Source organism: Narcine bancroftii, chromosome 11 (genome assembly GCF_036971445.1).
Source record: "Narcine bancroftii isolate sNarBan1 chromosome 11, sNarBan1.hap1, whole genome shotgun sequence".
Taxonomy (NCBI): domain Eukaryota; kingdom Metazoa; phylum Chordata; class Chondrichthyes; order Torpediniformes; family Narcinidae; genus Narcine; species Narcine bancroftii.
This window is the reverse complement of record NC_091479.1, coordinates 11228143-11372321: the sequence shown is the minus strand read 5'-3', so window position 1 is coordinate 11372321 and position 144179 is coordinate 11228143. Positions and strand designations below refer to the sequence as shown.

Here is a 144179-nt window from a genome sequence, read left to right as displayed (position 1 = left end):
TTTGTCCTGCATTAACAGCAGAACTTAATTCAGGAGAAATTGAAACTTATACATTTAAAATCAGGGATGGCATTGGAGATTCAACCTCACAGCATCATTCATCCCAGGTTCATTCCTGACCTCTGTGGGGAGTTTGCAAGCCCTGCCTGTAACTGCGTGGGTTTCTTCCCATAAAGATATGAGGCTTGGGTCAGTTAATTTGTTGCTGTAAGTTGTCCCTTCTCTGGGTGAATGGTGGAATCTGGGCACAAGCGATGTGGGGAAACTGTTGAGTCAAAGTGTCCAAATAAAGGGTTCAAAGCCGATACGCTGAAAGACGCTTTTTCAATGCTCATCTTTCCTCTCAGCTGTCCTAGAATCCATGTCCAACCTGTGCACCTCTCCTGCTCTCTCTTTCCTTCTTCCCAGCCTTTTAATCTAGACACCTGCCTGCTTTTTACTTATACCTTGAAGAAGGGCTCAGGTCTGAAATGTTGGTTATGTGTCTTTACCTCCTGTGGATCCTGCACGACCATCAAAGTTCCTCCAGCATCTCTGACATCACAGCATCAGCAGACTTTTGGATTCCATTTCTTCTGATCATTTGTACTCCGACCAGATGAGTTCCACCAGCAGTCCTTTCCCTCTGCCCATATTACTGCTGTATGGCTCCATGAGGATGAGTTTGCTAATTTCCAACCATCCAAAGCTTTCTTGAACCCACAATCAATGTCAATTTGTCCATCCAGGTGTGAAGAGATATGCAGGTTTCGTAAGACGCCACTGCATAAGTGGAGCCGGTAGAATCAATGCCTCACAGCTCCACGAAAATGGGTGAACCAGGTGAATCCTTGGAATTCACTGCCCCTTGAAGCAGTGGAGGCGGCCTCAGTCAACATGTTTAAGACAAGGTTGGATAGATTTCAACATAGTGGGGAATTAAGGGATATGGGGAAAAGGCAGGAAGGTGGAGAAAGGCCTATCATCTGGACCATCTGGCCGACTCCTCCTATTTCTGATGTTCTTATGAACTGGGTGGACCAAAGCCCTGTTTCCATATTGTATCTCCCTATGACCCCGTGAGAATTTCATTGTATCTGTGGGATGAAGGAGATGGAGTGGAGATTTTCTTGTCACTTTGACAGACAGTACAAAAGCCATTTCCATGAGGCAGGCGCGATTAGGAGTGAAAAGCAAGCAAAGGAAATGACAAGACGTTGTAGATTCTGATCTCCGTCTGAAAGGGCTTTTATCATGTAACCACCAGCGAGCCCTCCACCAGGCTATTAACACCTGGGACCTCATCCCTTGAGTTGAGACATTCCAAGTGAAGGCAGCTGTGAGATAAAATTGTTGGTGAGTTTCCCTAACCGCGGGTCTGTCGTCCTGCCTGTAGGACCACCCTCGTACCTCTCCTGGAAACAAACAACTGGGCACACCTTTGGCCAGTCTGCGGGGGTTTGAATTCAACAACAACTTGTGTCTTTACTCTTGTAAAATGTCCAAAATTACGCTGGAGAGTGAACAACCGGAACTCGACACTGAGCATTAGAGCGAAATTTGCCGCTGCGCGGGCAGTCTACAAGAGAAAGTGCAGAAATTTTTAGTCGATTCCTGCACCGCGGTTTACCCTGCAGGACCCCAACTGCTTTTCAGGGGAAGCCTGCAGTCCAAATCGCACTGCAAAACTCACCTCATGAATTCGACGTCCAGCGGATAACTCAGGCCATGTTGCTCCACATAAAATCACCACGACTAACTCACACACGAACTTAAGGCGTGGAGTGTAAACGACAACAAGGTGAGTAATTATTTTTCTGACATCGCTGTCTAAAAAACACTTCTGATTGTGTTTGTTGTTTGATGGTGGGTGGGGTAGAAGTTGTTTCTGAACTTGATGGTGCAACTAGACCTCTTTCCTGATGGTAGCAGCGACTGGGTGATCGAGGCTGCTCTCCGACGGTAGCGTTCTCTGTAGGTGGTGGGGAGGGTTTTGCCTGTGATGTCCTGGGCTGCGTCCACTACCTTTTGCAGGGCTTTACGCTCAGGGGTATTGGTGCCCCCGTACCAGGCTGTAAAGCAGCTGTTCAGCACAATTTCCACAACACATATGTAGAAATTTGCCACGGTTTCCAATGTTATACCAAACCTCTGCAAACTCCTGAGGAAATAGAGGCGCTGGGTGCTCCGTTTTCCTCCCCTCAAAACATATGCAGAGTGGTATGTCAATTGGGCGGAAGGGCCTGTTACTGTGTTATATGACTAAATTGAAAATAAAAGTTGGTAAAATTAAATTGAACTTAAATTTGCTCACCCTCTCCTTCAGTTTTACAATAGTTCTGGACAAGGATAGGTCTGGACCTCATTGGAAATTACTAAACCATGGGAAAGCAAATTATAACATTATTAGGGTGGCACGGTTGACATAACGGTTAGTGCAACGCCTTTGCAGCGAAGCAGGGTGTGAATCCTGCTGTGTCTCTAAGAAGTTTGTATGTTCTCCCCATGGCTACATGGGATTTCTCCAGAGGCTCCGGTTTCCTCCCACCGTTCAAAATGTTCCGGGGGTTGTGGGTCAGTGGCGTGTAAATTTGGCGGCACAGATCCTTGGGCCGAAATGGCTGTATGTTTGTATGTATGTGTGGGTGGGTAGATTGGAAGAAACTTAATGTCGACCAGTGGTAAAAGAGTCAAATGGAGTTGAAGGAGGCATGAGAAAGTGGAAGTTGCAGGGGAGTAGAAAAATTGGGAGTCAGGGGATTGGACCTGATGTACTGGAGCCAGCAGGGAGCCACCTGCTCTATCAGGGAAGAGAAATGATTACAGAAGGAAGCCATGTGCCCACAGAATCTTATGGCTCCTTGAGGGAAAATTATCATTCTTTCTCCAGTGCACTGAAAATGTTTTACCTTTTCATTTCCCTTCTGAAAGCCACAAATCAATGTGTATCCACCATACTTTCAGGCAATGCATTTCAGACATTAACATTCAAGGATGAATTTACAGCGGCAGCGATCGGGACCGGGGTTCGAATCCCGCACTCTCTGTAAGGAGTTTGTACGTTCTCCCCATGTCTACATGAGATTTCCCCGGGGGGCTCCCACCATTCAAAACGTACCAGGGGTGTAGGTTAATTGGGTGTAAATTGGGTAGCATGGACTTGTGGGCCAAAGTAGCCTGTTACCATGCTGTATGTCTAAAAAAATTTTTTTTAAAAACCACAAGAGTCTGCATGTACTGTGATTGAAGTAAAAACACAAACCCAGGGGAAACAGCAGGTCAAACAGTGTACTTTATATAGCAAAGATACATGACCAACGTTTCAAGCTTGAGCCCTTCATCAAGATATAAGCAAATGTAGACAGGTGCCCAAACAAAATGGTGGTGGGGGGGGGAGAAGCACAGTCCCACAGCCAGGAAGTAATCGGTGGATGAGGGACGGAGAGAGGGCATGTCTGCCAATGTGGGGGGGGGGGGGGGGGGGATGGCTCTGTGAATGGAAAGGGAATGGGTGGAGAGCTGGAGGAATGAAGACAGAGGGATGTGGGAGGTGGCCTACCGGAGATCAATGTTAATGGCTTCCGGTTGGAGTGTATCCAGGCAGAATATTAGATGTTGCTTCTCTGATTTATGTGGCCATAGTTTGACAGTGCATTATATCATAGGAGTGGGGAGTGGAGTTGAAATGGATGGACATTGATGTGGACAGAGCGAAGGTGCTCAACGAAGCCATTTCCCAGTCCGTATCCAGCCTCTCCGATTTAGAAAAGGCCATAACGGATGCAGTAGATGGCTCCCACAGATTCAGATTTGAATGTATTTGGGAGAACATGCTCCTTAGATTGGATGGATGAATTACATGAGTTTTTCATCGGCTGTTTTGAATACATGGCCCATTACAATTTGTGGCAATTAACGGCAGTGCATGAACCAACCTCTCAGATACTGACACGCATGAATAAAGGGTGCTCAATTTTCATTGATTGCTTAGTTACCAAACATGGCAAGACTCGACAGATCAATAGATCAGTGAGGTAACCTCTTCAAGAAGCAGGAATTTAATTTGCTGAAACATTTTAAATTATGCAAAGAACCTGTTTTATGATTCATTTTAACTATGGCTGGTCCCAAATGTACAAACCAAGTGTTAACTGGGGATTTCTTTGTCAGAATTTAATGGGACTCTAGTCTGAATTTATTTGCTATGATTGATTAAACTTGAGGTGACCCATTTGTTAAATATAATAAATTACTCAGTAAAAAAGTAATGAATGCTCACAGCAGAAGTATGCTCCTGGTTTTCAGTCCTGACTTTAATTGGATCCATCTAGATCCGTGGACTGCCCTCTCAGACAAATTTGTTCCAAGCATTTCATTGAGAGGAAGCATTGTTGGAGACACAGAATTTATTACTCATTGCTAACTTCCTCTGAACTCAGTACAATGAGGTGAGCAGTTCAAGGAGTTTGACCTATGAAAGTGGGATTGGGATTTGTGTCAGTGCCTGCTGGACCGTCCTTCCTATGGCCATTGTCCTTGTATTCTCCTCTGTTCTCTCTCCTCTCTCTCTTTCTCTTCTCTCATTCTTTTCTCTTTCTCCTCTCTACCTTCTCTCCCTCTCTTTTTCTCCTCTCCCTCTCTCTGTCTGTCTCTCCCTTTGTCTGGCAGCTGCCAATCCACGGCCTTGACTTCCACTCCTTTCCTTCCCCATGTGTCTGTCATATGTCAACCCTCCAATCTTCTTCTTGGTTCACCAATCTTCTTCTGGTCCCTGTCCCTATTATACCATCGCCCCTCTGTCCTCCTCATCTTGATGAAGGGATTTGACTCCAAACGTCAACAATTCCTTTTCTCATAGGAACATAGGAAGTAGGAACAGGACTAGGCCAAAAAAGGCCCATCGAGCCTGCTCCGCCATTCAATAAGATCATGGCTGATCTAATTTATGTCCTAACTCCACCTACCTGCCTTCTCCCCATATCCCCTAATTCCTCTATCATGTAAAAATTTATCTAACCGAATTTTAAATATGTTTAATGAAGCAGCCTCAACCACTTCCCACCTTAAGCAGTTGCCCCTCAGTCCACTGACTTTTCCTCCAGCAGGTTGTTTTATATTTTCTCCAGACTTCACCATCTGCAGTCTTGTGCCTCTAAGAAATACGAATTTCCTTCCCGGGGAAGTGAGTTGTGTTGTCCTTGAGAACCCCAAGATTTTCCTGACACTGGCTTATGATCTTGGATTTATATAAGGAGCCAAAATTAAATACCTCCCCCCGCCCCCCCCCCCCCCCCCCCCCCCGCAGTTGCTGAAGGGAGATATGAACTCAGATTTTTTTAGCCTCTGCCTTCAAGTTGGAAGGCCTCCAGTTCGGTCAATGTGTTGCTCTCCCATCATTACTGACAAAAAACAGCAGAATGGAGTGATTTGGTAACCTCTCTCTGAGGTAATCTGAAGTGAACCTGTGTGATAGGAGTGGCCAGATAACCACAGTGTGCTGGTGTAAGATTAGGGGCAACATCTGGACTTGAGAGCCCAACATTCTGGATCTGAGTGAAAACATAGAGAAATGTTGGAGAAACTCAGCCAGTCTCATAGCGTCCGTAGGAGGTAAAGATATATTACCGACGTTTCAGGCCTGAGGCTTTCCTCAAGGCATAAGCAAAAATCAGGCAGGCATCTTAATTAAAGACTGGGAGAGAAAGGGAGAAGAATATGGGAGGGAGAGGAGTCTAGACCAACAAAAGGTGTTTATTTTGGATATGATAAGAGGAAAGTGAGAATTGATTTTGGCTCTGTGAAAGGAGACAGAGGGAAAAGGGAAGAGACAGCCAGAGGAAAGAAGAAGGGATGAAAGAGGTAGGGGGGGGGTTAACAGAAACTGGAGAAATCAATATTAATGCCATCTGATTGGAAGGAGTCCAGTTGGAAGATGAAGTGTTGTTCCTCCAATTTGCGGGTGGTCTCAGTCTGGCAGTGCATGAGACCATGGACAGACATGTCAACAAGGGAATGCGAAGGGGAAATAAGATGGGTGGCCACTGAGAGATCCATGTGATTGCGGCGGACAGAGCCAAGGCTCAGTTTTTATTACCAGCAAAGGCGTGACTTTTTGCCCTCATTAACATGGGAAGAGGTTTCAAGATTTTTTTTTCAGAAATAATTTGACACTGAGCTCCATTTAAAAAAAAAAGACGCATTAAAGCAGTGGCTCTCAACCTTTCCCTTTCCACTCACACACCACTTTAAGTATTCCCTATGCCATTGGCGCTCTGTGATTAGTAAGGGGTTGCTTAAGGTGGGATGCAAGAGGGAAGGGAAGGTTGAGAATCACTGGTCTAGACCCAATTGTTACTGAAATATTTTGCTTGACAAAAATTGCCATTGGCCCATTTCCTTTGGAGTTCTGAAACTGTGCACATAACAAGTCAATGAGGTACGATTAAAACAGTGGTTTTCACACTTTTTCTTGCCGCCCACATCCCACCTTAAGCCATCCCTTTCTAATCACAGAGCACCATGGCAGAGGCATGACTTAAAGTGGGATGTGAGTGGCAAGAAAAAGGTTGAGAACCACTGCACTAAAGGTGAAGTTCTTGAATAAAGGAGGGGAGTGACAGATTTGGGAAGGGAGTTACCAAAGTAAGAATCTTCACATCGATCCATGGTGGGCACAGGTAGTTAGGAGGATCTAAACTGTTCTGAACTGGAGGAGACATATGTTTCCCAAGGGTTGGAAGAAAATGCAGACAGAGCAGTGAGGTCATCAAGGGTTCCTCCCCCCTCCCCCCCAGAGATGAGACCCTGAGGCATTTTTCTCGGTGCAACCCTGCAGATATGATGGTGGCTTGTCCTCTGAGCTTTGCACATCAATGAAATACTGTGAGAAGCTTCAGGAAAGAATGCAAAGAATCAATGCTGGAGTTGGCCACACAGTCTCTCAGGCAGTCTCCACCATTCATTGTAACCTGGCTGATCTGATCTTGGCCCCATCTCTACTTTCCTGCCTGATTCCCACACCCCCACTCGTTCACAATCAGTCAAGCTCCGCATGTAGAAGATATTCAAGTGCTCAGCACAGGGACTTCCAAAGATCTGTGATTTCCCCCAAGGGTGGAAATTTCTCATCTCAGCCTTGTGGTGAACCTCTTATCATTCTAGACTTCCCTCTAGGGGAACCATATACTGCTAGTTCAGTTCTAGGGGGTGTTTAAGAAGCTTTGATTACAATAATATTCTCCTTATTTGTTGCCCTTAATTTCTCCTTTACAAAATACAAACTCTTCATACCTTCTCATGTGTAGACACTTGCTGAGTGTACAGTGCCAATGTACAATGCTGTTACAGCACCCACGACCGAGGTTCTAATCTGGCGCTCTCTGTAAAGAGTTTGTACGTTCTCCCTACGTTGCCGTGGATTTCCTCCAGGGGCTCTGGTTTCTTCCCACCATTCAAAATGTGCGGGGCTTGTGGGTCAATTGGGTGTGATTGAGCGGCACAGGCTCGTCGGCTGAAAGGGCCCGTTACCGCGCTGTATGTTGAAATGGGCTTTTGGAGCTGTAGAGGCAATCGGAATAATTTACTTGTGAAGTGCTCAATGATCCTTAAGGGCTTACAAAAGGAAGACTGTTCTAATATAGTTAGTCAAATGAGTCCCCAAGGCATTGAGCTCTCAGCTGTGCAAAGCTGAGAGAGTTTTACGGATTATGAATTTCAAAATACATTTTAAATTCTACCTCCTTGATTTTTCCCCTCAGGGATATGATGGAACAGCCAGAAAGAGACCTGGTTGTACAAACGGAGAGATTTTTAGGTTTGATTGGGATGTGATGGAGGGAGGCATTACACTCTCGAAACCAAGTTCTCCTTCCTCCTTCTTCCACCGCTGCCTTTCCCCCCCGTCTCTCTCTCTCTCAAGGCCCTTTCAAGCTGCTGTGTAAAATGGAGTTAACCGAGCAATTTGCCCAGTTAGTGCCCCACTCGTGGGGCAGCTTGAAAGGGTCCGACCCGGTCAGCGTGGTTCAAATCCTACCTCAGGGGTACTCAGGGAACCCAGTTAAGCTTACCTAGGTCACGTCAAAATGAAAATGGCTGACCCCGTTGCTTCGGTGACGTCAGCGCTTGCGTGCGTGCGCCACCGGACTGCACCTGCGCAGTCCTTGCATCCTGTTGCTCCTCCAGTGACTGCAGCATTCGCCGGACAGCGGTGGTCACAACAGTGGCCGACTCTACTGCAGCACAGCAGCGATGATCAGCCAGCATCTGAGGATCGTTCCCGTTCGCCATTTGGACTTCGATTCGTCACTTCCGGTGAGTGCGCGCCGCACCATTGTGGGGGAAGCATCCCCTTTAAATCACCATGTTGGCGATGATCCCCCCCCTGCAGCTTAAAAGGTTCTGGAAGCACCTTTGCCCCACTAATCGCACCTGGGTCCCAGGATGGCTACCCAGGTTCTACAGCTTAAAAGTGCCTTCTTTCTCTCCCTCTCACCCTCTCCCCTCTCTCTCTCTCTCCCTTCCCTTTTCCCTCTGTCTCCATTCACGGAGCCAAATCAATTCTCACCTCTCCTCCTATCATATCCAATTAACACCTTTTGTTGGGCTGGTCTCCTGCCTCAGACTCAAGTCTTTATTTGGATGCCTTCCTGCTCTTTGCTTATTCCTTGAGGAAGGGCCCAGGCCTGAAATGTCAGTAATATATCTTTATCTCCTTTGGACACTGTGGGACTGGCTGAGCTCCTCCAGCATTGTGTGTTTTCACTCCAATTGCAGCATCCGCAGACATTCGTGTTTCACTCAGTAGCACTCTCTGCCTGAGTTACAAGATTCTGCGATTAAACCCCAGTCCTGAGACACCTGTCTCGCCGGTGGCAGACATTTGGAGAAGTGGCAAAATCTTAAGTGAGATCCTCTTTGGAGCGTAGAGGGATGAGAGGAGACTTGATAGAGATCTACAAGATTATGAGAGGCATCGATAGGGTGGACGGCCAGCACCTATTTCCCAGGACAGGAATAGCAAATACCAGAGTAAATGAGTACAAAGTGAAGGGAGGGAAGTTTAGGGGAGACGTCAGAGGTAAGTTCAGAGAGTTGTGGGTGCCTGGAATGCCTTGCCAGAGATGGCGGTGGAGGCTGGAACATTAGGGGCATTGAAGAGTCTCTTGGACAGGCACAAGGATGAAAGGAAAAATAGAGGTTATGGGGTAGGGTGGGTTTAGTACTTATTTCAAAGAATATATGGGTTGGCACAACATTGAGGGCCGAAGGGCCTCTACTGTGTTGTAGTGTTATATGTTCTATCTCTTGAGTGAATGTACATTAAAAAGTACAAAGGCAATATTTCACTGAAGGACCATATTCTTAACTCAACATCGCTAAAACAGATTGGTTATTTGCTATTGATGTGTACCTCACTATTCCTCCACTGTCGTCAGGTAAAAATCCTTGAATCCCTCCCTTTCAGTGTTGTGGGCACACCCACACCTCGGGAGTGCAGTGGTTCAAGAAGGCACCTCACCCCCGTCTTTTCAAGGGCAGTTAGGGAGGGGCAATTGAAAACTGGGTCAGCCTGTGAAGCCCACATCCCTGGATTCGTAGATAAATTGACATTACAACTTTGGCTGCACTTCAGACGAATTGAATTGGCTGTTAACTTCTTCAGATGGCTGCGAAAAGCATGAAGGACTGATTGGTTTGCTCTGCTGGGAGTAAGGTGGATGACTCGAAGTTTGCCACTGGCCAAGAGGAGATGTCCAAGACATCATGTTGCACACAAACTCTTCCCATTCATTATCCACGGGCATTGGTTATTATCCTTTCAGCACCTTTCTGGGTCTCCCAGCTAAGATTCCAATTGGAAGAAAGAGTTATGGCTTCCACTATCAGCCACTTGAATAGTGATAATAGCCAGTCCAATCTTGTTGACTAATCACTGTTGATTAGGTCACTTCACGCTGACTGAAGTTCAGTATAAAGCTTCATTTTGCATGCGTCTACGCATACGGCCGGTCGTGATTTGGATCAGATTTCAGATTTATTGTCAGAGTACATACAAGTCCGAGATTCTTTTTCCTGTGGGTGAGGCAGAATTACCACTTAATTGTGGTGCAAAAAAAAAACCTGTGCTCAACGCACACATGCAAACAAATAAAGGAAACAAACTGTGCAATACAGGGAGGAAAAGTATGAGTCCTTAAATGAGTCCCTGATTGAGTTTGTCGTTGAGGAGTCTGATGGTGGAGGGAGAGCAGCTGTTCCTGAACCTGGTGGGTGCGAGTCTTGTGGTGCATACACCTCTTCCCTGATGGCAGCAGCGAGAACAGAGCATGCGCTGGGTGGTGTGGATCCTTGGTGATTGCTGCTGCCCTATGACGGCAGCGTTCCCTGTAGATGTTCTTGATGGTGGGGAGGGTTTTGCCTGTGATGTCCTGGGCTATATCCACTACCTTTTGCAGGGCTTACACCTCAGGAGTATTGGTGTCCTCATGCCAGGCTGTGATGCAGCCGGTCAGCAAACCTTCCACCATACCTCGGTAGAAATTTGCCAGGGTTTTCGACATCGTATCAAACCTCTGCAAATTCCTGAGGAAGTAGAGATGCTGACGTGGTTTCTTCACGATGCTATTAGTGTGTTGGGTCTAGGAAATATAGTGATTCCCAAGAACTTAAATTTGCTCGCCCACTCCACCTCTGATCCCCCAATTATCACTGGATCATACCATGTAACCACTTACAGCACAGAACAGGCCAGTTCGGCCCTACTAGTCCATGCCATAGCAAATCCCCACCCTCCTAGTCCCACTGACCAGCACCCGGTCCATACCCCTCTAGTCCCCTCCTGGCTTTCCCTTCCTGAAGTCAACAATCAGTTTTTAAATTTTTTTATTTAATTTTTTTATTTTATTTTAAATTTAGACATAAAGCACAGTAGCAGGCTCTTCCGGCCCACAAGCCCTGCTACCTAATTACACTTACAACTCTGGTACATTTTAAATGGTGAGAGGAAACTGGAGCCCCTGGGGAAAACCCATGCAGACACAGGGGGAACATGCAAACTCCTTAAAGACAGCGCAGGATTCGAACCTTGGTCCCGATACTGGCACTCTAACCGTGGTGACATTGAGTGTGAGGTTGTTGTTGGTGCACAATTCAGCCAAGTTTTCAATCTCCCTCCTGTACGTTGACTCATCACCCCCTTTTATACAGCCACTACCATGGTATCCTCAGTAGATGGTGTTGTTGTCATACCAAGTCATGCAGTCATAGGTGTGTGTGTAGTGAATAGAACAGCGGGCTAAGAACGCAGCCCTGTGGTGCTCCAGTCCTGAATGAGATGGTGGAGAGGAATAGTGGTTTTATAGTAATTCAAATTCTGCAGGTTATCGAGAAAAGTACATAAATATAGAGAAAAATGTTATTTTAACAAGGGCATCTTTTACCAGTGAAAGGTCCATGTAAGAGTTTGATAACAAAGAACTTCAAATTCTTCGGTGTCAACATCTCCGAGAATCTGACCTGGAGCCTCCAATGTTTGATGCATTCATGAAGGAGGCTCGCCAGCGCCTATATGTTGTGAGGTGTTCGAGGGGATTCGGTGTGTCGTGGAAGACTCTTGAAAACGTCTACAGGAGTACCGTGGAGAGCATTCTGGCTGGTTGCATCACTGTCGGGTACCGAGGCGGCAAATCTCAGGACATGAAAAAACTCCGGACTTGTTTACTCGGCCTGCGACAGCACAGGCACCAGACTTCAGTCCTTCGAGTATATCTACACTTTAAAATAAGCAGCCTCTATCCTCAAGGACCCCCACCACCCAGGCCACGCCCTCTTCACTCTGCTACCGCCGGGGAAAAGGTGCAGGAGCCCAAAGACGAGCACTTGGCGGCGCAAGGACAGCTTCTTCCCCGCTGCCGTCAGACTCCTGAGTGATCAGTCAACCAAAGACACCGCCTCACTCTTTGCGCACTCTTCATCTTTATTGTTGCAAGATGATTATAATATGAACGTTTGCTCTGTGACGCTGCCGTAAAAAAACAGACTTGCTCGTGACAATAAAATTCTGACCCTGTGATGGGAATTGTTCTTGAATCTGAAGATTTGTGCTAAGCAAGAGTTATTAACAGTATCTGACGACATTGTTCCAAGATGAGTAACACGAAGAATAAACAAACCATTGGATGCAAAGGCTTTTAATATTATAGATTGGAATACGAGGAAGATTGGGAAATATGTAAAAAAAAAACTTTTTTAAGACTAAGTTTCTTCTGGTCAGAGTAGAGCCATTGACCTGATGTGGACTCCAATCTCCATATGTCGGCTTGCAAGAGTTGAACAACTGAGGGGATCACTTGCACCATTCAGTAAACAACTGTAATCTTCCAGTGACGTGGGGCAGTAGCTCAATTTCTAGGGTGTCCTGACATTTGCAAAGCCCTTGTAGCCCGTGTATCTTTCAATTAAATCTTGTTTTTGTAACTGTGTTGGCAATGCAGCATTTCACCAATCAACAAGTTCATGATTTTGGCTTGAAACTCGAAAGTCTGCAAACGCTGTGGTTCTAGTGAAAGCACAAAAATGCTGGAGGAACTCAGCTGGTCATGCAGTGACCACGGGAGGTCAAATAATTTCGGGCCTGAGCCCTTCTCGGACTTGAAATGTCAGTTATGTGTTTTTACTTTCTATGGATGCTGTTGTGTGACCTGCTGAATTCCTCCAGCGATTTTGTGTTTTCATAATTTTGGTTGCCTTGCTGGAATATCTTTCTGTTTTCAATTTTAGTCTTTGCTTGACTTTTATAAATTCACGATGACATTGTGGAGAAAGCACATCAGCGCTTCTACTTCCTCAGGAGTTTACGGACAGTTGGTATGATATTGGAAGACCTGGAAAATTTCTACCGAGGTGTGGTGGAATGTGTGCTGATCGGCTGCCTCATGGTCTGGTATGGGGGACATCACTACTCCTAGGCATGAAGCCCAGCAAAAGGTAGTGGACACAGCCCAGGACATCACAGGCTAAACCCTCCCCACCTTCGAGAACCTCTACAGGAAACGCTGCCGTTGGAGGGCAGCGGCGATCATCAAGGATCCGCACCGCCCAGCACATGCTCTGTTTTCGCTGATGCCATCAGGAAAGAGGTCTCGGTGCCACAAGACTCGCACCCCCAGGTTCAGGAACAGCTGCTACCCCTCCACCATCAGACTCCTCAACAATCAGGAACTTAATAAGGACTCTTACTTTCGATCTTTACCTATTTTTAAATTATCTCTGTATTGCACAGTCAGTTTGTTCACATTTCTTTACTTGTTGACATATACACGCTGAGTCTGGGATTTTTTTTTGTAATTCTGCCTCACCTGCAGGAAAAGAATCTCAGGGTTGTATGTGATGTTATGTTTGTACTCCAACAGTAAATCGGAAATCTAAAATCTTCTCTTTTCTCCTCACCCTCTGCAATGATTCCCTCTCCCCATTCAACGCCCTAGTCACATCTCCTACTGCTACCTTCACGTACAAGATACAGCAACCTGATGCCCAGAACCTCTTACATTTACATCTAACAGTTATCAGTCTCTTGAACCACCCCATACTTCCCCTGGGCCCCCAAAAGATCTGTCTGCCTGACTAATTCATTGTTGTTTTTTTTTCCACCCACAACCTACAACCCCAGTACATTTTAGAAGGATGGAAGGAAACCGGGGCACCTGGAGGAAACCCACGCAGGCACGGGGAGAACGTGCAAACTCCTTACAGACGGTGCCAGATTCGAACCCCGCTCAGTGGTGCTTTAACAGCATTGTGCTAGCCGCTACGTCAAGCATGCCGCCCTTTACATCAGTGAGAATCTCCCCACTCCCAAAAGAAGCAGATAGTTTGTTCTTCGTGCATGGAACAGGACTGCTTCATCTGTACCTCTGACCTCCCAATGATCTTCTGCCAAAACAAATAAAACTGGAAAAGAAAAGAAAAGCTGATGAGTCCGATCCACGTCTAATGCCATTCCATTATTTTTACTTGTGACGTTCACAAGTTGAATTTTTATTTATGAAAAGGTTCCTCTCTAAAATTAGCTATTATTTTCAAATCCCTTAATGACATCTCTATTTCTGCAATCCATCGCCCACAATCCTCTCATTTTATTTACAGATGTGGACAGCGTTCTCTTTCTCCCAAGTCATGCTTTGAAGACAGGGTCAGAGTCAGATCAAGTCTAATTGGGGGGGCATAAGGGTAACCATGGGGGGGGCACAATCTGACATTTGAAAACACACTCAGCAGGTTTTGGGGGGGGGGTTGGTGCACACCTGCCATGAACCTCCTTCGTGCACAGCCGCCGTCACATTTCCCTCCGATGTAACAGACAACTATGCTGCTTATGGAGACCAGTGACGCTAGTGCTGTGGTTGGGGTGTAGGGGGGAAAAGCCTGTGAATGCCCCCCCGCTCCCCCCTCCCCATTTGGAGATCGCAACTCTTCAGGTCTCCATCAAAGCAACAAGCGTAACAAGGACGTCTGCCTCTACATCTCTTGCAGGCAGTGCGTTCCAAACTCTGGATATTAGCACGGCTTACCTCTTTCTGCCACTCACCTACAAACATCTGCCCTGGTTTAAATTTAAATTTAGACATGCTCCCTTTAGGCCCGCGAGCCTGTGCCACCCCATTCCACCCTATTGGCCTTCTGGTACGTTTTGGTTGGAGGAAACTGGAGCACCTGGAGGAAATTCACACAGGTCACAGACAAACTCCTGACAGGCAGCGCCAGATTCAAACCCAAGTCGCTGGTGCAGTAATAGTGTTGCGCTAACCGCTCTGCTATGTGTGTTGTTTCACCTTCTTTGCCAAAGGAAATTATTCCTTTCTATCCTACCATGAGTCTTTCAAGATCTTCCATAAATTTATCAGCTTCCGTTAAATCTCTCTCCCCTTCTGCATCCCCTTCTAGCTTCTTAATTTGCCTCGACCCAAAAAAAAACATGATTGTCTTTATGTGTAAAGCTTCCAATTTGGACCATTTTCAGTGCAGATACATCCTTCCTAAAATTCTTCACTCAATAATTTAAGGGTATTTTACTTCATTAAAGGGCCCATTTAGAATACAAGTTGGATCAGAAAGTTTGCAGATGACACTAAGATTGGAGGCGTTGTGGACAGCAAATAAGGTTTTCAAAGCTTGCAGAGGGATCTGGACCTGCTGGAAACATGGGCGAAAAATGACAGGTGATGCACTTTGGAAGGACAAACAAAGGACATACACAGTAAATGGTCGAGCACTGAGGAGTGTGTCAAAACAGAGGGATCTGGGAATACAGGTGCAGAATTCCCTGAAAGAGGCGTCACAGGTAGATAGGGTTGTAAAGAAAGCTTTTGGCATATTGGCCTTCATAGATCAAAGTATTGAATATAGGAAATGGGATGTTAAGGTAAAGTTGTACAAGACATTGGTGAGGCCAAATTTGGAGTATTGTGTGGCGTTTTGGTCACCTAACTATGGGAAAGATGTCAATCCGATTGCAGGGAAGATTTAGGATGTTGCCGAGACTTCAGGAACTGAGTTACAGGGAAAAGTTGAACAGGTTAGGACTTTATTCCCTGGAGTGCAGAAGAATGAGGGGAGATTTAATAGCGATATTTAAAATTATGAGGGGATAGACAGAGTAAATATAGATCGGCTTTTTTTCCACTGAGAGTAGGTGAGATACAAACCAGAGGACATGGGTTCAGGATGAAAGGGGAAAAGTTTAGGGGGAACTTCTTCACACAGAGAGTGGTGGGAGTGTGGAACGAGCTTCCAGCTGAAGTGTGAATGCGGGTTCAGTTTTAACAATTAAGAAGAATTTGGACGGGTGCATGGATGGGAGAGACATGTCAGAGGGACCAGGCCGAAAAATGGTTCGGCACAGATTAGAAGGGAAGAAGGGGCCTGTTTCTGAGCTGTAATGTTCCATGGTTCTAAATTACTATCGTTGAACCGATTGAAACTCGCCACAAGTCTAAGGCAAGGCATAATATTTACAGCAAGTATCAGCGTTGATCCCCTGACTAATGGCGCCCTCCTCTGTTCCGTAACAGCACCACTGACACTCCCTTAATCTAAAATTATTATAAAAATTGCAGGAGTAAGGGAAATTTACGGAACTGTAGCTGTTCATCATTTTGGATTGGTTTCTTAACGTCTCACTCATCCAAGAACACATTGCCATTCAGAAGAAATGTGTGGAATTGGACTGGTTGGGAGATGGCCATCTAGAGTGTAAGTCAACCTTCTGGACATCACATTAGTCGAGGGAGAAAGATAAATCTCTGCCACAATTTTGTTTTATTTCTTTCTTTGTTTTTTTTTTCAATCTGCAATGTTCTGAGGATACCGGAGGGGGAGGTGGGGGGGGGGGGGGGGGAAACTAGTGGGATCATAAAAATCGTTGCCAGAGAGGCAGTGTATCACTTTACCATGAACCCTCAGTTTCAAAAGTTCAGCCAGTAGAAATAAAATGAAGCAAGCAGGGTTTTTAACAGTATGGGAGAGATAATGAAATCTGCCAAGGTCTCCAGACACATTCCAGCTGACACAGACATTCGGACGGCAAAAGGCTCCCAAAGTGAAAGCTCCCGCTGAGAGGGGTGAGCTCGGCCAGCGACATCATGGGCTTTCGTCTTCCCTCTATTAAGGGCATTGACAAGACGTGCGGTCTCAAGGAAGCAGCCTCTATCCTCAAGGACCCTTAGCATCCAGGTCATGTCCCCCCTTCACTCATCAGGAAGGAGTTGCCAGTTCAGCGAATGGTCCAAAAACAGCTTCTTCCCCTCCGCAATCAGATTTCTGAACGGACAATCAACCACAGGCGCCCTCACTTTTTCTCTTCTCTTCCACTGATATTTTTAAAAAATGTAATTTATGGCCATTTTTGCAGCTGTGACACGGGTTCATGACAATAAATTCTGATTGTGAAGGGACCGAGTCAGGTAAAAGTTTCTTGGTCCAAGTTGGACCTGGTTTGGACCCACTGCTATTGAGTTTGTAAAGACGGTTTATTGGAACAAGCAGCGTTAGTCGGGAAACTTGTTCTTCAATTGGACTTATTTGCTCAATTCGCTGGAAATTGATTCAGGGGGATTGGGGAGCGTGGCATCTCACACAGCAGTGTGCAATCAAGAAAACCAACTTGTCCGGCAGAGTCGCTCTCACAGTTTGTGATGGGCATTGCGTTCAGTCAGTTTCTGAAGCACTCACTAGGCAAGATTTTAACCAGGACCCTACCTTGCGCCATGCCACTTCTTTCTCGGGCGACCTCACCCTGTTGGCCCTCGAGTGCGGAATGAGATGAGGATGAGCCATGTCATATAAAAAAAACAATGGCAGAGAGAGGAGAAAGGAAATCCACAGGGTTCGGATCTGGTCTCTTAATCCAGTGCTGTTACTGCATCAGCAACTGGGATTCAATCAGGGTTCCAATCCGTTGCTGTCTGTAAGCAGTTTGCACGTTCTGCGTGGGTTACCTCCAGGTGCTCCAGATTCCTCTCTCTGTTCAAAATCCTACCCAGGATCGGAATCAGAATCTACTGTCACAAAATTCAGTGAACAGCATCATGGTTCAAGCGTTCATATTGTAACCATCTTGCAATGATAATATATAAAAATAATAGAGCACAAAAAGTAAGGCCATGTTTTGGTTCATTGATCATTCAGGAATCTGATGGCAACAAGCTCTCCCTGTGCCACTGAGTGCTCGTCTTTAGGCTCCTTCCGGATTTTAGCAGAGTGAAGAGGACATGGCCGAGGGGGGTGGGGTCTTTGAAGAGAGAGACTGCTTTGTTAAGACACCGTCTAACTCGACGGAGTGGAGTCCGGTTCTTGTGATGTCGCAGGCCGAGTTAACAACCGTCCAGAGCTTTATCTTGTCCTGAGAGTTGGCACCTCCGTATCAGACAGGGATGCAACCAGCCACAATGCTCTCCGCAGTACACCCTGTAGAAGTTTTCAAGAATCTTTGGTGACATTCCGAATCTCCTCAGACACCTCACAAGTAGAGCCGCTGTCAGGCCTTCTTCCTGATTGCATCAACATGGAGGCTCCAGGACAGATCCTCAGAGATGTTGACACCCAGGAATTTGTAGTCCTTGACCCTCTCCACTACTGAGCCCTTGATGAGGACTGGGTTGTGTTCTCCTGACTCTCTCCTGGAGGTAGATTAATTGGGTGCAATTGTAGGTTAATTGAGTGTAATTGGGTGGCACGGGCTCAGGAGCCAAAAGGGTCTGTCTAAATTTGGACATTTTTTAAAAACCTAGAATATGTTGATGGGAAAATAACAGCAGTCTCAGTTTCCACCAGGTCAGAAAGTTGTGAGTTCATGTCCCATGTCAGATGGTAGAACACAAAGATCTAAACTACCACTACAGTTCAGCACGGAGGTCAAATGTGTAGCAAGAGGTGGTACCATCACTAGGGTTGGTAACTCCCTCCCCCATGGACCTCCTCCCGTACCAGACCACACAGAAACCTTAGTAATGTTTTTGTACTAATGTTACTTGTAAATCGCAATTTACAGCAATTGTAGTGAGATAAACAACCAGCAAAATTAAAATTACACCTTTAAATTACAATATCATACACACAGTGACTATAAAAACACCGACAGCTGCGCGTGCTTGTAGCACAGGCAGACCAAACCGCGTGATTCAAAGTGTCATTGGGTAATAATGACAGCTCTGACCGGAGCGAACTAGAAGGTTCAAAAAGCAACGATTTTTAGCGTTGTAGGAATATTGATTCATGTAAGCTGCACTTACGAAAAATGTTTTTGTTGTTAGAACTAAATAGTGGGGTATTTTTTATAAAAAGTAATAAATTTCCGCTGAAACACTGCACAAAAAATGTTAAAGACAGTCCGCACCCCTCTAGAGACGCCAGTGGAAAGAGGACTGGTTAGTAAACTCCCAACTCCAAATGGGAGGGAGCAGATGAGGCAGGATTTCTGAGCAGCTTTAGCTTCTGAACATCAGAGGCTGGGCCCACCTTCACTCTACAAATCATCTCATTGCCGATTCATGACATCAAACTTCTGGGCCAAGTAAAGAAGCACAAAGCCAAGAGGGAGATATGGGAAAGCCTGATGATCTGTTCAGCAATGTTGGCGAGGGAGTAAGTATTGAGTAAGAATAATGCTTGTTTGGAATCTTGTCAGCAGCCATTCTCAATGGGGGCCACAGTACATTTAAGAGGGGGGGGCTGTCTACGAAGTGTAATCCTTAATGCCCAAGGAGTACAGGGGGAATGGAAACTGAATGGCTTAAACATGTTTGGGAGAAGGGAAGGTCTTTGCTGCATAGTTGGCAAGCAACATGGGAGTTTTCAAGGTTGGAGGGATTTAGAGACAGCTTAGATAAATACCGGCACCACCTACGGCTCCTAGAACGCTTCCACCAGCGTTGTCTCCGCTCCATCCTCAACATCCATTGGAGCGCTCACACCCCTAACGTCGAGGTACTCGAGATGGCAGAGGTCGACAGCATCGAGTCCACGCTGCTGAAGATCCAGCTGCGCTGGATGGGTCACGTCTCCAGAATGGAGGACCATCGCCTTCCCAAGATCGTATTATATGGCGAGCTCTCCACTGGCCACCGTGACAGAGGTGCACCAAAGAAAAGGTACAAGGACTGCCTAAAGAAATCTCTTGGTGCCTGCCACATTGACCACCGCCAGTGGGCTGATAACGCCTCAAACCGTGCATCTTGGCGCCTCACAGTTTGGCGGGCAGCAGCCTCCTTTGAAGAAGACCGCAGAGCCCACCTCACTGACAAAAGGCAAAGGAGGAAAAACCCAACACCCAACCCCAACCCACCAATTTTCCCTTGCAACCGCTGCAATCGTGTCTGCCTGTCCCGCATCGGACTGGTCAGCCACAAACGAGCCTGCAGCTGACGTGGACTTTTTACCCCCTCCATAAATCTTCGTCCGCGAAGCCAAGCCAAAGAAAGAGAAGAGATAAATACGGAAAATTAACAATGTTTTCAGAGTGTTCAACTGACACGGAACTGGCTTTGGCCAGAAATTGCCTTCCACGTAGTTTTCCTCTTTGACTGTATCATCTTGAACCCCCAAGAAATAAATGTGCAGTTTTGCTCCATGTTTCTCAAGTCTGCAAACGCCCTCATTTCTCTTTGAGTATGTGAGAGTTGGAGAGAATATACTGTAAATGCCGAAGAAACTACTCGGGCAATTCCTTTGAGTAATTCTACTGTTTCTAGAAGAATTGATGAGATGGCAAGGGACATTGCAAAACAAGGATTCATTTCATTACGACCCAAGAAATTCTCTTTCCAATTGACAAATCCATTCTGCAAGAGAACGACAATCTTCTCATGGTTTATGCCAGATTCTGGAAAAGCGAGCTGATGGATGAGATGTTTGTTTGCCAGAAGGATTAAACCAGATACCAAGGGTCTGACTGCAGTATTTTCAAAGAAGTTAAAAATTACGTGAAGGAGAACAGTATTCCATTCGAGAACATAGTTTGCTGTGCAACTGATGGTGTCCACTTCAATGGTTGGACGCTGAAGGGCATTCAACACAAGAATGAAAAATGTTACGCCTTCAGTTTTTCCTGTTCATTGCATCATTCTTAGGGAGAATTTAGTGGCTAAAAACAGGAGGAAGTTTAAATGGTTTGCTTTCCATTGTCATAAAGATGGTAAAGTAAACTTTATAAAATCAAATCCCCATCAAGACCGACAACAGCAGTGTGAAGAAAATCAAACCTTTCCAAACACTGTTGCTGCGAGGTGTCTCTCCAAAGGAAATTGCCTCAGTTGGACTCTGGGACGTAATGGTTTTCTTTCGTTCTCATAGTGAGTGAAGTTCATTGATGCAAAGATGGACGCGTTTTATCTGGCAAATTTCTTTGACAAACTCAATTTATTGAACTAGACCTTACAGCAGTGGTCTCCACCTTTTTCTTTCCACTCATATCGCACTTTAAGTATTCCCTGTGCCGTAGGTGCTCTGTGATTAGTAAGGGATTGCTTAAGGTGGGATGTGGGGGAAACAAAAAGTTTGAAAGTCACTGTTTTAATTGTCCCTCATTGACTTGTTATGTGCACGGTTTCAGAACTCCAAAGGAAATGGGCCAAAGACAATTTTTCTCAAGCAAAACATTTGGGTCTAGAGCAGTGATTCTCAACCTTCCCTTCCCACTTGCATCCCATCTTAAGCAATCCCTTACTGATCACAGAGCATAGGGATTACTTAAAGTGGTATGTGAGTGGAAATAAAAAGGTTGAGAACCACTGGGTTATAGGGTAAACCGAATAACCTCACTGATAGTAAAGAAGCCATTGCTCCCTTCCTTAAAAAAGCTCGGTCTAGTGGAACAATATCAGACGTCACAAATTTTTACAGTTTCCAAATCTGAACACATCTGAATTGAAGGACGGTAGTATCACTGTTTATGTGAAACACCTAAAGGAAATACATCCAGATCTACAGGAAAGATTTAATGACCTGTTAAACCTCATTAAACCCATATTGGATATCACAGCAACTCACCAATGTTGACACAGAATTTCAAGAGTGGGGACTGATGGATCTTCAGAGTGAGTTCAATCAATTTTTAAAAGACTTTTAGGAAAGAGTGATCTGCTGAATAGATTTCCAAAGCTATGGGAAAAGCCCTAAATTTTTTTTGTACAAGAATTTACAAAACCACATTCATATTGTCCTGACAATAACCACACCAGCAGTGTGAGTATAAGGCAGCTTTAATAAACTAATATGGACACTAAGAGGTCTTGTCTCTCTGCAGGACAAACCTGGAAGGCCAGACTGTAGCTCTGGACAGCTTTATAGACAAGGTCACCGGGATGACCCCTGGTGACCTAGTGGTGGAATTACATATCTCCACACATATATACATAATCAATAAAACTAAGTATAAATGGGGTCAATATAAAAACCTCATCGCTTCCTCCCTGCCCATCCTCCCCCCCCCCACCCACCAACCCAGAAAGAAAGGAAAAAAAAGAAAGAAAAAGTTGGGAGAATGCCAAAAAAAAATGTCTCAATACAAATGGAACTGGGGGTTACCAACAGGACAGGCTTTCAGAGAGTCCTTCAAATTTTCAAACCAACATACTGTCAATATGGGCTCCATATTTTCAAGAAAAAAAAAGATATTTATTACGTAAATTATGTTATTTTCAAGTGGAATACAAGAACGCATTTGAAGTTGTAATTTTAATTTTGCTCGTTTTTTATCTCACCACTAATGCCGTTACACTCGGTGATCCACAGGAATTATGATTTCTAAGTAACATTAGAACAAGTATTCTGTATGGAAGGAGGTCCATAACGGGGGGGGGGGGGGGGGTGAGTTATCGCACTGGGTGACACTAACCCTAGTGACCCCACAGCCTCTGTTTAACAGCCCACCCAGAAGTCCAACTCTCTCTGAGTGCAGAAGTCGAAGAGCAGACGGAGGAATCAAGGCTAATTACATTGCATGCAAAATAGGAGTGGAGGGACAGAGGGTCAGGGATTGGGGGCCTTGCCAGCATTAGGAGTTTTGGAAAAGTTTTGGATGGCAAGTAGCAAGCCAACATGACCATGACAGAGCCATCCTCTGCGGCTAGATGGCGCTGTGCCAAGAACAATGGATCAATCTGCACAGGGTTCCAGTGTCACATATAAATGCTAGAGGAATTCAGCCTCAAGGTATAAACAAAAAGCAGGCAAGTTATTAAAGATGAGAGATTAAGAGGGAAGTCCAGGCCTAACGGCCAAAAAGTGTTCATTGGTATGCTTTTTCTTGCTGGCTGAGAATGACACAAATCAGATTGTTCAGGAATATCAGCAATTCCTCTCAGATGATGTTGGGTGCAGCCAAGGGCAAGGAAACACATCATTACAGGACAGTCGGGGACAAGGAAGCCTCTATCCTCAAAGACCCCCCCCCCACCCCCACAGGCCACGCCTGCTACCATCGGGGAAAAGGTCCAGGGGCCTGAAGACGAGCGCCCAGCGGCACAAGGACAGCTCCTTCCCCTCCGCCATCAGATTCCTGAATGGACCAAAGACACTGCCTCACTTTTCGTGCACTAGTATTTTAATTTTTTTCATTGTAATGTCGTAAGTTGGTTTGCACTTTGACGACTTGTTCACGACGATAAATTCTGATGCAGATTTTAATTCTATTTGTTAAAATGACTTTTGGCTTTCTTTCTTGCATATCACATTTTGTGGGTTTTAAAGTAACTGCTTACACGCATTTAAAGCTTCATGAATGCCTCAATTTAACCTTTGTATATCTTCTATGGACAAGCTATGCAATGTTACTTTGGCTTAAATGGTTTGATTGAGCTCGATTTGTTTTGAGTGCAATGGGTATCCTCAAGGGAGGAGAACTCCAAATATTGCCCTTGACTGCGCCCAAATGCCCAGCCACGCAGCAGGTTCTAGAGATTGGCAAATCTAGCAAGGTCCATCGTGAATACGGTTCGGCACAACACAGAAGGCCAAAGGGCCTGTACTGTGCTGTAATGTTTAATATTTTAATACTGACCCCCCCCCCCCACCCACTACAGGCACCACCTCAGGAGGTAGCCAGTGTGCTCATGGATCTCAATTGCTCTGGTCACTATCTCTTAAGTCTGAAGTCCGGCACCTGTGAGTTCAAGAACTGTTCCTTTCTAACTACCTCTAATACTACCCTAGCCATAAACTACTCTGGGACCAACAATCTCCACTATTGAAATGCCATTTTTTTTTTTGCACTAAATGTAATTGCGAATACTTATCCATCATTTATGTGTTTGCACGTGTACAGGTTTTTTTTTGCACTCCCAATAAGTGGTAATTCTGCCGTGCCCGCAGGAGAAAGAATCTCGGGGTTCAATGTGATGTGATGTATGATGTATGTTCTCTGAAAATAAAACTGAAGTCAGAATCAGAATTTATTGCCCTGATCATTTCATGAAATCCATTATTTTTCACCAGCGTCACAGCATAAACAATTATTTCAAGCACCTAACAAAATAAATATAAATAGTGCAAGAAAAAGTCCAAGTGAGGCAGTGTCTTTGGCTCATTGCTCATTCAGGAATCTAATGGCAGAGGGGAAGAAGCTGTCCTTGTGCCGCTGAGTGTTCATCTTTAAGCTCCCATACCTTTTTCCCTGATGGTAGCAGAGTGAAGAGGGCATTCCCTGGGTGCTGGGGATCTTTCAGGATAGAGGCTGCTTTCTTAAGATGTCCTCAGTGGAGTGAAGGTTAGTGCCCCGTGATGTCACAGGCCGAGTTAACAACCCTCTGAAGTTTATTTCCTGTCCTGAGAGTTGGCGCCTCCGTACCAGGCAGTGATGCCACCGGCCAGAATGCTCTCCACGGGACAAGTCTTTGAGAGTCATACCGAATCTCCCTGCAAAGTGTAGCCACTGGCGGGCCTTCTTCGTGAGTGCGCTGACATGGAGACTCCAGGACAGATCCTCAGAGATGTTGACAGCCAGGACTTTGAAGTTCTTGGACCTCTCCCAGTGCGGACAGGGCCGTGTTCTCCCGACTTCCCCGTAAAGTCCACAATCATCACCTCGGCTTTGCTGGAGATTATTCAACGCCAGGGTGGCTGTAGCAGGTTTAAAAACTCTGTGCACTCCACTCACACGGATAACAAACACATATTGTGATATAGTCAAGATATTTTATCCGCCTAAGAATATATAACCCATTCAACAATGAAGTCGCTGTTTACATCCGGTACCACACGGATGGCAGTCTCTTCAATCTGAGGCGCACACAAGCTCACACCAAGACACAAGAGAAACTTGTCCGTGAACTACTCTTTGCAGACGATGCCGCTTTAGTTGCCCATTCAGAGCCAGCTCTTCAGCGCTTGACGTCCTGCTTTGCGGAAACTGCCAAAATGTTTGGCCTGGAAGTCAGCCTGAAGAAAACTGAGGTCCTCCGTCAGCCAGCTCCCCACCACGACTACCAGCCCCCCCACATCTCCATCGGGCACACAAAACTCAAAACGGTCAACCAGTTTACCTATCTCGGCTGCACCAGATGCAAGGATCGACAACAGACTCGCCAAGGCAAATAGCGCCTTTAGAAAAATACACTAAAGAGTCTGGAAAAACAACCAACTGAAAAACCTCACAAAGATAAGCGTATACAGAGCCGTTGTCATACCCACACTCCGTATCATGGGTCCTCTACCGGCATCACCTACGGCTCCTAGAACGCTTCCATAACCCATATATTAACGCAGAGAAACCATCTTTCCTGCACCTACACTATCAAATCCTGTCATTAGTTTTTGGTTGAGACGAATGATCCAAGGAAAAGTAGAAAATATTGGAACTCAATAAAAGTTTCCAACTTTTGATTTCCGCCACAGGACTTCGATATAGTCCAGGCAACTGTTCGCCTGAGTGAGATGCTGAGATTTGTATCAATGCATGGAACTTGGTTGATAATTGTTTCAATTCAGGATTTCTCACGATTGGCAAGGTGATTCCGGATAGATGGGGCTCATTCACCAGCCAGAGCCCTGAGCCCCTCTTTTAATACGATAGTCTCTCTCCTCCTATTGGTAGATAAAACAACAGCTGAAGAGTGATTGGTTTGATTTCGCGACAATGGGAGAGGAGGGGGAACTGCCACTGGGGGCGCATTCCATTGGCGCTTGGGCTGTCGATCAAAGCGCGGCCGCACTGGATTGGTGGAGTCGCTGAGCCGTGGTTTGGAGCCGGACTGGATTCAACAAGACACGGACTGGGGTCGCACAGGATTGGGCAAGGCGCGGTGTGGAGCCGGACTGGATTAGTCGAGGCGCGGACTGGACTGGAGCCGGGATGGGGCAAGGGGCGGACTGGATTTGTGGAGGAGTGGGTTGGAGCCGGACTGGATCTGACGCTCGCCGGCATTTCCTCCTAGTTCTCAGTTATAAAAGTCCCTGTTGCGGTGTCCACAGAATTCGGTGTTTACTCCTGGATTGGTTGGAGGAGCGGAGCCCGCCCCGGATTGGTCGGAGGCGCCGAGCCCGCCCCGGATTGGTCGGAGGCGCCGAGCCCGCCCCGGATTGGTCGGAGGCGCGGAGCCCGCCCCGGATTGGTCGGAGGCGCGGAGCCCGCCCCGGATTGGTCGGAGGCGCGGAGCCCGCCCCGGATTGGTCGGAGGCGCGGAGCCCGCCCCGGATTGGTCGGAGGCGCGGAGCCCGCCCCGGATTGGTCGGAGGCGCGGAGCCCGCCCCGGATTGGTCGGAGCCCGCCCCGGATTGGTCGGAGGCGCGGAGCCCGCCCCGGATTGGTCGGAGGCGCGGAGCCCGCCCCGGATTGGTCGGAGGCGCGGAGCCCGCCCCGGATTGGTCGGAGGCGCGGAGCCCGCCCTGGATTGGTCGGAGGCGCGGAGCCCGCCCCGGATTGGTCGGAGCCCGCCCCGGATTGGTCGGAGGCGCGGAGCCCGCCCCGGATTGGTCGGAGGCGCGGAGCCCGCCCCGGATTGGTCGGAGGCGCGGAGCCCGCCCCGGATTGGTCGGAGGCGCGGAGCCCGCCCCGGATTGGTCAGAGGCGCGGAGCCCGCCCCGGATTGGTCGGAGGCGGATTGGGCGGGCGGGCGATAGAAGCCTTTGCCTTGCGCGCTGAGAGGACGCGGTCGGCGGCCGCCCGGGGGGAGGTGAGTGCGAACCGGAGCCGGGATCGGGATCGGGATCGGGATCGGGATCGGGGGGGAGGATAGAGGACAGGGCCGGGAGGCCGGGCGGGGGCGGGGAAGGGGGCCGTCAGAGGGGGGGGGGGACAGGGCCCTGCCTCCCGCTCCCAGCCCTTCAGCCTCGGGCTCCGGCCTCCTTCAGTTGTTTTTGGCCATTTGTGCACTGGGTTGAAGCCATTGGGGGGGGTGGGTGGGGGGCGTGATGGGAGGGGGTGGGTGGGGGGGGTGGATGGGAGGGGGTGGGTGGGGGGCGTGATGGGAGGGGGTGGGTGGGGGGCGTGGAGGGAGGGGGTGGGTGGGGGGCGTGGAGGGAGGGGGTGGGTGGGGGGCGTGATGGGAGGGGGTGGGTGGGGGGCGTGATGGGAGGGGGTGGGTGGGGGGCGTGATGGGAGGGGGTGGGTGGGGGGCGTGATGGGAGGGGGTGGGTGGGGGTGAGAGGGAGGGGGTGGGTTGTGGGTGTGATGGGAGGGGGGTGGGTGGGGGGCGTGGAGGGAGGGGGTGGGTGGGGGGCGTGATGGGAGGGGCTGGGTGGGGGGCGTGATGGGAGGGGGTGGGTGGGGGGCGTGATGGGAGGGGGTGGGTGGGGGGCGTGATGGGAGGGGGTGGGTGGGGGGCGTGATGGGAGGGGGTGGGTGGGGGGCGTGATGGGAGGGGGTGGGTGGGGGGCGTGATGGGAGGGGGTGGGTGGGGGGCGTGATGGGAGGGGGTGGGTGGGGGGCGTGATGGGAGGGGGTGGGTGGGGGGCGTGATGGGAGGGGGTGGGTGGGGGGCGTGGAGGGAGGGGGTGGGTGGGGGGCGTGGAGGGAGGGGGTGGGTGGGGGGCGTGATGGGAGGGGGTGGGTGGGGGGCGTGGAGGGAGGGGGTGGGTGGGGGGCGTGGAGGGAGGGGGTGGGTGGGGTGTGGTGGGGGTCAGTCAGGCAGCATCTCCAGGAACTTGATGCCTTAGGGGCCCAATGGCAAGGGCCCCATTAGCTCCAGGTGGTGAAACTCTGGGGCAGGGCACATCCATAAACACATGGAGGCTGCTCACAATAAAGTTATCTGGTTGAAAGGAACTATTCCGTCTCCTGGCACCCTTAGTGTTATGTCCAGGCATTTCCATCCTTGGACACCTTCTAGATTCTTTTTCTGTTTGGATCAGCCTTTCCCAAATCTTTTTTTTTGGGTTGCCCTTCTGACGACATGAAGCTCCTTGACCCCCTCCTTCCCCTGTGAAACAGTCGAATTTAGTTGCTTTCTCCTGTGTCCTGCTGACAGCATCAAATATTTTGTGATTTTTTAAAAAAAACCTCACATCTATTGTCATCTGACTGCGCAAGTGCCACCTGGTGAAATGCTTCTGGTTCTCTGGTCGTCGGTGCAAAACACCAGGCGTAGCGCACATACAGACCTGCAGTTATGGAGGCCAGGCAGGTGTTCATTCGTATAAATATTTGTTTTGTAAATACGTGAGGCTGGTGTGAGCGGTTCCTTCGGTCGTTCGGCACTCGCGATGCCTGTGGGATGGAGCTGTTCCTCAGCGTGGTGGCTCTGATCCTCCTGGATCTCATTCACAACAGGAGCAGCTGAGAGACGCTGTTTGCAGGGTGGAAAGGGTCCTCAGAGATTCTGTCCGCCCTCTTTGGACAATGCTCCCAGTAGATCGCATTGATGGGGAGGGAGACTCCAGTGGTCCGACTTCATTTTGTTGCCTCCTCTCTCCCCCCCCCCCCTGCAGAATGTGCTGTGGCTCCCACGAGGGTCGATGATTTACACCATTGCCACTACGGTGGCACCTTGTCATTACTCTCTTTTCTGAGGGCCTTCTATTGGTCTCAGTCCTTCAGTGCCTGGCGATGAGACTCTACGCTGGTCTTTCCCCATAGCATGCTTGCATTGGTTGCGCCAAGCCTGGATAGAAAAGGTCTTAACTTTTTGGAGGCAAAAGTAAAAAGGGGGTGATATTAATTAAATAAAGGGCAAAAGGAGCTGAGAAAGGGCCAAGAAGTGATAGGGTGTTGGATCGAAGGTGGGAGAGGTGGACAGCCAAGTAGAGGGTGGGTTCCCTAGGAGAGGGTGGGTTCCCTAGGAGAGGGTGGGTTCCCTAGGAGAGGGAGGGATCCCTAGGAGAGGGAGGGATCCCTAGGAGAGGGAAGGATCCCTAGGAGAGGGAAGGATCCCTAGGAGAGGGAGGGATCCCTAGGAGAGGGCGGGGTCCCTAGGAGAGGGAGGGAGGTCTGGTGTTGAAGGTTAGAGAAAAGTGAGAACAGGACAGTGGGCCAGATAGCAGGTGGCAGTACCCTCAAATCAGAATTTAAAAATGTTCATGCTATTAGGTTTGAGGTTGTCACATTTATGCTTAATCTCTTTCTCTCAATGGATGAGGTTTGGGACGTGTGAAAGGGGTTGGAATGATTGGCTGCTTAATGTTTGATGAAGCAGTATTCCAGTCTGGAATTCAGTCTTACTGAATTGCAACATTACTTTAGCGAAATGATGACACAGTTTTGGGAGTTGTAGCTATTGAGAATCTTAAACTACAGATTAAAAACTTGGAATTCCTGGTGATAATTGTCAAGTCTTGCAGCTTTAAAGTTGGCCTTTCCCTTGAATTAATGCTATTCGATTGCTGGCATAATTTGTCCTGCAACAAGAAAAATGTTTTTTTTTTCACAGCATGAAATATTAAAAAGGGTAATTCAATTTTACTTTTGTGATTTAGTGATCAGGCCATTGCTCTTAACCTGCAGTGAGAAGATAAGGTTGAGTTTTCTTCTTGTTTTCGTTCCTAATTTTTGGCGTTTTGGCCACCAGGTTACGTTGGATGTAGATGCCATTACTTCTGCCAACAGAAATTCAAGCAAATAAATGGGGGAATGTTTTTGATAGTTGTTTCAATAAGCCAGTCCAGATGTAATGTCTAAAAGGCCTTTTGTGTTGTACATGTCTACAGTTCCAAAGCATGTAATAGGCAGGAAGTTTGTGTATTTTGTGAAATGAATGTTATGTGAGATGTAATTAATAGCTGTTTATTGCGGAGCAGAGATGACGAGAGTTAACCCTCCGACTAAGATTTGCTTTAATTCTTTTTTCTGAACTGCTTAACAAGCAGCTGCTCTTTGATGAGGAACTTTTATTTGCATAATCAAATTATTTTCTAGTTAACATTCTTTTATAATCTGTGTAAGATGTAACATTTTAAAGTTAGCAATCCTCCATTCCAGTTGGAAATGAATCTAGATTGGTACAGTTCGCAAAGGCACACTGCTTGATTTGTCATAAAGACATATGCCCTCAGTAGGTCAGACAGCATCTTTAAGAGCAATGGTTAACCTGTCGATTTGGCCTGAAGCTGCAACCAGGGAAATTTAGCCCATGGACAGGTTTAGTGTTGCACAGAAAGGGAAGGTGTGTGCGTGGCAAGGAGGTGAACGAGAGCAAATGAAGCCTGATGGATGACACCATTTGGAAGAAGAGCAAGGTTGGTCCTGACCAATATTTACTCTAAAGATCAATACGAGATCATGTAATGTGGGTGTTTGCAGGAGCTTTATGTGTAAATCATTGCATTTTCATCTTTGAACAGTGATTATTTTGTAATTCCAGAGCCATAAAGAACTCGGAGACATCTGAAAGCAACATGAAAGACACTGTATGAAGGCAAGGTTTGTTTTCTTTCATTCCCTTACTCTCTCCCTAGAACTGCATAAATTAAATACAAATTCTTCGGTTACTGCTGAATTGTTTTCTCCCTGCCCCTCTGCTTTCTCTCCTCCACCCCCAGACCCCATTTAATCAGGGAATTGGAACTTCTGCAGACAACATCGATCTCTTCAAGGTCCTTTGTCAATTACATTAATTGTCAATTTGACTGCGGACTCTACCAGCTGAGACCTTCCCTGTTATTCTGTCAGAACTTCTCTTGACTTGGGGTTTAAATTTTCACCTTTTGCTAGATTGTTTTCTGAGACCCATCACCAGAAATTTCCTGTGGTAGATGGACCTTGAAAATCTGTGAACAAGTATTGAGATTGTGGTATCAATGCTGAATGTTAAAATGCATTTATGGGGCTAATGTTAATGCACATGAAACACGAAAGTCAATAGATGATGATTGTTGGAAAAATACAATGCCAGAGAAACTGAACATATTTGTAAACTGCTTTCGATTCATGCTGTAGAATTCTTTGTGGCTGATCGCAAAATTCACTACATAAAATTGGTACTACAACAGAGTGAAGCTGTTATATGGTTTATTGTAGAATTATCTCTGATCTGGAGAGTTCAAATGGCCATTCCAGTGCTAATCGTGGTTACAGAGAACCAGTAAAGTAGATTTTTCTGCAGGTTTTTTTGAAACGACATATTGCAAAGTTATGTGTGTATCTTGTGACTTTTACATTGCCCTTTTTTTCCCACTTGCAGCTTTGCATTTGCTTTTCTGGTTCTGACGAGCAGCTGAATGGCCACGTACACAATAAATTTGTGCATTGTCCCAATTAGTGAAAATCTACTTAAATGGGGTAAACCATCTATTCGTTAATTTGTTTACAAGTGCAATTTAAAACTTTAAACTTCCATCTGAAACTTTGAATTGGAAAGCAAATTTGTGATCTGGTTCCCGGAAGTGCAGAAAAAAGTACGTTTCCAGCAGACGTACTTCATTTTGAATGTTTCGGCGTATCAGTAGACCTTCCGATCAGTCGGGTGCCCATTTTCATGGTTTTATCATATATTGGGTCGTCCGCCCCCTTCTCCCACCCCCCCCCCAAAACAATAGCGTCGACTGAGCTGTTGGACATTGCCAGAAGGTGGTGGTTACCATGGAGCCTCCAGCCAAATGACGAAGTATGAAGCAAGTTTTAAGCTAAAAGTTTAGAAATCCAGCGCCTCTGCTGAGTTAAGGATATTTGTGGTAGGTCGGGTTATATTTTGGGTCATCTTGTCCATCGAATCTGCTTTGAGCATTTTTTTTTTAGCTGTATTTAAGGTCTCATTTTTGTGTCTGGCATACAAGTCGACCCCTGATTTATTTATTTTTTTTAGTGCTTTTTGAGGGTTTCAAGATGACTTCTACGTGGCTTTATGGTACATTGAGTACTGTGCCAGAACTTGGGTGGATGTGATAGCATAGTAAGTTTTTTTCATGTCTTCAATAATAGATATACGTGGTCGATTACATTGAAGTCGTCTTGTCCAATTGAACCGCTTTTGTATTTTCTTTTACTTTAAACTGATTCCAACAAATGTGTAAACCTGCTGAATTTGTAACTTCTAATTTTTAAAAAACCAGAAACCATTCCAACTCTATTTTTCTCTTGAGCTTTCACTTCCAACGATGAAAATATTCAACCAATCGCATCTCATCTGTTGTTGGGAACAGGAAGGAGGAAATATTTCATGTGTGTATCATTCCCCACCTTCCCCTCCCCCCTCCCCCAGGTGCCTTCCAACAATTTCTTTATTTTAAATTCAAATTTAAAATTTTTATTACGGAACTTGGAATGTCCTCTGTTCTGTGTATTGGGGGAGGGGGGGTTTAGATGTATCAATACTTACGACAGGTAACCTTGAGCATGCTTCTACCTGAAGACGATTGTTTGTGATCATGCGTGTCTGCGCAACCATTCTTGCCTGGAGGTTGCACTTGATGTGTTCTTACATGCTTAGACCTTTTTGTGCAGAATTAGACAAGACTGTATCAAATACTGAATCTGCATGCATTTCTCGTGGAATGTTTTGGTTCCTTGACTGTATTTTGTGTGCATTGCACCCTTAATGATCTCTAAGATTTCCCATGCCCCTTGAAGCTTTGTAAATAGGATCTGTTGTGTTCTATATTTTCACCTAAGCAATGCAAATAGATTGCTGATCTAAATAACACCATCTAAAACTTTTGTGAGCTTTGCTTGTTTCTGGGAATGACGCACAAAATTATTTTGATTTGTCTGTAGATTATTTGAGTGATTGAACAACCAGGTGAAGACTCCGAGCTCTGCTCCTGGGATGCTGTAAATTGTGTGACCTCAGAGTTGAACCACAAATTTGACTCTCTAGGATTTGAGGGTCAAGGAAATGAGAAGAGAAGTGAAACTGAGGCCAAAACTCAGACCAGTCTTAATGTAATGGAATAGCAGTGTGCTGATTGCTTTGTTTAATCCAGTGGTTCTCAACTTTTTTTCTTTCCACTCACATACTGCTTTAAGAAATCCCTTACTAACCACAGAGCACCTATGGGATCCTAAAAAGAGAGCCACTGGTTTAATTCCATGCGTTTGTAAAACTCTCTCAAAAAAAGCTCAGTACTTAAATTTTAACATACTGCTTGGTAATAGGCCCTTCCGGCCCACAAGTCTGTGCCGTCCAATTACACCCAATGAACATACAACCCCTGTACAATTTGAAGGGTTGGAAGAAACTGGAGCACCCCAAGGAAATCCAACTAGACATGGGGAGAAGGTACAAACTCCTTACAGACAGCACCCTTCTGTAAAAAAAACTTTTAAAAATCTGCATTTTTAAAAAAAATTCAGAAGACACTAAATTTGCATGTTCAATTAATCGTCTGATACCAGCTACAACACAAGCTTCTATTCATTTAGTCATTGAGGCCTCATTCTTGATCCACGTGTAATAGTTTAACTTTAGTTTTCAATGAAATGCTGCGGGGTGGAAATGCTTTTGCGTGAGGATATTGGTGGAGGAACCAAATTAATATTTGTCAGGGTAAAATTCATTTGCATTAGTTTCCCTGGTGCCTTTGAGCCTGTTTTGTCCTCTCTAAGACTTTTATGTGAATAACACTCTGGATGACTAATCTTTGTAATTAACAGTTCAATATTTAAAGAAAATGATTCAAAATTTCTTTGTTATTTAATAATCCAGAGAATAGAATACAGATAAAGAGTCGCCATTAGTGTTGCCTGGAACCCCTTATAGCAAGAGAAAGAGAGTCCCGTTCAGAGTCACTGAGTGGTCCGTGGATTTGCCTCCAGCGCTTCTGCAGCTGCACCCATATCCGTTCGATCCATCGAGCTCCAGGTCCAAGCCTCTGATACAATCAGGAAGCCTTCAGTGCCGGAGGCTCTTCGGGAACTCTTGCCCCCTCAAGTTTTGGTTTTAATATTAAGATGTGGTGTTATTTTGGACAGGGCAAATTTGAAAGATCTATCTCCTGTTTTGTTCATTTTCATATCTGCGTGGTTAAATTACCCTTGGAAGTTTCAGAATTTCAATTTACGAAGATTGGGGAGGGCTGAAAGCCTATAGTTCAAAACAAAAGCATCAGTTTAATTGTTAGACCAGCTGTTGTGTGCTTGCTTCTTTTACACCAGATGCAAGCCCTGCATCAGCATACTTGACTGCCAAGTAAACCAGTTACATCAAAGTAGACAGATCGGGATTTGCGACCTATTTTGGCCAAAGGTATATCAAATAATAAAGAAAAGAATCCTCTGAAGAAAGTTTGAATGTAACTTGTGCGACAGAGAATGTAGAGGTGTTTGGGAGATAAATTGGGAAAGATCTGTTAGAGCAGGTCACACACAAACACTTGAAAACACAGAATTTTTGCAGAGGGGTCACAAACTTCAAGGATGGACTGCTATTTTGCAAAAATAATTACTAATTTTGGCTGCTAGGAGCATATCTCAACATTTGTCATGTTTGTGGAACGTACTGAGAAAGGTACCTTTTTGTATTTTAACAGTACTCTTGGTTACTTTTGTTTCTGGTTTCTGCTCCAGTTTAATTTCGCTAAACCTAATCTTTCTCATCGTTTAACGTACAAAGCCTTTTTAAAGTGTGTGTCATGTTCGCTGCTTGCATTTGCAATTTTGCAAGAAAATAAGCCTCTCCTGCAGCATTTGGATTGATGCTGAGATTTATGTTGCTATTTATTGAAATGCCTTGAAGTTAATTCTGTTGAAGACTCACTATCTTAACTGGATGAGTGTTTAATGTTTTTGAATTGAGTTTCGTGAATTATCCTTTGAATGGGATTTCTGGTTCATCTGGGGTTGCAGTTAGAACAAAATAAAACTGATTTTGTGAAATGTATGAATCCTTGACTTTGATCATTTCCATGAAATGCTTGTGAGCAAGTGTCGTCGCGTTGATTCATTACTATACGCATTCTCTTTCATGCTGGTCAAGTTGGTTTCTTTTCCCACCCCTATTCTTTTATACTGTATATTGCAAGGTCTATTCTCAGATGTAGCTGGGAAATGTGCTCACTAAAGCAATAATTTGAATGCTACAGTAGAAGCCCTAAAATCCAGGGATTGGGTCAGTTCAGATTCTCAGGCAGTACTTTTAAAAATCAAATTTAAGGAGAATAAAGAAACAGATAAATTTTTTTTCATATAAAATACAAAGTACAAAAAAATATGCTGGTAGATGTTTATTTGTTTATTTCCGCAACTTCTGTGTCTCTTTGGGGCTCACCCACGCGCACAAAAGCCCACTAGATTTAAAAAGAGTTTTCCAGAAGTCCGGATTTTTGAGTGATCTAGATTTTTGGACTTTTCCTGTATTTTGGTTATCTTGATAATCTATGGCAGATTGATAAATGTGTAAACTCAAATTGTTAAACTTTAACCCCTTGCCCGAGTAGGATCTGGAACTAACCTCGATTGTCTGTCACTTGAAATTAATTTGAGACTATAGTCAAGACCATCTACTTGCACCGGTAATGTTGCCTACCTCATTCCTGCCTCTACCCAGTTGTTGAACGTTTCGGTAATTGCTTGCATTTTCCAGCAGTATTAACCCTTTGGACAAAGTGTCTCTAGTTTTCAGGACTGCCAACATGTACTTGTGGGACCCCGCAGGAAAGAATAACAGAGGAGGATGAAAATTTGCCCACGTTGACTGAGAAAGTCCTCTATCACTAAGATCAGATTTAAACCAGTTCAGGGTCGTGCCATCGACACCTACCCTCTGCCAGAGACGATCTATTAAAATAGCGTGATCCACAGTATCGAATGCTGCGCTAATGTTCGGGAGAATTAGAATGGCAGAGCTCTCTGAGTAAGTGGCGAGGAGCAGATTGCTGACTCTCTGCTATGGCGGGCCTTGTAACCTGACTGGAATCTTTCGGATATGTTGTTTCGGTGTAGGTCGGTCAACAATTGGCGAAGAACAACATTTTCGAGGACCTGGGGTCGAGGTTGGGTTTTTTTCAGGAGGGGCTGGACCACAGCATGCTTGAAACAAATTGGAACAGTCCCGGTGGCCAAGGCACATGAATGGGAAAAAAAAGAGGGTTCCAAGGTAGGAAGGGTTCGGTACTTTTTTGGTAGGAATATATAGGTCAACACAACATCATGAGCCAAAAGGTCTGTGCTGTAATGTTCTATGCTCTGTCTTATGGCAAGTGCAGCATTTGAAAGAGTCGCAATTTCATTTGGTATGTTAAATCTAGTTTTCCTTCAGGTAGCTGCAGAACGAAAACTTGCTTAACATGTCTCTTGGTTTACAACATCTGTATTTATTGGACTGCTTGTCTTGTCCTGATGTTAAGTGCAACTTGGTTTCAACATTTTAATTGTGGAAGTCATAACTTTGGTTTAAAAGTGCATATTTGGATCTGAAATTGCAATACAGATGCTTTATTCATCGTCCAGTTATCAACTGAGAGAGTAATCAGAGTGAGCCTTTTGTAAAAATGAGTTTTGGAAAACCAAGGTCCTATATGAGATTAATACATAGTAGGACTGTTGCCAAGAATTCTTGCATTAAACTGAAAAGAAATGAAACAACTGCACACTTGTCAGATTGTGATCTTGACCGTAACTGCGTGAAGTTACTTTCCTGTATTCGGATATTTTAAAAATAGTTAACTTCTCAGCATTATTATCTTTGGCTTGGCTTCGCGGACGAAGATTTAAATAGACAAGCTATTCTGTATCTTGATAAGTTAGCACGCCTATTGAATATTTCACTTGTGATATTTGACTTTTAAAAGAACTCTTGATACTTTTGAGCAATGCATGATTATTACCCAGTAACGATTAGCTAGACATTTGGATAATTTGTCTTCTCTTTGATTAGAATCTGTTATGATCATTTAAAAGTGAAATTTTTTTAAAAAACAATGAATTGAAATATGAATGAAACAAACTAATGATGCAATGCATATACGAAAGTGGTCAAATCTTTAATATTTGCCTTAACCTTTAGATGTTTACTGAATTTACTTCTCAGAACCTGTTAAGATTGTAAGGATCATAGCATTGTACAGCATGGAAATGGGTCATTTGACCCAACTCATCCATGCTGACTAATGGGCACCCTTCCGGACTTGCTCTGGTCTCATAAATAAATTTCCATGACCAGCGAAAGTAATATGAAACACCTTTATTGCTTTGCCAAGCCTGAGAACCCCGTTGCAGCAAGAGGCCCCGCAAAGTAGCAAGTCCTGCTCCAAGGGAGTCTCCCCTCGCCTCCAAAGTATAGCGATATTTGAACATAGTACGTGACGCCATTTGTCAGTTCTCGCAATTACATTGTTTTAACACAATTTCTGCTTTCACAAGATATTCCATTGTAATTAACCCAACACAAAATACTCTTTTCTCTTTAATCAAACAATTAATAACCTTCACCCAGGATACTGGCATGATCTTAGAGTATCTGCTGATCACTTTAGAGAATACTTTGTCCTTAAACAGTCAGTTAATAACCTTCACCCAGGATACTGGCATGACCTCAGAGCATCTGCTGATCACTTTAGAAAATACTTTGTCCTTAATCAGTCAATTAATAACCTTCACCCACGATACTGGCATCACCTCAGAGCATCTGCTGATCACTTTGCATCGTGTTTTTTTCGTTTACAAAAGTACTTAGTCATGTGGTTACAATGTTAACCCGTTGAGTGTCACCTTATTTTAACATATTGACCCTATTGCCTTGTGTGTAAGCATCTAGATACTTAGATGTTATCAATGACATAGCTTCAACCACTCTGGATGTCCATGTTCCCTCTGATTCAATTTCCATTTCTTTCTTGTCCTCCAGTTTTGTATTCCTCTGTGGGGAGATATTTCTTGTAATCTATCTTTGCCACTCAACTTTATGTAGGGTCCCCTCTGGCCTTTTCTCCTTGGAGAGAAGAATGAGTTTCACCAGTCTTCACAATTTAATTGCGCCATTCCAGGCAACATTTGGATGAATCTCCTTTGCAGCCTCCAGGCTGTCATTCATACTTGTACCTCTGTAACAGAGTTCTGTGTTGTGTATTGGTCTATGTGTTGTGTGGTTTTGTGTTGAAAAGTGACAGTTTGCCTTTGAGAGCCAAGGTGAAGGTGGACTGCAGAGTGTGGGAGACGGACTGGGCATGTGCAGATGATCTAGAAATTTCTGGACTTGGAAGACAAACCACCACTGGGAGGCCCAAGCATGAGTCATTGTCTGGGAGGCAGTTTAGAATGTTGGGCATTTTAAAAGGGATGAATATTCCAAAGGCAGCCAGAACGATCCGGATCAAGCCACTGTTCCTCTCTCTCTGCAAGCAACACAAGACAACTTGGAATTTTGTTTTTTCTCTCTCTTTAACACACACACAAGATCCTTTGGCTTCTGTTTACCAAACAAACTGAATTTTGTTTATGATCTTTGCTTCGGTTGAGATCGGAGTTTTGTGTCTCCGTTTTTCTGTGGGCTGGTTGGAAATATAATTTGGACTTTAATGACATATGTTATATTTAGGCTGGGGAATTTATTAGTTTTACACTGTTATAGAAATTTGCGTTGTTATAAAAGGGGGGATTTTGAATTAAAGTTTGGAGGTGAATTTTTGTTAATAAATTAATTGTTCATCTTTACCCTTGTGTGTTAGGCCTTCTTTGTGGTTGCTGGTTTGATCTTGTAACACTTGTTGATCATGGTCTCCACCTGAAGTCTGAACTGGGTTTTCTAAAGTTGAAGCATAATCTCTTTACTTCTATGGACTGGTACTTTGAGGCCCCTCTGTTCAGTACTCCTTAAGGCCTTGGCATTCATGGTAAACTGTATGTGCTAGCCTCATTACTCTTCACGAAAGACCACAGGGCAATTTCTGCTGATGGCATATCTTTCTCTGCCTTATGGCAGACTAAAGGAAATTTTGTGTAATATTACATTCTCTGTTTTATTACATGACAATAAAATAATCTTGAGCACGTATTTATCTGGATTGAACGCTATCTGCCATTTTCTGCCCATTCACCATCAAATTTATATCTCTCTTGAGTCCAAGGGTACCTTCTTCACCAACTCTGTTCACATTATCACAGTTAATTTGTTTTAAAAAAAAACAAGTTGATCTATTTATACTCCTTACATTGTTAAGAGAGATATAATTTTGCTTTGAATGCCCTTGACGTTTATTAATATCCTTGTTCTGCCTCCTGAAGTTTTTCTTGGTTTCTAGTGCCTTGATATCCTTCCCCTGCCAATTTAGTTTAAATTTTCCCCAACTTCATTAGCAAGGATTTTTGTCCCACTCTGGTTAAGGTGCAACCTGTCCATCTTGCACATGTTGGTACCGTGATTTGAAGGAACGGATCATTGGCTCTTGCATTGATGTGCAGAATGTCCAAAGGGAAATGGCCTAGATCATACTTCGAATAACTGTTAATGAGGTATTACTAGAAAGGTCTAGAAGAGGAGATTAATGGATGATTAAACTGTGGCAGAATGTTCAGAAATGCTGATCAGTATCTTCCATAATTTTTCAAAAGGTATTAGAATTGGTTCGACACTTGGAGTGATGGCAGGGTGTGATTTTAAAATCTTGGACAGAATTTTACTGTCAAACTCGTGGCCAAGTGCCTCTATTTCTTTACCCGAGATGACATTGGTGTACGTACAAAATTCAGCCTTTTTCATAAAGAAAGCAGATCTGTGCTCTCTAATTATGTTCTAAGGTTTGACTGAAACATAATAATTAAAACCTGTGTAATCCTTGGCCAAAATAGTCTGGATTCTTAAAATAAAATGGCCTGTAGTCTTGAGCTTCTGTTGAAAAGAGCAAAAATAATGAACAGTCTACATCTTTTCAATGCGCCCCTAATTGCATCAAGTTGCCACCCAGAAGACATTGACGCAAAAATGAGTGACACTGTCATTATGTGTCCACACTTGAAAATACATGTAATGTTTACCTTTTATCTTGTAGCAAGAGAGCGTGAAACTAGGATGATCTGTACATTTTTCCAGTTGGGTATCTGAAGGATTGTGTAGAAAAATGGACTATCAGTGGCTGCACCTTGCCCTGGATATGGTGTGGTTGTTAGATTACCATGTGATTCACTCTCACAATACTGCCTAACTCAGAATAAGCAGTTTATAAAACAAGACAGTGAAAAATGTAAAGCAATTTGGGAAAAAAGACAGTATTGCAATCCTTCATTATGTAAAGTTTACTTTAATCAGATCATTCCGATAACTTACAAAATTTAAATTCGAACTGTTTTACTAATTGTGCTGCCGTCATAATTAATCCCCTTCACTAAATTTAGATAAGTAAATTACTAATGTACTTGATACTAATAAAGACTCTGACTAGGCAAGGATAGGGAGACACTTTGGGCCCCAGCAGCGAGCGGCATTAGCAGACTTCATTCTGGGCTCAGCCATTTTATTCAAACACAACTTTATTCAAACAGCTGCTGCGGATGGGGAGCTCTGCTGGCTGAATATTTGCTCCCATCTTCACCAAGATGTTGCTTCGCAGATTAGTTACTTTTACAATTTTAAACTTTTATTTATTTATTCTTTGTTTTTTGCCAATTGCTTGAATTCTGGATACTGGGGATTTTACTGTAATAGATTTAACTGTGCATGTTAAATTGAATGACGATACTCTGATTTGTGCAGTATGTTTTTCTTGCAGTATTTTTAAACAATTTGTTAAGCTGTAATTGATGAGACATTCAGTCCTGAATTTTTCTTTCAAATCAAATGCTAATGGAATTGGTTCTTTAAGCCATAATCTGTGGTGCACGCAACAGAAATTCTTCATTCGTTCCAAACGTGGTTTTGCAGAAATTACGTTCATAATTCTAAACAGGAATATTTAATTATCCTTGATTTATAAATGATGTCCTACTGCAGTGAACTGTATGTCACTCGCTCCTAAAATTTGAGATGGGTACCCACCTTGCACTGGACTTGGCTCAATTTGAATTTTGTCATGCTCTATTACTGCAAAAGGCAGTTCTGTGGTTGCTTCTCTCCTTTAACTCCATGATTCCTTTGGAGCTGCAGACCAGTATTGATTAATCAAAAGCCCCTTCTGTCATGTCTAATTTTACTAAACCGCATTTACATCTGCTGTGCACTCTTAGTGTCCAGATGCCTTGCTTTTCTGTTTAACTTCTTTGTTAGCTGCCCTCTGGGAATTCTGCAGTGAAACACGAGGAGGGTGAATGGAAGGATAGTCTTGAAACAAGGGAACCGGTTCTTCAGTTAATTTTTTTTAATTTCTAAGTGGTTAATTGTTCTTTACATGTTGGACTATATGAGCTCATGGTTCCCTTGGGTGACAAGGGCAATATTTGGCAAGCAGAGACAAAAATGACTAAGTGGATTAAAATATCAGTCACTGCACCAAACTTAACTGGCTGACTTGAAAGTTACATTAATTTATGAATCAGGAAGGAAATGCCAGTTACAGATAACTCCCTGCACTTTTTATTGAGATTATTCTGATACAGCAATTTAAAACTGGTAAAATGTTTCCTAAATTTTATGTACGTTTGGACAAAATTTGTCAGGAATATTTGAATTCGCTTTCTCAGTTGAAAGTACTGCTCTGCAGAAGAAAAAAAATGTGCATTTATCCTGCGTTTTGTTCAATATGTATAATCAAGGGAGCGAACAGGAAGTGATTTGGTTGTTTGGAATTCTTTGCCGGGATCGAAGTAATGGTTGGCTCTTGGGATGTTTGTGCACTGGAACCTTGCAGTTTTCTGCCTTGTGTGAATAATTAACCAAATGGTAGCTTGGCTGACATGTGTGGGAATATATAGTGTTTCTCAATCCCACTTTCTGAGAATGTTGAAAGGGAGCGAGTGGGATTAATGAGCAGGGAAGTTAACGTGTCAAAAAAAGATCATTTTGAAACTTGGAATTGCATTCAATGCAACTTTCGAAAGTGATATTTGGCAGTTCTGTTTCAGAATATTTCCCATAAGTGCTTTTGGTTTTATACCTATAAACTAAAGTTCATATGAAGCCCGTTTCCTCTAAATGATTTTCTATATTTTGGCTGCATGCAACATTTGTCGTGCACTGCACCAAGTCCTTTGCAGAATGCAAACTAATTTGTTTTGCAAAAAAATATCTGACTGACATAATTCTCCATGCAAAATTTTAATTTAATATCTTTCATACCACCTTATCACCCCTATTGTATGTCTACAAGCATTCACACTCCTTGTTTTCTGTGGAAATAAGAAGCTTTATGTATATTTCAACAGCTAAAATTTGGGTAAAACTTTTTAAGCTGGTTAATTTTGATACATGTTTTCCAAAATAGTTTGTGCAACTATTTCTCCAAACTAATTTTAACATAAAAATTGAAAACTGAGTTGAAATGGAATTGTTGAGATATTCTTGAACCAAGTGCTTTGTGAATTTTAATATTTATTCTTTTCAGCTAATTATTAATATTCTCTGAATTGTTTAAAATTCAATTTGGAAGGAAACACCTGATCTTAAGTCAAGTTTATTGTCATCTGATTGTATGAGTGGAATCCGACAAGACAGCGTTCTCCGGTCCTCAGTGCAAAACACGCAGACATAACCCACATCGAGACAGTACATATGCAGGACAAGTGTTTCACCTGTACAAATAAATAAATATTGTCTCATGAATATGAGAGTCTCGGGGGGGGTCAGTGTGAACAGTCCCTTTGGTCGTTCAGCATTCTCACTTCCTGTGGGATGAAGCTTTTTCTCAGCCTGGTGGTTCTGGCTCTGATCCTCCTGTATTTCTTTCCCAACGGGAACAGCTGAAAGATGCTGTGTGGAGGGTGGAAGAGGTCTTCAGTGATTTTGCATGCCCTCTTCAGACAACGATCCCAGTAGATCTTGTCGATTTGGTGGGGGGGGGGGTGGGGAGACTCCAGTGATTCTCTCTGCCCCTCTTATGGTCATGTGGATTGACCTCCGATCCACTTCTCTGCAGCAACCATATCAGCCAGGACACTCTTTCGAGTTCTTGTAGAAGGTTGATGTAATGGTAGATGGTAGTCTTGCTTGCTTCAGCCTTCCCAGGAAATGTAGTCGCTGCTGTGCCTTCATGACAAGTGAGGAGATACTGAATGTACACAACAGGTCACTAGTTTAGTGAACTCCAAGGAACTTTTTGCTCTCCACTTTCTCTACTACAGAGTTCATGGCTCAGGGAAGGTCCTCCTGAAATCCACATCTTGTCCACTTTGAGACTCTCCTTGTTACTCTCGCAACATTTCACGAGATTTTCCTCCTCAACTCTGTAGTGCGACCCATCGCTGTAAATTTGATGATACTGTTGGAGTTGGAAATGCAGTCGTGGGTCAGTGGCATGGACAGGAGTGGGCTGAGCACACAGCCCTGAGGTACGTCAGTGGTCAGTGTAAAGGTGCTCGATGTTGGCTGCCAATCTGGACAGACTGTGGCCTTTCCATTAGGAAGTCCCAGATCCAGTAAAGAGGGATATTGAGTACCAGTGAGGACAGCTTCTCCACCAGTCTCTGGGGAATGATTGTTTTAAACGTCGAGCTGAAGTCAATGAATGCAGCCTGGTGAATAAGGTGGGGGGGGGGGGGGCAGAGAGAAGGCACTGCAACTCAGGTGGGCTTAAAGGCATCAAAATCAAAATGATTCTGAAATCCAGAAGATCCCGAACAAAGGCAGGCGTCCGGTCCCAATGATCCCGGATAAAAGGTTAGCGCAGGTCCCCCCCTTAGGTGGGGAGCCAAATTGAGAGCAATTTGTTCAATTGGCTTAAAGCCGGCCTTGGGTATTTAAATAGGTCTCTGTTTGTTGATAGTGGAGGGGGAGCAGCTGTTCCTGAACCTGGTGGTGCGAGGCTTGTGGCACCGATACCTCTTTCCTGATGGTAGCAGTGAGAACAGTGCTAGATGGTGTGGATCCTTGATGATTGTTGCTGCTCTCCGACACCAGCATTCCTTGTAGATGTTTTCAATAGTGGGGAGGGTTTTGCCTATGATGTCCTGGGCTGTGCCCACTACCTTTTGGAGGGCTTAACACTTAGGGGTATTGGTGTCTCTATACCAGACCGTGACGCAGCCGGTCAGCACACTTTCCACCACACCATTATAGAAATTTCCGAGGGTTTCTGGTGTCACGCCAAACCTCTGCAATTTCCTGAGGAAGAAGAGGTGCTGACGTGCTACCTGGATTCAAAGCTGGTGCGATCTAGAAGGAGTTTGTCCATTCTCCCAGTGTCTGCATGGGTTTCCTCCATGTGCTCCGGTTTCCTCCCACCCTCCAAAACGTATGGGGTTGTAGGTTAATTGGTGTGGGGGGGGGGCATGGGCTTGTGGGGCGGAATGGCCTGTTACCGTGCTGTATGTCTAAATTAAAGATTACATTATGTGGGCATTAACTCACTGTTCAGTGGTTGTCGAGCTGTGATTCTTTATAAAAAAAAATGTAAAACTATTTCTATTCTATCTGCTTCCATTGGAACCCCTCATTCCCTCTGCCATCTTTAAGGTGATGCGCGTTTAATTCTCTGGTATCTTTTCTAACAGTTTTGCTGTGGATTAGTGTTGTAATTTGAATGAGACAGGTCACAATATTTGAGTTGTCAAGTGTCCAGCGATCTGTATATAATTTCATCAGATTGAACTTTCTTGTTTCATTGACCTGTGGTTTGTATATAGTGAAAGTCTGCAGATGCTGTGATAGGAGAACTTCTTCAGGGTACCTTGAAGGTCTCAGGCCTGAGATTAGATATCTTTACATTTAAATGATGAGTTATCTTTACCTCCTATGGGTGGTGCAAGACCTGCTGAGTTCCCTCAGTATTTGTGCTTTTACTTTGTGCATGATGTCGAGCTGAAAAGATTTGCAGATATGGCTGCAACTTTTGTATCATGGAAACCCTTCATTTGGGTGGCATAATTCCTTCGATCAGTGTTATCTTTGAGTTTCCTAAAGAAAACTCAGTTAATGACCAGTTAAAATAATTTTCTTGATTGCCTTTTGGTTTGTCCCAGTGGTGGCAATTCAGCAGAAATTAAATTTATTAATTCAGACATACAGCACAGTAGCCCATCAGCTCACATCCCAAATACCCCAATTGAACTATCATCTCCGTACTTTTTTTTAAGAGCAAACGAGGAAACCCATGCAGACACTAGCAGAAAATATAAACTCCTTACAGACAGATCAAAATGAGTTGGTATGAAGGAACTGCAAACGTGCATTTCCTGTCATCTGTTGTTTTATCATCTTAATGTTTCAGTATAACATGGTTCTTTGCAAATTATAAGATCAGTTGTTTGAGGTTTGCTTGGCGATAAAGATGTTCACATTTATTTCAGGAAAATTTTTTTCTTGGATCCAAGATTATTTATTACAGGCCAAGGTTCTGGTGTAACTGAGAAAGTTTGAGATTTTTCAAAATAATTTCTATTTTTCTTTGCAGCTTTGGGTAATTTATCACATCTGCCTGAGTGGAAACTTTACATTCTTAAGCTTTTAAATGCTTATTAACTAGCATTGCTTTTTAAACCCATGTTGGGTTTGAGGACTTTGGAGAACTGCCAAGGTTTTCTTGGTTGAAATATGTTTATCATTTTAATTGCTAGTGTTTCCTAACATTTAAACAAATCAGTCATCTATGCTTTTGATAAAACATTCTTTTGCTTCCCAACAAAATACTTGATTATGAAGATAGTCTTTTGATTAAATGGTGCAGTATTTTTTGTAACTGTTTCAGCTTGCAATCTTTGTCAAATATTTTTTGCAATATTGATGTTATGTGGCCATATTGATGGGGGATAGTAATGTAAAGCAAATGTGGGCTACATTCCTCGAGGATTAAGCCAAAATTCCCACACGCTGAATTGTTTAAAGGGGAAAGTTTTTGCAATATGGAGGTAAACCAGAGGTGAAGAAGCCAACCCCACACCCGCACCACCCGAGGTTGCGATTGAGGCACGTCGCTGGTGCTTGTCAACAATCCTGCTTTTTTTTTGGAGAAGCTAAGTATCGAATCGAGTAACTTGAGGTCAGCACACAAGCTGTGGACACTTCCAAAGCTTCAGCAGGCTGCCCCTTTCCAGTGGACACTTCCAAAGCTTCAACAGGCTGCCCCTTTCCAACCTCTCGAAGACTACCTCATGTAACTGCCATCACATCTAAGATGATGACCAATGGTGGTCTGGACTGGAAAATAAAACTGCACCTTGTGGCCGTTCCTTACCTGATTTAACTGGGCTTTCACATCTTAATCTGCCGTGAAAGTTGGCATCAGGAGGCACGGTTGATGTAGCGGTTAGTGCAAAGCCTTTACAGCACCAGTGATTGGAACTGGGGTTCAAATTCCACGCTGTGTGTACGTCCTCCCCATGGGTTTTCCCTGAGGACTCTGCTTTCCTCCCACTATTCGAAACCTACTGGGGGTGTTAATTGGGCAGCATGGATTCCTCGCCGAAAAGGGTTGTCACTGTGCTGTATGTGTAAATTTTTTTAAAATTAGGAATACTTGACTTTGGCATGAGCCAGGAATCATGGGAAAGAAGATGGCAAGGGCTCCTGTGTTTGAGCCAACATGTTGATCTATTTGAGTACCTACATGTGCAAGCAAAACTACCCTTGAAATGAGCCTGGTCTACAATTTCTTGGGGCCTCTTGCCACTGGATCAAGACCTTGCCTTGCTCTGTGAAGCCTTCCAATGAAGCTGGTATCCAACCACATAGTCGAGATCGAAGACTGATTTATTGTACTGCCTGCTCTGCTTCTATTCACTTTGTCTCTGATGACAGGAGTAGTGTCATCGCAGCGCCAGCCTCCGACTGGCTGGCATTCCTGCCGCTGCCTGTTGTTTCCTGCCATCCGGGAGGTTATGTGGGACAATGCAGGCCCTCACGATCGTCGCATTTGCTGACCATTTTGTGAGCCACTTGGTTTGCAGGCCACTACACGATTCCCCCTCCCTTCCAAGAACTGGCGATCGGGGTGTCCACTGCCACTACCTCTGCATCATGGGGGTTCAGTCTCGACTGGCTGGCTAATGTCTACATGGGCCAGTTTCAGGCAGTCGATGGTGAAGGTTTCCTCTTTGCCGGCAATATCTAATACACAAGTCAACCCATTATGCCTGACGACTCTGTATGGCCCCTCATACGACTGTTGGAGGGGTGCCCGGTGTACTCCCCTTAACACAAAAACATTCACAGGTGTGCAAGTCCTTGGGGATGAAAGATTTGGGCTGGCCATCTGGTTGGGACTGTGGAGGGAGTTTCCCTCAGCTGTTTCAGTGCAACTGTGGGGGCTTCAGGATACTTGGCAGTGGCCAAGAACTCCCCTGGAATTACCAAGGGTGCGCCACAGACCATCTCTGCTGTGGAGGCATTAAAGTCCTCCTTTGGCACGATGTGTATCCCCTGAAGGACCAAGGCAATTCATCCACCCATTTGGGCCCCTTGAGCTGAGCCATCAGGGCTGCTTTTGAGTGTCTGTGGGTCTACTCCACCAACCTTTTGGCTTGCAGGTGATAATGCTGTGGCATGGTAGAGTTGGATTCCCCACAGTTTGGCTAGAATTGCCCAGAGGTAAACTGTGTTTCCCCGTCGGAGGTGAGATGTTCTGGAACTCCGAACCTGGACACCCAGGTTTTGGTTAGTGTGTGAGTGAAACAATCCAGGGAGAGTTCAGATAATATGGGGAGAATAATAAAATGGGATTAAAGTAAGATGGTTAGTACAGACCCTGTGGGCAAATGACCCATTTCCATCCTCTAGGTCTGCCTTACTCAACTGCAATTACACTGACTCCATCCCCCACATAGAACCGCCCATTCAAAAGTGATGTATTTATGTTCAGGTGGTCAGAGGTGCCTGCTAAAAATAAAAAGGCCAGGAGCTGCCATTGCTTATCACTTAGCTATTCGAGGACCCCTTCCAACTGCTGTACTGGAGGTGTCCACCATGAGGGCCGTTAGCACCTCCGGCCTGGGTTGAAGCAGAAGGGTGGCATCCTTTGCCTTCCAGAAAGCCTCCGAGGCTTCCCTGTCCCAGACAGTATCTTTATTTTTCCCCGCCATGAGCGTGAAAAGGGGCCGCATGATATGAATCGATGGTAGAAACTAATCATACTGACGAACTCCTGCAGCCCCTTCATGGTGCAAGATATCATGAACTGCCGACCGGCCTTCACCTTCTCGAGCAGTGGTTTTGCCCCATACCTGTCAATCCGATGCCCCAGGAAGTTGATTGTTCCTTGTCTGAAATGACACTTGGTGGGGTTGATGGTCAGCCCGAGCACCTGCAGGGAGGTGAATAGTTGTCTGAGGTGGGCCTTGTGCTCTGAATGGTTGCGGCTAGCAATAAGGATATCGTCCTGGCCCACCACATCCATCAACCGCTGAAAAATCTGAGCAGCGTTCATGAATTCGAACTGATTAAATTGACCTTTGAAAACACCCACACCCGTTAAAAGTTGCCAGTAAAGTCTTGGATGTGGGGCACGGGGTATCTGTGTGGTGGCCTCGTTGAGGTGATGGTAATCATTATGCGACCTCCACCCTTCTCTGCTGCCTTCGGAACCATGTGCAGAGGGGAGGCCCAGGGGCTATCTGACCACCACACTATCCCCAACTCCTCCACTTTCTTAAATTCTTCTTCGGCGAGGCCAGGTTTTCGGGAGGGGGAGGCAGGGCGCTCTCGGTGAGGATATGGTGCCTTACCCTGTGCTTTAGTTCTGTGGCCCCACGATTGCGGGGAACTCCACCAGGATGTGTGTGTAGATGTCGGACAGCGTGATGGAGTCAAGTGGGGGGGAGAAGAACGGTAGTTTGGCTTCCCCCCACGGCTTCATTTAAAAAGTTCTGGTGTGCACCAAGCACTGCCCTTTTAAGTCGACCAGCAGGCAATGGGTGAGTAGGAAATCGCCTCCCAGGAGCGGTTGCCCACTGTCACGAAAGGAAAGGTTCACTTTAGCTGGTGTCCAGCACATCGTTGGGGATTGGTAAGTACGTATAGAAGTGCTGTTTGCTGCCCTCATCACCGGGCCTGGCTTGGCATCCTGGGTGTTGTAGGCCGTGGTGGGGGGGGTGGGGGAAAGGACATTTATTTTGGCACTGGTGTCCATGAGGAATCGCCTTCCTGACAGAGAGTCTCACACATGGAAGAGCCTGTCACATTGGTCAACCGTTGGCCATGGTGTTTTCCCCCCCCCCCACCCCATCGTTGATGGTAATAACAATATGGCTGGGTAGGGTGGTCCTCTTGCTTCTTCGTCTGCTGTGGCCTTGCCGCTGGCTGGGGTCAGAGCTTTGCGGTCTGTTCCACTGAGGCGCCATTTTCTTTCTTCATTCTCCAGAGCACGTCTGCCTGGGCTGTGATTTTCCTCGGGTTGCTGAAGTCCTTGTCAGCGAGCAAGAGTCTGATATCCGTGGGCAGCTGCTCCAGGAAATCTGCTCAAAGAGCAGGCAAGGCTTGTGCCCCTCAGTGAGTGCCGGCATCTCGCTCCTGAGGGCAGATGGGGCCCTGTCCCCCAAACCATCCATGTGCAGCAAACGGATGGCACGCTTGTGCCGCGATAGCCTGAAAGTGTGGGCTAGAAGTTCTTTGAGAGCACCGTATTTTCCTTGCTCCAGAGGCTGCTGTATGAAATTGAAGACCTTCGCTGCCGTGTCCTGGTCGAGTAAGCTCACTATGTAGTAGTAGTGGGTGTAGGCAGCGGCGATCTGTTGAAGGTGGGACTGAGCTTCTGCCTGTTCGAACCACACATGTGGCTGCAATGCCCAGAACATTGACAGCTTTAGTGAGACCACGTGGAGAGCTGCTTGGTCTGTCATCTTTGGGCCCAACTGCTGGTTCGACCTGTCAGGGTCGCCAATGTATTGTGCATGCTATGCGAAGTGTGGAGCCAAAATGATACGCACACAGTCGAGTTGAGGTCGTAGACTGCCAGCTCTGCTAATATTCACTCCTTCCTCTGACGACAGGTGTGACATCATCGCAGCACCTGCCTTCGACTGGCCAGCGTTCCCGCTGTTTCTCGCCGCGAGGAAGGTCACACGGGATGATGGCCATTAGTCCCTGCGGGGCCTTCGTGATCGCCACGTTCGCCGGCCATTTTGTGAGCCGTGTCGCAACTCTGTTTGCGGGCCGCTACTCACCCAACGTATCCTCCGCAATTTCTACTGCCTACAACATGGTCTCACCTCTAAGCACAAGTGGTGACCCAATCCCCTTAAAATAGTTAATGCCATCTCCAACCAGGCACATCTGTTCTCCAATCCTCTCCAAGTGGGAAATGTTAAACAAGCATCTGCTTTTTTTGAGTGACATATAAGTTGCCACTATTTTAAAGTTGATAAATGATAAAGTTGCCGTTCTTATGCTGTAGAATGATCTGGAAAAACACAGTAGTTCAATGAAAAGCTGAAACAAACGTAAATGAATATTTTGCATCCCTTCCTCTGTTAACATGATCATTAATTTTTGCTGGTTACCAGGTAGCATTGCCTGATGCCTGCTGATGCCAGCTCCTGGTTAAGTTGCTCCAAAGTTTTCAAATTCCCTGTTTTCTTGTGTCGTCTTTAGGTTTGATTTGGGAATTGCTTGATCGACTTTCTCCACAGAACTATTCTTTTGCAAAGTGGACGTTAACATTTAAGCAAGCGATATCTTCTGAGTTTTCTTGGTTCCTATCTGGCCACTGCACTCGAGAAATTTGCATTGATTTCAACGTTTTTTTTATAACCTTGTCAAAGCGTTGGAGGATTTTGCCGTGAAATGGAAAATTTTAAATTTTAAACCTTAATGTTTAAAATTTTAAACATTACCCCTCCATAAATCTTCGTCCGTGAAGCCAAGCCAAGCCAAAGAAGAAAGAATACACTGCCTTTGAAGAAGACCGCAGAGCCCACCTCACTGACAAAAGACAAAGGAGGAAAAACCCAACCCGAACCCACCAATTTTCCCTTGCAACCGCTGCAACCGTGTCTGCCTGTCCCGCATCGGACTTATCAGTTGCCAACGAGCCTTCAGCAGACGTGGACCTACCCCTCCATAAATCTTCGTCCGCGAAGCCAAGCCAAAGAAGAAAGAATACACTGCCTTTGAAGAAGACCGCAGAGCCCACCTCACTGACAAAAGACAAAGGAGGAAAAACCCAACCCCAACCCATCAATTTTCCCTTGCAACCGCTGCAACCGTGTCTGCCTGTCCCGCATCGGACTTGTCAAGTCACCAACGAGCCTGCAGCAGACGTGGACATTACCCCTCCATAAATCTTCGTCCGCCAAGCCAAGCCAAAGAAAAAGAAAATATGGTAATTCTCCTCCATGACCTGTTGAAAGTTAAATTTGAATCCAACATATGCATATTAAATAAACCCTTTCGAGTCAGTCCAATTCGAGTGCAGTGATTTAGTTAATGTCAAGCTGGGGCTTCTTTACAATATTGCAATCAAACAGCAAAGAGATTAGCGCATTTTTAAAGTAAGAGAAAGATGTTGCTCTGATCTGTTCTTTTGTGGTTGTTAGGAGGGATCTTGGGCCAGTCTGAACCCTATCTCATGTACTTAGAAAAGCTATCCACTTATTCTGCTGCCCTGGTTCCTGTAATGAACACTTGCCCTCCCTGCTGCCATGATGTAAATCCTGGTGTCCTAACTGAATTTCCTGTGCCATGCTGTGGAGATCCGGTGATGGGCAACTGGCAAATAAAAATAACATGACATATAACATAACAATTACAGCACGGAAACAGGCCATTAGGCCCTTCTAGTCCGCACCAAACCAAACACTCTTCTCTAGTCCCACCTACCTGCACAATGACCATAACCCTCCACCTTCTTCTCATCTCTATAGCTGTCCAGCTTTTTCTTAAATAATAGAGGAAAATAAATGAATAAACTGAAAATAAATAAGAATAAAATAATTGGTTAAAAAATACTTGTTTAAAATTGTAAAAGTAGATATTGTCTGAATTACACAAACCTTTGGTGAAGATGGGAGCAAATATGCAGCCAGGAGAGAGCCTTGGTTGCGCTTTGCTCGTAGCAACTGTTCGAATAAAGTTGGGTGAAACAGCAATGGCGTCGCCCAGGATGAAGAGCTGGTTGATGCTGCTGCTCGCCGTTGGGGTGACTCTCTTAGAGTCTTTTCCTGGTCAAAGGCTATACAATATCTGTGAACTTTGCGGGAGGAAAGGGTTAAATATCTATAATATAATATTTGTATTTTGGGTGAATCACTAAACGTTATAGTACTGGAAATTGTTTCCTGATATTGACACTATTTCTAGTAGCTCAACTGGACGGATGGCTGCCACTTGTTGATTTGTAAATGTCAAACCACTTCTACAAAATGCGGAATATACTGCCTCTTTTTTATTTCCCTTGGCTCTATTTTCCAGTGACATTTGAATAATTCCAGAGGAAGTAATATTAAGCAAAGTAAACCTACTTTAAAATAGTCCAAGAACTTTGAACTGGTTTATTTCAGGTGGAGTACAATATCGGCACATTCTAGGATAAATAACACATGCACATTTTCATTTTTGAATAAAATATATTGCTTGAATAGGGCATGTAGTTTTTTTTTTAACCTGCAAAGCAAGTTGAAATTTCAACTAATGCTGTTCCAACTATGCCCCAAGGTATTAGGAAGTACAATCAAGTTACCAGCGAAATGTGAGAGAGCAGTATCCAAATAGGCAGACATTAACTTCCCAAGATCGTGTTATATGGCGAGCTCTCCACTGGCCACCAAAGAAGAGGTACAAGGACTGTTTAAAGAAACCTCTTGGTGCCTGCCACATTGACCTCCGCCAGTGGGCTGATCTCGCCTCAAACCGTGCATCTTGGCGCCTCACAGTTCGGCGGGCAGCAACCTCCTTGGAAGAAGACCGCAGAGCCCACCTCACTGACAAAAGACAAAGGAGGAAAAACCCAACACCCAACCCCAACCCACCCATTTTCCCTTACAACCGTGTCTGCCTGTCCCGCATCGGACTTGTCAGCCACCAACGAGCCTGCAGCTGACGTGGACATTACCCCTCCATAAATCTTCGTTCGCGAAGCCAAGCCAAGGAAGAAGAAAAGAAAGAAGAAGAAAGAAGAAACTTTAATTTCATGTTCTCTGGGGTCAGCAGTGATTTCCTTGCCCCAATTAAATTCAATTTGATTACGGAGCAAAGATCTGTGCTGTTTTAGAAATGGAAAATTGAGTACCATATATCCTGTTGTATAGGATGAATCTGTAAAAGAAGACCCTTGGAAATTCCACCTAAAATGTTCGTTTTAACAATACCCCTCCTATAAGACGACCCACCAGAAAATTCTGGCACTTCACTGCTGATCAGTAGATGCTGTTAAAAGAAAATCGCAATATTTAATAACAAATTATTATTTAAAGGCTTAAATTTTATTTGGATCTTTTAAAATAAACCATTGTCAGCCCCTGTAACAGGCCGTTTAAAACCTGTACAGAGCCGACAGCATTGGACCGGGCAGATGGACCCTCGGGGGAGGACTGAGGCTTCACAAATAACTAATGGCTCATGTGCGAGATTGCGTCGGAGCCGGCAGGAAGATGGCGGAGGTGTTTGGACTTCGTAAGAATTTTAGATGCTCGGCACAGGATGATTTGGATTTTTAAGTTGCAAGGATACATACGACGGCATATATGGCAACTAACTGCACAGAGGATCTAACCCAGTGCCGCTTGGCCAGAAGGTGATCGAAGAGAGTCAAGATTCTGTTTTATGAGCACAAGAAAGCCCAAAGATGAATCCAGGGTCACTTGTGTCATGGGTGGTTTCATTGGTTTAGGGATTGTTCATGCTGCAAGGGGCAATGCAACTTTGCACTTAAATCCCTGTTGGTGTACCATAATGGAAAATCTGAGGGTACAGCCGATAAAACTAGAACAAAATGCAATTGCCACAAGGTGGTGCTTCCCACTAAAACCTTTGTCTAGTACGTGATACAGTCCTTGGTGCCATTCTCATTTTTATTATGAAAATGACAAAAATGGTACTGCCAGAGCTTCAATCAGGGCAGCACTACTGCTAGTGTGGTCCTGGGGAGAGCAGAGACACAGCGCTCCTCCGCTGGATCCAACCGCCTGGTCATAGTACCGACAGCTCCTCACCGCCTTTTAAACGGCCTGTTAAAGGAGCTGATGGTATCCTGCAACAGTGGAGTCTGCGCTCAAACTGGCGGCGCATGTGATGTCAGCGGCCTCGAAGGGTTGCAGACTCCAGGGGAACAGTGGACGGGTGCGGGGTACCAGAGGCAGAAAATTCCTTCTGTTAGGGTGGCGAAGCATAGGAGATGACCCTGCAGGACGGTGACCACTGCAGTCGACCGGCGACGGACCCAGTGGCAGAAGTCTCGCGCAGGCTGCGGTCTGTTGGCAACTTGCGGCCGAAGGACCCATGCAGATTGCAGGCCAGTGGAGACTGGCTCATGGGAACCAGGTATCGGAATTGGGTTTCAAGAGGGTGTTGAGGGCAAGAGGGACTGCTGAATAATCTTGGCTTCCTGATTGGAAGCTTGGATCTGGAGCTTGGGTTTCCAGTGGATAGCACGGACCTGTGCAGTTGCAGGAACACTGGAGATGAATCCAAGGAATCTTGGCAATCTAAAGGAAATTTCATGTAATTTTACATTTTCTAATTTATGGCATGATAATAAAAGAATCTTGAATTAGACCTTTATAAAACAGCAAGGGAAATTGAAAGTCCACAAATTTAATCTTATTTTTGCCTGTCTTTTGCCTGTGCATGTTCATCCACAGTTTAAATTTCTCCATTTTGTGCATATCTTCGTTATCTTGAATGTACACATCACATCTTCATTGGTTGAGTAATTGGTACCATTAACATACTAAGAAAGTACACTCCTGTTTATCAAAAATCATAGTGTTCTAATTTGTGTTGTACCAGTGGGCAAATTTGATTTTTAAAGTCTTGAAATCATGGCTACAGAATGGACACGGAGGCTCTTGGTGTTGGGGGGTGGGATTGCAAAAATCTGTACCAGGTTGGAGAAGATACAAATCTATGAAAATAGGCTGGGGTTTCACGAGGGAAGCAAAACTAGAGGGTAAGAGAGAATGGAAAGGATGGTGACCTGATGACAATTTGATTGGGGTTTGATGGGATAGATGTACATACAAGTCCAGAATGCAGCCATTAGTATAAGGAAACTGTCAATTAATTCTCTGAAGTTTCGTGGTTGGAGTGTGGAGTTTGGTGATGTAATTGAAGTAAATGGCGGTGAAGTCAATGAGGAAATACAAGATCTATATATAGATTTCCACAAAAGCACTGAGCATTATCCTATTTTGTGGACTGGATGGCCCTTTTTTTTTAAACAAAAAACTGATTATGGTAAAACTCTAATCCAGCATACCTTGTCTTAGTGGTGTAGAACTACCAGATTTTCCAAGCGTTAGGGTATAATTTTCCCATTGATAATTCAGAAAACTGGAATGTAAGTTTTTAGATGTCACACAATGTTTTATTATTTAAAAAAAAAAAAATTTTCTCCAGAATTGAAATGGAAAGTTGGGAACCTGATGAGTGGAAAGTGAGTGTCGCTAATGAAAACCTGATGCAACTCATTAGATTTGAGGAGTTTTACCAAGCATATTTTCCCCTAACCAAGAAGGAAGTTAACAAGGGCATGAAAATACATATTCTAGATGCATGATACGTCAACGTTTACAGAACATAAACTGAAGCAGGAGTAGCCTGCCCACAGTCCCAATGAAGTCATTCAGTGCTGTTTTCCTGCACTAATCCCATATTTCTTTTTTTCCCCTTTGTCTTACAAAATCTATCGATCTGTACTCTGAGCTGTCTTCATCCACTTATGGTGAGTTCCAGAGGTTCACTGCCATTAAGGTGGAGAATTTTTTTCTTTTCGTTTCTGAATGCCTGACCTTGTTATTTGAGACAGATCCCTGGTTCGAAGCATTCCTGCTTGTAACAATTTTGTTTTCTTTGCAAAGCATGTACCAGAAAGTGAAAAGGAGCTGAATGATGGTGTTTAAATATCTGCTGAAGTCTGCCGTCATGTTTTCTCTTGTTTGAACATGACTTTTGTAATTTTTGTTTCTAACTCTTGTCCTCCATCGTTCAGAGCTGATTCCAGACTTTTATTGATGAGCTGCTCCAATTCTGTCCTTTCGCGTACAGCTGATTTTGTTTACTTTCCTGTTTTGCTTTGAGAACCAAGCGCTGGAACTTCCTCCCCGAACCACTCTTCCTGTTTAACGTAATCATACTATTTCACCACGTTTCTGATTTAACTCCTCTAATGTCTTTACTCTGGCTCGGTATTGCAATTTTTTGAGACTTTCACTAGGTTAAAGCTACTATCTGGGGTGGGGAAGAATAAAATGAAAGTATGTAGACACCAGGGTTGAAGTAAAAACAATACTGGAGAAACTCAGCTGGTCAAACAGTGTATTCTTTGGCTTGGCTTCACGGACGAAGATTTATGGAGGGGTAATGTCCACGTCTGCTGCAGGTTCGTTGGCGACTGACAAGTCCGATGCGGGGCAGGCAGGCACGGTTGCAGCGGTTGCAAGGGAAAATGGGTGGGTTGGGTTTTTCCTCCATTGTCTTTTGTCAGAGAGGTGGGCTCTGTGGTCTTCAAAGGCAGTGTATATAGCAAAGTTAAAGATACATAACCAACATTTTGGGCTTGAGCCCTTCATCAAGGGATAAAAGTAATGTAAAACATGAAAGTCTGAAGATACCGTGGTTGAAGTAAAAACACAATGCTGGAGAAACTCATCAAGTCTAACAGTGCACAGTACAGCTCTGATTTTTTTATCCAAAATGGTTGGGACTGGGCCTATTTCGGATAAACTATATTTTCAGATAACTGGTCATTTTTTTAAAAACAGCCCAGAGGCAACAGCAAATCATTTGTAGCTGAGTCTAAACATCAACAGACAACAAGGGAAGGCTTTTTTAAGCATGAAATAATGTTTAATTCTCACCAAAAAACAACTTGAACAAAATAAAATAAATCTAACACCAGAACTCGAAATTCCAAACTTTTTTCTGCCTGTGACGTCAGTTCGGCTCTGAAAAAAATTTTGGACAACTGAGTGTTTCTGGTTTTTCTGAAATCCTTAATTATCTGAAGAAAATTTTCCGAGCCAAGCAGAAGTCACTTCCAGGTCCAAAATATTTTCAGATAATTGGATTTTGTTATTCTTTTCTTTTCTTTGGCTTGGCTTCGCAGACGATTTATTTTGTTATATAGCAAAGATAAAGATGCATAACCAATGTTTCGGGCTTGAGCATGAATGAAAAAACTGAAACATATTTAAAACTATTTCAAGTGAGCTTCTGCCTTCAACGGTATTTTAATTGAATTAAGAATAGAGTCATTGGTAAAACCTCTCACCAGCAGGCTTTATAAGCATCAACATTATTACTAGTTAAAATGTGATGAAGGTCAAGCGACCAGCGAATATTGCTTTTTGAGGCTTGAATAAATCAGGATTATCCAGTTGCTCCTTGTGAACTGTTCACATGTACACGTTGGGATCTCAAAGTTTACATACAAGGTTTAAGACATTCTCTAAACATTTTTGGTTGAATTGTGAAACTCTAGCTACTAAATTATCCAGCTATTATTGTTGTGGCATCAAAGCAAGAATTTTCCTCTACTTGGAAGCTTAGAAAACAAAAGATGACCTAGTAATTTGAAGCTGGTTATTCTGGCTGGATTTGCACATGACCCCGAAGATTCTGTTTGGGGAAACATTCAGATTGGAGAAAAAATAGAGTTGATCAAAAGTTCTACCTTGGGCTGAGTTTTTTAAAAAAATGGACACATTCAACTTTATTTTTAAAATTATAATCTTGCCAGTGCGCAGACGAGTTTACTGTTGCATCTATAATATACACGTGCATGAAATTCTCACTTGCTATAGCCACAAACTTGCACAAGGTAAACCAGCAATAGTATTAAATCACCACAGTATGGTGGGAAACTGAATTCATAAATGTAAAATGGTAAATATCCACAATAGAAATAAAAGATCCACACATTCACTTTGAATGCTATGGACATCGACAATTGATGTGGAAAAATACATTTGTCTGACAGCTTCCTTTTGGTTCAAATTGAGATCCAATGCACAACAGAGAAATAGGGACAAATCAGATTGAAAGTCACAAAAGTCTGAAGTGATTGGGGCTGGAACCAATTGTGTATTTAATTTGTGTGATCACTTTGTATTTTGAAATTTCTAAGCCGGTGTATGCCAGCTGACTGGAAGGATTTTGCATGACCCCCTTCCTACTCCCCCGTGGGTTTCTTCCCACCCGTTCAAAATGTACTGGGGATGTAGCTCAATTGGGCAGCGCGAGCACATGGACCGAAGCGGCCTGTTACCGGGCTGGACGTCTAAATTTTAAAATGGCGACCAATCGTTTTTTTCTTTACCAGTGACTGGTTCTTTAACTTGAAAGCTTAAAAAATATGCTCATCTCCAATTAACTATCTGGTGAATGAAAAGGCTATTTAAATTGTTTCAGATGTCTGGAGAAGAAACCTGTTTTTAAAGTTCAAATGGAGATGTACAGCTCTGTAATAGCCATGGTCCTGACCCACAACTCCCGTACATTTTAACAGGTGAGAGGAAATCAGAGCTCCCAAAGGAAACTCATGCAGACACGGGAGAAAGTACAAACTCCTTGCAGACAGTGCCGGATTCGAACGAGTAGCTGGTGCTGTAATAGCGTTGTACTAACTGTGCTGCCCTACCTGTTGCTCATGGTAGAGATTAGGATTATCACCTGATGGGTGACATGAGCGAGGTTTAAGTCTTTACACTCTTGAGTTCTTCAATTTCTGATGTTTGGATTCAAGTTGAATGGCTTTCTTTAAAGCCATTTTCCAACATTAACATTAAATCTTTGCAGTTGAAAGTGTGCTGTGACCTCAATAATTTATCATCTGTGATTTAGATATGCTCACAGTGTGAGGCATCCAAATTTTGCTGATTACGGCCCACAATATCAGCTTTTGGTGGAGATAGAAGAACTTCACGGTCATAATTTTGCAGCACTTAAACAGGCCTTTTGGCCCAATTTGTCGGGAAACTAAGTTGCCTGTCGAAGATGGTCCCATTTCCTAAACCTTTCAAGTCAAGACAACTTTATTTATCGTTCATGCCATGCTCGCACGGTAGGACAAGATAGCATGTCTCGAGGACCACAGAGCATGCTTACATCGATATAAGTTCGGAAAGTAGTTAACTCCTTAAAATATTAAGGTATTGAGCCGTATACACTGAAAGTCCATGGCACAATATCCATATCTGTACTGGGCATTCAGGAGCCTGATGGGGAAATAAGTAGTTTCCCCACTCTGGGCATAAGGGGCCCAAGTGCTACATACCTCCTGCCAGATGGCAGAAGGGAGAACAGTTTACGAACGGGATGTGTGGAGTCTTTGACAATGTTTATTGCTTTCTGCCTGCATTGAGTGTAGTCCTTCATGCTAATTAGAGGTTCCCCTTATTCTTTTCACTGTCCTCTGCAGGGTCTTGCGGTCAGAGGTGCTACAGCTTCCAAACCAGGCGGATGCTCTCAATACATCCTCTGCAGAATGTAATCAAGATGGAGGATCTATATGCCTGTTTAAATATCTTTTAAATATTGAAATTGTGCCCTCCTACTTGTTCACATACACCTTTCTATTTGCGGGGCGAGGTGCCCCTCGAGTCTTCTTTAAATCTTTCCCCTCAGCTTAAATCTATGCCTGCTAATTTTAACTCCCCTACCCTAAAAAATAAATTATTTTTTACCATATTTATTCCTGAAACATTAACTTTCAACTGGAGAAAGAATATACAACTGGGATTTAAATTTTAAAAATAACGCATGGTAACGAGCCATTTTGGCTCACAAGTCTGTACTGCTGAACTTACACCACTGGCACTTTTTGAACAAGGAAACTGCTTCCCTCCCCCCCCCCCCCCCCCCCTGGATAACACAGACACAGAGAACATGCAGACTCCTCCTTACAGACAGCGTGGGATTCAAACCCCAGTCTGGTTCCGATCGCTGGCGCTGTAAAGGTGTTGCGGTAACCGCTATGCCAATTGTGCTGTCCTGAATGGTAGATCTTCCTGAGAAATTAAACTGAGTGGTCCAAAACTCATGGAAGTTTGGAGGAATGAGAAAATGGTTTTGATATACAACATCTTTAAAGCTCGGCAGGGTAAAGAGTTAATGGCTGATCACAGTAGCTTGACTCTTCAAATATGGGAAATTTCTTCACTCATTGGTTGGTGAATCTTTAAAATTCTCAATCTGAGCAACTGGACTCAAGTCCAGTTAATAAATTGTCAAACTATCCAGGCATCTAGTGACACGCATCAATGTAGGGAAATGGTGCTGTGGTTTATTTCTTAACCAGTTCAGAGTAGATAGCCATATTGTAGATTTAAAATCCTCCCTACTCATTATCAAAACCAATTTGTCCAATGAGATAGTTAAAAAGTGTTAATCAAAATTATATTCTTGTAGCCTCAATCAACTTGAGATCTAATTCAGCTTCTATCAATTAATGTTTGGAATGTGATGTGCTACAAATGGAATGCTCGCAAGGCCATTTTGCAAAGGTTTATTGCATGCATTATTTTAAAATGAAATGGTATTCTGTTTCACTGGGGGCGGCGGGGTGGGGGGGGGGGCGTGGAGAGCAGAAATTAATCAAGCTTTCTTGATGATGAATAAAATGTTATATTTAGCTTAGTTGCCATAACTGCCTGCTGTAGAGTTCTGTTTGGATAGTTTATTCTCAGTGCAGTCTGTACACTATTCTTTCAATTTGGATTTTTAAAAAATACAGCTCTTTAAAAATGAGGGTGCTGACATTAATTTTGCAGTCACTTATGTTAAGTATCCACCCACCAGATTCACTGAATCTCGTAGTAGACTGGACATTTCTCATGTGGAGAAGAACCTGAACTCCAAGTCATGGTGGTACATTTTTTTGTTGTTACACTTAGAATGGTTTCAAGTGCAGTGTTAATCTGTGATTTTTCAGTTGGTAATAACCGGGATCTTTAAAAATGATTTCAACACACCTGAATAACTTTGGATCAGCCTCTCTTTTGTCAAGCAGTGTTTATTTTGAAAGGTGGCAGGGATTTCTATAAATGTTGAAGGTGATTGAGAAAACATGGAACAGTGAGTCTGCTGTTGGATCTCAATTTCACAATTTTAGGCTGCCATTCTTTATAAACCTGTTCTCTTGGCTCTTGTGTTCTTGAAATAGACGTCACCAAAACTGAATCTAACCCAAATGTTTTGCAAGCATTTCCATCCAAGCAGCCTGGGTGGCCGGAAAAAGAAAATAAATTGCACGGGCTGTTCTGAGACACAATGAAAAGGTGTTTGTTGTCTTTCTACACCCACCCTGCCCACTTCAGTCCTCCTCCCATTTCTATTATGTAAACACGCCACATTTCCACAATTTTAACCTTGAACTAGAATTGAAGTATGATGAGCAATTTTGCGATAAAGTACATTTGCTTTTTTGCTTCTAAAGCCAACCAGAATATGCAAAGCTCCAAGCCCTGTCCTCGTACTACTGACCCCGTGGTTGGCGTAATCCCTATTCCTTTCACACCAGTGATCCCAAGAATCAAATGCCAATCGGCCTTTAAAGTGGCAAGTGTGAAAGCAAAATTTGCTCAACGCCAGCATCAGATGATGTCGTTTCAGGCTGGGGATTCCTGGCCTTGACCCCCTAGTACAATCCCTGGCGTCTGCAGAGGCGTTGAGATCAAGCAAGTGTGAAATGAGCAATTACATTTGCAGGCACTTCCTATTAAAGGTCAAATGGACCAAACGCCGGGGATAAACCCTTGCAAGTGTGAAAGCGTTCACTGTCCCAGTTAGGAGTGGTCTAGTGTGAAAGGCCAAACCCACCCCATTCCTATCCCGGCACACAGAACGGATAATTTACTGGGTTGCAAGTGTGAAAGGGGCTTCTATTTCAATTGGTCCAGTCTGCCTGGTGATCTTGTTTGAAAGGGTGATCAGCTGAAGCTGCCACACTGATAATACAGTAGGATGCCAGAAAGCCAGACTTCTTGAGAATCTGTACTTTTCAAAAACTCTCAAAACTTTTAAATTTAGTGCGTAAGCATCACAGATGCACAGCGGCAACAAGCAACCACTTTATTTTTCTTTAAAACTGGTCGCTTTGATAAGTGAAGCATGCTGTATTTGTTAATGACTATAAAAATTCATCTGTTCATCTCTATTCTTTCTTAAATTTAAATTTTATAAGTCCTGCCCAAGAATTAAAAAAATCCGAACTGGTCCAATCCCCAAGCAGTCTGGAATTTTGGATTTCTTCTGTATTATAGGCTTGATTCTTTTTGAATATCTTTCTTAGTGTGTCTGTAGGATTTTAAAGAGATCAGTGAGTTGAGTGGTGTCTCAACAAAAGCCATGCACTCAACGTTACTAAAACCAAGGAGATGATTTCCGGAAGGAAATCAGGAGGTCACCAACCAGCCCTCATCAAGGGGTCAACAGTGGAGAGGGTCAAGAACGTGAAATTCCTGGGTGTCAACATCTCCGAGGATCTGTCCAGGAGTCTCCACGTCAATCCAATCATGAAAAAGGCTCGCTAGCAGCTCTACTTCGTGAGGAGTTTGAGGCGATTCAATATGTCACCGAAGACTTGTCGGAAACTTCTACAGGTGGACCATGGAGAGCATTCTGGCTGGTTGTATCATTATCTTGTATGGAAGTGCCAACACTGAGGACAAGAAACCAACTCCAGAGGATGTCCGCCTGCAACGTCCCTGGCACTAGACTTCACTCCATGCAGAACACCTACAAGAGACAGTGTCTTAAGAAAGCAGTGACTATCCTCAAGGACCCCCACTACCCAGGCCACACCCTCTCCACCTAGCCACCGTCTAGAAAAGGGTAGAGGAGCCTGAAAACAAGCACTCAGTGGCACAAGGACGGCTTCTTCTCTGCCATCAGACTCCTGAATGTGCAATGAACCAGAGACACTGCCTTATTTAGACTTTTTCTTGCACTATTTTTATTTATTTTGTAAGATGGTTTTTAATATAAATGTTTGCAAATTTTGTGACATGTTCATGGCCAATTCTGATGATTGCTGCATGAGTCTTGGTTTATCATCAAAGCTTTCTCTGCAATTTTACAAAGGCTAAATAAGTGTGTGAATTAGTCTAAATGCAAACCAGTAAGTTGCACTCACGGAAAAAAACCAATCTCCAACAATTGTCATTTTAGAAACATTTAAATAATTAGCCTGCCACATGAAATTAATAACTATAATTAACCAGAATGCAAGTAGTTTAACATAGAAATGTCTTTAACATCCTCCCTTACTTGTCTCCTTTGTTTTTCAAGCTGCACTTACTGAAAGGGAGGCTGATGGATGTTGTATTAAAGTCTCCTAGGAAACAAAGAAATTGCAGTAGAAGTCCGAAAATCCGGATGCCAAAAATCCGGGGCACTTGAGGATCAGGACTTTTCAAAACCTCTCAAACTTTTAAAACGTAGCGGGCTTTTGTGCGCATCCATGCCTGCGCCAGCGCCACAGATGCGCAACGGCAGCAAGTGAATGCACTTGCTCACTTTATTTTAAAACTTTTTTTGGATAAATGAAGCATGCCGTATTTAATAACGACTATAACATTTACTTGTTTATCACTTCTTTATTCCTCCTTAAATTTGAATTTTAAAAATACTGCCTGAGAATTCAGAAAATCCAAAACTCCAGACTGACCCAATTCCCGAGCGTTCTGGATTTTCAGGCTTCAGACATTTTTGACATTGTTAGCTGAAGTGTGGCAGGAGAGAAATAGTTTATTGCTCAGAGACATGGTCCGTCATGCTTGGTTGCAAAGAACAATGGCTGTGAATACTTTTTGCCAACTGCAGGAGAGTTCAATGTCATTTCTTTCCATCAATGTCTCATTGTTTTTGTATCGAAAGCCCATAACATGTATCATAGAAGATGCAAGGGCTGACGAAATAAGATTTGAGTATTCAAATCGTTAACCAGCAGGTGAGGTCTGAAAGATGCTTTGGTAAGTGAGGATGAAATGCCCGCGTTGGGAAGTGTAATGAACATAATTTCGGTCAAAATAACCGGTACTGGAAATGCTCAGTTACAGGCCGAGGACTAATCATTGCGAATGGTTCATTCATTCAACGAACTCTGAGCCAGATTGCAACATCAGGGAGTGCTGTGTGATGTTCTTCACAGAAACATGGCGACACCCTCTACCACACTGACTGGACACCAGCATTGGGAAAAGCCAGGGGAGGTGGTGCTTGTGTTATCATCAATTCATTGTAGTGCACAAATGTGTCCGTAATGCCCCAATCCTGCTCCCCCCGACTTGGACCATCTGGCAAGCAAGTGCCGCCCATTCAACCTGCTGAGGGAGTTGACCGCCATCATGCAGTGTACATTCCGCCCCAGGCTAACATCAGGCCGACCCTGGAGGGACTGAGCACTGGATTAGCAGCCGTGAGACAGCACATCGACTTCAATTAGGCCAACCTAAAGAAGACTAACAAACTACAAACACTTCACACGTGAGACCAGAGGAGCCAAGCTACTCCACCTTGAAGAACGGCGACCGAGCCATACCATGACTGCACTTCGGTAAGTCTGATCATCTGGTTCTTCTTCTACTCCTAGCATATAAGCAGAGACTGAGGACCACAGCACCAGTAGTAAAGGCAGCGAAAGTATGGTCGAGAAATGCTGAACCTTCGACCTGAATGAATATGCAACATACGCCACCAACTTCATCAAGACCTGCATGATGAGTGTGTGCCCGATCGCACATACCAACCAGAAGCCTTGGATGAATCAGAAGACTCGCAACATGCTGAGGGTGAGATCAAGGGCGTTTAAACCAGGGATCCAGATATCTCTACTAGAGGTCCAGGTATGACCTGAGGAAGGCTATCTCTGAAACAAGGTGGCAATGAAAGAATGTATTAGCACGTCTTTTCAAAAGTAGATCTAATATATTCCTTGAAGGAATTTATTTTTCTGAGGTATTAAATAATTAAAAGTGACCTCAGTTAAAACAGTTTCTGATCGAGATGCCCACCAAATCACAGCAAGTGAAGTTAATTACAAGTCAGTGATCTGGCTTGTTTGAATGTTTGCAGTCTGTGCAGAAAGAGGCTTGGTCAGGCCGTGGCAATTATGTCCAGTGACTGAATCTGATGGGTTGATAGTTTTAAAAGAGACTAGCACATTTTTGAAACTAATCTATTGCATTATTCAATGAGAATTAAACGAAGAAGTTACTTTTTGATATATAACCTGGTCAAGAGGAGCTGCTGTTCTATAAAAGGATTTTCCTTAATCTACAAATCGTGCCATTAAAGGCCACTCTGTAAATCTACACGTTTGCCAATTGAAGGAATTTTGTGCTTAATTTGACCGTCTATTCTGTAGATCTGGATGCCCACAGGACAACTTGTAATATTTGGTTTCTCAGAAGCCCACAAGAAGATTATCTGTTTCTTCCTGCATTTTATAATGAGCTTCATTGTCAAGATTTTTGCATTTTAGCTAAAGTTCCTTCCAAATACCATTACTTCACAATATTGCCAACGGGTAGCGGAGCCCGGGGTGCTAAATTATGAATGGAATTAGGGAAGAGGGGTAGAAGATCTGAGTGGGTCCCACTCTGTGACACTGTGAATTTGGGATTGAACGGCATCCCGGAACTGGTCAGAAACGAGTGGAGTTGCTCAAGTGAACCGGTGTGGACTTGAAGGGCCGATGTGGCCTGTTTCCGCGCTGTAAACTGTTACATGGTTATATGGTGGAATTGTCTAGTGCTGCCTTTCTAAAGGAGTAGATTTGGATAGTCAAACCATATTCTTGGAGACTAGGATAGCGGGGCAGGTAGTGTATTGCGCCAACAACCTGGATCAGTATTTGAATCTGGTGGGTTTCCTCTGGGCGCTCCGGTTTCCTCCTACCATTTAAAACGTACCGGGGTTGTAGGTCATTTGGATGTAATTGGGCTGAATGGGCGTTTGTATGTCTAAATTTAAAATTTAAATTTAAAATACCTGTTGCCTGGGCTGAACACATTAATCATGGCATTTATAGGGCAACCTATGCCAACCTGATGAGATCAGTGGGAGGTCTGATTTACCTAGTTGATAATAGACTGTTTAAATTTGAACCTGCCAAAGCTAATTGCAGTGTTCCTACACTGCTTGCAGTTTGCGAGGGCAAGGAAACTAGTAATTCTTCCAATGCTTGAAGTCAGCTTGCTAGTCTTAAAGGGAAGTTAATCCTGATATTAATATGCCAGAAGTGTACTTTGAAGCGGCAGACACAGACAATTTTTTTTTTTAGCCTCCTGAAGCTGGTGTGCAGGTTGGGCCCAAGATCCTTGCCAGGTCATTGAGCAGCAGAGATCAGAATCAGAATTTATCGTCATGAACATGTCATGAAATTTGTTGTTTTGTGGCAGCCTCACAGTGCCAACACTTGTATAAACTACATCACAAAATATAGTGCAAGAAAAAGACAAAATAAGGCAGTGTCTGTGGTTCATTCAGGAATCTGATGCAGCGGGGAAGAAGCTGTCCTTGTGCCGCTGAGTGCTCATCTTCAGGCTCTAGTACCTTTTCCCTGATGGGAGCAGAGTGAAGAGGCCATGGCCTGGGTGGTGAGGGTCCTTGAGGATTTGTTTTCTTGAGACACCACCTCTTGTAGATGTCCTCGATGGAGTGATGACGCAGACCGAGTTAACAACCCTCTGGAGATTTTTCTTGTCCTGAGCATTGGCACCTCCATCCCAACCTTTATGGATTGCAGATGTCAACCTTGTAGGGTATTCCTAACTTTCTTATTTGACTTCATTTGTTGGTGTGGTGCAAGCTCCACTTGAGATGGAGATGGGGAATTAATTTCTCAACCTGTGCCTTGACCTCACCAAACCTCATCCATCATGCAAATATTTTGTTAGAGACTGAGAACCAAACAACATTTTATTGTAAATAACATTTGGAATCTAAACTGTGATTTGGTGTTCAAGCCTACAGTAATGGTTCCAAATCTTAGACATTCAGACATGCATACAGCATGGTTACAAGCCACAAGTTTGTGAAATCCAATTAACCTACCCCCCCCCCCCCCCCCCGATACGTTTCAAATGGTGGGAAAACCCATGCAGACACAAGAGAGAAGGTACAAACATCTTAAAGACAGCACAGGATTCGCACCCCGGTCGCAATCACTGGTGCAATAAAGGCATCGTCCTAACCGCCAAGCCAACCGTGCCCCCATCTCAATTCCAATCTCAGCTTCCTCAGGAGTTTGCGGAGGTTTGGTATGACATTGGAAACCCTGGCAAATTTTGACACGTGTGGTGGAAAGTGTGCTGACCCTGGTCTGGTGTGGGAACAATACCCCTGAGTGAACAGCCCTGCAAAAGGTGGAGGACAGAGGTCAGGACATCACAGGCCAACCCCTTCCCACCATTGTAAACATCTACAGCAGCAATCATGAAGGGTCCAGCCCACACGCTGCTCTGACTGCTACCATCAGGAAAGAGGTGTCACAAGACCCACACCTCTAGGTTTAGGAACACCTGCTACTCCTTGTTATCTGTGGATTGTGGAGAAACACGTGGCCTCCCTCTCTGGAATATTGTGGATGGTCACATGTCCTCCCTGTCTGAAACTTGTTCGGAAGTCACATCACCTGCCAATCAAGGTCAGACTTTGGCCACCCATCAATGCACATCTTGCCGTGGCTTATTTAAATTACTTGGGACCATCAGGACTGTACAAAGCATTGATGTATAGTACATTATTTTCTCTCTCTTTCATGGTTTAAGGCCCCGGACCTCGCTCCACACCAAGTCACTACTATGGATGCCACAGGTAAAGTGTGCACTGCACTTAAGATGAGCTGTGGAATTGTGATAGATCGGTGCTTGCAGGGAACCGGGAGTGTCCTTGAAAGTCCCTGTCTGTAGAGTGTGTACGTGTGTGTGAGCGTGTCGAAGATAAGTAACCACTGGTATTGGAGTCTAACCTGGGTCCAATGTGAATGTCTATATTAATTATAATTTGACGTTCTCCCATTTGTCTCCTGTGTGTTCAATAAAGTTACCTGTCATTATAACACGTGTCCAGACTCGTGTCTCTGTAAACTCACCGAACCTGATACCTTTCCAAACAACAGCCCTCCACCATCAGACTCCTCAACAAGAAATTCAGTTAGGGACTCATTTAAGAACTTTTACTTTTGCACTTGGTTTTTTTCCCCCTCGCTGTATTGCAGTCAGTGATTTACAGTTCTATGTTTACAAGTGTACAGTTTTTTTTTGTACTACCAATAGGGTAATTCTGTCAGGTCCTCAGTAAAAATATCTCTGGGTTGTCTGTGATGCCATTTATGTACTCTGGCAATCAATCTGAAATCTGATCTTAACTGGTTAATACAAAGACAATGGCCTAGTTGCAATTGGTTTCAAAATTCTGATGGCTCAGTATCTGGCTTCCTATTTTCCAAGCATGCTTCTGAGATCTTAAGTGTTGGAGTATCAATGGAACAAGGTCTGCCTGCTAGCACCAAAATCCTGCCTTCTATTTAATGGTATCTATTGTTAGGTCTGCTTTGTTCATGAATGAGTGAGTCAAACACCAGACTGAGTCGAAATCAAGGTTCTTTGTTCTTTATTGCCGGATTGTAACACTTGCAACTAACAGTGTTAGTTGGAGAAGGCGCATTCTGCCGTTATCAGCAAGTGGTGTTTTTTATATACCTTAGGATACGTACTTAGTAAATTATCATACCATGACATTGTCCAATGAATAAACTGTTGCTGTCCCTCTCTGCTAGCCTCCTGCACATCAATTTGTCATCCCCACTCTTATCTTGAGAGTACAAGGTCACAACTGCATCTTGTTACGGCCCAGCACTGGGTGACTCCTTCTACATTCCCAGCTCATGATGTTTTTACCTAACACTATATATATTCTGTGTAATGTGTGTGTGTTGTGCACAATTTTGGTTTGCACTGCCTGGCCAACAGGAAAAAGAATCTCAGGGTTGGATGTAATGTCATGTACATACAAGAAATCTGAAATCAAATTAACTTCATCTTAAAAAGCAATCTGACAGTTCAGCAGTAAGAAGGTGATTTTTTTTTTGTAATGCTAATTTTTATCTTTTCTGGTTAGAAGCGAATCCAAAGTAAAATATGTTTTACATTTCCTTAGAATTTAATTGAGGGTATTTGACAGCTTTCAATTCCTATAATTTGTGAAATATGAAGTCTCGATATTTGTAAGATGACTTCAAATGTAAATGAGATGGTTGAGATCTCTCTCAAAAATGAGCTAGTACAACTCTGCAGAAGGAAACCCGAGGCTGGTGAGACGAGCTGTCAAATCGAGCACAATTTGCACAATTGAGTGATAATGCCAAATTATGACAAGGCTGTTGATGGAACAGGTTTGCAGATTGAAAATGATCCCAGTGTTCAAATGAAGCCCTCAACAGTGCAACCTTTTTGGTTCAATCGTGAAATCGCTTGGTGCAGATTAAGCGTTGTGGATCAGAGAGGAATTATGGAAGCGAGTGAATTGGGATGCAGTTGGCTGAGCAGTGTATCTGATTTGCATTGTGCATCTCGGTGGCGTCATTTCCTTTTGTGGTTTAAAGAAGTCACTGACGCTGGTAGAATTTTTTGTCATCTAGCTTAAGCTCGGTCTAACCAAATTACTTTATATAGACATGCTTTGTAATTATTGTTTGTTACTGCTGGTGGGTATTGGTCTGCCTGCATCTTCCTGTATTATGCTTGAACACAGCAGTAATGAAATGTCTGTGTGTGTTTCTATCTGTCTAGTATTTTTATAGATGCACTCAGCATCGTATCATTTAGAACAGTTGAAAACATCGGTGGAAAAATAGGACCATTATTTTCAAACATCCAATCTCCTCCTCGCCTTTTTATTCAGATGCCCATACCTTGACGTAGGGCTCGAGCCCGAAACATTGCTCATACATCATCTTTGCTCTGAAGAATGCTGCGTGGCCTGCTGAGTTTATCCAGCGCTTTTTTGAATTAAGCTATCATAATGTTAGCAGACTTGCAGTTTTAGCTCAGTTGGCTTCACGTTGCCTCCCACAAGAAATGGACCATAAGAAGATATAGATGGGAACCCCTGAAAATGTTTTGATGTGCAGAGTTATGTGGGGGGGGTGTATAATCATTCATATTATAGAGCCATTATTATATTGTTTCACTTTGCAGATCTTGGGGGCATTTCCAGAGATGAAAATCTGTCACATTGTCAGTGAAGAGTAGGCTTTCTTAAAAGTATTTTGATTTAAAAAAAAAAAGTGGTGGTTGTAACAGGTTGGGATTGTTGAGTGCAAGTGCAGGAGATCTTGGAAAGTAACTAGTGCAAAAGTGATCTAGTTGACAGATTTGAGTTTGGATCTGTGTGGAAATAATGTGGTGTTGGTATCTTGAAGGTAGGTGTGACTTGGATCTTGGGATTTGTGTTAAGGGGACGAATGAATGGATTTAATTCTCTGCACTCAGGCATATGTTGGATACATGAAGGGGAGGGACTTCCCCATTTAAATGAGAATCCTTCTTTGTCCAATTGATTAAAAACAGACAGTTGGTATGGAAGAGCATATTAACATAACATAACAATTACAGCACGGAAACAGGCCATTAGGCCCTTCTAGTCCGCACCGAACCAAACACCCCTTTCTAGTCCCACCTCCCTGCACAATGCCCATAACCCTCCATCTTCTTCTCATCCATATACCTGTCCAACCTTTTCTTAAATAATTAGGCCAGGAATATTGTGTGGGGAAAAATAATAATCAGCCCCAGGATTAAGCATGACTTGAAATTATCCAGATGAATATAGAACATAAAATTGACAACATTGCAGATATAACTGTAAACATGTCTATATTGGATCCTGTTGGCCAGAGTAGGATGTGGTCAGGAGACTGGATAATGTCCTAATTAGACAAAATTAAACATGGAGGACTGCGTGAGGAATGGTTAATTTTAGAGCAGACTGGACATTCCAAGTCAAATTCTCTGGATTTGAACAAGGGTTAGAAATTAATGTTTATTCTGTGTTCGTTGTTTAGATCAAGTGACTCCTTCTGCCTGTGAGATGGTGAAAGGATCCAAGATGCTTTGCAGAATTATGAAATTAGACCAGATTTGGGTCAATTCCCAGATGATCTGAGATCGATGTTCAGTCGATTAACTTAAGGGGGAAAGTTGGACAATATTTGAAACTACCAGGCTTCAGCTATTTAGAAATTTTGGAGACATTATTCCACGGTCTAATGAAAAATATCTTGGTGTCTGGTCACCTCATTCAGTTCTGGTCACCTCATTCAGTGCTGGTCACCTCATTCAGTTCTGGTCACCTCATTCAGTTCTGGTCACCTCATTCAGTGCTGGTCACCTCATTCAGTGCTGGTCACCTCATTCAGTGCTGGTCACCTTATTCAGTGCTGGTCACCTCATTCAGTGCTGGTCACCTCATTCAGTGCTGGTCACCTCATTCAGTGCTGGTCACCTCATTCATTGCTGGTCACCTCATTCATTGCTGGTCACCTCATTCATTGCTGGTCACCTCATTCGGTGCTGGTCACCTCATTCGGTGCTGGTCACCTCATTACGAAAACACGGTGTAAAAGTCAAGACAGCGCAAAATGTCAAGTAATAAAAAAAAATATTGGCATTGTAAAGTTCAGGTGATTCCAGAAAAATTTAAAAAGATTTGTGACTCTCCCAAAGTGTTTCCCTATCCCTGTCTAGTCAGCATCATTTATTAGCACATTATTAAGTATATTAGTCATTCTTATCGGTAAACTTGGAGGGGGGGATGGAAATTATGACAGTGGCATGGTTGGAGCAGTGATTAGCACATCGCTGTTACATTGCCAGCGACCAGGGTTCAAATTTACATTTTGTAATTTTTCAGGAATCACCTGAACTTTACAATACCAATATTTTTTTTAAATTACTTGACATTTTCCACTGTCTTGACTTTTAAACTGTGTTTTCTTAATGAAAGTATATTAGGCATTGTAAGAGCATGTTTCAGGCAACCGGAAAATTTGCACACCTGGCATCCATGATCCCCTAAGTACCAAATAATGGGGATTCTGCTGTACTCAATCAAAATGCCATCTCACTGGGCCTACCCACAACATTTGGACAGCAACGATTCATACATCAGGATGCTCATTATCGACTATAGTTTGGCATTTAACACCATCATCCCCTCAAAACTGATCAGCAGACTCCAAGACTTGGGAGTTAACACCCCACGTGTAATTAGATCATGGATTTCCTCACGTCCAGACCACAATCAGTGAAGATGGGTAAGAACTTCTCTTTCACAATCTCCATAGGGCTGTATTCTTTGCCCCCCTGCTCTATTCACTTTACACTATGACTGTGTAGCTTGGTATGGGAATAACACATCTATAAATTTGCCCACTATACCACTGTACGGGTTGTATAAAGGATGGGTCTACATACAGGATGGAGATTGAAAACTTGGCTGAATGGTGCACCAATAACAACCTTGCACTTAATGTCACCAAAACTAAGGAGCTGATTGTTGACTTCAGGAAAAGAAAGTCAGAGGTTTACGATCCATTGATCATATGGGAGATCAGAGCTGGAGAGGGTGAGCACATTCAGGTTCTTGGGAGTCACTGTCTTGGAAGATCTTTCCTGGACCGAACACACCAATGGCATTGTGAAGAAAGCACGTCAGCACCTCCACTTCCTCAGGAGTGTGCAGAGGTTTCGTGTGACATCAGAAATCCTGGCAAATTTCTGCAGAGGTGTGCTGGAAAGTATGCTGACTGGCTGCATCATTGTCTGGTATGGGAGCACCAATACCCCTGAGCATAAAGCACTCCAAAAGATAGTGGACATTATAGTAGCCCAGGACATTACAGGTAAAACCTCCGCACCATTGAGCACATCTACAGGGAACGCTGCCATTGGAAAGCAGCAGCAATCACCAAAGATCCACATCACCCAGCACACGCTCTGTTCTCGATGCTGCCTCAAGACTCGCACCCCCAGGTTCAGGAACAGCTGCTCCCCCTCCACCATCAGACTCCTCAACCACAAGCTCAATCAGGGACTCATTGTGCATCTTATTGATTTTCTTTGCTCTCCCTGTATTGCCCAGATTCATGATCTGTTCACAGTTCTTTTGATTGTTTACATGTTCACTCTGTGTGCAGTTTATTTTTTGCACGACCAATCAGTGGTAATTCTGCGGCTCCCGCAGGAAAAAGGAATCTCAGGGTTGTATGTGATGTCTTGTATGTCCTCTGACAATAAATCTGAAAATGGGAAATACTGAAACTGGAGAAGCTTTAGTCTCAATAAGTGGTTTTAGCTCAAAACATTGACCATTTTTCTCCCCGTTGCTTGACCTGTTAAATTCCTTCCGCAGATGGTTTAGGTGAGATTCCAAAATCTGCAATCTCTTGTGTGCCCCCTTTAGAATGGGAGATGTTTTTAGAAATAGCTGAATATGAAATTATTTGCGCCGAAGAGTCACACAGTTTCAAGTCTTACCAGATCCAATTGCACTCTATTGCATTATCAGAAATCAAATATTCAGTGCTAATTATATTACGCAATTTCACGTGCTCATTTTTCAGTTCCTCCTCGTGTGGCTGCACCTGCAGCTCATGATTATATTTCATGGCTTTTAACTGCTGAAATTTAATGCTATTTTTGAGTGTTTTTCACCAGCTTCTCAACATCAGGGTCCACCCTTGGTGTTGCATAGTTCTGTCCTCGAGACTTGTTTAATGCTAAACCTACTTTGCGTACCAAACCAAATCACGGTGGCGTGCTTCATTCAAGTACGTCATTGGCTGTTTAACTTGTGATCCTCATTTTTGTTGCGTGCTTTATTTCATCCCTGAGGTGAAAGGAATGAATGAGTTTGATCTTCAGTTTTGCTTACCTTCTGGAATCGCTTGTAACAACTTAGTGCCACTTTTAAAAATGGACTAATGGTGGAATTTGAGGCAGTTTCTATTGATCAAGGACGAGATGCATTTGTGTCCATTACAAGAGAAGAAAATAACTGCTTTAGTTACTGTTCATGATGAAATTGATTATTTTTATATAAACATGCATCAGTGCCCATATGAATCCACCGCTGCAATTCTCCTCCCTCCCTCAACTCTCTGTTCAACATTGTAAATTGAATGTCATCAAATTTACTTTTATCTTTCACATGTCCACTGAAAAATGGATGAAACTTGCTCTGTGGAATATTTCTCCGCCTCCCCCTTCCACCCTATTTCATATAGTCAATAAAGCTATAAAACCTGATATTTTTTTCAATGGTTCTCCATAAGTAGCTTTGAACTAATGCAAGTTCTCTCCTAGTCTTGCTTGGTTTGGGGATGAAATTGCAATAAATGCCATGTGTGGGGTATTCTGGTTTTGCAAGATAAATAATTCCAACATTAATATGTAGATCTTGAAGGTAATTTGCTTTGTAGTAATGTTTTAGGCTTTTGGTCCCTTACAGGATAAAATCTGTTTTCGTTTGCAATTAGGTTGGTGTCATTATTGCCTTTGTTCCTCGGTCAAGGATGACATTTATCCACTCCAGGTGGACTTGAGAGACTGAGGTCCTGGTCCACTTGCAAGGAAGGCTGAGATGATTGAATTTAATGTTTTTGCATTTAAAATAGTTATATCGTGCACTGTTTATGAATCGAAGGTCTGTTCAAGGTACAGTAAAGCCCCTGGTATCCAGCACCTATGAGGATTGGTGAATTTTGGATAAGTGAATTTTACAGTCGCCCAATTGGCGTGCTAACAGCGAGGGATGCCAATTTAAAACTTCCGTTTTTTTTAACCAAATTATTTTCCGCGATTTTGTTGCCGGTCGCTTGAATTCCAGATTAGTGGTTTTCCTATAGGAGGCTCCCATGCCACTGACAAATTGGATCGATGGCATTCCATGCCATTGAAGCATAATCCAAGAAGTTTCTTGTGCCATTTTCAGATTTGGTCAAGGTTAACAGATAAAGCCTGATTGATATACAATAATTAATATTAGAATAAAGATTCTTACTAGGCAGGGATAGGGAGATACTTTGGGAGCGTTGTCTGAGCGGTGAGTGGAATCGAAAGGCTCATCATCCTGGTGCTGCCATTTTATTTTTTTTATTATTTTTTTTTTAAATTTTTTATTTTTCACACCATAAACCACATTAACCATGCTACATACTTTTTCCTTTTCAAATATAGTGCTGCCATTTTATTCAAGCAAAACTTTATTGAAACAGGAGGGGCACTACAGGGACGCTCCGATGGCTGAATATTTGTTCCCATCTTCACCAAGGTGTGTGTTGCTTCAGAGAACATTTACTTTTACAATTTTAAACTTTTACTTACACTTTTATTTATTTTAAACTTTATTTCCTCCTTTTTTCTGCCAATTGCTTGAATTCCCAATAAACGGAGATTTTACTGTATAAAGGAATATTGTGAATTTGACCTGATTTTATTAAATGAAGACTACTGAACATCACATTCAATGGGGTCAATGGAAATTGTATGCTGGTATGAATTGGCAAAAATGGTTTTTAAATCTTTAAACAATGAGCTACAGTTATAGGGAAATTGGAAACCAGCAATTTTTTTTATCATCTAAAAGTGGTGATGCTTTTCTAATTTGTTTTGCCATGATATACTCCTTGTGACAACTAGGGACTAAAAGACTGCCTGATGACAAATGTGCAACAAGGGTTCTTGAGGTTTTATAAAGTCAATCTTTTCAGTGTTTTTATCATAACATTTTGCCATAATCCAAAATTGCTGAATTCTAACATGTTTTTCTCCTTCAGAAAAGGGGCTGTCGATATTTGAGAAATGGTGCATAATATTCCTCCGGACGGACATCCTTAAAACCAGCAGCTTGAACAGTTGATTTATTCTTTCTCTCTTGGTTCCACTATTTCTATCTCTACTAACTCCTTTCTTCTCAGTCTATCCCTCCTGCCCCATGGTCTCTATCTCACCACCTCTCCAATGCCCTATCACCTCTTAGCCCAGTGATTCTCAACTTTTTTCCCCACTCACATACTCCTCAAGTCTCTTCTTTGGCTTGGCTTCGCGGACGAAGATTTATGGAGGGGGTAAAAAGTCCACGTCAGCTGCAGGCTCGTTTGTGCCTGACAAGTCCGATGCGGGACAGGCAGACACGGTTGCAGGGGAAAATTGGTTGGTTGGGGTTGGGTGTTGGGTTTTTCCTCCTTTGTCTTTTGTCAGTGAGGTGGGCTCTGCGGTCTTCTTCAAAGGAGGTTGCTGCCCGCCGAACTGTGAGGCGCCAAGATGCACGGTTTGAGGCGAGATCAGCCCACTGGCGGTGGTCAATGTGGCAGGCACCAAGAGATTTCTTTAGGCAGTCCTTGTACCTTTTCTTTGGTGCACCTCTGTCACGGTGGCCAGTGGAGAGCTCGCCATATAACACGATCTTGGGAAGGCGATGGTCCTCCATTCTGGAGACGTGACCCATCCAGCGCAGCTGGATCTTCAGCAGCGTGGACTCGATGCTGTCGACCTCTGCCATCTCGAGTACTTCGACGTTAGGGATGTAAGCGCTCCAATGGATGTTGAGGATGGAGCGGAGACAACGCTGGTGGAAGCGTTCTAGGAGCCGTAGGTGGTGCCGGTAGAGGACCCATGATTCGGAGCCGAACAGGAGTGTGGGTATGACAACGGCTCTGTATACGCTTATCTTTGTGAGGTTTTTCAGTTGGTTGTTTTTCCAGACTCTTTTGTGTAGTCTTCCAAAGGCGCTATTTGCCTTGGCGAGTCTGTTAGTAAGGGATTACTCCTCAAGTAATCCCTTACTAACCACAGAGCACCTATGGTATAGGATGCGGCGCTGTGTGGCTCGTAAGGGGTTTCTTTTGGTGATGTGTGAGTAGGAATAAAGTTTGAGAACCGCTGTCTTAGCCCTTCCCCAACTTCTTTAGCCTTCCACCTTCTTGTCTCCCTTCCTCCTTTGATCTCGATGAAGGATCCTGACCCAAAACGTTGACTAAAGATTTCTCTCTATGGATTCTGCCTGATCTTCTGTGTCCTTTCAGCTTCTCGATTACATAGGAGTTGTCATGTTTATTTGTCCAAAACGTTAGTTATGTGTTTTTATCTTTGCTTTGTAAAGAACACCGTTTGACCAGCTGAATTTCTCCAGCGTTGTTTTTACTTCAATCACAGTGTCTGCTGACCTTTGTGTTTTACTTCAAAATATATTCCTGTGTTGTATGTCATCTTTTCCATTAATCAACGAGAGCACCTCCAAAAAAAATTCCAGTCAAAATATAATGTACTTCAGAAATCGGACGAAGCCCTTGCTTGGGAAGATTTTGTAATGCACTTCCAATACATTGATATTGGCAGCATAGCTTAAGAGAATAGTCTCAATCTGCTAAAGGGAGAGCCAAGAGTAAAAGACTGGATAGATAGATAGATATCATAGCATGGTGCCCTCATGTCTGATGCCTGCGGGAGATTAATGAAAGGTACAAATATTCAAAAAAAAATTACAAAAGATTGTGGAATTTAAATGGTAATTTGATACCAGTGGCTTTTCTATTGAAAGATAAAAGAGCAATAAGAAGTACTTCCAGTAAAATTAAATATCGGAAAAGCTTGACTTTTTCACCAACGACTGAATATGTTGACCTCCCATTAATTGCAAGCTGCCACCAGCAGAACAATTTCTGCCACTTTCCCTTCCACTTGCAGGTTATCATTTATTTGACACCGGCCTTATCCGAATGTGAAATCTGCAAGAGGTAAAGCAGACTATAAATGTTTGTCTGCATAATTGTTTCTTGTCAAAAGAGCACAGTCTGTTTAATTTGTGTCATGCGATATATGTTTGCACCTGAGCAGATCTGGTGCTTCAGTTGTTTTGTCAAATAGAACTTGAAGTAAAATAGCAGTCAAGTGTGCATCCTCCACAGGGTGCAAGAAAGTAGCCTGCATCTGCATTTATGGTCAACCCTCTTAATGGAAAGTCCATGGTCTGTCCAGGTCATTAGCAGAATGTTGTGCTCGGCCACAACTGCGTCGCTAGATCTAGGTCCAACAGTGCCATCAAGTTCGCAGATGACCCAACTGTATTTGGCCTCATCAGGAACAACCGTTAGTCGCTCTACAGAGAAGAGGTGGAAAACCTGGAGAACTGGTGCAAGAGTAACAACCCAAGTTTCAACATGGACAAGATGAAAGAGATGATTGTGGACTTCAGGAGGACCAGGAACAACCTCCCTCCAACTCTATAGTAGAGAGTGGTGAGCAGCAAGTTCCTTGGAGTTCACTTAACTACACTTAGAATGTAACATACATGAAATTCTTTAACTTTGCTTACCAAGAAAGACAGAGAGTCGCCACTTTGTCCAGCGCCCTTCATAGAAATGAGGCCCTAGTGAGGAACAAATGCGACCCCTGGTTTACAGGACCAGTGCTCTAGCTACTGAGCTATTGTAGTCTCTAGTGACCTATTATGGCACTCAACTTGTCAGGAAGGTACAACAGTGACTGCACCTCCTCAGAAGACTGAACCAGCCACCATTATATCAATCTTCTATAGAAGCTCGATCGAGAGCGTCCTGGGCAGCTGCATCACAGTGTGGTATGGTTGCTGAGGAGAAATGGATTGAAAGTCAATCCACAGGACCATTAGAATGGCAGAGAGGATCACTGGAGTCTCCCTCCCTCCCCTCTATCGACGAAATCTACCAGGATCATTGTCTGAAGAGGGCCTGCAAAATCATTGAGGACCCTTTCCACCCTGCACACAGCACCTTTCAGGAGTATTGGAGCCAATACCACCAGGCTGAGGAATAGCTTCTTCCTACGGTCAGTGAGAATGCTGGACGACCAAAGGAACTGCTCACACTAACCATTTGAGACCCTCATATTCATGAAACAATATTTGTATGGATGAAATACTTGTCCTGCCTATGTATTGTTTGCATGTGTGCTTTGTCTGGTCATATGTCTGTGTGTTTTGCACCGAGGCTGTTTCATCGAGTTGTACTTGTACAATCAGATGACAATAAACTTGATGTAAATTGTAATTTTCAAAAGATATATCGTAATGCTATATATCTTTAACTGATCTCACTGTCTCTGTCTCTCATTAAAAATCAAGAGTTAAATGATAGTGGAATTGTCATATCAAAAGTCTTATGGCATGGAGAATCTTTATCAGCAGAACTTTATCAGAATTATCCTGGAATTTTCTCAAGGAAATTGCTGGTTTCCCCTTTCCTGGGAGTTTTCCCCAACCAACATTTCGGGTAATATGCAGATTCTGATTGCAGGAACAGGAAGTTCTGTAAAATATGTATAACTCTTCATTTTGCAAAATAACCAAGGTCAGAGGGTATTAAAGTTGCAAAGTCTGAAAATATTTCTGCTGAATCCTTTTGTTTGAGTTTCTTATCTTTTGGAACATGAAATTCTCAGTCTGAAAAGTAAGTGCAATTAATTGATTTATATGGGTCTACAAGAAATGATGCTCTATTACTAAAGTTAACTCAGTTAGGAGAAGCTTATTGAGTTGCATTTTTATGATGCAAGGAATATTTGAGGGTTTAGTGAAGTTGGGAGCAAATAATCAGCCAGTGGAGAGCCTTGGTCGTATCGCTGTTTGAATAAAGTTGTGTGAATCGGCAATGGTGTCGCCCAGGATGAAGAGCTGCTGCTCGCCGTTGGGGTGACTCTCTTAAAGTGTCTCCTTGTATCTGCTTAATAAGCGTCGCCCAGGTCAGAGGGAAGGGAGTTAATTACCTACAAGTGTTACTGTTCTTCTTTTGGGTGGTTCCGTGGAGGGGGAGGAATCTGCAGATGAGCAACGGTTAAATGTTTTCAAAGAACGTGACTGAAAATAAAGTAAAATGCTTTAAGATTTGTATGTTCATGCAAGTGAAGATTGTTCAATGTTAGTACAGTATAATATTTTTGTCTTTTAATCTGTTTATTCTTAATGCAGGCGTATTAGTTGAGAGCAACCGGAAAATACACTTATCTGGCCTCTACCAATCCCCATAGTGCCGGAAACTGGGGGTTTTATTGTATTATGGAATCCAGCATAAGGATATTAAGTGAAATCTTGAAGAAGTTTCTTAGAAAGAATATACCCCATCTGATTTTTGTGTAGACTGACCACTTGGACTTTGGAAAATTTAGCTAAAAGGAGCTGCATGTGGGATATTGATCAAAATTAAATAAATGGAGTTGAAGTGCGATTTAATTGAATGATACATGTTTGGTGAGGGTCTTGAGAGCACGATGTTAAATGTACGAGTTTTGGCTATGCTCAAGCTGACACACTGCAGCAAAATAGAATTTGTCCATTATCTTCTCCTTCGGTTTTAATTTTTGTAATATCTCTGAAAGTACTATGGTAAGCCAAGCAGAAGAACAGATCTTTGGCAACCATTTGATCGGAGTGGCCTGTTCACACCAGTGAGGTCGTTTTGAAACTGGTAACATAGCAAATGGCATTTTTACACAGAAACTTGGGAATTATTCTGAAAAAAAATTAGCATCTTCACCTCTGGTGTGTCCTGATGTGGTTGTTTAAACGGGAACTTTTTGTTGCGGAGTTTGTTGGAGGGAGAGCATCGTATTCATTAGGCCTGTTTCTTACGGAGTGGCTGCAGTCAAGTTGCACTGCAGTCGCTCTGTAAAAATGTGTAGGGGTCCCAGTGGGAAAAATTCTGGGTTGGAATTTACATGATAAATTCCGTCTTGACTTTTTTACACTGCCACCAGAACAGAAAATTTCCTGAAATTTTACAGCGAAACTCTACGGTACCTGTAGATTGTTGGAATTTGAGAATGTGATCCCAGTTCAGTCACACCAAATTGAAACTAAAAGTCGACTGTGCTATTAATTCTTCAGATACTCATTTAAAATTAGACCTCTGTAAACAAACATCTGCTCTGAATTGTTTCATGCACCTGTGATGTGACTTAGTACATTTTGCTACATCAGGGTCTGGTACGGGGACAGCAATACCCCTGAACACAAAGCCCTGCAAAAGGTAGAGGACGCAGCCCACGGCATCACAGGCAAAACCCTCCCCACCGCCCAGCGCACCCTCTGTTCTCACTGCTACCATCAGACTCGCACCACCAGGATCAGGAACAGTTGCTACCCCTCCACCATTCGACTCCTCAGCCACAAACTCATTTAGATTCTCCTTCAAGGATACTTTCTTTTGAACCTTATTGATTTGTTTTCTCTCTGTTTTGCACACAGTTTGTTTACATTTCTTTATTTGTTGACATGTATGCACATCCCGAGTCGAGTATTTTGCACTACCAATGTGATAATTCTGTCTTGCCCACAGGAAAAAAGAATCTCAAGGTGGTATGTGATATCGTCTATGAAATCTGACAATCAATCTGAACTTTGAACATTGCAAGCTGGGGATGTGGGTGGAAAACACGAATCCCAAATGTTTGGCAATTCAAGTTCCATTCCAACCTGAGCAAAACTATACCATCTTGCTCTTCGCTGTGGGAATATTGCTTTGCCAGGTTCTATCCCTGAACTGAAAATTTTTAAATGGATCTTACCCGTATTCAAGTTGATATCAATTCTGCTTTTGCATTCCCATTTTAAGAGAAAGTGCCAAGGCCAATATTTGTCCCTCAGCAGGCAGTAATCTGGCCATTATGATTGTACGAGCTTGCTATGTGTGATTTTCCCACCCCCCCACCACCACGTGTTACAAATGTACTTCAAAAGTATGTTTTTGCCTTTAAAACTCTTGCATTGTCTGAAAGATCATAAAAGGTACATTATCAATGCAAATGAGAGTTGATTATTTAAATTGCCAGGGACTGAAGAGGCAGAATCTTGACAATTTAGATACAGGATAACTAGATTTAGTAATTATCTAATTACACTACCTGGAGTCAAGCGCAACTTTTTTTCAATTAAATTGCTTTGTGCATGGGCAAAGCTGTAGTTATTAATATTGTAAATACTCGTGTAATAGTCGAGTTTTTTGGGTCAAATTTGGAGGGGGGGGTGGGGGTTTGACTTTTGCACAGGCCATCCTTTGACTGTGGTACGTAACCATGTCATTCAGGGTGCTGGAGATCAGGTGGCCAGAGCGTCGGGGCCTCGGGTCGGCAGATGGCCAGGGCAAAAAATAGGGTGGAGGGGTCAACTTTTACACTATTTTTGGCTCAAAAGGTGGGGGGGGGGGGGGGGTTGCCAACCATTACACAGGATCAACTGTATGGGGTGTCATATACATGGTAGCTCGGCATCTAGTTGTTGCCTCTATATTGCAGCATAGAACAGGCCCTTTGTCCTTCAATATTGTACTGACCTCTATGCTCCTACTGAAAGAGAACTAAACCCTTCTCTTGAATGCCCCTAATGCTCCAGCCTCCACCACCACCCCTGGCAAGGTATTCCAGGCACCTACAACTCTCTAGCGCCCTTCACACTTACATCCCAGTAAATTGGCTGTTCAGTGTCCTGGGATAGGAATGGGGGTTTGGCTTTTCACCCTTGACCCCCCCTCCTAACTGGGACACTGAGCGCTTTCACACTTGCAAGGTTAAGACTGTTCTACCTTCTACTGGTGGTGGACCTGCCCTAAATCCTGATCAATGTATTATGATCTATATTTGAATAAAGTTAATCATGCTTAATTATAGCATAATTAAGCTTTATGTACAGCACAGTATGAGCCCTTCAGCTCCTGTTGTAGTGCCGACCTATATAAACCTTTATAAGGGACCGTGGGAAAGTGTGAGCAATTGATAGTAATGGCGGACAATTTTTAAAAAGTTGGTATATATAGCGCTCAATTTATATAGCGTGGGAAAGTTGTTAACACTATCGCATACAATTTAAACAGTGTGGGAAAGTTGGTACAAATTATAAAATCCGTGGGTGGGGGGGGAAGCAATGGCAACCTGCCCTCCCAGAATTCCATGCGGCAGAGAAATGGCTGTATGCCCGGCTGCATACATGAAGCGTTCACAGAGGGGTTTCTCTGCTGGAGAGCATTCTGAGAAGCCAGATCCGCCATTGCTTCCCCCCCCTCCCAAGGTCTTTATAAATTGTGTGCTATAGCTCTACCAATTTTTCTAACACTGTTTAAAAATTATCTGTTATTTACTTCCTCTCTCTCTCTCTCTCTCTCTCTCTCTTTGACGCCGGCGTTGAGCTGATTTTGCTTTCACGCTTGCCACTTTCAAGGCCGATTGGCCTTTGAATCCTGGGATCACTTGCAAGTGTGAAAGAGGCTTGTGTGGTTTTTTTTTTAAAAAAAACTTGCCCCTGGTGTCTCTCCTCAACTTTCCTCCCTTCACATTGTACAGATACCCTCTGGTGTTTGCCTCTCCCGCCCTGTCTACCTTATCTATGCCTCTCAGAATCTTGAAGACCACTATTAAGTCACCTCTCAACCTTCTGCGCTCTGATGCCAGTTATATATTATTTGTGTTGCATTATTAGAGAACAATATGTATTAATGTTAATGATCATCTAACTGGAGAGTTGTGCACTGCAAGACAAATTTGGCTGCTTTGAAATAATGGAATCCACATTGTCTAACATCTTATCCCAAGGTGTGATGCCATATTATTACTAAGCACAGTGTTTAGAATTCTGCAAAAGTTGGATTTAATTCTAAATAAGATGAACAATGCTTGATTCACAGTCTGCAACAAATGTTTTAACATTCATGCCCCACCCATGCTCATTTAGTTATCTTAAAGAAATTTGGAACTGATACAATGTTGATGAAGAATTTTGGATTTTTAAAAACTCTATAAGCCAATTTATCTTCAGTTTGAAATAAATCGAGATGTAGAAAATTGCATTTTGTAACGAATTTAGAATGTGTGAAACATTGGTATTTTGAGCTGCAGATAGAATATGTTAATAATTTCAGCCATACAATCCTCATTGGTTCAACTGTTATCACTTGTCAGAGAAACTGGATTGTTATTGGAGCAGGAATTTAACTGGAAGACTGAGTGCTGGGTGGCTGCATCAGAACCTGTTCACAGATCTACGTGAAAAATCTGCATTGCATTTTGTTTGTGGTGCCCGAGCTGCAGAAAAATACCTCCCGAAGACCCGCAAGTGGAAGAAGTGCATGCACAGTTCTGAACTCGGTGGATTAGCTGGAGTGACATTAGCAGGGATTTGGTGGTTTGGCCCATTCTCGATCATCCTTTGACAGCTGAAACGCAGTGACTCGCCTGTGCCCTGACTGACAGCCAGCGACAAGAATTTGAAGGCAAGTCTTGGCTCCAAAAAATTCTCAGCCAGGTGTGCTTTCTTCTCTGCCCCTCTTTTCCTGTACATACTTTGTTATTTGCTGTTATGGAGAATACTGTTTATTCGTATTTAATGTTGGAAGTGCTGAGATTTTACTGAAATCCTCAGGCCAGATGATTCTCATTAATATTCAATGAAATATGGTGCCTGAAAGTGGCCCTATTTTGTCGTTTAGACCTTTTCTGTTTGCTGCACAATGCTCTCTTAATGTATTGCCTCCCCAGCTGGCCCGATAGTCACCATTCCATTGTTTGACAGGAGGGTAAGATATTTGAAGTGGAAAAGGCGAGGTTACAGATGGTGCTTTATTAACCTTCCTTAACATTTAAACTGCAGAAATGAACACGAGAAACCGTTGTGTGCAAGATCATAGCAGAAAGTAGAAGCTTTTTTATCACAAAGACTGCAAAGCAGTAATCCCTCCTGTGTTTAAATACTGTGACTGCAGAATACTGCTGATCTATCTGAAGGAGTCAGTGCATGCCCTCAGTGCTGCATCAGTCTGCAGAATAGGCCAGCACTGTTGCCTGTGATACAGTTGGACACTGAAGCAGTCTCTGTAAGCACCCTCTCATTTTTGCACTGACACATCATTATACAGTTAATTAGCCTGTGCTTCTCTTTGGAAAACCTGATGAGGAATTTCGTAGCTGACGGCTAATATTCCAAATTAAGCGTAAATTTGTGGGGGTTTTTTTTGGAACATGATTATAGCGTGGACCATCATGCCTCGCCGCCCTTCCTTCCCCGCCTATCCTTCAATGTTTTGGGGGGGGTGGGTTCCCATCCCATCCCATCCCAACCAGGAAGTCGAGAGAAGAAAACAGCCTGAGCACTGGCCGCTGTGTCGTGACAAACCCATAAACCTCGAATATATGTTTTATACCTTTAATGTGAGTGACTTGAATGTTTTGTGTAATATGTGGTGAGTTAAATGTTGAGGGTGCGTGAGGTGGGGAAGAAGGGAGACGAAAAGAGCTTGATCTCTGCAGAAAACTTTGTATAAAACTGATAATTGTAAACTGTAGTCGATACTGATACTGTTAAGAATGACACTGAAAATGTTGATAACTGAGTTTGTTTGGAAAATTATAAATAAAATTTTTTTTTAAAAATTGTATTGAAACTCATATAAAAGAGTCTTGTGATCATTGCGTGATCAAAGGTAGAGAGGATGAGCAAATTTAAGTTCTTGGGAGTCACTATTTCAGAGGGTCTTTCCTGGTATGGTAATAGCATCGTGAAGAAAGCACGTCAGCTCCTCTACTTCCTCAGGGGTTTGGTACGACATTGGAAACACTGGCAAATTTCTACAGATATGTGGGGTAGAAAATGTGCTGACTGGCTGCATTATGGTCTGGTAAGGGGACACCAATGCCCCTGAATGGAAAGTCCTGCAAAAGGTAGTGGACGCAGCCCAGATCGTCGTGGGCAAAACCCTCCCCACAATCAAGAATATCTATCTGGAATGGTGCACACCACCCAGCACATGCTCTGTTCTCACTGCTACCATCAGGAAAGAGGTATCGGTGCCACAAGACTCACAGCCCCCAGGTTCAGGAACAGCTGCTTCTCCTCCACCATCAGACTCCCCAACAACAAACTCAGTCAGGATTCTTAATTAAGGACTCGTAGCGGCAGCTCCAAGCGAGCGTCTTGTGGTTGGCTGCGATGAGGGCGAATAGTGGCTGCATGATGTGCTCAGCTCCCGGGATGAAGTGGTTGTTAAAGTTGACCCTAACTCCTGCAGCCCCTTGAGGCTGTCCGGGTGTGGAAACTCCCTGATATCGGCGACTTTCGCAGCGGCGGGCGTGGCTCCTTCGGCCGTGATGATATGACCCAGGAACTGCATGGACTCTTTCCTGAACTGGCACTTGGCTGGGTTGATGGTAAGGCCGAAGTCGGCCAGCCGGGAGAAAATGGCACGTAGGTGGGCCTTGTGTTGCATCCGGTCCTTACTGGCGACGAGGATGTCATCCAAATAAATAAAGACGAAATCCAAGTCCCTGCCCACAAAGTCCATGAGGCGCTAGAAGATCTGAGCGGCGTTCTTAAGCCCGAACGGCTTGGCAGGGATTTGAACAAGCCAAAGGGGGTGATGATGGCCGTCTTGATATCCGCGCACCAGGTCAACCTTGGAGAAAACCCTCACACAGTGCAGTTGGCCGTAAAGTCTTGAATATAAGGGATGGAGTAACGGTCAAGAACGGTTGCCTCGTTGAGCCGTTGATAGTCTCCTCAGGGATGCTAGTCGCCGGAGGCTTTCGGGACCAGGTGGAGCGGCGAGGCCCACGGGCTGTCAGACCGCCGAATGATCCCCAGCTCCAATAGGTGCAAAAACTCCTCCTTCGCTACCTGGGGCTTGTCAGGCGGGAGCCGGCGTGCCCTGGCGTGAACCCGTGTGCCCTGGGTGGGGATGTGGTGGAGCACCCCGTGGCGCGGCGAGGCAGCAGAGAACTGTGGCTTGAGGAGTGTCGGGAACTCGTCCAGGATTCGCTGGAACTCGTCTCTAGCCGTACTGATCGTGGACATCTGCGGTTGTTCCAATTGGGAGGCATCAAGGCGAAAGACCTGGAAGGTACGGGCGTCCACCAGTCAGTCACCTACCTCAAATGTCCACCAGAAGCCTGTGTGCGAGGAGCAAGTCTGTACCCAGAATGGCAGTTGGGAGGGACGAGACAGTGAACCTCTACGCAAAATTCCGTTGGCCGATCTAGAAGTTGACTGTCTTGTCTCCATACGTCTGGATTGCCGTTGCGTTGGCTACACAGAGGGGAGGTCCAAGAGGACGGTTCATGGACTCGACGGCCGTGGCCAGGATGACGCTGATCTGGGCTCCAGTGTCAACAAGGAACCGCCGGCCGCTGACTGAGTCCCGCAGGTAGAGGAGGTTGTGTTGTTGGCCAGCCACCGCAGCCATTAACAGCGGCCGGCCTAGTCGTTTCTCTGTAACGAGCAGGGCTGAGATGACACTTCCGAGCCTTGGCTGCCCAGTGCTGGTGGTAGAAGCAGAGGCCTCGAGCGGATGCTGTGGCCTTGGTTATGCTCTTGGGGGCCCCTGCAGAGGCCGGGTGCTCTACCGCAGCGCTAGGGGTGGGCTTGGCATGGTCGTGCCCGTGTCTTGTGGCCTGCTGGACCACTGAGCCCTCCGGGAATCGTGTGAGCCATAGCTCTTTGGCCTTCTGGGCAACCTTCCTCGGGTCGGTGAAGCTCTCCTGGACTAGCAGCAGCCGGACGTCCCCAGACAAATGGTCGAGAAAAATGCGCTCGAAAAGTGGGCAGTTGGTGTGATCATCCATGAGCGCAAACATCTCGTCCATCAGCTCCATCAGGGACCTGTCCCCCAGGGCATTGAGGTGCAGCATCCAAGCGGCACGCTGGTGTCTGGATAGTCCGAGGAACCCGGTAAGCACTCGCTTAATGGTCTCATATTTGTCCTCGGTGGGTGGGTACTGAACAAGGTGCAGCACACATCTGGCAGTGGCCTGGTCCAGGGCAGCGACCATATGATAGAATTTGGTTATGTCGGACGAAATGCGGCGGAGGTGAAACAGCCTCCGCGTGGCCGAACCAGGTCTCCGGCTCCTGAACCCAGAATTCAGGCAGTTTCACGGCTATAGCGCTGATCCCAGGCTCGCTCATGATGGGTTCAAAGACGTTTGAACCAGTCGGGGTCACCAATTGTAGTGACAGCTACACTACTCCTGCAATAACAAACACAACCAGACAGGTTGAGCTCAGTGAGCAGACTGGTTTATTGCGGGCTGCACTTATACTCCCAGCCCGGACCTGGCTGAGAACTGCGCTGGAGGGCACTGACATCACCCGGGCATCGCATGGTCCCCCAACATGGGTTTCTGAGCCCCGTGCTGGAAGGAAGGGAAACCCCCGATATCGCTATTTTGGCCAGCTGCCCCGCTGCGTGGCTTACAAGCGGGGCCGGTTCGCCTGCCTCGCGGTGAGCCGCCACAGACTCTTATTGATTTTTTTCCTCTCTGCATTGCACAGTCAGTTTGTTTACATTTCCTTATTTGTTACGTTTTTTTTTTCAGTATCAATAAGTGGTAATTCTGTCTCGCCTGCAAGAAAAAGAATCTCAGGATTGTACGTGATGTCATGTATGTACTCTGAGAATAAATGTAAAATCTGAAGTGTCCGTTTCTAATCCTTCTGTTAAGTTTTTGAAATGTTGGATTCAAAAAAATTTATGATGAAGTTTGAAAAAATTTTGCTCTGTTGGTTCAGAGTTGAACTCTTTGACTTCTCTTCCGCTACATCGATGACTACTTTGGTGTTGCCCTCATGTACCCATGATGAGCTTGTTGACTTCATTTCAATTGGTTCAGAGTATAGGGCTGAGTCTCAAGGTCTTCCTTGTCTTTGAACATATTACCAAAAAAATTACAAGATGCCTGTTCTACTCCACCGACTTACCCCATTTAAAAATAAAGCTATTGTAATCTCCAAGTTCCTTCCAAGGGTTACTTATTGATTGCTTGCAATAAGTTCACGTTTCTTATTTCCTCTGTCAATGGTTTCTAATTTTGGTAGAACAAAATTTATTTTGGGACCTTTAACAATATACAGGTGTTTCCTGACTTACCAACTATGTTGAAAATAACACCCCTTGCAAGTTGTTGGCAGGGGTGGCCAACCTCTTGCGAGAGCTGGCCTTGGTGGCCACCGTGTTGTATTTGACGAAAGATAACGGATATAGTACATTTCCGACGTGTATCCATTTTGAGATGAGGCTGGTCGGTCACACGGACTTAAGTTGAGGAGTTCCTGATTAGTAATTAAGCATCCATGGATTTAAAAAAGAAAACCTGCTGATGCTGGTGTCAAATGCAATGGACGAGCACTGGAGAAACGTATCCGCTCATGCATCAGGCATTGGAAGTGAAAGGTAACCAACGTTTCTAGTCTCGGCCCTTCAACAAGTATCAAGCAAACTGGCTGGATACTTGAAGATAAGGATGGAGAGAGAGGAGGGAGGAAGAGGGAGAAACACTGGTTCACTAGGGAGAAGCTGAGAAGTGATGTGGGGGAGGGCAGGGGGCTAAGAAGGGAAGCTCTCTGATGGGACAGGGAAGGGGTGGGGAGCTGGAGGAATAGAGAGGGGTTGGGGAGAGAGTCTGGGGCGCAGGTGAATAGAAATTGGCAAATTCCATATTCGTGCCATCTCGTGGGAGACTGCCAACAGGGCTTGTAGAGTGTTGCTGGAATTTGCAAGGGGTCTTGATTTGCCAGTACACGAGGCTATGGACAGACGTGTCAGTGTGGCAGTGGTATGTGCAACGTGGTGGGCCACTGGTAGGTTCTTGCTCATTTGAGATGCTACTTTGGTATCCAACAAGGATCCAAAGCTATTGGGTGAATGAGACTTGGTCCCAGCTGAGGTGTGGGCCTAGTGTTTTCATTTAATGTGGACATGCAGCACAGTAAACAGGCCCTTTTGGCCCAAGAGCCCCCCCGTGCTGCCCAATGACACCCAATTGACCTACAAGCCCCGGTACGTTTTTGAACAGTGGGAGGAAACCAGAGCGCTTGGAGGAAACCCACAGACACGGGGAGAACGGACAAACTCCTGATGGACAGCGTGGTATTCGAATCCCAGTCCCAATCACTGGCGTAACAGCGTTCTGCTAACCGCTATGCTAATCGTACCACCCATTTCACAAATTTAAAAATTGGTAATGCAGTTGCTTGCGCAGATGTTGGATGAAGCTTGAGGGGAATATGTCATGAGTAACTGATTTAGTTTCACACACCTACCACCATAAAAAGTCATTAGTGGCTAGGGAATAGTGTTTACGGCATGGATGGAAGACCACGATTTTCCTTGCATGCATTAAATTAAGGATTTTTCTATGATACAATTGACAATTTAGAGAGAATGTGAGGAGAAAGATTGTCAAATTGGTTCTCGAATAATTGTATGAAACCACGGACAAATGCAACTCCGGCATGTGATCTGAATTCGTTGTACGCTGCAAAAATGTTCATGGATAAAGAGGGAGTGAGGTGCAAAGCTACAAGAGATTGCTCAATTTCCTAAACTTGATTTTGTTTGGAAACTGATAGATGTAAAATTAAAACCAGTCAAGCCTGTCTGAGTTATCTGATACAATCAAGCACGTCTTGCAAAATAAAAGTTTGCCTTTCAAAATGTTTCTGTGCACAACTGTCGAGTTTTCAACATGCTTGCAGCTCGGCAAACTCTGAGAGCAAATTAATTTCTTAAAATTTAGACATGCAGCATGGTAACAGGCCCTTTAAGCCCGCGAGCCCGGGGCACCCAATTGACAGACAAACCCCAGTATGTTCAGAAGAGTGGGAGGAAAACCTACAGACCCCTCAAGAGACAGCGCAGGATTTGAACCATTGTTGTGCTGCCCAGTCTTTTTTCTTGGAAATGAATATTTGGGAATCGCAAGGTACGACTTTTTTGAAAACCATTCGCTCTCTTCAGTAAAATGATGACAGTTGAGAGAGCTTCCATTCTAAAGCCGTCTGTTAATTCCAAAGGAAAATGTACACTTTGATGTATTTCAATAATCTAAATTTATAGGTGGCAGGTGTAATATTTTAATTATGGTACTCTCAGCTAGGTTGCAAAAATCCTTTTCACTATAAAGTCATTGAACATCATAAGCTCTTGGATATCGTGTGTGATTCAGCAAAAGGAATGGTAATGTGAATAAACAAGTCCTTCAAAGATTTTGTCCGAGAAGCTTGATTCATGATGGTATCTGAGTACTCAAACAGGCTTGACTGGTTTTCATTTTGTACCTATTCTGCATTTCTGTTTATTTTTGTATCCCAAATGATTAAGATGCACATATGACATCTGAAATATCATTTGGAGTTTATCCATTACCTTTTTCATATTCAAACACAAAACGCGGCACAGGATGTCTGGTCATTAATTACCACAACTACCTGCTGGCAATGTTTTCCCACGAGCAAGAATGAAATAACAGACTGATTAATCTGTGTGTCTGGTGGTCTCATTTGAACGATGTTTGGCCCTGTTCTTGGAGCGTGTTAAAGATCCAGAAGGCCACTGTGTCTGAATCGAATGTAGGCACTTTTCATTAAATACAGGCTGGTGCGTTTTCTCGAGCGTTTTGGCTTTTCAATTTCCCTCCCTTTGTTCAGTCCCCAGGTTTGATAAGGATTCTGTTCCTGAGAACTGACGGTATACTGATTTCTCCATCAGTTGAAAGCATCCATTTTCTAAAGCTACTTATTTTGTATCACTCAAGACTTCCTGGTAATTCTTTCATTTCACCTAAATTGTACGTAATTAAGTCATTATTGAATCCATGAAATATTATTAGTCTCAAATGTTTTAATTGTGTGGGAGCACCTGTATGAAGTCAGATTTCTACAAGTAAGGTCATTTGTAACCAGGGGAAACCCTGCACTTCAAAGAATTGGTTCTCGAGTGTTTTCAGTGGGGAATATTTAATGTTAGTTGAGAAGAATTTTGCCAATTGTCTTTGTTCTGTGAACATTCCCAACTGCAGCCATTTTTATTCATACCCATATTCTACAAAGTACAAAAAAACCTGGGGACACTTGTTAATGCTACATGTTTAATACTTCTTTATCTTTTCATTTTATGTGCAATGCCAACCACTTAAACTGCTGGAGATTTTATTTGTGGACAAATCCATTTCAAGGATGTGAATCATTTGCATTAGTGAACTTTGAAGTGAAAACCTGGTTCCCAACTGGTGTATTCGATATGATATTGCTCTTTTCAAAGGTACACATGTCAAACTCAGGCCCGCGGGCCAAATTTGGCCCGTGATATAATTATATTTGGCCCGCAAGATCATATCAAATATGAGTTAGAGCTGGCCCGCTGGCCGCCGCGCCAGTATAGCGCACGCACAGCTAATACCACAAATCCCAGAATGCTTTGCAAATGCGTTGGCGCCGGCCCGTCAGCCCGCTAATCGCCCCCACCTCCTCTGTTTACTTTCATTAGTATCTGCGACCTATCGCCTAACTCACACGTAATAAACCCCTTACGAAAAATGGCCAAACGAAAGACAGAAAACAGGACCTTTCAAGACAGGTGGGAGGCAAACTCTGACCCCACAGTTTGATGAACTTGCATCTAAGAAGAGATGGCAAGTATCTGGTTTAGACCCAGGTGCATCAGAGTAAATCACAGTGGAGCAAGTGAAGCTTGGATTCATATTTTCTTTGGTTAACTCTGGACTGTTCATCGTTGAAAGATTGGATTTTCATTGAAGCAAGTTGTTATTTTTTTGACTTGTTGGCTTGTGGAAAAAAAATACATTTAAAAGGAGCTTAAAGGCTATAGAGAAATATTATTTATTGAATATTTTATTTCTCATTTGTTAAAGCTTCTTCTGGAAAGAGTTTAACCAAAACTATTATTAAACATTTATTTTAATAAGAAAAAGTTTAATATTACATATGTTGAAAGAAGAGAAAACACGCAGATGTTGAAAATTTTCAATAAATATTTAGTTTGGCCCACGACTTAGTCCAAGTTTTTAATTTTGGCCCTCCGTGAATTTGAGTTGGACACCCCTGATCTAGCCCATGGACAAAGTGTGAAGCTTTAGGTGATCTTTTGAATATCCTTTTCTTCCTTTCGTAAAAATGTTTCAGCCAGGAAGTGATATATATTGAGAATAAAAGTAAGGAAGTTGAGTTGAGGCTATAAATAAAACAGTATCCGGAACCTAAGTGAATTTGCTGGTTGCTTGAAATTGTGTGTTGTGTGGACTGGTGAACTGACTGCTAGGGGGTGCCAATTTTAAACCGTATTTTTTTCTTTTTATATTCTCCAATTTTTTTGCCATTTGCCTGAGGCTGCCGGTTACTTGAATTCCAGATAACAGGAATATTCTACCCGTCCCATTGCAGGCGGGAAGTCAAGAAAGGGAAGCAGCACAGTTAGCGTGTGGTTAAGTGCGACGCAGTTACAGTTCAAATCAGGTTGTCTACAAGGAGTATGTGTGTTCTCGCCGTGTTTGCATGGGTTTCCTCCCACCCTTCAAAAACGTACAGGGGTTGTAGGTCAATTGGATATAATTGGCTTGTGGACTGGAAGGGCCTGTACCATGCTGTATGTGTGTCTAAATGGGTACAGTAAAGGTTTGCCAAGACGTGGCCTGGTTTTGAGGGTATGAGTTGGGAAAGATTTGGGTGCCTTTTCACTCTCATTGGTCACTGTCTGCCAAGCTCTATAAAATTGTACCAAAGGGAACAGTATTTTTTCCCTCTCTCCTTGAACAGAGATGGGGGTGTAAATATTATTGTAAAATGTTTTAAGCTCAATATACTGTTTTTTTTTCAACCTGTTCAAAACCCACATTTTGCTGCTGCTTTTCGCCGTTAAATTTCCAGGGCGCATGTACTCTTGGATGAAGGGTTAAATGGTATCGACCAGATGGTGCCATTTCATTGTTACAGCACCCTCGTATTAATGAGATTTAAATACTTGATCTGTACCAAGAATTTATTTTAATACTCTGATTAAACAATGTACTACTGTTCCTTTAATTTTCTGAGATAAAACTGAGTACAGAGAAACAGGGCCAAAAATAGGCCATTCGATCCCTTGTGCGTTCTGCGCCCATCAATCGTGTGCTGGGTGGCGCGGAGCAATCATCTACCCAGCACGCGCTCGGTTCTCACCGCTGACATCAGGAAAGAGGTATCGGTGGCCCAAGACTTGCACCACCAGGTTCAGGAACAGCTGCTCCCCCTCCACCATCAACAGCAAACTTAATCAGGGACTCATTTAAGGGCTCTTACTTTTGCACTTTATTTTTTTATTGCAGTCATTTGTTGACATTATTTGTTTATGTGTGTGCATTTGAAAATAGATTTTGGCTCTGTGAAGGGATACAGGGGAAAAGGTGCATGGCCTGGGTGGTGAGGGTCCTTGATGCTTTCTTGAGACACCGCCTCTTAAAGATGTCATGCAGTCTCCCCATAACCCTGATATCTTTTGCCGTTGAGAAATTTGTCTATCTCCGATATACCCTGCTTTACAAAGGTAGAGCGTTCCTGATGATCCGTTTGTAAACCGAAAATTCATAAGGCAAAGACCCATTGGAGGCAATTTTCGTAAAAGCGCAAACCCATTATAATGTCTCTCGTAAAGCGAGTATTTGTAAAGCAGGATTTACCTGTATATTTAGCAACTTGGCTTTACACCCTCTGCAGTTACAAATTCCACAGATTCACCGGGAGGTGGGGGGATGAATAAATTTGTGGCAGGTTGGACCTCTCATTTTTGAGACTTTGTAAAAACTTGTAAGATTGATCATGTGTCCTTTCCAATGGTTTGTGATATTAGCAACTTGGTAATATCAGTTTAATATATCAAGCCAGCATTTGAAATCTCCATGGATTAAATGAAAGTTATTTGGAGCTTTACATCATTTGGTAAGATTTGCCCAAATATTAATCGATTTTGCATTCAAACTTTTTATTTGTGCAGATTCATAAAGACAAATTGAATGCTTTTAACTTGGTCCTTATTGGAGGACTTGGCACAATTCTGATCTCTAAACAATAGTTTGAAAATGATGTATGAATGAATAAAAATGAGGCCGTCAATAAATAAGAAATGAAATGGGGGATTCAGAAATAAACTTTACTCAAATACTGGAGAATACTGTGTACGCAGAAGTAATGGTTGATACCATGTAAATGTCGACCCCTATTTTTGTCCCAAATATCTGGTATTTTCCATACCAGGGAGGCATGATTGGCGTAGCAGTTAGTGCAATGTCTTTACAGCGCCTGCAATCGGGACCGGGATTTGAATCCCACACTGTATGCAAGGCGTTTGTACGTCCTCCCTGTGCCTGCGTGAGTTTTCCCCAGGGCCTCTGGTTTCCTCCCACCGTTTGAAACATACTGGGGGTTGAAGGTTAATTGGGTATAAATTGGGAGGTATGGACTCGTGGGCTGAAATGGCCTGTTACTGTGCTGTATGTCTAAATTAATATTAAATTTTTAAAAATTAATTATCTATCACATGTAAAAGTTGAACCTCACCCCCCCTCGTTTTGGCCCCGGCTGCCTGCCCACCTATCCAAGCTCCCTGAGCCCTGACTGCGGGCTCTCACCTGGGCCCCGGCCGCCTACTGATCTGAGCTCCTGGTGGCCTGACCGTGGACTCTCCCCTCGGCTACTCAGACAAACAAGAATTGGAGGCTGGAATCGAGCATTCATGCTTTGAGGAACATTGAGTTGCTTTGACCGTAAAGTGCGTTTTATTATTCTGTATTGTTGGATGTTAAAATGTCACCTGCACTACACAGTGGATTAATTGTCTACTTCGCAAGTTCAAAAGTGGACTTACTGAGATAGGGCCACTAAATGTTAGTGAACACAAAGCAAAGTTGAAGGGTTTGAGTAGTTCAGTGGGGCAAACATCAGGTGGAGGTCATTTAAGTAATGTTTAGGAAGTGACTTTTCTGGACACTGTGTCAGTGTTTTTTAACCTTTTCCACTCATACCACGTTAGGTAATCCCTTACTAACCACAGGATGACATACATACTCTGTGGTTAGTAAGGGATTACTTAAGGCGGGCGGTATGCGAGTGGAAAGAAAAAGATTGAGGACTACTGGGGCTGCATCCAAGTGATTTCCCACCTATAACTTCCAGTAGAACAACTCCTTTCCTCGGTTCAATAGAAACAAATGGATTTATAATTCAGAGGTGATTAAATATAGGATGTTATTCATTAATGGATGGGCAATGTTAATTATGCCATCTGTGCTTTCATCTCAAATGGAAATGCTTGTTTTAAGAAACTTTTGTTTCTGATCTCTTCCTGCTGCACTTGAACTTTTTTGAGTTTGTGTAGATTGTTTGGAATATAAACTAAAATTGATTACCAACGCCATCTTGCTTCTCTGCTGCAGGTCTGATGGTACTAAGCAAACGTTGAACCGTTGTGAGGCTTCCCACCCACAGCAATTTTTAGAAGTGCAACATGTCCCAACCACAGGTAAAAAACTTTTCTGCTCCATGTTTAAATGCTCTTGTAGTTTAATTCTGCAGTTGGTTAATGAGTTGGACAGGTTTTTCAGTTGGTTAATGAGTAAACAAACTGCCTGGAGAGGTTTTTTTTCCATAACCATGGATGTATGAAGGAAGAAAGCAGTGTAAAGCAAAAGCAGTACTGTTTATTCTTAATCCAGGTCTATTTGTAAGATTAAGTCTCAAGCAACAGGAAAATACACTTATCCGGCATCTACCAATCCTCATAGGTGCCGGATATCAGGTGTATTACTGTATACCGTTCATTGCCATTAAAAGCTCCCATTGAAGTTAATTGAAGGAATTATCAACTATATCACATCCCCCACTTCTACCAGAGCACATTTAAGTTCAAGGCTTGTTTTCTTTTCACCTCACGTAACATTAGTTTTTTTTTACATAGTTGGTTGGAATAGACCAAAACTGAACTGCTTCTCGGAGAAGAGGTCCCATAAACTTTCACCAGATACCTTGTGGGGGGGGGGGGTCCATAGCCAAAGAATGTTGAGAATACGATATTGAAGCTGTCATATGCATAATTCAAGCGCCTGCCCGCTTCTTGCTCATACTTTTGACAAAGGCTCGAAACATTGGCTAGGTCCTCGTGTGACCTGCTTAGTTTCTCCAGTATAATGTTTCTACTTCCCCATACAACATGCTCAATCAGTCTATTTTAATTTGGTAAAATAGCATGTAATTAGAATTTTCCAAGGATTCTTTTAATAGCTGGTTATTTTGTTGCTGCCTTGTAGAATTTCTATATTTTCTGAATCCTGTTGGACTTTGTTTTCTGTTCTATGCAGTGACATGCTTAGTAACATCTATAAAACCTGGTGTTCGTGATGGAGAAAGGAATTCCAGCTGTTTTTTTAATAGCCAGTTTTGCATCAACTATAAATTATGTGACTCAGGACCATAAATCTCCCTGCTCCATTTCTCTGAGGAAGTGCTTTGAGAGGATTTTTTTTCAGGAGGCCCTATTAACGCCTTCCCCAGGAAGGACCAGGACCCACTTCGATTTGCCTGTCATCATTTGGTCATGGTTCAAATGAGAATTCATTTCAAATCTATTTCCAAATGAGGTTGTTCACCCAGTGCAAGTTTCTGGTTTGCTTGCGATTTTTTTTTTTTTTTGGTACAACATTCACTTCATTTGATTGTTGTTCGATATAGTCAGCTGAGATCGTTTTTAGAATAACTGTATAAGATTAAAATAGTTTCGATCCAGCGGTATTTTTATTGGGTAGTTTGCAACCTCTGAAAGGCTTGGGATTAGATAAGTTTCAGCTTGCTTTTGTATATTTGGCTTTATCCGTAGCGAAAAAATCTATTGCTAGTACGTGGAAAGATACGAATATGATTGATATTAACAGATGGCATCATGAGATGAAATATTGTTTAATAATGGGAAAAATTACTATGTTTCACATGATAATTATAATTTTTTTGTTAATAAGCGGCTGTTATACTCGGAATATTTACATTTCAATTTATATTGATTAGATTTTAATATGTATATTTAACTTTTTAAATATTCTTTTTTTAATGGGTCTCCTTAGGAGAGTTGGCTGAAGGTAGGGGGGATCTTTTCTTTATATATAGATATATCTATAGATATATATATCTATATATATATCTATATATATATCTATATCTATAGATATATATATCTATATATATATATCTATATATATATATATCTATATATATAGATATATATATCTATATATATCTATATATATATATCTATATATATATCTATATATATATATCTATATATATATCTATCTATATATCTATCTATATATCTATCTATCTATATATCTATCTATCTATATATCTATCTATATATATATATCTATATATATATCTATATATATATATATCTATATATATCTATATATATATATATCTATATATATATATATCTATATATATATCTATATATATATATCTATATATATATATATATATATCTATATATATATATCTATATATATATATCTATATATATATCTATATATATATCTATATATATATATCTATATATATATATCTATATATATAAATCTATATATATATATCTATATATATATATCTATATATATATATATATATATAAACTAAAATTGATTACCAACACCATCTTGCATTTTATATATATATATATAGATATATATATATATCTATATATATAAATGTTCATGTTTAATTGCTGTATATGTCATATTTGTTTTTTGAACGAATAAATAAAGTTTTTAAAAAAAAAAGAGAGTCAGCTAAGGAGTAGTTACAAACATTAAAAGGTCTTCTGTTTGTTTTTCTCTGCACCATTTTGTCTACCCCCTCCATCTTTGGAACTTGAAATATTTTATTTCCAATGTTTCTAATTTGATGAAAGATCAAAACATTAATTCCATATCTATTCACAGATCTATTCTTTGTATTTCCAGTATTTTTGCTTATTTCCAGACTTCTATTTTGCTTTTAATGTTCTTGCCTTTGGCTTTGTTATCCGTACGCGTGTGTAAGTAGAATGCCCCACTTGACTGTGTCCAATTTCTTTTTTTAACTCGCCATGGTTAGATCACGTTGGCTGTGTGAAGTGCTAAATTGGGTATAAAGTTTGTGTGTTCAATTAACAAACCAAGAAATGGTTTTCAAAATACTTCAGCTGAACTTGTTTTAACAGCAGCGGTCAAATAATTTTCTATGAAGCTGATCTTTTTGGTCACTTTTCTGTTGCAGACAATTTGGGCATCGGGCACGGAGTGTATCGCGAAATACAATTTTAGTGGCAGTGCAGAGCAAGACCTTCCATTTAACAAGGGTGACGTTCTCACCATTATATCAGTCACCAAGGTAATATTGTTCATCAGTGTTTCCGTGGAGACAGTAATTATCCAAAGGAGTTAATCTTCGGTCATGTTACTGACGTGTTTGCTAGAAAGTGTTTGCCATTCTGAATGTGATTGTGAAATGGCGCTTGCTTGATTAACTGCTTTTTTTTCTATTTGTTTAGCTCTTCAGGCGACCAAATGTAGTTCTTGCCTCAGTAATGAACTGATCAATGTCATTTCCAAGTGAGGGAAAATTCGCAATGAACAGGATGGTTTTTTAGTATATTCCAGTTGAATCACACAAGTCTATTTTTTTTAAATAAATATGCTATATTTATATTTCTCGTGCTTAATCTTGAGTAAAGTTGAGTGTGGTGAATGTCTGCCAAGCTGCCCGTCTCCCCTCTGGTGAGCCTTGCTGTACGAACATTGGCTGTGGATGATCTCTACTGTTAAGGACACTCCCCTTGGGTATAACTGTATACGCATCTATTGTCTTTCATTATTGTACCATGAGTTTCTGCTAGTAAAAGCCACGATTATTGTTCGACCACGTCGTCTTTGCCTACTTCATCAGCTGTATAAAATTGTCAAATTCACTTACTGTTTATTTTGTAATGTCTTGTCCTTACCAATTGGCATCTGGTTTTGAGTTGCTTCCGGGCTCAACCCTTTGAGTCAAGTGGTGATTCTAGATACAATAATATTGTATCCCACTAGCAGCTGTAGAATGCAACATCCGTGATAAGTACAACCTTGAAGTGTATTTGGTCTATTTTAAATGTTTTAGGCTGTTAGAATGATGTTCGCTCCCACTTATCACCACCTTGGTCCATGTTACTTTTCATAATACAGTAGAGCATTTAAAACATTGTCTTATGTCTTGGAAACTTTCTTGATAGGACACCAGACCATTCCAAATTGCATTTTGGTTACTTTTGAAATGTAATGGGGTGTTAAGCACATTGCACCTAATTTATGCTTTTAATTGATGTGGTAATAACATGGTATTAATCTGAATCAAGGGAATAATATTTGCCCATTACCCCCCCCCCCCCACAAAAAAATAATTTCCTGTTAGGATTTCCATTTGATCCTACATTAATACTTCAGAGACTTTGTTCTTTATATCATTTACCTTTTGCTGAAATACAAATGAACTTTTAAAAAGTCTAAATGAGATAGCGATGAGAAATTACATTTCTATATTAGCCATCCTCCAATATAAAAACTCATCAAACAAATTTTTAACTCAAACTTGGGCAATTTATATTGGAAGAATATTGTTTAAAAATGGGTAATTCAGCGGTGAATAGCCCATTATTTTCATTGTTAGGAGGAAATTAAAATCTTGGTGCACAAGGTCAGATGTGAATCGAGAATTAACATTTTTATTGCCAGTATTGATTGTCTCTGCAATGTGTGGCATATAACTCAAAGTACGAAGAATAATCCAGGTCGTTTGTATTGCTAATGTCCGTATAGTTTTATTCCCAGTTGTGTGTGCATACTACATGTAATGAAGTAAACTTGTTCCTTGTTTGTCCTAGCATTCTACATACCATATATGCTGGCCTATAAAGACGGCCTTTGAACTTAAAAAAAATGTCACCCCAAAACCAGAGTTTGGCTTATTCACCAATTATAAAATCTGAACCTTAACAGCAAAGTCTCAGCACCAACCCCCTGGCAAGGTCCATCTGCCCAGTCCAACTGCCGTTGGATCTGTACATGCTTTAAACGGCCTGTTACAGAAGCCAGCAGTAGTTTATTTTAAAATATGCTAATAATTTTAAACCTTTATTGGGTAATTTGGCATTAAAATATAGTGAATGAGCCCACCTCACTGACAAAAGGCAAAGGAGGAAAAACCCAACACCCAACCCCAACCAACCAATTTTCCCTTGCAACCGCTGCAATCGTGTCTGCCTGTCCCGCATCGGACTGGTCAGCCACAAACGAGCCTGCAGCTGACGTGGACTTTTTACCCCCTCCATAAATCTTCGTCCGCGAAGCCAAGCCAAAGAAAGAAAATAGTGAATGAGTATATTAAATGTGAGTGCCTAACAGTAGTAAGTGCATGGCTTACACATCGAGTATAGCGGTGGAAATTCAGGGGACCGTCTTGTATGCCGGCATATATGGTCTCTTAAATAATCATACATGGCTTAAATTGTCTTCTGTAATTTTCATTTTTTAGGATCCAAACTGGTACAAAGCAAAAACCAAAATTGGTAAAGAAGGAATTATCCCTGCAAACTATGTCCAAAAGAGAGAAGGAGTCAAGTCTGGTGCCAAGCTTAGTCTTATGCCGTAAGTAGATGGTGTGACATTTTAAGCAAATTATAATCGAATATTATAAAATGGGTGCCTGTAACCTTACCATGTTGTTTCCTCTTCAAGGCAAAGAAGCAGATGGGGAATTGTCACGGTTAGAAATAGTAAAACCGTCTTAATTCAGGAGGCCTTCTCTCCTCATTGTGTACAGGGGGCATTTATTGGGGTCGTTTGGCACCACAAACTCATGGGTGGAAGGGCCTGTTACCATGCTGTATGCCTAAATTAAAATTTATAATTTAAACATTTTGATGTGGTGAGCCGGGCAACATCCCTGGAAAGCTTGCATTCTCCAAAGATTTCCACTGGTCTACATTTGTTTGGGTTTTGCACCTTTGAATCAATGCAGTGAAGTGATCTCTTTCTAATCCTGGTCCTTTTACATTCTGGTGTGCTTACTGGCTTGAATCACGATTGGGTTAATTGATATAAGCAAACTAAGTCTTGCTTAATCATGAAGTGGAGTTTAATCAAACTGCTGAAGATAGAAATATAGTTTCCCAATCTATATCGTAGTCGCAAGCTCCCTTTCTGCATTCTCCTCAAGATGTATCTTGAGGAGAGGTTGGGGTGTGTTTACTCTTCCAACTTGGCCTTGCCGGTCCATTTTAGAAAATGTAGAAGGCACAGTTATAATGCCGAAAGTTAGGTAACATTTTTTGTGTGGGGAAGATTTCGCTCAGGCTGTTGATATCATTTGCCTTCAGTGAGTGAAACATTAATGGCTGCACACACTGTAGTTAAAAACACAGAAATGCTGGAGGAACTTGGTGGGTCTCGCAGAGTCCATAAAGATACCCGAGTCCTTCAAAATGCAGTTGGGCACCGGGGGGGGGGGGAGGAATGGCAGGGGGAGGAGGACAGACCAACAGTCAAAAACAGAGGCCAGGAGAAAGGAAAGGTAAGAATTGATAGGGCAGGAAGAGGAGGGTTTTGGCTCTGTGAATGAAGAGCTGCGGTAAAAGAGACAGGGAAAAGGGAAGAGACACAGCTGCAGGAAAGGAGAGTGGGAAAGATTCAAGGAAAGGTCGAAATGAATGCCATCAAGTCAGAGGGTGCCCAGATGCAATATGATGTGTTAGTCCTCTAATTTGCGGGTGCTGAGATGGCAATAACTATTCCGTCAATATTTCGCCAACTACTATTCCCATAATTCTCTCTAGTGACAATTGCAGTTGTCTTCAGTTTATTATCACTAATGGAAGTACAAGAAGTGTAGTGTCGGTGCGACAGCTTTTACTGCAGGGGTATTGCATGTTATTTATTTATTATTATTATTAAATGATGCCTCTTGGTGGATGTTCAGTCATGCTTTGGATGTGGGGGAGGCACTTGGAGGAAGCAGCTATTCAAACTCAAAACATATGCACGAGGCATAATGTATTTTTAGAATTGATGCCTAAACTTCTCCAACTAATACCAATCAACAAACCCTGTATTTTTACTTCACATGAATGGCCTAAGGGCTTGTTGGCTTTAAGAACGTCTACTAATATCCTTATGATCAACAACTTGTCAAAGTAGATATTCCTATTTAAAAGCCTAGATAATGCACAAATTGTTTCCAATAGCTTAGAATCTACAACTGCACAATTAATAGAAACTACAGTTTTAAAAAAAAACCCGTATCTGGCACCTATGGGAATTGGTAGATGCCGGATGTGAATTTTCCGGTTGCTTGAGATTGTGTGTTCCTTGATTGGCAAGGTGTGCCAATTTTAAATTTCTGGGGTTTTTTTTTTTTACCTTTTTTTATTTTCTGCGATTTTTTTATTTTTTTATTTTTTATTTTTTTACTGTACTAAGCTTCGGTCTGTTTGAGATTTAATGATTAGGGATTTCTTGCAGCCACACAAGAGAGGGAAAATGTTCTAAATGACATGAATTTGTTCTGGCTCTCTGTTATTCTTCCTTGTTGAAAGGGATAGCCAGAATTGATTTTGGGGTATGAGGTGCTCTTATTTTCAGTCAGCTGATTTTTAAGAAATGCATATCATAGAGATTAATTACTTAGCTACAGGGCCAGCTAAATGGTCATAATAGTTACATCCAGTGTTAAATTTCAATTGATTTTTTCTGGAATGTAACAATGTCGATCTTTGTGGAGGAAGAAGTAAAAAATAAAACGTTTGATGCTCTTGGTTGTTCGATAATAATGGGCGGGGGGGGGGGTGGGGAGAAAGATCCCCGATTTTAGTGCTTTAAAAAAAATTAAATTGATATTGCGCAGTCATTTGGGGTAGGTCTGTATTGCACTTCAGTTTTCAAAGAGCCTGAATCCAACCTGAATACAATTTCTAGCACATTAAGATATTGTGACGCTATTTGAACGAGACTCCTTAATGTTGTCTTAGTGAAGGAAAATGAGGCTCAGTTTAAATTTCCCAATTTAACCCGGACGTCGAATTGGCTTAAGATTAAATTTGATGTGTGCTGAATTCGGTAACTGTCTTTTTTTTTTAATTTGAATTCTTCTGAAGCTAATAATTAGTTTTGCCTATCTCGATTATTTGCTCAGAATACTAAAATATTTAATGTGTTTAATATGGTATCCCCATGCAACTGACCTATGTTATACCATGAGTGTATATTTTCGGTCTCTTCTTGTAACTGTAGTAGCAATTTTGGTCCTTGGAGCCCATTGGCAAAGGGGCCATTTTTAAATTTTTCTCATTACAATTGTCTTAAACAAACGTTGTTAAAACTAGATGCTTAAGATGTTGAGCAAGCTGAAATTCAGTTATAGCATTCTGTTTTCCCCCTTAATTTCTAATTTTTATTTTTCTCTTTTTTTTAGCCACATTCCTTTACCGATCTCCCATCACCAATACCTGTTGATCCATTTCATTGCTTCCACTTGATCAAAGGCTTCTCCATCACCACTCTTCATTTCTCTGCAAGCTATATCTACAAGGGGGAGCCGATATTAAACTTTTGTATTTTTACCTATTAATTTTCCACAATTTTTTGCCACTTGCTCGAGGCTCCATGTTACTTGAGCTTGGAGCCCCTTTCACACTGACATCCTAGTAATTAATGGCCCATATTCCGGTTAAAGGGCCAGTGTGAACGCTCGCAAATTTGCACGCAGGCGTAAAATCACCCCGGGAATGGACCGCCTAGGTAGGGTGTATCGTCCCCAGGGTCATCTGATGCCAATTAGTCCAGTATGAAAGGGACATGGACTATCCAGGGACAAAGTAGCAACATTTTTACGTGAGTGCAGGAACGTGGAGGAAACCAAAGATTAAAAATAAATGTAAACTTCATATTCAATTTACTAAATCCTGATCAATGTATTGCGATCTTGTACTAAAACAAAAGTAATCTTGCCTAATTATAGCCTAACTAAACATTATGTGTAGCACAGTATGAGCCCTTCAGCCCCGTTGTTGTGCCGACCTATATAAACCTTTATAAATTTATAAAGACTGGGGGAAAGTCGCAGAGAGAGAGTGTGATGGCAAGACTGCCCTCCCAGAATTCTGTGCAGCAGAGAAAGGGCTGTCTGCAGAGAGCACTCATGGAGAGGTTTCTCTGCCACACAGAATTCTGGGAGGGCAGGTCTGCCATTGCTCACATGAAAGTTGTGTATCTTTGTAATTCATTGTCCTGGTTACAATTTAGTGACGTTGAATGTTTCAGAAAAATGGCAGCCGTCTTCATGGTTTGGCAATCATTCATTCCTCCTGTGGTAGCTGTCACTCTTAGTCCCTATATATTTTTGATCCCAAAATGTTTGTATTGTCTGGTGTTTGTTCTATCATTTTCATCAAGGCAGATTTGTTTCCTGTCTTGGAATGCACTGCAAAACACAACATGCATCAATAAAACCAGACACCGTAATTTACCCCTATCCAACAAGAGAATGGATGACTAGCTAAATTAGAATCTGCTGGAATTACAGGATGTTAACATTTGAGAAATTGTGTATATTTAAACAATAAATAAGATCAGAACACTGTAAATACTCAGGTAACTCAAGCAGCATTAGTAGGAAGTGAAATGTTATCCTTTTGAGACAAAAACCCTCAGGGGGGAAAAAAAAGCAAGTTTTGAATTCCAGTGGTAAAAAGGATAAAATGAATCCTTCCAGGGTTGCCATGGGGGGTAAACTGGAGATAAAATTATTTGGTTGGTTCTAAGAACAGATACAGATAACACATACAAAGCAAGGTGAAAATTGTAGAACAGAAGAGAAAAGCTGGATGACCTGTAGCAGAACTAATGGTAACAATAGATACCGAGTTATCTGAAATTTAAGATTTAATTCTGAATTTCAAACTTTCCTCAAAGAAAATTAATGAAATGATTTAAAAAGCTTCCTGTGGTGCAATTTGAAATTTAAGTAAGTTAAAACATATAAATAGGCCCTTCAGCCCAGTGTAATCCTATTTGCCAGTTTTTGCCCATATGTCAAAATGCCTTTTTAATGTTACAGATGCACCTGCTTCTAGCAGCTCCTCCATATTCCCTTCACTGTGTGTGTGGTGGGGTGGGGGGGGGGGGGAAGAGGGGGAGAGAAGGTAACCTTCAGGTCCATTTCTAACTTTCCTCTGCACCATCTAGCTCTGGTATTATTTACTTGCCTACACCCCTCGTGATTTGATAAACCTCCAAGGTCCCTTCTCCGCCTCCCACACTCCAGGGATGAAAGTCTCAGTCTATCCGTAAAATATGAGCAGGCCAGAGTCAATAGCGTTCTTATGAATCTTTCCTGCACCCTTCCCAGATTAACATCTTGCCTAAAGCTGGGTGGCCAGAATTGCATGCAATACTCCGTGTAGTCTTCTCTAATTATAACTTGGCATCCAAACTCCTGTGCTAAATCCTGGCCAATTGAAGGCAAGCGTGCCAAATGGATTCTTCACCCGCCTGTCGCTATTTTTGTGTAACTATGTACCCCCTAAATCTCACTGTTCGACACGCTCTCCAGGGTCCTATCAATTCATTGTGCAAGCCCTGACTTAACCTTCCAAAAATGCAGCAGCTTACAGTTAAGCAGAGGTAAATTCCATCGGCCATTCCTTAATTTACTTTCCCAGTTCATCAAGACCCTTTTATAATTTGAGTTGTATTGACCTGAAGAAATTTGGTGACAGCATTTCTTCGCTTCCCATGGAAATTATCATGCAAGGTTAATGTTGAGTTAAATTAACCCAGAAGAGTGATGAATCCAAGGCATTCTCTGCCCGTGGAAGCAGTGGAGATGACCGCAGTAAACAAGGCAGGTCACTGGATTTGAGCCCAACTCTTTTCCCCGTTTCCTTTAACACTAATCCTTGCATTTACAAATCTACAAAGCCACTCATTTCCCCTTAATATCTCAACATATAATGTGATTTAACCCTTCGATCATTATTATAAAGTTGAACATGAGCTATGCTCCCTCCAAGAATGTGCCCTCTGAACATTATTGAAAGGGTGAAAAACTACAACATACTGTTGTGCAGAGGGACTTGGGAGGGCTTGTGCATGAATCGCAAAACGTTAGGTTGCAGGTGCAGCAGGTTATTAAGAAGGCAAATGGAATGTTGGCCTTCATCGCTAGAGGAATTGAATTCAGGAGTAGGGAGGTCATGTTGCAACTGTATAAGGTACTGGTGAGACCGCACCTGGAGTACTGAGTCCAGTTCTGGTCTCCATATTTGAGGAAAGATATACTGGCTTTGGAGACGGTCCAGAGGAGGTTTACTAGGTTGATCCCTGGGATGAAGGGGTTGACTTATGATGAAAGATTAAATCGTCTAGGATTGTATTCGCTCGAGTTCAGAAGAATGAGAGGAGATCTTATAGAAACATATAGGATTATGAAGGGTATGGATAGGATAGATATAGGAAGGACTTTTGAGCTGGCCGGGGAAACTAAAATGAGAGGACACAGTCTCAAGATTCGGGGGAGTAGATTTAGGACAGAGATGAGGAAAAATAGTTTTTCCCAGAGAGTAGTGAATGTTTGGAATTCTCTAACCAGGGAAGTGGTTGAGGCCGCCTCATATAACCATTTACGGAGCGGAAACAGGCCATGTTGGCCTTTCGAGTCCGCACCGGTTCACTGATTTTGTGCGCCCTTTTCAGGCATTGGTGATTTTAAGTGTAGTGTATCTTTGAGAATTTTAACATCTATCCATAGGTACTCTGTACTTTGGATGTGAAATTTCATATTCTCATTAAACATATTTAAAATTCGATTAGATAGATGTTTACATGATAGAGGAATTAGGGGATATGGGGAGAAGGCAGGTCGGTGGAGTTAGGTCATAAATTAGATCAGCCATGATCGTATTGAATGGCGGAGCAGGCTCGATGGGCCATTTTTTGGGCTCCTCCTGTTCCTACTTCCTATGTTCTTCCTGGAGATTTTTATTTTGCCTTCTCTAACACTGTCCTTTTGTACATTGCAGCTGGTTTCATGGAAAAATTACTCGTGAGCAAGCTGAGCGCCTACTGTATCCTCCTGTCGATGGTTTATATTTGGTGCGGGAAAGTACCAACTATCCTGGAGACTACACACTGTGTGTGAGCTGTAGTGGGAAGGTGGAACATTACCGAATCATTTACTCTTCCAAAAAACTCAGCATCGACGAGGAAGCCTACTTTGACAACTTGATGCAATTGGTAGAGGTTAGCTTGATTTTTAATATCTTTTAATAGTGGGTTTAATTTAAACTCTTATTATGAGCATCCACTTTTTCCATTATTTGACATGTGTATTGATTTTCCTGTACAACCTGTAGTCTGCAATATTTCAGAATTTAATATTCAATATTTAATGGATTGCTGAAGAATTGCAGACTTTTCTAGTCTCAATTAGTATTTCTTTTACGTCAAGTTTCACTGTACTTGTAGGTTTGAGATCCACTGAGCAACTTTCTTTTCTCCAGGTGGACTGTTTACTTCTAACCAATTATTTTCCACATTGTCTGCCTTTGAGCATGGGTCCATTGTGTTTTTAAACCACTTGCACAATGTTTTAATATCCTTTCCACTTAAAACAAGGTTATATTTTTCATTGTTACCATTATCGTCAGTTACAAGGTGCAGAAATTACAAGCAACATTTTTAAATGGCATCTGGTTTAAAAAAAAAATTGCTTAAAATCCGCGACTATTTTTCGATCAATGCCCTAACTCCAAGTCAAGAGATTTATTAAAGGAAAGGAGCCACTCAAATTGTTTTTTGTCATTGGAAACTGTGGGTCATTTTTGGATTTGTTTCTTAACATCTAGAACCATAAAGTATTGCAGCACAGAAACCGGTCCTTCTCGTCTGTGCCAAACTATTTTGCTGCCTGGTCCTACTGACCGTACCTAGTCCAAGAATTGTATCAGATTTTCTACCAAGTTCCCATTACTTGGTGTTGAATTAAAAACAGAAGGTCTGTCATTTGACTTCTTCAGAAGCATTTCCTTGAATCATTATTAATATTAGCAAAAAGTGTGAAGGCAAAAATAGATCTTATAGCTTCATGCTGTTTGTGTATGTCTGAGTTAAGTATATCTTCCCTTTCCCACATTTATTCTTGGAACTTGAAACAAATCAAATATATACCGACCATGTAAACATGTGAAAATGAATTGGGGTAGAAGCACGTTCTGGAAGATGCTTTCTGATCAGCAACTCTCTGGGAAAAACTATTTTTCCTCATCTCTGTCCTAAATCTACTCCCCCGAATCTTGAGACTTCTGTAAATAGCAAGTTATGTTTCCAGAGATGTTTTGACAGCTCCTTCAGTTTAAGGGTGGGAAGGTTAGTGCACGCTGTTGCAGCGCTGCCCATTGGGATCATGTCTGCATTGGTGTTTTCCAGGAACTCCGGTTTTCTCCCACCATTCATAAGGTACTGGGGGTTATAGGTCAATTGGGTGTAACTGGCACGCGCAGGCTAATGAGTCGATAGGGCCTGTTACCCTTCTATAATTTTAATTTAACTGTTGGTCAAAGCCTTAAGTTTGCGATTTTTGAGTATCTGTTGATATGGTATATAAAATATAGTAAAACTTTGTCCTATTATAGTTTCCAAGATTAAAATGAGAATAGTTACTCCTACATTTAATTAGGAGTAAAACACGAAAGTCTGAAGACTCAGTGATTGAAGTAAAAACACAACACTGGAGAAACTCAGCAGGTCAAAGTGTGTTTTTTATGTAGCAAAGATAAAGATACATAACCAATGTTTCAGACTTGAGCCCTTCATTAAGATATGAGGAAAATGTCGGCAAGTGCCCGAATATAACGGTTGTGGGGGGGGGGGGGGGGGGGTGTGGTGGGCGCGTGTGGCAGAGGGAGGAACACAGTCCCACAGGCAGGATGTAATATGTAAGACATGAGGCAAGAGAAGCTGCAGATGCTGGAATCTGGAGCCAAAAAAACTGCTGGAGGATCTCAATGGGCCATGCATCATCTGTGGATGGAACAGAGCCACACAATAAATATTTTGGGTTGTGACCCTGCATCCAAAATGTAAATTACCTCAAATTTATCTACGTCTCTCCTTTGAAACGAGGGGATTGAACATGCCAGGTCTTACTTGTACAATGAGGGGAAATTGCTCACCATAGAACTATGATAAAATTATAAGAGGGACCCCGAGTCTAATGTTAGAGGAGAGTCAGTTCAGTGTCACAGACCTCTTAAAGTTCTGGACTTCAGCCCTGTTATGGTGATCGAACCTCCAGCAGAAATGATCAGGGGTGGTCCTAAAATTAAAGGCTTCGAAGTCGATCAAGTTCAACACGATTATTTGATTAGCTGGTGATATATGTCTGAAGCCAAAGAAAGGTTCCATGGAGAAATTACAGGAAATAAAATATGGGAGGGTATCAGGGTAGAAAATAAATATGGAAAAAAGTGAAATTTTACCAATAACAAAACAAAATTATGAGCGCTTTAAAGTAAACTATGGAAAAATGATGGAATTTAATATTTAGGAATCATGCTCAATAACAATTTGAGCAATCTTTCTAAATTGAATTATTTTCCTTTATTGGCAAAAATAGAAAATTATTTGCAGAAGTGGAAAGACCTGCCTCTGACCTTAATAGGAAGGGTTAATTATATTAAAATGAAGGGGTAACATCGATTTATTAATGCGACGTATGGTTTGGTGCAATACAATTTTCTTCATCAATTATATTTGACTCTGCAAAGATTGCACAAGCGAAAGCCTGAAATATCCAACAGACGTTTCCAATGTGGAGTAGAAGAAGGAACATTTCTCCATTCCATTTGGTCCTGTGTGAAAGTAAATGTTTTCTGGCTGGAAAAGTCAGAAGTGTTATCTAAGATTACAGGAGTCCACTTCCCAGGCAATCCAGAATTATTTATTGGGGAGTGTTATAGACATCAGTAACCATTTAACTAAGTTCCAAATCTCATTTACTATGATTGCGTTGGCAGTAGCTAAGAAATGTGTTGCCATCAGGTGGAAATCAAATACACCAATTTCTCTGAAGAGATGGACAGTTTTATTCCTATGGAAAAGGGTCTAATGTAAGAAACAAACACGATATATTCCTGAAGACCTGATAACCGTATTTGAACTTTATTGGTGCACAAGTGTCATGTTCGCTCCTGTAAATGCATGATCTGTCCTCAACCTTAATCTATTACATTTACTAGTAAAATAAACTGTGAGCCTTGGCGGAAATATATATATAAAAAATATATACGCACACACGCGCATGTGTGTGTGAAGAATGTATAAGTGATAGGTGTTTGAAAACCAAAAGTTAAATATATATTTTTTAAAACAGCAGGATCGGGAGAAGGGAAAGAATTGTCAACGTTTTGGATTAGATCTCTTCACCCACTTGCTACTCGATCCCACCGAGTTCCTGTAGCAGCTTGTTTTTAGTTCCAAATTCCAGTATCTGTATATTCTTACTCTTGGCAGCAGGTTGGATATACAGAATGTTTCCCAAGCAATGCAGAAACCTTTATATAAAACTATTAATCATATGTTTCATTCTGTTACTAGCATTACACCATGGATGCTGATGGGTTGTGTACACGTCTTATCACTCCCAAACTTATGGAAGGCACAGTGGCCGCACAAGATGAATTCTCTCGAAGTGAGTGGCAAAATTTAAACCAGAATGATTTTTGTCTCTCACCTACTTCTATTTCCAAACATGAACCTGCTATGACAAAGTTGTTCAAAGACCTGGTCATTTGGATTGGAATCTTTCTGATTTAGATCCCCTACCGCCCAGACCAGGCTCCTTCGTACTCCTACCATCAGGAAGGAGGTACAAGAGCCTGAGGACGAACACCCAACATTACAAAAAACAGCTTCTTCCGCTCTGCCATCAGATTCTGAAAGGACAATGAACCATAAACACTACCTCACTTTCTCCTTTTTATTGAGCAATTTATTTATTTTGAAATATAGTATAGCAATACTTGCTCTGTAATGCTGTCACAGAACAACAAATTTCTTGACATATTCATGACAGATGATCATTCTAACTAAAAAAAAAATCACTTTACAAGTTTATCGTCATCTGATTTAACAAGTTCAACCCTGCGTTCTGCGGTCCACGGTGCAAAACATGCAATACGCAACCAGATAACCCTCCTCCCCCCCCCACCCCACACTGACTTTCTACATATGCAGGAGAAATATTTATAAATATTGTTTCATTGAATCTGAGAATCTCGGAGGGTCAGTGTGAGCAGTTCCTTTGGTCGTATTCTCACTGCCTGCGGGAAGAAGCTGTTCCTCAGCCTGGTGGTGCTGGCTCTGATCCACCTGTACCTTTTACCTGATGGGAACAGCTGAAAGATGCTGTGTGCAGGTTGGAAGGGGTCCTCAATGATCTAGTGCACCCTCTTCAGACAATGATCCCAGTAGATCACGTTAATTGGACAAGGGGGAGGGGAGAGAGGGAGAGACTCCAGTCATCCTCTCCGCCTGTCTTAGGGTCTTGTGGATTGACCTCCAATCCATTTCCCTACATCAACCATACCACACTGTGATGCAGGCAGCCAAGTTGCTCTTGATGGAGCTCCTGTAGTAGGTTGACGTGATAGTGGTCGGCAGCCTTGTCCGCTTCACTCTTCTCGGGAATTGCGGTTGTGGTTGCACCTCCCTGACAAGTGAGGACAATAAGTCACTAGTTAAGTGAGATACTCTCCACTACAGAGTAGATATCTGCAATAATTTATTTCCAAAGAAGCAACATTAATGGTTCTTATTGATTTCGATTGAACTTTTGTTTTGCAGGTGGGTGGGCACTAAATATGAAAGAACTCAAATTATTACAAACAATAGGAAAAGGAGAATTTGGAGGCAAGTATTATTCCTTAATAATTTATTACGCTGTGCAGTGATATCCTGCCATGTTTGTGTATTTCATTTCTCACTGCTTTGTGCTTTGAAAGTTTGCATTTAAGTAATTTTAACAAAATTCTGGGGGCAGGGTTAGTGTGGAGGTTCATGCAAATCTGTTACAGCGTTCAGGACCAGGGTTCGAATCCTCCTCTAAGTAGTTTGTACGTTATCCCTGTGTCTGCATGTGTTTCCTCTCGCCGTACAAAACTTGGGTTGTTTGGGGGGAGGGGTGTTGCACAGGGTTGTGGGCCGGAAGGGCCCATTTCTGTGCTGTATATTTAAATTTGTTGAGGGTAGTCATGTAAAGAGTGCCTTTACTGCTCTGTTTTCCTCTTTTTTTGTTTGTTTTTGCTAATAATGGTGCCAGAATTCAAATAGATGTTGCTTGCTTTATGAATATATAAACAGCTTGCATTTGTATATTGCTATCCATTGTAAAGGTGGGCAATTTAAGTACCTTGAGAGTGTGACAGCCTTCCGTTTTGCATGTTCTCTCTCTCTCTTGAGCACTGATGAGATGGACAATAGACAATAGGAACAGGAGTAGGCCCTATGGCCCGTCGAGCCAGCACCGCCATTTTACAGATCATGGCTGATCACTACCATCAGTACCCCTTTCCAGCCTTATCCCCATAACCCTCAACTCCTTTGCCCACTAGAGTCTTATCTAACTCTCTTTTGAACATAATCAGCAAATCTGCCTCTACCACCCTCTGTGGCAGAGCATTCCACAGATTCACACTTCTCTGGGTAAAAAAATGTTTTCTCATCTCCGTCCTAAAGGGCCTACCCTGTAGTCTTAAACTATGCCCTCTCGTCCTCGTCTCCCCCATCATTGGGAACAAGTAATCCGACTTCACCCTGTCTATCCCCCTGATGATTTTATATACCTCAATCATGTCCCCCTCATCCTTCTAAACTCCATCGGATACAAGTCCAATTTTTCTAGCCTTTCAGCATATGTCAACCCCGCCATCCCTGGAACTAACCTTGTAAATCTGCGCTGCACACCCTCTATAGCTAGTATGTCCTTCCTCAAAATTGGAGACCAGAACTGGACGCAATACTCCAGGTGGGGTCTCACCAGGGCCCTGTACAACTGCAGAAGGGCGTCTCTGTTCCTATACTCCAATCCCCTCTTTATGAAAGCCAACGTGCCATTAGCCTTCTTCACAGCTTTCTGAACCTGCATGCTAGTCTTCAGTGACCGGTGAACAAGTACTCCCAGATCCATTTGCTCCTCCCCACTCCCTAGCTTGTCTCCATTTGTCTCCAGATGGGTGACGTTTTACTTATCAGTCTGACCATCAGAAGTACTTCCCCCTCCACTGCTCCTCAGATGTTCTGTTGAGATCTTCTGACCACTGGACGGGCAGATGAGGCTTTGGTATGAAACCAAAAGACCCTGCCTCCTACGTACAAGTAGATCTTTATCCGAATCTCTGTGCATGTGGAGTTGGACACGTTGCTTCCCCTCTCCCTTGATTCGGGTATGGCTTGAGTCCATGGGTGCCTTTTTAAAATTCTGAGTCCCTCATGGATATGCGCTGCCCTTGTCAGACTTCTCTGTATTGATTATTTATTTCCTGTCTTTTTGTTTTGTTACCCTGCCTTATCAATCTATAAGGTTCCACCATCTGCAACAGTGTTGTTTAAAACGGTCAACTCTGTGTGCTCACACTCTGATCTATGCAAAACTCCACGCACCCCCCCTTCACTAAACTGTGTTTATCTGCAGATGTGATGTTGGGTGAATATAGAGGAAACAAAGTTGCAGTCAAATGCATTAAACACGATGCAACTGCACAAGCATTTATTGCTGAAGCATCTGTAATGACGTAAGTTTTATCTTGAAACACACTAGACTGCACAGAATTAATTTAAAACTTCAGAAATTAAACTCTTGATGTTTGATATTTGAACAGAAGTAGAAATGGCCTGAACTTCTGTCCTATATAATGTATTCCACCAAAATACTTTCAGGTAATTAAATTGTTCAGAGAATAAGGCAAGCATTTCAGCTTGCATTGTTGTGGCGAAAAGTGCAAAAGCGGGTCACTTATCACTTGTTATGAGATAGTTAATTACAAATTCACTTTCACTCATCTGATGTACTTGACACTGGTTCACTCAGCTCATTTACTTCAATATTATCAAGTTTGATGTTTATAGGAGTATCTCTTATTTCTTCTTGCACAATATTCAGAACAACCGGCTAAGTACAGGCTAATCGGCTAAACTGATTAGTTTATGTCAGGAAGTGAACTGCTAATGCTCAGGATCTTGTTCAATTTCTGCACAGGCCTTTTATTTTCTACATTCAGTAACTGCAGCATTTTTAGCGTCACCAGCGTTAGACGAAATCAGAATATTAGCAGAAGTGTTTTGGTAGTGCAATAGAATCCCCATTATCTGGAATTCAATTAAGCAGAAACCCAAACAACCGGAAAAAAAAATTAAGGAATTAAATAGATAGAATTTAAAATAGGTAAGAATTCTACTGACAATACTGGATTTTTTTGTACATTCTAAAATTTTAAACGCTCATTGTAAAAGCAAAGGCGTAACTTTTTTTTTCTTAATGCAGGCAGCTCCGCCACAAAAACTTAGTTCAGCTTCTTGGTGTCATTGTGGAAGAAAGTGGCTCGCTGTACATTGTAACGGAGTACATGGCAAAAGTGAGTATTGGACAACTGGGTGAATGAAGGACTGTGGTTAATGTATAACTTGTATTCTTAGAATGTTGCCACAAATCTAGGATGTGCTTGTGACCTTCAAGGCTTGTATGTATATGAGCATGGAACACTCTTTATTTTGATTTCGGGGTTAGGATTGAGTAGATGAGCAAAAGAATGTAGGGTTAGAAGATAGGAGAAAGTACGCAGGCACCATGATTGAAGAAAAACACAATGCTGGAGACACTCAACAGGTCACTCTACTTTGTTAATCCCTTGACGAAGGGCTCAAGCCTGAAACTTTGGATATGTCTCTTTATCTTTGCTACATAAAGTACAGTGGACCTTCTGAGATTGTCCAGCATTTGTGCTTTTACTAGGGTTAGAAGATTAACTGCCTAACAGTAGATCTATTTAATGGGGTTTCTAGACAGTACTTGGGATTATTTTCAAGCTGTTCAAATTGCTTGTGAAGTAATTTTCAGAAGCAGTTAAAAATGGGTCTATTTAGAGGTTAAACAGGAAAGTCTGCAGATACTGTGATGTAAGTACAGCCCACAAAAATGCTGGAGAAAGGCCAGAGGAAGCAAAGGTACATGACAAACGTTTCAGGCGCCTGAATCAAAAGGTGAGGGTTGGGGAGGAGGGGCACATGGATGAGGTTGGGAGGGGAGGGCAGAAGAGAAAAATGCTGAATTGATAGGGGGAGGGGGGTAGCTGAACAGAGGGGGAAGGTGGTGGGGAGCTGGAGAAAATGATGCAGAGGGGCCAGGAAAGAGGTTCTGCTTTTCCTTAATGGAGAAGTACATGTATTTCCCCTCTTGCGATCACATTTGTGAATGGTGGTAACCATTTGTGAATGATCAGATTTTTTAAAATTGATGTACTTTATATTGCTGAAGTTAAATCAGATCATTCAATCAAAGGGGCAGTAATTTATGGCGCTGGTAATTTTGATTTGCCAACAGATATTTGCCAAATTTAGCCTTTCAAATCATGTTTGCTCACCAAAATAAAGCTTTTAGAGAATAACGTTTGGTTGAAGGAATGCTGAAGGGGATGATTGCTTTTGTTCTCTTCCAGATTCAGATTGTGATTTAAGCACTCAGTGTAAGGTTATTTGCCTGTCCAAATGAGCATAAGCGACCTCCGCCGCGATTAGCAGTTAGCGTTCTTTCCAGCAAATTCAATTCCAATTCTCCATATTGACAGAACTCATTGCCACAAGGTTGCCTGGTGATCTGTGGGCAGATGTCCAGGGACTTGGACCATTATCCAAAGTCATAAGCTTGAATCCCACCACAACAGATGGTTAGATTAAATTTAAACAATTAGCTAAATATAGAGCTAAAATCCTGTTGTCAGCGATGGTGACTGTCAATTTTAAACATGGTTAACTGAAATCTTTCGGGGAAGAATATCTGATGTCTGACTCCGGATTCGTTAATCTGATTCTTTTGTTCATGGTCAATTAGGGGTGGACATTCTCAGGAGTGTTCATATTGTATGGAATAATTTATTTTATCATCTTGGGACTCGAGGAAAAAAATTGAAGCAGTTTTAGGATGAATGAGAATCCATTTACACACAAGCAAAAATTATTTCTATAGCTCATTTACTCATCTCATACCTCTCAGGCCAATGTTCTCTAACAATCATGTTTTTCCAAGTGACAGACCTACAGGGTCCCCTCCCTCCCCACCAATCATCCCTTTGTACCTAGCCCTGTGACCAGAGGAGATGCTCCACTTGTGCCCACACCTCCTCCCTCGCCATCATTCAGGGCCCCAAACAGTCCTTCCAAGTGAAGCCACATTTCACGTGAATCTGTAAGGGTCATCCACTGCTCCTGTTGTGGCCTCTACATTGGAGAGACTGGGCGCAGTCTTGGAGATCACTTTGTTGAGCCTGTCCACTGCAACGACGTGGATCCCTCCCAGTGGCCACCCATTTCATTCCCTTGCTGGCATGTCTGTCCACAGTCTCATGCACTGCCATGCTGAGACCACCCACAAACTGGAGGAACAACACCTCGTCTTCTATCTGGCACCCTCTAACCGGATGACATTGACGTCAACGTCTCTGGCTTTTGTTTTGTCTCTCTCCCTTTTCCCTCTGTCTCCCTTCATGCAGACAAAATCAATTCTCTCATTTTGGTCTGGACTCCTCCCCCTGCCAGCGCTGTCTCTATTGAGATTTCCTAATTTTTAATCTTTGCTCATTCTTTGAAAAAGGGCCCAGGCCCGAAATATCGGCAATATATCTATCTCCTATGGACACTGCAAGACCAGTTGAGTTACTAACAGGAACAAATCCCAGATTTTGGCTTTGATGCTTTCAAAACACACACACTTGCACTGATGTTTTAAAGAATGATATTTCTTCATTACTAGGGCAGTTTGGTGGACTATCTGAGATCAAGAGGAAGATCTGTACTTGGTGGAGATTGTTTACTAAAGTTTTCCATGTGAGTATTGTAATTTGGGTGGTTAACATTGCATCACGAATGAAAGGAAATTTATGGATGAGATACAACATGTCAAGCAGCAACTCAAAAAAAGGGCAATTAAAACAAATCTGCAGTTCATCGCAGCTGATACTATTGTTCCATATTTTCCTGATTTTCAGCTCTTGCAGATATTTCATTCATACATTTTCTGTTGCAACTGTGGGTATTAGATGTGCCCATTATGTAACTGATAATTTCACCATCGAAACCAGACCCTGGTGCTAATATGTAAAATGCTTTTTCCTTGTACAATTGCACCTTGCTTAACTTGTTCCATGGGATTGACTGATTTATTTACCGTAAATACGCATCTCATGGTCGAATTTTGTGGACTAATTTTTAGGGTAAAATTTAGGGAGTCGACAACTACTTTTGAGTGCTGTATGTACCTGCGGCGATCGAGCCGTCTGGAGCTTGGGCGGGTAGGTGATAACTCCACATTCAGGGTGTCGGGATCTCGGGCGGGCGGGAGGTGCAGGACTTTGGGAGCTTGGATGTGTGGGCAGCCAACTGGGGCCGGATGGGATGTCCAAATTCAGGGCATCAAGAGCTCCCATGGGCAGGCGGCTGGGGACAAAAATAGGGAGGGGGGGGGGGTTCAACTTTTACATGGTTTCAACTATTACATGCGTATGTACTAAGTACTTCAACAAATTGTTTGTCTACCTCTATCCCAGTTAGATATTTTGATCGTTCAATGAGCAACGGTTGGAATCACAGTATTTGTCAGGAATGAAATTGTGCAGGATCTTCTGTCGAATATTGGCAACTTGCTGTAAATGTTAACAGCTTAAGTGTTACCATTCACGCACTTTTTCTGTGTATTCATGATAATGTCAACACAAAATTGCACCTGGAACTACCTCTTCAAATGGAATGCCTTGAAGATCTCAAGCCAACAGACAGTTTGGAAACTGTTAGTAACTCAACTGGTCTTGCAGTGTCCATAGGAGATAGATATATTGCCGATATTTCGGGCCTGGGCCCTTTTTCAAAGAATGAGCAAAGATTAAAAATTAGGAAATCTCAAATTTCTGGAAGTGTACCAAGGGCTAATGAGTGATACTGGTGAGCAGGTTGTGAAGCAAATTTGTTTTTCACCACAAAATGCACTTTTTGAGATGTGAACAGCAAAGAAAGATTGTTACAGGATTGGTATGCAAAATCCTTTTGGATTAATCCGGAGAAATTTGTTTGAAAGGAAATGTAAATTCGCCAAAACGATCTGGAAATGAAATCACTACCGCCACTGGTGACTGTGAATTAAATTTCTGTGAAGGGCTGTAGTGGTTAGCACAGCGCTGTTACAGCGACGGGGACCAGGATCTGTATCCTTTGCTGTCTATAAGGAGTTGGCATGTTCTCCCTGTGTGTGAATTTCATCCAGGTCCTCCAATACCATCTGCATGTCTAAAAAATTAATTTAGTCCAAAATGTATCTAGTTTATTCATGATTTTTTTTGTGAATCCTCTTTATCATTCGTCCTGATCTATCAAATCCACCATTGTCCACAGAACATTGCAGCACAGAGAAAGGGCCTCGTGCCCATCTAGTTCATGCTATTATTCTGCCTACTCCCATTGACCTGCACCCAGGCCATAGCCTGCCATACTCCTCCCATCCATGTACCCATCAAAATCTATCGTTAATATTGACATCAAGATGGCAGCGATACCGGAGTGAGGGAGCGGAGATGCAGCGTTCCCGCGAGGTTCAACTGCCCAGTCAACTCTCCGAATGGGCTTTGAATGGCCTGTTGTGGGAGCCAATGAAGGTTATTTGAATCCTGCAACCGTGGGTCTACGCTCAAGATCGTGGCGCCTATTAATCGGCAGCAACCACAAGGGGCTGCAGAATCTGGAGAAGTGGAGGACTGGAGCAGTGCACCAGAAGATGGGAAGTCCACCCCCACGCGCCACCCCCCACCCCCCCCCCCCCCCCCCCCCCCCAGTCTGAGAGGGAGAAGCAGAGGAGACAACCTGCGGGAACGGTAGCCACGGTGGCAGACCAGTGAGGGGCCTCTGCGCCTGAGGGACCAGTGCATGTGGCGGGCTGCTGGAGACTCGAGGCGAGGAACCCGCAGAAGCTGTGAGACTGCTGTCAGGAGACTCGTGGTGGGCTGGAGACTGGTTCGAACTGGCAAGAGGAGAACCAGGTATCACATCCAGGATGCCGAAGAGTTCCTGACAGTGTCGGATGTTTGGATCTGGAGCTTAGGTTGCCAGTGATTTGGACTGGACTCTGTGTGACTGCGGCAGTGCTGGAGCCGAATCTACAGACACTCGGTGTCTCAAGGAGGGACTCTCTTTTGCTTCTCTCTGACTACGTCTGAGTGTATTTAAGACTGTAAAGAGGCCCTTAGGCAATTCCTGCCGGTGGTAAATCTGTCTGCCTTGCAGCAGACAATAAGAAATTTCATGTAATATGACACTGTTTTATAACTATTGAATCTTAAAACCCACATTCACTGCTTCCACTTGCAGGTCAATCCACATTCTCTTCATCCTTTGAATGAAAATGTTCCACTGAATGTTCCCCTAAACATTTTACCTTTCACCCATGGCCTCTCTTTCTTGTCTCATCTAATCTCAGCGGAAAAATCCTGGTTGCATTTACCCTGTCTATATCTCTCGTAATTTTATATTCCTCTTTCAAATCTCCCCTCATTCTCTGACAGCGCAGGGAATAAAGTCCTAACGTATTTATCCTTCCCCTTATTTCAGCTCTTCAAGTCCTGGTAACAGCCTTGTAACTTTTCTCTGCACTCCTTCAATCTTCTCTGTAGGTAGGTGACTAAAACTGCACACAATACTCCAAATTTGACCTCACCAAAGCTTCGAACAACTTCAACATAATATCCCACCCCTTGCACTCGTGCCTTATTGATGAAGACCCATGTGCAAACCTGGCTGCCTATAAATTTTTTAAAAAGATACAGCATGGTAACAGGCCTTTCCAGCCCGTGCTGCCAAAATACATTAATTAATCTGCAAACCCTGTTCGTTTTTGGAGGATAGGAGGACACTGCAGCACCCAGAGGAAACCCATGCAGACGCAGGTACAACTCCTTGCAGGCGGATCTGGATTTGAACCTGAGTCACTGGCACTGTAATAGCTACTATGCAAATCACACCGTCCTCTGAAGGTCTCTTTATTCACTTCTGGAGGCGTCCAATCACGTGGCCTGACCCAATGATTCCAGTATCTCGTGAACAAGACCCCAACAGTGCCATCAGGTTTGCAGATGATGTGAGACTAGTTGGCCTCATCAGCAATAACAATGAGTTACAGTACAGAGAACTGGTGGAAACTCTTGTGCGATAATAACAACCAGATTCTCCAATGTGGATGACCATCCTCCAATACACCAACTCTCTAGTGGAGAACACCGAGTTCCTTGGACTCCATTTAAATCATGACCTCTGCTCCCTTGTCAGGAAGGCACAACAGCAACTGCACTTCCCGAGAAAATTGAGGCGGTCAAGGCTACCAGCCACCATCCTGTCAACTTTCTCCAGGAGCTCTATCAAGATCATCCTTGCTGGTTGCATTCCAGTGTGGTATAATTACTCTGGACTCTCGAGCATTGGATTGGACGTCAATCCACAGGACCATTAGATCAGCAGAGGGGATCACTGGGGTGTCCCCCACCCCCCGCCCCATCAATGTGATGTACCAGGATCGTTGGAAGAAGCGGGCATGCAAAATCGTTAAGGTCCCCTACCTCGCATTATCCCTGCACACAGCATCTTCCGGCTACTCCCGTCAGGAAAGAAGTACAGAAGCATCAGAGCCAGAACCACCAGACTGTGGATCAGCTTCTTCCCACGGGCAGTGAGATGCTGAAGGACTGACGAGATGCTCATTACAAAATCCCTCCAAGTGTCTGCTATTTATTTTTACGAATGTACTGCATATAAATCGCTTGTAAATATATGTGCTGTCTCTGTATGTGCTCGCGTGGTTTTTCACCGTTTCATCCAGTTGAACGTTACAAATGTATCATGAACTTGAACAAACTTTTGTCCTTCAAAGTGGTCAGCTGTGATGCCATTTTTAATGTCTAAACTTTTCTCCTTTTTTTTTAGTAATGTTTGTGAAGCAATGGAATACCTGGAAGCAAACAATTTTGTACATAGAGATTTAGCTGCTCGCAATGTTTTGGTCTCTGAGGAAAACCTAGCTAAAGTTAGTGATTTTGGTCTTACAAAAGAAGCCTCTTCTACACAAGACACTGGGAAGTTGCCCGTAAAATGGACGGCACCTGAAGCTCTGAAAGAAAAGGTAAAACAAATGTACTTTTTTTTACACTTACTGGCTCAAGTTCTTCCTGTTTTATTTAAAAGATACAGCATGATGACAGGCCCTTTCGACCAAGGAGCCCAATTACACCCAATTGACCTACAACCCTTGGTATACTTTGAATGGTGGGAGGAAACCGGAACACTTGGATGAAACCCACGTAGACATGGGGAGAACGTACAAACTCCTTACAGACAATGTGGGATTTGAACACAAGTCCCAGTCGCTGGTTCTCATGCAACGTTGCACTAACCATACCATGAATTATCATCTTATTCACGACCAGACTGAGCAGGTAGAATACATTTTTGTGTAACTATATTTTAACACTTTAACATTTATATTCCTTCTAAAAAGAGGATTTGTGAGATGACCAAATGATGTAAGAGTTTCATTTTCTGATTCACTTGGGCAATGCTAAATGCAACAAGGCACTTTCCAACTTCATTTACTTCTAAGAAATACATGGTTGTTAGGAAATGCAGTGCACTGGTGCCCAAAAAGGAAACTGATCAGTTCCTTCCTAACATTCTGTTTACGCAAAGAAAAGACATGCTTGTGTGAGTTTGTAACAGCACTGAGTGTTAACAAGTTAAAATGCAAGTGAGGTTAAAGTGGTAAAATATAGTTATATAAAAATTTATTCTAGCTGCTCAGTCTGGTCATAAATGAGATGATAATTCATGGCACGGCTAGTGCAACGTTGTATGAGAACCAGCGACTGGGACTTGTGTTCAAATCCCGCATTGTCTGTAAGGAGTTTGTACGTTCTCCCCATGTCTACGTGGGTTTCATCCAAGTGTTCCGGTTTCCTCCCACCATTCAAAGTATACCAAGGGTTGTAGGTCAATTGGGTGTAATTGGGCTCCTTGATCCAAAGGGCCTGTTACCATGCTGTATCTTTTTAAAAAATACACAAGACCATGAGACATAGGGAACAGAAATAGGCTATTCATGAGTTGATCCATTTTACAACTCACCCCCACTGCCTGGCCTTCCTTGATGCTTTGGCTAATCAACATATTAATCTCTGCCTTAAATACACCCAATGTACCCAACAGCCTGTGGCAAAAAAATTGCATAGATTTACCCCCCCCCCCCCCCACCCCCAGCTGAAGAATTTCCTCGCTACACTGTTGATTCTCACAAGGCACCACGGGGTAGTTTTTTTTAAAAGATGTTCTGAGTGGACACCCTTCAATTCTGAAGTTGAGCCCTCTTGTCCTGGACTCTCCCTCCAACATGTGGTGACTCAAAAGGAAGTATTTCATTGCATTTAGTCAGAAGCGAAAATACTGAATTTGCTTTGCTTTTTAAGGCCAATGTCTAGGATCTTCATCTTTGAAAGGTCTATAATTTTCCCTTTTGAATCTTACATTCAACCATGCCAGAATCATGGGTTTATGTCGATGCCCTTAAAGCACTTTGACAAAATGCTAGTTTTTCTAACAATTGAAGTATCTCCCAGATGTTCACCAAAATGTTGCCTTGAGTGCAGCAATTTGCCTTTGACTGAATTTTTTTAAAAATATGTTGGTCTGTGAGAACTTAGTTTTCTACAGGTACTCTCTGCAGGGATAGAACAGAAGAGCTTAGAAAAAAAAATAAGAGCAGAAAGGCAATCAAGTCCGACAAGCCGACTCTGCCATTCACATTGATCTGGTTGAGAACTCCACTCCACTGATCCACCTGTTTCCCGTAACCCTTGCTTTGAAATTCTATCTCTCCTAAATGTGTTTAATCAGGTAGCATCTCCTGTGTCCTTGGGTAGAGAATTTCGCAGATTTGCTACTCTGGCCTTTACAGCGCCAGCGATTGGGACCGGGGTTTGGATCCCACGCTATCTGTATTTTCTCTCCCTGTCTGCGTGGGTTTTCCCGGGGGCTCCGGTTTCCTCCCACCATTCAAAACGTACCTGGGGTGTAGGTTAATTGGGTGTAAATTGGGCAGCATGAGCTTGTGGGCTGAAACGGCCTGTTACCGTGCTGTATCTCGATATTATATTCTTCAATTCATTCCCCTAAAAATTGACCCCACACCCCTTCCTTCCAGTTACCAAACCATTTGAAACTAAGTTGATGACCGAAAGCTTAGTTGAGGAGCATCTCATGAAGGGAAGGAGTTGGGGTTGGTGGTGACCAATTTTAGAACTTGTTGCACAAATGGCAGTGGTAGATGGATGAGCAAAATTTTGGGAAAGAAGGGGTGTCTTGTGTTACAAGATCAAACCAGCAACCACAAAGAAGGCATATCACACAGGGGTAAAGATGAACAATTACTTTATTAACAAAAAATTCACCTTCAAACTTTAATTCAAAATCCCCCTCTTTTATAACAATGCCCACTGGTCACTATGCAAATTTCATAATAAATTCCCCAGCCTAAACATAACATATGTAATTAAAGTCCAAATTATATTTCCAACCAGCCCACAGAAAAACTTAGACACAAAATACACAAGACTCACAAAACTTCGATCTCAACCAAAGCAAAGATCATAAACAAAATTCAGTTTGTTTGGTAAACTGAAGCCAAAAGATCTTTGAGAGAGAAAGAGCACAAAATTTGAAGTTGTCTTCTTGTATTGCTGCAGAGAGAGGAACAACGGGCTTGGTCCGGATCCTTCTGGCTGCCCTCAGAATTTTCATCCCTTTTAAAATGCCCAACATTCTAAACTGTCCTCCAGACCATGACTCATGCTCTGGGCTTCCTTCAACTCCACAGTACCACCCAGTGGTGGTTTATCGTCCAAGTCCAGAAATTTTTAGATCTTTTTCTTCACATGCTCAGTCCGTTTCCCACTCTCTCAGCAGTCCACCCTCACCTTGGCTCTCTCAGGCAAACTGTCACTTTTTAACACAAATGCAGTTCCTAACATTGATAAAATAACTGCATCCTATTCAAGTTGCTCTTTTGTACACTGAAGGTCATTTACAAGCTATAGGACTTTCATATCACTGGCCACGCACCTATTCACATGAACCTTACATTTTCCCCATATTCTCACCACATTGCCCCAGATTCAACTAGTCACCTGCACAAAGCTCATTGTTCAAAATTCAGATTCCTTTTATTATCATGTAGTAATACAAAAACTGGAAGAGACACAAAATTTCCTCTTGTCTGCCATAAGGCAAACAAAGCATTAGCATTGCCCGGTAAGAAAGAGAGTTCCTTCAGACACATCCATGGATTTGCCACTAGTGCTCCCACAGCCTCTGCAGCCATGCAGACCTCTGTTTGATCCATTGGCAACCCGAGCTCCAGATCCAAACCTCCGATACGATTTTAAATTTGCATTTGAATTTTAAATTAAATTTAGACATACAGCACAGTAACAGGCCCTTTCGGCCCATGAACCTGTGCCGCCCAATGACACCTAATTGGCATAAAACCCTCTGGTACGTTTTGAGTGCGGGGAGGAAATCAGAGCACCCGGAGGAAACCCATGAAGGCAAGGGGAGAACATACAAACTGCTTAAAGGCACTGCAGAATTTGAACCCTGGTCCCATTTGCTGGCACTGTTACAGCATTACGCTAACTCTATCAGGAAGCTTTCTGCAACCAAGTCCCTTTGAGGGTCCTCCTTTCCCTCTTAACCTGGTTCCCATGAGCCAGTCTCCAGCAGCCCACAAGCTGAGTGAGTCCTGTTAAAAGCTAATTGGCCCTTCCCACTTTTGGATGAGGGAAGAAATCTGTCGTTACAGAGAAGGTGCGAACGCCACACGTTTGACATCTGAGGTTTGGACTAGACCCGGGTTAACTGGCACGGAAGCAATTATAGGAAGTAGGAACAGGACTAGGCCAAAAATGGCCCATCGAGCCTGCTCCGCCATTCAATAAGATCATGGCTGATCTAATTTATGACCTAACTCCACCTACCTGCCTTCTCCCCATATCCCCTAATTCCTCTATCATGTAAAAATGTATCTAACCGAATTTTAAATATGTTTAAAATATGTTTAAATATGTAAATATGTTTAATGAGTCTCAACCACTTCCCTGGATAGAGAATTCCAAACATTCACTACTCTCTGGGAAAAACTATTTTTCCTCATCTCTGTCCTGAATCTACTCCCCCGAATCTTGAGACTGTGTCCTCTCGTTTTAGTTCCCCCGGCCAGCTCAGAAAACCTTCCTACATCTATCCTATCCATACCCTTCATAATCCAATATGTTTCTATAAGATCCCCTCTCATTCTTCTGAACTCGAGCGAATACAATCCTAGACGATTTAATCTTTCATCATAAGTCAACCCCTTCATCCCAGGGATCCTCAAACTGCCCTGATGTGGGCTCAAATTGGAATACTTAGCAAGAGTCCATGATCTAGTCGAGTCATTCTCAACGCGGGTTGTCGGGCCCCTCACAGACTGAAATCATCAAATATTGAAGAATCCAACCAAAAAGCTGCTTTGCAGGTTAAAGGGGCCAAGGTTGAGAATGGCTGTTTAATTTGGAAACATTAAACAGATGCAAAAACTAACATTGTGAAAGAATCCTTTTTTTTGGTTACAGAATTTTTCTACAAAATCAGACGTTTGGAGTTTTGGGATTCTTCTATGGGAAATTTACTCTTTTGGGCGAGTGCCTTATCCCAGAATGGTAGGTTTACTTTTCAACTTGTTAATAAGGGAAGTTGTCCATTGTTTTGCAAGTAGACTGAGGAGCAAAGATGAATTCAATTTGAGAAAGCCATATCATTTATTTGTGTAATTATAATTAATTATATATCATTGTGCCTTTGAATATTTTTGAAGTTAACAAAATGATTCAAAATCTTGACTTGTGGGAAATGGCACATGTCTCCCACATGTCTCAAGGGCTGGTGAAGGATTTATTCCGGTGACTTCAACTCCTGTCTGTTTGAGTGATCAGAAGGTGATCAAAGTGATCAGAAGGTGGCAACAGCTGAAAACTGTGTTCAGTCTTGCACTTCTTTGCTGGATGCCTGGCACACGTCGCAAGAGGTTGGGCAGGCTCGGGTTCATTGATTTAGTGTTTCAGCCGCAGGAAAGTTTGGTTGTGATTCTGTTCAAGCTTCTCCCCGTTGTCTTGTTGTGGCTGCATGCACTACACACAGATGAAAATGATAGAGTGTCATAGTGAGAATGGGTGTGCTAAATCTTTCAAGACTGATCAAAATGCAATCATATTTTCACATAGTCATGACTCATTGGTATTGAATTGTTTATTGTCCTGAGAGTAAAGCGGTAATTGGTGTGCTGTCCACGTGCACAGCAGTTAGTTGAATAGTGATGTAGGAAGTTGTTACAAGTCAAATAGGGCAGAATTTTGACAAGTGTAAGAGCAGTGTATCATCTATTGCCAGTTACACATCCAATTGAGTCTAATACAGTAAAATCCCTGTTATCTGGGATTACAGCAACTGGCAAAAATATTGCAGAAAATAAATACAGAAGTTTAAAATTGGTGCGCCTCGATGTTCTCCAGTCAAGCAATTGGCAAATACACACTCATCCGGTATCTACCCGAGTCTGCCTGTGATTCCTCCAAGTGCCGTTCAAAAACATAAAGGGGGTGTAGGTTAATAGCATGTAATTGGGCGATAGGACGTGCGGACTGAAAGGGTGCTGGATGTCTTTTTTTTAAAAAGCCTCATTCCCCGCGCGCCCCCCTCCCCCCTCAAGAGTCATTGCTTCGCCTCTTCCACGTCAGCACGCCTTCAGTCCAAGCTGTCAACAGCCCAAGCTCCGGGTGCGCACCTCTGACATGATTGTGAAGCTTCTAACACCCTTTGGCATCCTGGTTCTGACCTTGGTAACCCCTTCAGCCACTCTCTAGCAATCTGCACCCCCCCCCTCCCACGTGTGAGTCTTTTGACCGCAGTCACCGGCAGCCGTTCCTCATAGGAGGACCTGAGGTTCTCTCAGTTTCTTGAAGTCATTGACCAGCCTCTTTTTGCTAACATTGAGGGAGAGTGTTAATCCTTCAATAGTCAGATTGAATAAGGCACATAGATGTTAATCATTCTATTTTAAATTGAAATATAGAGTAAAGTTTAGTTTTGGAAGTTTAATCCACAAACAGATTGGAATTCTTCCCTCATCCCTTCTCTCCACTATGGCTGGTCCCTCCCTTCTTGACCCCAATAAACTGCACCATGAATAATCTGCATCGGCATCAAGGCTTCCAATTGCTGACGCCCCTTGCCACCTGTAGCCATGATATTTAAAATATTCAGGGTCACACTTTCATTTGCAAACTTCATTTAAGATAGATTTTCAAGACCTGCAGAAGTACCACTTGATCAACCACTTGAACTACAGCAAGGAAACTGGTCTTTGGACTCAAAAAGTCCACACTGGACAATCATTTGCTTGCGCCAATCCCCCCATTTTATTCTCCCCACATCCCCATCAATATTATCCATCTTCCACCACTGATTTTCATGCAACTAGCCCTTCTGTCAACTAGCACTTGAAGATTTGGTCGAAACCATGTCACCAGGTTTTTTTTGGTGGGGGGGGGGGCGGGGAGAGTGCAGTTACAGGTAAAACATGCAAACTCCACACAGCACCTGGGATCAGCAGTGAGACGAGATCACTCGTTGAGAGGAAGCAGCCCAAGGGGCTGCATCACCTTGATGCCCCTCCTGTCGAATATCTCCATTGTCTCGGATAATTGAATATTATGTGGGAAGGTTCCATCAAAATTGTCCTCAGCAAGATCAAATGAACTTAAATTTGTATCATCCTTTCTCCTTAAAACTTCAGTATCCCCAAGGACTATTGATTGAATTTGAAACCTGATCTGGTCAACTGAAGGACAGGACTGTTTTTGTATCTCCATTTCAAAAGGAGATCCCGTGTATTCTGCTGAGAAAGAAGATCAATATCTTTCATAACTGCCAAATGTGGATCTGCCATGACGGCTAAATAACTTGGCGCAACATGTGTTTGAAAATTACCAGTGTGTAATTTGGAGGCATTTATCAGTCAAATTATGCCGCAGGGCATTGTTCATGCCTTAAGTTAGCATTGTCAACTTCCATTATTAAGCAGTGGAAATGCTGTATAAAAATATAAACTAAATTCCAGGTAGACCTGGAGGGCTATCGATGAAAATGACTAAATGCCAAAAATCACATTTCCCTCCATTTGTACAGATTTCCATCTCCTGGCATTAATGTCAACTTTCCCGGTTTCTGCTAATCTGCTCTCCTCTTCCCCTTCCCTGTTCTCCTACCTCCTTTTCCCTCGCCATCCCTCCTCCCCTTGATCTCTGCTGTCCCCTCCCTCCATTCTCCACCTTTCACCTCCTGCCTTGCGACCGCCCCTCTTTTGTTCGGACACCTGTCCGCATTTTTCCATACCTTGATAAAGGGCTCAAGCCTGAAACGTTGGTTCTCTATCTTTACCGTTGCTGAATAATGTGCACTGTTTGACCTGTTGAGTTTCTCCAGCGTTGTGTTTTTACTTCAACCAGGGTGTCTGCAGATTTTCATGTCTTACTTTACCTCCAAATGTAACCAGTAGAATGCAGTATGCTTTTAACAGTATTTAATTATAGAGACAAAATTTAATATTTTCAATCAGATTATTAATCCACTCACTGCCTATAAGTAACACACTTTTAAATAGCTTAAATTACTTTTTTTAAAAATTGATGTTCTTGTTATATTACCAAAGTTCAGTAATTTGGAAGAATTTTTCAAAATATTTCTCAATGTCCAAAAGGAATGGTTTCATCTTGCAGAGAATTTTCAAATTCCAGAAAGTTGTCGATTAGTGGAAAGTCAAGTAGTTTGCATTGCCTTGTGATCATTTTATGGGCAAAGCTAGCTTTTACCCTGATGTTGCTTTATACTGGACATGATTTTTGTTTAAAATTTATTTTGCACTGATTTTATGCAAACTTCATTGGCACAAGCACATATCTGCCCTATTTTTGCATGCCACTTAATAAATTTCTAAATGTAAAATGATTGTATTTTTAGGTCGATAAATTTGTGCACAAGTTAAATGATGTCTGAACATCAACCAAGTAATTTTTGGTGTTCAGTGTCACATTGCTCTATTTTAATCTTGCGACTGTGCTTGGCTCTCTTTCTGGATTGTTTTTCGTTTTCTTGTGTTTTGCATTTTATTTGAACTCTTTCCTGTTCACAAGAAATGTGGTAAATTCGCAGAACTATGTGATAGCTAGTTGTGGAAATGTATTTGAAATCTCAGGTTGAGATGTCTTAAATCAAAGAATATGATGGGCATTTGCACTCTGGGCCATGTTATTTTTTCATTAATCCTTTAGCCTCTGAAGGACGTGGTTCCTCGTGTCGAGAAAGGTTACAAAATGGATCCGCCTGATGGGTGTTCAGCTTCTGTTTACGAGTTGATGAAACTGTGCTGGGATCTGGACCCTGGACGAAGACCGTCTTTCAAGCAGCTAAGATCCAAGTTGCAGGAAATCAGAACTACGGAAATGCGTCTGTGACGTCCAGAATGCAATGGAACTTTTTTTTAAAAAAATAATAATAAACTGCTCCACGTTGAACCAAGAGTACTGAGACTTTTACAAAGCAACCTTTAAAAAAAAAAGAACTCCGCATATCATGGCATTGTGTTTCATCCTCAATCCCCAAGTTGTGTACTGTGGCAGAACAGTATCCCCTTACTCCCATTTAAAAAGCATGCTTACACCTTTCGTCAGGACTTTCGGTCGCTGTGGTCTTTGTTTTGTGCCAAGTGCCTCCAACCAAACGACGGTGCTTATTTGCTTCTCTATACTCTGCAGCGTTTGTCCTACCAAAATTTGAGTCAAAATGAGGTCCAGTGATGAGAAGTTTCTCTCAACCGACGTAACTCAGTTTTGTGCTCTGCTTTCCCGTCTAAATTTGCTTTGCCAGATTTTGTTTTTTTAAACGTGTAGTTTTTATACAAGAAAAATGAGTTTTCAGTTTCCTGTTCAGTAATGCTCCACTGATTTGAAGTAAACTCATTACATGTGTAGTGTGGGATGTGTTCATTTCTATCAGTGAGCTACATTCATTTTAGCTGCCAAGACTGAGATTAAAATAATGAAATAAACCATTCCATATGGATCATTTCTAAATGGCTGTTATGTTTTGATTGAGATTTATGAACTTGGAAGAATATTTTTTTCCTGCTGTCTGTCATATTCCATTATAACCTCCCTGGAATTCAACAGAAAGGATACGGGAATGGATCCATAGGACTCTACTATGCTCTGATATTGCCTGCCTTGCAGACAGCTGTCAACAGGTGCTGAACCACAACCAGAAACTGAATTAATGTTTTCTCCCTAAAGTCATTTGTAAATGGCAAGATTACAGATTTTTTTTGGATTCTTTCACCTGTAGATAAAGTCAGTGGATACGTATTTGCAACATGAGATATGTGAAATAAAGGTAATTAATTTCACAGCTGCATTGGAGATGTCACAAGTGGTTCATGTTTATCTGTTTATCATTAAAAGCGCGAACTATTGGGGGCGGGGGGAACACTCAATAACATACCACATATGCCAGCGTACAAGACGACTCTGTATAAGACGACCCCTTGAATTTCCACCTAAAATGTCGTTTTTGAGGTATACTCTGTATAAGACTACCCCGTAGACCTTAACCAACTGGCCTCTGGACTGAAGCTGTCACGATATTAAAAGCAAATAACTCAATTGAGGTGGAAATTTTAATAGCATATTAAACAGGCCATTTAAAGCTTGCACAGAGCCGACGGCAGTCAGACTGGGCTGTTAAGGTTTGGGTTTTAGAATACGACCACTGGTTTTGGGTGGTGACGTTTTTAAAAGTTCAAGTGCCGGCATATGCGGCATTCTTTTGGAGATAGAAGTGGGTTCTGAAGCAGCAGATATTGGATTTGACCAAAGGTCATACGATCAATCAAAAAAAATCAGGTAGGCCATAATAGTGGAAGGAATTTTATCTTGACATTTTTAAAATCTCATCTTTTTTGATGTCAATCCCACCATCAGCTCAACGTTGTAGGTTTGGCTGAGCTGATGCTATGTCCCATTAGTCGGTGCAGGTTATTTGAACAACTTGGATCCAAGGATTACAATGCTTGTTTAATTTCTATCTTGAGCAGAGGGAGATAATAACAAAGAACACATCAGATGACGTTCAGAGCTCGTGTTCAAAAATGTTTTGGAGCAATTTGGCAGAACGCTTGCCAAAGTAAACAATGAGAAGCTGGAGGGACTCAGCAGGTCGGACGGAATCACGAGTAGAAATGGTCAGTCCATGTTTTGGGTCGGGACACTTTATCGAGTCTCAATAAAACCTCGATCAAGGGTCAGATTTATTGTCAGAGTACATACGTGACATCACATACTACCCTGAGATCCTTCTTCCTGCGGGCGTGGCAGAATTACCACTTACTGGCAATGCAAAAAAAAAACTGCACTCAACATGCACGTGTAAACAAATAAATGTAAATAAACTGACTGCAATACAGCAAGAATAAAACAAAATAAATCAATAAAGTGCAAGAGGAAGAGTCCTTAAATGATTGAGTTTGTTGTTAGGAGTCCGATGGTGGAGGGATGGCAGCTGTTCCTGAACCAGGTGGTGCGAGTCTCACCTCTTTCTTGATGGTAGAAGTGAGAACAGAGCGTGCACTGGGTGGTGTGGATCCTTGATGATTGCTTGCTGTTACTGCTCTCCCAATGGCAGCGTTCCCTGTTTTCAGTGGTGGAGAGGGTTTTTAACCTGTGGTCTACTACCATTTGCAGAGCTTTATAAGCAGGGGCATTTGTTTCCCCACACCAGGCCCGAAGAAAGCATTGACCATTTCTACCCACGATGCGGCCCGACTCCGAGTCCCCTCCAGCTTCTCTTTGCTCAAAGTTCCAGTATCTGCAGTTTCTTTTTGTATTTCACATGGCAAAATAATCTTGAAGCAACTAATGTGTTGCGGGTTCAAAAAGTTTTATTTATTTTCTCTCTGTTATCGAGTCTACACATTTGCGAGCCAAATCAAGTTCCTCCACCTTGATTGCACTGGAACTCCGACGAGCTGTGTGCAGGGATGAAGGGTGTAAAAATTGGCTGAAAATACAACTGCGCAACACTTTGATTAATTTTTCTTTGATTAAGAGAAATTCTTGCCCATGTTTTTAACCATTGCACTGAGGGTAAATAATTGGTCTAAAGTCTGTACAAGGTATTAAAGGATTGAACAGGACTTTTCATGGCCTGCTGGTCACTGAACTAGTACAAAAGATGCTGTGATCCTTCTGCACTCCACATTCCTCTCAGTGACGTCTGCAGTTTTTAATCAGTACTATTTACTTTTGCCTGTTTTTGCTTCAACTGTTTAGCAGTTACACTTTTTACTTACTGAGTTCTGGAATTTGGTCTAGTGTCTTTTATTTTTGTATATTTTATTTATTCAGCATATTTCATGTCAAAAATTAAGAGCTTTATAACATAGTTACATAATTTAAAAAATAACAAGTGTATGTAGAAAATCTATTTATAAAAACTAATCTGAAACCCATACAAGAAAAATCCCTAGTGACCCACCCTCCCCCAAATTAATCTACTCCCAAGCCTAATTTATAAAATATTTATTGTAAAAGTATTACAAATAATTAAATCGGATTGCATCAGTTGACACTCAAAGACCTCAAAAATATAGAATAATTATATTTTTAGGGAAAACTTTACTGACCAAGAAAAAAAATTACAAATTCATAATTTTCATTTCATTATTTTTGCATATGGACCCCAAATTTGCAAAAATAAAAAATATTTATCCCTTAAATTATACGTATTTTTTTCTAATGGAATACAACTTTGAATTTCAGCGTGCCGTCTGTCTAATGTTAATGAAACGTCAGTTTTCCATGGTGCTGTGACACATTTCCTTGCAATTACTAAGACCAACTTAACAAACTTTAATTGAGAATCTGACAACCTTAATTTAGAAGTAACATTTTCTAAATTTCCGAACAAAAAGTATTCAGGATTTAAAGGAAAATTCACTCCTTGTTATCTGTTATGGAAGTTTACTGAGAGAAACCCAAAAAGGATTAACTGTACAGCCCAGTAACGCACCCTTTCGGCCCACACCATCCAAATGCACCCAATTGACCTACAACGCCGGTATGTTTTTGAACAGTGCCAGGAATCCGGAGCAGCTGGAGGAAACCCATGCAGACACGGGGGAGAATGAACAAACTCCTTACAGACAGCGCGGGATATTACCATTTTTTTTTAAAGTCTTGTGTGCTGCCATTAACCATGTCATCAGTTGAAGATTCCCTCGGAGCTGGAAATCTTTCTGAACCTCATCTGATGCTGTTCTTTAGTTTCTATGCAATTTGATTTTTTATTTGCACTGTGTCCTAAAGTGTGGTGACACCAAAGTGTTGGTATCTTGACATTTCTTTGATTTTTTTTATGAACGCAAGCTAATTTTATACCTCATCATTCCAATCCCGACGAACCTCATTGCGATACTTTTCAGAGGGGGAAGGTAAAAGCTGATGGAGGATCTCTTGAGTCAAGCAGCCTCAGTCGAGGGGAGAGAGGCATTGTTGATGTTTCCAGTCAAGATTGATTCAAGAGCACTAACTATTTTCAAGTTCTGAAGCCACGTATGAGCTTAATCGAGATTTCTGTATCCCTCGTCCAACAGCTCAGCCATTGTGATGCTGTACCCCATGTTCATCAGAGACTCGATCCAGGTTGGTTTTGTCCAGTCTGGTCGGCCTTTTCTCAAGAGATCTTAAATGTTTAATCCATTCATTGGTTTACTAGGATCCAGATGAACCTTTGTATCGTAATATTTCAAAAGCTGTGTCTGTACGTTTGGGTCTATTCAGTTATTTGGATCCAAGGTGAGCTTGGATTGTTCTAATCTGATAATTCTGGTTTTATTTGCGATACTTTGACTAATAGTGGTTGAACCCAATAAAACTACTTAATGGATCACGTTTTTTTTTAAATGTTAGAAGCATTTTCATTTGCTTTGATATTTACCACAATTAAATTCTCAAGAAACCGCCTCATGCAGAGGTCTACCACATTTTTTTTTGTTGCAGGGAAACCTTAATATCCAGCACCTATTAGGATTGGTAAATGCCGGATTAAGTGTATTTTCCGGTAGCTTGAGATTGCGTGGATTGGTGTACTAATGGCGAGGCACGCCAATTTTAAGCTTGCATATATTAACCTATTTTAACCTTTATGTTCCTCTTTTTTTTGCCAGTTGCTTGAATTCCAAAAACCTGGGGTTTTACTGTATCCGGGTACAGTATCTCACTTAACGAATTAACCTGCCTCTCAAGCCCGTTGGGTCGATGCTGACTGTCTCAAGGATGTGATGCAATAAGAGTTTCAAAAACTAAATATAATCCAATCTGTTCTGGGGCTATGCTCTTTATAATTTTGATAAATCCCCCCCGATTTATGAAGAAATGGAAGAGAGGGTAAGTAAGTTTGCGGTTGATATGAACATAGGAGGAGTTATGGATATTACTGAAGGTTGTCCTAGCTTACAACAGGATATAGGCAGGGTGCAGAGATGAGCAGAAAAGTGGCAGATGGAGTTCGATCTGGATAAGTGTGAGGTGATGCATTTGGAAGGTCAAACCAGAAGGCTGAGGACAGGGTTCATGGTTGGATCCTTAACGGTGTGGAGGAACAGAGGGGTCCAAATCCATGCATCTTATTAAGATTGCCAAGCAGGTTGATAGGACAGTTAAGGGATGCTGGGCTTCATTCATAGGGGGATTAAGTTCAAGAGTTGGGAAGTTGTTTTGTAACTCTACAAATCTCTAGTGAGAACACATTTATTGTATTCAATTCTGCTCACCTCATTATAGGAAGGATGTGGAAGCTCTGGAGAGATTGAGCAGAATGTTGCCTGGATTGGAAAACAAGTCTTGTGGGGCAAGTTCAGCTTTTCTCTTGGGAGTGAAAAAAGGTGAGAGGAGATTAATAGAGATCTACAAGATTATGAAAGGCATCGATACGATGGACAGGCAGCACATTTTCCCCAAGGCAAGAGTAACAAACACCAGTGGACATTGTCCAAGGGGAAGGGAGGGAAGTTTAGGGGAGTCATCGGGGGGTAACTTTTCTTTACACAAGAGTTGTGGGTGCCAGGAATGTCTTGCCGGGGCTGGAGGCTGGGACATTGGGGGGCATTTAAGAGACTTGGGCACAAGGATGAAAGAAAAATAGAGGGTAACGAAGGCCTTTACAGTGCTGTGATGTTCTACGTTGATTTGACATGTGCATGAGAATTAATGATAATATAGTAATGAGGTAGAAGTAATTCAGGCCTAAATCCTTGCATTAGAGAGTCGTTGTTACAGCATCATTAAACAAGTTTATCTGAACAATTTTTTTAAAAATTGGACTTGTGTTTGGCAAGAGCAGAGCTGAGCTCTTCATGTGAATGCAAAATCCAAGTAATGATCCTGGCAAGTGACTGAAATTGAGAACGCGTCCCATTGTAGGCCAAATTGTGCAATTCCATTTGAATGCATATTGAGCAAATGAAGCACCCTGCACCGGCTGAGGGAAAAATGACCAGTTTGGCACTCAGCCTGAGTGATTCTCCACCATTCTGAGTACAGGAGGAGACACAATTCATGTTTCTTTTCTGATGGAATCTGCATTCCAAGAACAAGATGTCCAAAAGAAGGAAACAGTTTCCGCAGAGATATTTGTCCTTGATTCTTTGAAACACGGGTGATAGCTGGCAGATTTACAGGGCCAAACATTTTTTCGTGAAATCCACATTTTATGGAAATAAGCATGTCACTGGAATGATTTCTTGCTGAATAATGACACCAGGTCTTCACCAGGATGACTTTGAAACCGTTGGCAAGCTGCAGGCGACATATGTTGCAGAGATTACTGCACCGTTACTGCAAGTCCTGTGAAGGCAAAGCAAAAGAATAAGTGTACATAATAATCCTGTTTGTGCAGTAGGGTTTCCTGAAAGATCATTTGTAATAATGCTTTGTATTAAATAGGAGGATTGTGGTTTAATAAATATCCAAGTGCTTAATTATCATTTGGGTGACCCATTATTGGGTGAGGATCTTTGAAGTTGATACCAGTAGAGTTGATGTACATCCCTTCTGCCAGATGGCCATAGAAACCCCAAATTGTGCAGGAAGGAGCACTCGCCCTCCCTTGGAGTACGTTTAAGGCCCCCTTGTTACTTATTTCTCACACTGATTTTAAAATTAGTTAAGTTTATTTGTCATCAGATTGTACAGGTCCAACAATAAATCTCATATTCAAGTCGTATCATATTCGAAGTACTTGGGAGTAAAACACGAAAGTCGACATGATTAATGTAAAACGCACAAACTCGGCAGGTCAAACAATGCCCTTTATACAGCTAAGATAAGGATACATCACCAACGTTTTGGGCTTGAGCCCTTCATCAAGGTGTGGAAAAATGTCGGCAGGCGCCCGAACGAAATGCTGGGGAAGGGGGGGGAGAAGCAGTGATAAGTGGACAAGGGCGGGCACACCAGCAAACGGGGAGGGAGGGAGTCGGTCATGTTTAATTATCATCTGATTGCACAATTACAACCCGAGCAAACACCGTTCTCTGGTTCTCGGTGCAAAATGCACAGACACACAGCCAGACATAACACACAGGCAAGCAATACATATACGGGGCAAGTTTTTAATCTATATATTGTTTCATGAATATTAGAGTCTCGGGTGGCGAGTGTGAGCTGTTCCTTTGGTCGTTCAGCGTTCTCACTGCCTGTAGGAAGAAGCTGTTCCTCAGCCTGGTCGTGCTGGCTCTGACCCTTCTGGATCTCTTCCCCGACGGGAGCAGCTGAAAGATGCTGTGTGCAGGGTGGAAGGGGGTCCTCAATGATTTTGCAGGCCCTCTTCAGACAGCGATCCCAGTAGATCACGTCAATGAGGAGGGGAGGGAGACTCCAGTGATCCTCTCTGCCACTCTTATGGTCTTGTGGATTGACCTCTGATCCACTTCTACCACGCTGTGATACAGCCGACCTTTGACAAAATGTTAGAAGACCATTCTGTCCATTTAAACCCACGCCACTCGATTTCACCCAAGTTGACCTTTAACCCCATGTGTTTTTTGAAGGGTGGGAGGAAACCGGAGCACCCGGAGACGTGGGGAGGACAGCGCCAGATTCGAACCTGGGTTGCTAGCGCTGTGTTAATCATTCCACCCCAGTTTCTCTTGGGGTGGCCTCCAACCCTACAATTGGACGGCGTGGTTAGTGCAACTCTTTTACAGCGCCAGCGATCGGGAACTGGGTTTGAATCCCGCGTTGACTATAAGGAGTTTGTACGCTCTCCCTGTATCTGCATATGTTTTCCCCAAGTGCTTTGGTTTCCTCCCATTTCGTTCTAAAACACACTGGGATTGTAGGTTGATTGGATATAATTGAGCGGCACAGGCTCATGGGCCAAAGGGGCTTGTTGCCCTGCTGTACGTCTAAATTTAAAATTTCCCCCAAGTTATTTCTGAAGTGGCTGACAACCGACAAAGTTTCACAGCAAATGAAAATTAAAGCACAAATGTCCTTCCAACTTGCAAAGAATAAGATTTGTTTCTGCCAGAAAGAGGGAATTGTGGAACTAATCCAGGTGCATTGAAGCAGAACTTTTACAATGTAATTGAAACTTGTAAACAGGCACTTCAATTCTACATCCAGCAAATCTTTCCTTACGCAAATTAAATGAAAGCATTCGCGAAACAGACACCTCGATGTTTACAAGGCTAGAAATTGTTGCTTCATGGCTAAAAGTCTGCAGGCACCATTTCGTAACCCCCTGCAACACCGAGAGATTTCAAGTTCAACAGTGCTAGGACCCGACGTGGTGCATGTGGGATTGCAGAAGCCTGCCCTTCCATTGGAGAATGACATGAATTTCTTGGTAAATTAGGTTGAGGTTTTGAAGCGTAGATTGGAGGAAGTGTGGCAGTCTAAATTCGAGTGCATTGTCTCCTGAATTTTGCACAAGCATTTGTGAAACATTGTTGAACTTGGTTAGCTAATAGGATGATGTTATGGAACTTCAAAATTAGGATCTGCCCTAATTAGATTCCACTTGCCATCTTCCAAGACCGATCTGTACAGCAATTCATCCTTCCCCCGCACAATTAAGGTATGGACTTGATCTTCACCCTCCCATACTCACACAACCAGACCCAATTAAATTTAAGACAGTTCTACAAAAATCTCCTCCTTAAGCATTGTTTCTTTCCACATTTTAACCCCCCTCACTGAACACCTCCAATGTTTTTATAACAGATTTCCAATATCAACAGTTTGTGATTTGATTTTCATTTGCTGTGAAACTTTGTGGGTTGTCAGCCACTTCAGAAATAACTTGGGGGAAATTTGAATTTAAAAAGTACCGCCCAAAAATCCAGACTGATCCAATCCCCAGAGCAGTCCAGATTTTGGGGCTTTTACTGTAGTTTGTGAATTGCTGCCTGACAGCACCAATTTCCAGTTGCAGATGTGGCCGGACAGATGATTATAAATGGGTGAGGTGCTTGACAAATTGATGTGGACTCTGTTGCAAAGTTTACCAGACCCCATTTCCTGCTGATCTTCCTTATCTAATGGACTGTGTGACATTGGTTGAATGTTTGGAGCGTGCTTGAAATAGATATTAGATGTCTTGAGCAATCTGGGGATTGACTTTAATTAAGGTACTTGTGTGATGCCCAAGAGTCTAGTGGGAGCATCAGTTAATTAAAAGTGTGAGGTCACCAAACCTTGAATTTATTGTATCAAAGAAATCTGTAAATTTTTTCAGATCTTCATGAAAATGGCCCAGAGTAATGATTTTTTTTTTCAAAAAAAGAGGAATCTCAAGTCTTGTGGGAACCATGCAGACAAAGCATGTTGGCTTTTTTTTGAAAAAGTAAATGAAGACAATAATGGTCAAACCCATGGTATTCGGCACCTATGGCGATCGGTGGATAATTGTATATTCCAGTTGCTTTTCTTACAATGCCTCGCGAATACACCTGACAAAAATACCATACTGTACTTAAAATGAACAAATTTCAATTGTACGGATATATAAACCTTAATGGATTTTACTTGACCTAAAGTCACCTTCTTAGAAAACATTTAACCGTCGCTGCATCTGCAGGTTCCTCCCCCTCCGCGGAGCCACCCGAAAGATGAACAATAGCATTATAGATAATTAATTTCCCACCACGCCCCCAAGTTTATAGATAAAGCCTCTGACCGGGGCGACTCTTATTAAGCAGGTACAAGGAGATGCTTTAAGAGAGTCGCCCCAACGCCGAGTGGCATCAACCAGCTCTTTATCCTGGGCGATGCCATTTTATTCAAGCACAACTTTATTCAAACAGCTGCTACAGCAAAGCCCGACAAAGTCACTCCGCTGGCTGAACACTTGCTCCCATCTTCACCACAGGTTTGTGCTACTTCAGAGAACATTTACAATTTTAAACTTGGATATTTTACCTATTATTTTATTATTTATTTTAATTTTTATTTATATTCCTCATTTTTTTTTATTCAGGAGGAAATCAGCTGGTTTTGCAGCATCCAAAGATACACGAGTCCCCAGGTTACGAACATAAACTTGGGGTATCTCGTGCTTACGAACAAATTGTTCCCCAATTTGCACGTGTGCATAATGATTACCTCATAAATGCCCCTTCCTGTATGCAAGACATTTACGGAAGGAGAATAAGTGCTAACTTTTAATCACGATTTTGTTTTCCCATCTAAACTGCTTGATGAGCTGTTTAACATTTTTTACGGTACTAAGACAAGCATTTGACTAACTGATGCTGTACCCATTCTGATTCATCTACAAATTCAACTTAAAGACAGACGTTCGTAACCCGGCGACTGCCTGTGTTACCAACATTTATATAAAAGTCAGTTGTTTATCTTTACCTCCTATGGACGCTGTGAGACCGGCTGAGCTCCTCCAGCATTTCTGTGTGTGTTTTACTACAATCACAGCATCTCCAGACTTTGGTGTTTCACTGGATCTTAGACCTGAAAGGTTCGCTATTTCTCTTTGTACAGATATTCTCTGACCAGCATTTCTGGGTCCTTCAGGTTTATAGCATCTGAAGATCTTTGGTTTGTTGTTGTCAAGGAATTTTTATGTTTGACTTGGTGTGAAATAGAAATCCCCTTGTTGGTATTTTATCCAGATAAAAACAGAAATCTTAATGGAATAGGTTTTGCAATGTTAAGTGTATTATTAACATTTCCAGTTCACATCCCTTCCAAATCTGACCATGTCTGGTATCCTCTGAGATCTTCATGCCCATGCAACATCCCCTGGTGCCAACTGTATATTACTAGAAGATAAGGGGCTGTCATGAAATGCCATCATTGTATTAATCACTGAATGGTCTACCCTCGGATCCTTTAGCTCCCTCCTCATTTTGGACAAATTATCTCCAATTTTTCCATCACCCAATATTGTGGCCTGTTACTAACAAGCTAGACATTAAACTCTGGAACTTCCAGGCTAAACATAGTAAAGGCTGGTGCAAAATAACTATTTATTTTAAAACTTTATTTACAATAAAACCACTTGGACAACATGTTACAATATTTTGTTATCCAAATACATGCGGTATTTTATTACAAAGGAGAGTAAAGAAATACAAAAGAAAGAAAAACCTCCTGTTAATCCCCCAACCCCCTACAAACTGAGAAAAAGAGGGACACGAAAACGACAGCAGGAGAACTTCACTCTCGGATACCTTTCAACATCCAAATGTTTATAGAGATTGCCTATATGAGAAATGGATTCATTTACATTTTAATGCCACAGTTTGTAAATATGGGGTCCATATTTTCCAAAATGTATCTTAAACTATAAGTGGAATGCAAGTCCGAACTTCTGCATGCCATCTATCCATTCCCAAATTAATGTCAGGCTTCCAAGTTAGCTATTGCCAAATTTTACCTGATACATATTCAGTTTTACTTTAGGTTTAATCCCTCTAACATCTGACATTGGATCCTGTGGGAATTTTACTCCAGGTATTTGTTCTAATAAATTCCCCATTTCAAGCCAAAAAGATTTGATTGTAGGCACTGCCAAGTCAAATGCAAAAAAGTACCAACTTCTTGTCCGCATCTAAAATATGAATCTGAATAAGAATCATTCATATTATATGTAACTTTTGTGGTGTTAAATATGACTGATGAATTAAATTATATTGAACTAATTTGTATCTCACATTTATTGTACTTTTCATACTCTCTCTACATATCTGAATTCATCTATGTTCATCCATTTGCTTATTTAAATCTACCTCCCATTTATATATTGATTTATGAACTCCTTTTTGAGGCTTCTTTTGCAACAATTTATACAGCTCTGAAAGTAAAATAACTATTGAGTTCAAGTAGTGAGGGAGGAGGTGAGGACATCTCCTCCAGTCACGGGGGTTTGGTGATGTGGGGAAGGAGGAGAAGGGAGTCTCAGAGAGAGCGGTCCCTTCTGAAGGCCGAGAGGGGAATATGGGTCTAGTGGTGGGATCATGTAGGTGGAGGAAATATGTTGGACTTGGTGGGGTGGGAGGGGAATCCTGTCTTTGTTGAGAAGGGGGCCAGGACAGATGTGTGCGAAATGGAGGGATATGCGGGTAACTGCGCTTTCAGCTCATCTATCTTGTTTTGTGTACATTTAAATTCTACGCCTTAGCTGGAGTTCAAATGTTCATCCTTTTCTAAACTTTCAGTCCTCTGGAGAGATCAATAGCTTCCCCTGCATTCTCCTTACCCTTAATTTTATCCATACCTTCCAATATATTGAATGCACTGCACTGCAATTTAGTTTAAAGTCCACAGCCCAAGTTATGCGATTCACCAGGAGCCTCGTCACAACGTGGTTCAAGTGGAGCAGGAAATGGGGGGTCAGAGCTGAGTTGATGGTGGAAGAAGATGGACATTTCCGATGATCTGGACTGGAAGATCTTGGGAACGGATGCAGTGGGGATGGATAAATTGCGAGAACCGACGATGTGTGAAGAAGTGTGGGAGTTCTTGCGGCTGCAGGGGAAGGTGCCGGGGGGGGGGGGGGGTGGGGGCAGGGTTGAATGGACGTGGGGGTCGTGAAGGGAGTGGTTCCTACAGAAGGTGGAGAGGGGAGATGTGTCTGGTTAGTGGGATCATGTTGAAGGTGGTGGAAATATGGAGAATAATATTTGTGACTGACTCTCCTCACTGTACCAGACAGTGACAAATAACGCCATGAAATAGATGGTCAGCTGCTGGCCTGCATTTTTCCATAACTTGATGAAGGACTCAAGCTGGGAGGGTTGGTTATGTATCTTTACATCGGCTCTTCAACGTACCAGTGGTTCTCAGCCTTCTCTTTCCACTCACATACCACTTTAAGTCATCCCGAGGCCATCGGTGCTCTGTGATTAGTAAAGGATTGGTTAAGGTGGGATGTGGGTAGAAAGAAAAAGTTGGAAAACCACTGTTTTAATCGTCCCTCATTGACTCGTCATGTGCACGGTTTCAGAACTCCAAAGGAAATGAGCCAATGGCAATTTTTCTCAAGCGAAATATTTCAGTAACAATTGGGTCTCGAGCAGTGATTCTCAACCTTCCCACTCACGTACTGTAGCGGGGTTGCTACTGCTCCAGTAGCTCACGGTTCTAGCCCCTGGGCTTTAGCTTCTCAAACTCGCAGAGGAGAGAAGGCACACGTGCAGGTAGAGTGTATTCGTGCTGAGTTTATTCCGGAGTGAACTCGGCTGCGTCGTCTGCCCCCCACCCCCGGGGCGTGGCTTGAG

General features: G+C 42.8%; 1 protein-coding gene across 6 annotated transcripts; it reads left to right on the top strand.

The window, feature by feature from the left end:
- Positions 1-26549: 26549 nt before the first annotated feature.
- Positions 26550-131797, top strand: csk (C-terminal Src kinase). Of its 6 annotated transcripts, none has more exons than XM_069902612.1 (15): positions 26550-26642; positions 30264-30322; positions 75242-75335; positions 96272-96357; positions 99138-99251; positions 101430-101542; positions 107971-108190; positions 111545-111638; positions 112793-112858; positions 114639-114738; positions 115488-115578; positions 117969-118042; positions 122174-122369; positions 126907-126993; positions 130660-131797. In XM_069902612.1, the coding sequence occupies exons 4-15, from the start codon at positions 96343-96345 to the stop codon at positions 130840-130842; spliced, it is 1353 nt and encodes a 450-aa protein (XP_069758713.1). In that variant the 5' UTR covers positions 26550-26642; positions 30264-30322; positions 75242-75335; positions 96272-96342; the 3' UTR covers positions 130843-131797. The 6 variants fall into 6 exon arrangements, with proteins under 6 accessions (XP_069758713.1, XP_069758714.1, XP_069758711.1 ...); XM_069902613.1 differs by lacking the exon at positions 75242-75335 and adding an exon at positions 31704-31790; XM_069902610.1 differs by lacking the exon at positions 75242-75335 and having other exon boundaries at positions 30264-30317.
- Positions 131798-144179: the final 12382 nt, after the last annotated feature.

What these genes read in the sequence shown, in the direction of transcription:
- csk (XM_069902610.1), top strand. An exon ending in ACTTGATGCAATTGGTAGAG is followed by an intron (nt 108,191 to 111,544) that starts GTTAGCTTGATT and finishes TTCTGTTACTAG; the next exon opens with CATTACACCATGGATGCTGA. An exon ending in CTGAAGCTCTGAAAGAAAAG is followed by an intron (nt 122,370 to 126,906) that starts GTAAAACAAATG and finishes TTTTGGTTACAG; the next exon opens with AATTTTTCTACAAAATCAGA.